The 142,287-nt window shown below is 54.6% G+C and overlaps 5 protein-coding genes across 10 annotated transcripts in view; 3 read left to right on the top strand and 2 right to left on the bottom strand.

Annotated features, from left to right (window-relative positions):
* Window positions 1-24,394: 24,394 nt before the first annotated feature.
* Window positions 24,395-82,549, top strand: LOC119103119 (mucin-19). The gene is made up of 19 exons (XM_037226571.1): window positions 24,395-24,447; window positions 27,802-27,954; window positions 57,876-58,050; window positions 58,370-58,510; window positions 59,701-59,866; window positions 64,132-64,223; window positions 67,384-67,798; window positions 68,336-68,385; window positions 68,673-68,789; window positions 70,789-71,010; window positions 71,574-72,041; window positions 72,368-72,451; window positions 72,691-72,794; window positions 76,074-76,299; window positions 77,472-77,601; window positions 78,742-78,904; window positions 79,304-79,448; window positions 80,115-80,313; window positions 81,206-82,549. The coding sequence occupies exons 2-19, from the start codon at window positions 27,918-27,920 to the stop codon at window positions 81,335-81,337; spliced, it is 3,066 nt and encodes a 1,021-aa protein (XP_037082466.1). The 5' UTR covers window positions 24,395-24,447; window positions 27,802-27,917; the 3' UTR covers window positions 81,338-82,549.
* Window positions 82,550-83,951: 1,402 nt separating this feature from the next.
* On the bottom strand, window positions 83,952-86,464 carry LOC119103385 (heat shock protein 70 B2). Its single transcript, XM_037226905.1, has one exon. It carries the CDS (start codon window positions 86,359-86,361, stop codon window positions 84,484-84,486), a length of 1,878 nt encoding a protein of 625 aa, XP_037082800.1. The 5' UTR covers window positions 86,362-86,464; the 3' UTR covers window positions 83,952-84,483.
* Window positions 86,465-93,624: 7,160 nt separating this feature from the next.
* LOC119103976 (uncharacterized) lies at window positions 93,625-100,077 on the top strand. 3 transcript variants are annotated; one of them, XM_037227689.1, is made up of 6 exons: window positions 93,625-93,931; window positions 95,861-96,043; window positions 96,551-96,753; window positions 97,056-97,205; window positions 97,630-97,702; window positions 99,991-100,077. In XM_037227689.1, coding segments are annotated over exons 1-4 (399 nt in total). In that variant the 5' UTR covers window positions 93,625-93,920; the 3' UTR covers window positions 97,058-97,205; window positions 97,630-97,702; window positions 99,991-100,077. The 3 variants fall into 3 exon arrangements, with proteins under 3 accessions (XP_037083584.1, XP_037083585.1, XP_037083583.1); XM_037227690.1 differs by lacking the exon at window positions 99,991-100,077 and adding an exon at window positions 98,764-98,875; XM_037227688.1 differs by lacking the exon at window positions 99,991-100,077 and having other exon boundaries at window positions 97,630-98,858.
* A 716-nt stretch (window positions 100,078-100,793) lies between these two features.
* Window positions 100,794-102,261, top strand: LOC119103999 (cytochrome c1). The gene is made up of 3 exons (XM_037227713.1): window positions 100,794-101,117; window positions 101,334-101,507; window positions 102,050-102,261. Exons 1-3 carry the CDS (start codon window positions 100,910-100,912, stop codon window positions 102,193-102,195), a joined length of 528 nt encoding a protein of 175 aa, XP_037083608.1. The 5' UTR covers window positions 100,794-100,909; the 3' UTR covers window positions 102,196-102,261.
* Window positions 102,262-104,557: 2,296 nt separating this feature from the next.
* The window catches only part of LOC119103891 (xenotropic and polytropic retrovirus receptor 1 homolog), a 38,433-nt gene continuing 703 nt past the window's right edge, over window positions 104,558-142,287 (bottom strand). Inside the window, exons 1-15 of one of the 4 annotated variants that reach the window (XM_037227574.1) lie at window positions 119,353-120,696; window positions 117,863-117,964; window positions 117,415-117,568; window positions 116,850-117,097; window positions 116,479-116,615; window positions 115,981-116,105; window positions 114,646-114,889; window positions 114,137-114,260; window positions 113,087-113,237; window positions 111,711-111,911; window positions 110,951-111,120; window positions 110,186-110,316; window positions 109,598-109,712; window positions 109,282-109,354; window positions 104,558-105,911 (exon numbers count right to left, since the gene is read on the bottom strand). In XM_037227574.1, the coding sequence (XP_037083469.1) occupies window positions 105,739-105,911; window positions 109,282-109,354; window positions 109,598-109,712; window positions 110,186-110,316; window positions 110,951-111,120; window positions 111,711-111,911; window positions 113,087-113,237; window positions 114,137-114,260; window positions 114,646-114,889; window positions 115,981-116,105; window positions 116,479-116,615; window positions 116,850-117,097; window positions 117,415-117,568; window positions 117,863-117,964; window positions 119,353-119,385 (2,181 nt within the window). In that variant the 5' untranslated portion in view covers window positions 119,386-120,696 and the 3' untranslated portion in view covers window positions 104,558-105,738. Of the gene's footprint in view, window positions 105,912-108,929; window positions 109,355-109,597; window positions 109,713-110,185; window positions 110,317-110,950; window positions 111,121-111,710; window positions 111,912-113,086; window positions 113,238-114,136; window positions 114,261-114,645; window positions 114,890-115,980; window positions 116,106-116,478; window positions 116,616-116,849; window positions 117,098-117,414; window positions 117,569-117,862; window positions 117,965-118,273; window positions 119,330-119,352; window positions 120,697-142,287 lie in introns of those variants that run through there. The other 3 variants (XM_037227575.1, XM_037227577.1, XM_037227578.1) reach the window with 3 other exon arrangements.

The following is a 142,287-nucleotide window of genomic DNA, read 5'->3' on the forward strand; positions in this document are numbered from 1 at the left end:
GCACCACAGATGTTAAGGAGCGGTTTTGCGCCCGTGATAACGTACTCTGAACGTAACTACCACCATGACATCGGATGACGTGGTGTGTCATCCAATGGGTGAACATCTCCCGCGGGCTGCTCAGAGGCTGATAGGAGGGGGACAGGGGGGGGGGGACACCTGGGGGCACCCGGCTTTGGGCGTTGTTGATCTCCGTGAGATCAGATGCTAACGGCAGGCATAAGTGGTCGTTCGCTGCCGCAGGTCAGGTGGATTGACCCTTGCTATGGTTTACGATATCACCCGCCTAGCATCTGAAATCGAGCCATCAGATGCATGTGAGCGTTTAACTGCGAATGCCACACGGGCTGATGCGCTGTTGTGGCGCCCAAGCATCTCTGTCATTGAAGCAGGGGCCGATTCACGACAGCCCAAGGTTCTGATTTAATCAGCACGGAGATGAACTACGCAAACACCCATTAAATCTACTGCCAAGCCAGCAGCGATGTTTTGCCCGACTGTTCTCCGCCGTCTAATGTCCGCCATAGCAGCGCATGGTCTCATCGTCGACCATGGCTATTCACGTCATGGTGACGGGCAGTACACCAGTGACGGAACTCAGCGTCGTGATTCACGTTACGCTGTTGTCATCACACTGATTCAATAAACGACTGTAAATCACTCCTTACCACATCAAGCAACTGTAGATGCAATGGAGGGTTGACAAACCCAAGGATGGGTGCAACGGGAGCGTTAATGGACGGCCGACCAGCCGCCAGAGGGGCTCCGGGAAGAAAACATCCGGAGCAGGGCCGGGGGAGGGGGGCGGGGGGGGGACCGTTACGCCGAGAACTATCTGTGTATCAGTCACGGCACGGCTGACACGGTCTTTGCCTGGCGCATGCATTCCCACGCCGCAAGCCGTTATGCCGAGCGCGTGGGTCCTTCGACCCCCCGCCCAGACCGTTCATGCTTATGAGGAGCCCTGGTGCTCCACCACATCCGGGCTCCGATGTAGGGCAGCATAGCTCTCGATTTCCGCTCGCTGGCGATTTCGTACGCCAGATAGGGCAAACCCAGCACGGAGCCGCCGCGGCACTGAGGCCTATCTTAAGATGGCTGCTTCTGATGATTCAGGCAGGACAGGTTTTTGCCAGGCAGAACGCGACGCGCACTGTCGCGTGGTCGTGCTTAGAGCGCCTGCATCTCATGAGTCAGCTCACCTCGGAGGCACTTCAGTGAGTCCAGTCAGAGCTCAAGCACATCTCCCTCTGCGTCCCACCCGTCTTACTGTCTCCCATCTGAGTCGCCAGCCCGAGAGGAATGCGGCGTCCATCGCAACAAAATGGAGGCTACAGCTCTGTCTTCTACTTGCAAAGCTGTGAAGTGGTGGCCTGTTGCCGATTCTGAGAGAGTCTCTTTACCGGGAGCCTCTTTACCTGAGGGAGGGGAGGGGTGGGTCAGCGAGTGTGGCCTCCGGCGCCGCCGGGGAGCGCATTCCGGCGGGATGGCCGCGCCCCCGCCCCGGTCCGGGCCGCGGACTCCCGGCGAGCGATCACTCCCTGGCGCCACACCCATCCAAGGTCAGGGCGGTGCGCCAAGCTGGAGAGACGGGGACGGCCCGGCAGGACGTGTGGTGACCCTCCGCCCGCGCCGTTTTTACGGCCCTCTGGCGGCCGGCCGTCGTCGTCCAACAAACACGCCGAACTAGTAGATCATGGCTGCTGGCTGGACGCGTGAGGGGCGGCGCAGGCGGACAGCGCCAGGTTAGCATGGCTATGGCTGAGGTCAGCCGGGCAGGTGCCGGCACTGAGCGCGGGCGAGAGGCGAAGTTTGTCGACCGGGTAGCTCGACACATCTGACCGCGGGGCCTTTAGCTGGGTTATGGAGTAAACTTGGAGGGCTTCCGCGGGTTTCGAATTGGTAGGTGCAATTGCGGCTTATGTTTGCGGTTGGACACTTAAGAAGTATCGAAGAAAATAAGCAATCGAAATAAATAATCAGTCAGTCATCAAGTCATCAAACGTCGTCCTGATTTAGTTGAGCGGTAGTTGGGTAGTTAGTTGATATAAATTCAGTGAGATTTTCTGCTTGGCTCTTATTACAGCGGAGAAGTACGTCAACAACATTCTAACCCACGCCTAAACTAACTTATCGTAAGCCTAACCTAACCTTCCCAACCTAAATAACCTGACCTTGCAAACCTAAATAACATAACCTTCCTAACCTGAATAAGCTAACGTGCCCGTGACCCTCGCGCGATGAGAACAATTGTATACACTTGCCCAACGAGAAGGCGGGGTTGGGTGTGTAGACAGAAACCTTACTAGCCTTTGAACTAAGCTAGATAGATCATCCAAAAATGGGCGTGCTGCTCATTGTCTATGCTATCCAAATATATCCAACTTTTTGGTTCCATTGTGGTGCTTGACCTTTCAGATTACGAAAGTACCCTTAACATGGGTATTGTAAATGATACAAAATGTTCTCGCCTATGCATCCTCCAAAGTAGGATTAAAACGTAATTCCATAAGTGGCAGTGTATTTATCGCTGTTTTCTAATGTTGAGCATGCTTTTTTTGGTCTAGGTGAATGAGTGACCTCTCAGGTCACGGAAATATCAGCACAACTGAGATGTCCCCTTGGAGTGCGCAGTACACAGTCCCACTGCCGGTAGCTGCGATACTGAATAGGCCAGGGCCGTGGAAGAAGATCGACGCGTGGAACATCGTCTAAGCTGTCTTACTGTACCTTTTATTCTTGGGTCATTTTGTGACCTCTGAACAAGCTGGACCATCGAGGTCATGCATGATTTCCATAAGCATGCTGTGCGGATATTTGTTCCGCAATCATCGGGTAAATGTAATTAGATTTTTAACACCATTGTATTGGCAATAACGTGAACATACTGACTGACCGATTAAACGTGTTTATGCGCGAAATATTTCCTGCATCTGGCATACGGTACCCATCCATGTCACGACTACGCCATAAACGAATTCAACTCAAGATGAACCGTTCCGGGCAACTACTCTTTTAGAACCACGTCAGTCACCTTGTACCAGGTCAAATGAGGTAGCAGCAAATCACAGCTAACCGAAATAGCACTTATTTGCCGATGCGACGAAGTGAAGATCAAAGCGGGACAAGTGCACTTAAGCTGTTCTATGCGCATATTGTTGCTGCAATTACAAGCTTTGGCACAAGGGCTCAGGTGCTGCATGCAGCCAGTGATAATTCAAGGTCCTTGCTCAACACTTGAAAGATCAATGTATCTTGCATGCAAGCATTCATAAGCAAAGCGATCTGAAAAAGGGACAATCACAACACAGCACGTCTGCGCTAGTCGTGGCGCAATCTTCGCCCATCCATACTTTAATGTTATGCATCTCTCGTACTCACCGAGGCACCGACCGAACAAAATCTCTGCTCTTTGTCGTACCATGCTGGTCAACACGTGCTGATGAAGGGTATCGTAAAAAATCAACAATAATGGGGCGAAATATACAAACGGGTTGGAGATAACTGTCTAGGCAGTTAAACTCGATATGAGCGTGGAAATTCTCATCAATGGCCACAGTCATTGCGGATAATGATGCCACAAAAGCCGTGTCAAAGAGTAACTTAACATGTTTGGCCCAGCATGACCTGACCTGTGCCTTCATTATATCATCGCATCGTGGTACACGATCACGCCTGACATCGCTCTAGGCCAGCCGGCACCACAGGCTACCCAGCTCTACACCGGCCGGCACCACAGGCTACCCAGCTCTACACTGGCCGGCACCCCAGGCTACCCAGCTCTACACCGGCCGGCACCACAGGCTACCCAGCTCTACACCGGCCGGCACCACAGGCTACCCAGCTCTACACCGGCCGGCACCACAGGCTACCCAGCTCTACACCGGCCGGCACCACAGGCTACCCAGCTCTACACCGGCCGGCACCCCAGGCTACCCAGCTCTACACCGGCCGGCACCACAGGCTACCCAGCTCTACACCGGCCGGCACCCCAGGCTACCCAGCTCTACACCGGCCGGCCCGGGCAGCGCCGACGCTATCGGCAACAGTCGGCCCCCTCCCCAAAATAAAACGCCATGTCCCGTCGGATTTTCAGGACGTTCCTTCTTGCGGTCACATTGATGTGTACTTATGGCACCTATTCAACGTGTGATCGTATCCATCACCAAATTAATTGAGAAGGCAGTCGCCCATGACGTCGCGATCTTGGATCTGTTTACAAGAACAGGATAATCAGTAGAAAATGGCTCGTGTGTGCTTCGAAAATGCTATAGTCGTCCCGGAGCGCCACCCTTGAGAGAGTATCTGGAAAATAGAGGAAGTGCCGACACTGGCGTAATTGAGCATAGTGTGGAACAACCGATCATATTTGCCCGATCATTGCTCGGCGGTAGAAGCAAAATCAGTGGCACTGTAACAGAACAGATTACAGTCCTGCGATAGTACTGCCTCATTGCAGACCCAAAACAAATCTCTCAACGAAGACCAAGCTCAACCTCCACCACATGAGACAGCCATTTTGTGATGCTTCTCCGTAGATAAGAAATTGCCCAATCCTTCGTTCAACTCATAGTGATATACACAAAAGAAGGCGGTAGTGTGGCAACCAAAATTAATTATATCATTAGCAGCAGCTTGCAGCACAACACTAGCCGCATGCACACGCCAAAGGGAGGCTATCAAGCCTCTAAATCAGAACACAACCTAATATCAAAACTGTAGTGCTTTCGTGACTGCTATACAACGCAGCAAAAAAAAGCAGGTACAATGTTCGCAACACTACACTAGGAACATAAGACAAATATTTGTCTGAGCTGCGAGTGGCATTTCTGTGCCGCGCTAAAGGCCCATGTGATGACATTGACGACGTAGTCAAATGCCTCAAAACGGGAGCAAGACTGCATCCTCCAGCCGCATTGATGATCACCACGCCGAGAGGTATGCTCAGCTTCTTTGCAGATGGAACTAAAGTTGATAAGACACTGAGACGGTCAGACTTTCCCGCACGCTGGTTAACCGAAAATTTTGAAGTACAGAATCCGACGTAGGCAGAGCACGGGACAAGGCACCCTGCCAGCGTCATGACACATTTTTCACTCCAATAGAACGCGCATTGATCGTTCTGCTCTGTTCAGCAGTTTCCTGCCCACCTGGAGCTAATTAACTGACGCATACCATCGTGTAGGAAAACGGAATGATCCATGTCTGCTAGACTGCACGTGTTCCAGTTGGTTTGCTACGAACCTGCTGCAAAGTCTTTGAGCATCAGGGATTTTACATATAAAAATAACACACCGCGAATCTCCCACACATGTTTCATACTCGTCACAAAAGGAGACACAGAGGAAAAGGCCAGTGATCTAATGGAGAGGTCTGTGCCGGCACGGGACGTCAGACCGCGAGATGGCATGCATGCAAACGTCTTCGCAACACCAACGGCATGATCTTCAAAGGCTTTTCGTATAAAATGAATGGCAAGCAAGACCAGTCTGACGCTGATTATGGCATGCGTCTTGGATGCATGTGTATCACGAGACGTTTTCAAAGCGACGCGACGATGCCTTTATAGCCCATCGGCTCACTCATTTAGCAGTCTGCATCAGCAGTTAACCAACTGCACTCCCGATGACATTAAAACATCTCCCACCTGTAGTCACTAACGTAAAGACGGGTAGAGTGGATTCGCTTATAACATTGGCTATTGACTATTACATTGCGCGTCTTCATACCCAAACAAACGCCGTCGACTCGCTATGGATTATCAACATTATCAGCTAGCATCATTTGCGAACGGCAATCCCATTGTCATACCATTACCGCTTACAAACAGGAGAATGGCCTGTCTTAGACCGCAAGGCCTTGGTCTTTGCCATGACTATGAACCACGACTTTCCCAGAGACACCGTACCGGCCCCGGAGAGAACGGATCAGGTTCATGTTGATTTCCTGCCTTATCAGTATTAAGACTGCAATGCAACTCAAACGCTGAAAGCAAATGGAAGAGGTGAGTGGGTCGGGGCAGCAAACCGTGCCAGCCGGCAGAGAGCAGGGTAGCCGTTGGAGCCGGGGAGGGGGGGGGGGGGGTGGAACGGCGCCGCGCCATTGCATCCGCGCTTGCCTAGTGTATAAAAAGTGCCCACTCCTTTTGACGATTTCCTACGTAGGAATGAATGAGGGTTTTGAAATTGAAGGCTCCTGAAAATATCAAAAGTGCTCCTAAATTCCGAAATTGAGTTTTATGGTGTGACATCCCAGTAACTCAATGTTTATTCCAACAGCGTAAAATCTATCTACTTCGCCACTTAGTGCACTGTTTTGCTTGCGTAATGCCGATTTCCGGTTCATAAGTATTGCATGATGGTGTACTGGTCACCGTTTCGCTGGATGCACTCTCGCTACTACGCCATTTTTGGACGGCACCGCTAACGGCAAGTGGGTGGACGTAAGAGTGGAACTCAGAGTCGTGATCAGAGTCGTGAAGAGTGGAACTCAGAGTCGCGACCAGAGCACGAACCAGCCTAGCAGGCCAAGTTTCCCTCAGGTCTAAGATGGTGGCATGCAGCCGAGTGGTTGAGTTGGCGTGTTTACATCCCCATCCTTGTTTACATCCGGTGAGTGATGCTGTATTGCCCGCCGATGAGACATTACCGCACTTCGAGGTTGCAGAGGCCCTTTACTTCCATGGCCAACTCCGCCCACGTCTATGCCGTCGGATGGCCCGAATGACGCATGTGTATTTTCTTCTGGAAGGCAGTACGGCGCGCTTTGACTGCATGGGGTTACCCTGCACAATGCCCACAGATTACACCTATCAAGCGTCGTTTATATACAATCGTCTGTCAAAGGCGGTCGCTAATTTATGGCGGCAGCTAGAGCGCTGAGCTCCAGCTGGATGTGCCCGAGGCCCCGATCTGACGGCCACCCTGGGATCAGTCCCCCTCCTCTCCACCCCACTTCAGCTGACAGTGGGATGTGTGGAGGGAATTAGTGTGATTTTAAGCGGATATATGCCATTACTGGCCTTCTTATTTGCTGTCCCGATGATAGCTGGCCGGTCAAAGAAAGTGCTTTTTTATCGACGATATTCCTATGTATTCATTTCTTTAAACACAGCTGGCCTGAATGATGCTGTTATTTGTATGTATGTACCTCCAAGAACATCGAACCAACTGCGTATAACAGCCGTCTGGCACGTCCTTAATAAAACGCTTGCGTTGTATACCGTTCAGCTGTCTACCACGTAAACCATTTGAATCCTGCACATCATAACCCACCCAGCACATTGAACACCAATGACATGTTGAAGTATACGGAGCTGAACGCAGTGTTCAGCCAGTGACTCACTCATCCAGCCAGATTAAGCAGCTCAACACAGCCTGGTAGCCGACGTGGCCTGGGACTCGTTTTTGCCTGACGCACTCACCGTAAATTGTGCCTCGGCACTGCAGGAAATCACTTTTGACCCAGTCAATGTGTGTTATCTGGCTCTTTTACGGCTGGAGTAACAGCTTAATCAATTACGGTGGCAATGTAGTGCGGCATTTGCCGGTGGCGAGGTGAAAACAAGAGCCCGGGCCGAGATTCCGGCCGGCGGTCATTGGTCCAACAGACGTCAACAATGCTCAGTTCGGCCCTGATCAGTGTAGAATCGCCTGCCTCGTGCTGCCAACAGTGGGACTGGAGCGTTAGCTGGGAGCGACGGCTCCTGTGCTGCAAAGAAGTGGGAGTTATTACGGAGGCTGCCACTGACCGCCGAGGGCAAAACACATTGTAACAGCCGCGTCGAATGTGTAATGAAGGGCGTTGTCATAGAGGGGCTATTTGACCAGCTCAAGGCAAGTGCCGCCCATGAATTTTTTATTGACACTTGTGCAGCGGGTCAAGGTATCCTGCAACGTCAGCAGCCGGAAAAGATACAAGACATTTTCACGGAATGGCTCTGCACGCACGTACATTGTCTTCAAGTTAAACGGTCGCCTTTCGTCTGTATCAATTTGGTCACTAGTCTGAACCGGCCCTATAATAACAATTCGAGCACATGGATTATCGCGCTGTGCAAAACCACTACGACAATTCCTGTCGCAACATCTTTCACCGATCACAACGAGAAAACGCATCCTGCTCACGGTCTTGAACCCGTCATCCATCGGCCGTAGACCCGAACTCCAGGTTTTGGCCACCAAGTTTTGGCAACCAAAGAAGCTCACAGCATGTCCTCTGCGATTCACTACGATCACCACCACACTGTAGGTCAGTTTTATCACACGTAGACAAGATGCCATCGATATCACATGATCCTGCTCCTTCTCTTGTGGTACTCTGATTTCGTGTTATTGCCTCTCGACCTGAAGATGCAAGCGGAGAGTAAAATGCATCCCGGAGACTGCTGTTTGTATCAGCGCCATGCAGGCCGACATGGGCGAGAAGCTCAGATAGGACCTCGAGTTTCCGTCAGCCTGCCTGCGGCAAAAAGCTGCAAATCGCTCCTGCAGTATTACGTGTATAGCGTGATTCATGGCTGAACAACCAGCAACGTGTCCCGTTCTAATCTATCTTTCCTACAACGAGAAATGAATATGTTCGCCGGCAGCGCCTAAGACGAGGTCAGTCCCAGCAACACTCTGCGTGCACACACGCAGGGCGCCGCATCCCTCCGCGCACTGGTGACGCGCCGCGGCGCGGGGGCAGGCGGCGGGCCGTACGTCTCCGCGCGCGGGCTGTGTCGTCACTTCCTCTCAGCATGCAGCGGCAGCACGAAGGCTAGCGTGTAACGAGGTCACCTGCGAGGCGCGAAGGGCGACGCCCAAATGTAACCGAGCGCCAGGCGGGCCTTCAAAGGTCGCCGCCGCAGTATTTATTATTCGTGAGGACGCCTCGTTTTCGCTGTCCTTGCACACATGCGCTGGAAACGAATGGCTCGCACCAGTATAGAATCGAAACAAAACATGCGTCGTCATGCGATGTGCTGTGTGCCCGCACCACAGACGTCATAAGGACACGGCAAGTTACGTCTTGTGCTGTCAACTCTGCACTGCATTGACGCAACTTCAGACGATCATGGCGGCTGCCAAGGCCCGGGAGGACCGTGCGGCGGGATGATTCCGTAATGTGCGCTGTAGAGCCGTTTCGCGGGGATGTTCCGGACGGACACAAAACACATCACACGAACACACATCACATGAACACATGAACACATCACATGAACACATGAACACATCACATGAACACATTACATGAACACATCAAACGAACGAAGTTTAGCCATGTCAGCACGCGCCACTCCCGCCCCGTTACCCAGTTACCAACGCTGGGTGGCTGGCCCGCTGCCAATCCAAGAGTGACCACCGCAGCGGTCCCGCTGGCCGGAGGGCCGAGGCGGTGGGGAAGGGGGGGGGGGGGGGTACGGCGGTACGGACCCCGTTGGGCGTTGCAGGGCGTGGGACCGATCCGAGGTCTCACTCGTTGTCCGGTGCCCGGCTGAGACTCAGCCAGACGTCAGTCCGCGATCGTGACTGCTGCCGCGGCAGGCCTGGAGGGCATTTGGTTACTTTCCACGTATGTCGAGGCGCAATCCTCGCTAGCACTTCGAAGAATTGGTGTAAGCAAGTCATGCATGTGTTGAATCACTAGGCTATTGTTGAGGAATCGGACACAGGGACAGGGCGTCCAAACCAGTCTTTGCTAGAACTAGGCCATGCGTCCAATTAAAAAAGTGGCAGTCCGATGCTAACAGATAGAAACATTGTCCTCTTCGTGCATTTTTGTTCAGCTGGCAGCGCCCTACAACTGAAGTCTGGGTCCTGCCGTAGCACTCATACCACTTCGTTGTACTGACTTCCTGCAGGAACCTTGCGAGACAAAAACTTCGTAGAAATATCGCACCGGGAACAAGGAGCGGCTAGCAGAATGAAAGGTGTTCAGGGCTGAAACAATCAGGGCAAAATGAATCAGGGCAAGTTGGCCCACCTCCTAACATATTCAACCTACCGATTTTTAGGTGAACCTAGGTGGTTCAGCCCCTTAAAAAAAAAACAGTGCAACGTTCAGAGCGTGGCATTATATCGTCCTTTACAGCGGTCTGCTTCTGATTCGAAGAGCAGTAAAAAAAACACGTTTGCAGCCTTGCTCGAATTCAGTCATCACATTTCCACAGCCAAGCTCGGTAGGGCGTGAGCTCTTCAGTCTGTCAGACCGCAACTGGACGGGGCGGACCGTCCGCCTTCCAATCCATCATCCTCCCGAGAGCTTTGCTGTCTTGTTTACACACTGTATGTCGGGGTGGGCACGTTCGTGGAGAGTGCGCACGCCACTCGGGGAGCGGCAGGCACACGGTAATAGAGCATGGAATGCATCACACATCAACGTTACACTAGAAATGTTAGCAGTGGGGCAAGTCAACGCGCTACTCAAACAGCCACAGATTCGTAAGCTTTGTACGAGGCTAAACTCAAGAAAATCCTTGGGCCTGGTTCCATCGGCGTTTTTCGGTAGGCTACATTCAGACACGGGCAACCGAAAGCGTTCACCCGAGTCCTTTGTGTTTTGGGCATCCTTCAGCACCTTGATGGATACCGGCTGTTAGGATGTGGCAGCTGAAATGACCGTCCTGAGCTTCTAGGGTATTGTAGGCTCGAGTTGGATATTGCAGGCTTGTATGCTATGCTCGCGCCTGGTTGGGTTCGTGGAGACTCCTCGACTCACCGTCTGCGGCTCGTGCAGCACTTGCTATACTGTAGTGTGTCAAGTGTTAAGGTGTGGGAGCTGGAATGATACGTGATTTTGGGAAGAACAGATCCGGATCTGCTGTCTTTCACACACTCAAAGTTTTGGGGCTTTATTATTTCCTCAACCTTATGCACGCTTAGCAGTGAACACTGTCGCAAAAGATCCATTTCATTCTTGAGATGCATCAATGTTTGGTTGAGGAGGTCACTCAACCGCTACTTCCTGGCACATTATGCCCAATTGTTTTCAACAGAATATCCCGCAAATGCCTAGAACTAGCCGCATGTAGGCTTTTCTGCTGATATCAAGAGCTATGCATCATTATTACATCCCGTTATTCTGATCATGCGGCTAATGCAAAAATGAGTTAGAAATAAGAGAACTTAACAGCGCCGCAAAGGTCTGACCATTTCTGTTGTTTACGAGCACATCTCGACGGGGTGATGCACCCGGGAATGCTCCGCATGCCCCCGAGGTGAAGCAAGACGCTGTCGGGGGTTAAGTGGAGGTTTATCAAAATCTCAGCATCAAGTTAACAGACGGTGGAATACCCCACAGTTTGTGCAAATAATTCACTCCGAGTACTGGCGCTTGCCAGTACATACCTGTCCAGTTATTAAGGAGGCGTTCCACTTGTCACTGCGGACTGCCACAGGGAGATAAAGGTCTCTGACAGCCCGCATGCTCAGTGCGGCTGTGCGCCAGGTCAGGTGTTTGCGCTGGGTGTCACGTGTTTCCATGAAGCTAGATCCTTTTTCAAGGAGCTGGTGAGGGGGTCATCGCGGCAGTGGCCGATAGCTGGACCGTGATGCACACGGCGGTCACGTCACCGAGCGGACCAGTCGCCGCAGGGTCTCGCCCTGCCGCCGCGCAGGAAGCCCGGTCGGCTCGACGAGTCCCTTGCAACCGCATGGTGCTTCTGCACAAGCTTCCATTCCATGCAGGCACAGCCGGAGGGCACCACTGAATCCCGACGGGGGCAGACCACATGCACCCACCACGAACTTCAACATGAAGTTCACTGCATGCACTGTGCATGCACTGCTGGCGCGCAGCATTAAATCACATTGCGACCAGATCGCATTCATTCAAACTTCACTTCACTCTTATGTGCTCCTTGATCCAGAAGTGATGCCTGCATGCGGGAATAGCGGAGCTGTCAGGTAGCTGTATCTGGTCCATGTCATCAATCCCCCACGCGTCGCCCGCGGTGACTTGGCGTCATTCTTGTGCGCTTGGTAGTTTGTTAACCGGTTATAGATAACCGATGTTGACTAAGGATGCCGAGTGATTGCACATAATTGCGGGGTGCAGTTAATAGACCAGTTTCGTGGTTTCACATTGCGAGCAATACCCAGTGCATTATTTAGCGCCGGTCTGATATCGAAACTGCGACGAGGTGCATCATAGGTCTATAACGCAGTGCATAATACGCACTGCATTATTTAGCGCCGGTCTGATATCGAAACTGCGACGAGTTGCACCATAGGTCCCTATAACGCAGTGCATAATACGCATTGCATTATTTAGCGCCGGTCTGATATCGGAGCTGCGATGAGCTGCGCCATAGGTCTCTATAACGCCAGTAACGGTGCTGGTTTGACCGGGCCTTGAGCCATGGCATAAACAGCGTGCCGCACGTGGCTCGGCCGCCGAGGTGACACTCTGAGGCTGACCGGAAGAGTTCGGCAGCCGGGGAGGTTGAAGGCATTTTGTTTACCGCCATGGTTCCGTGTTATTGGCGCGTGATTATTGGCCAGCGGCAGGTGGCTTAACACGTATACTTAGCTGTTATGCGGCAGCAGAGACCTCCGCTCATCGGCAGTCAGCACTCCTCGTTTCCTTGTTCCTGACACGGCGGCTGCGCGGGGCAGACCCAGGGCAGATGTGCGGAGTCGTCCGCCGTCAGAGACAGAGGGTCCTGTGGCTACTCCCCCCCCCCCCCTCACAGCTGAGCCGCCGACACGGTGCATCTTATTGCAAGATTAGCTACCCCTGTTTTAGCTAACAATCATTTTTGCGACCCGTGACAGTTGTTTGTTTCAGCATCACGTGCCGATTATAATGTTTTTTCATGGCATAACTGATCACGTGCTTAGCTCGGACATGTTGCACTGAACAACGATTTCTCAACGAGCAGAACAATTCGCTCGAGCAGCGACTCCAGCATCCCAGCCATGCCTCGCCCAGCGCGTGGCCATGCCTCGCTCAGCGCGTGGCTGCGCCTCGGCCACGGGGCCGCGCCCTGTCAATAAACACTTTCCAAAACGCGTTCCCGGGCCAGGCGGCCGCGATCTGGTCATAAAACGGTCCGGTCTCTGGTGGCGGCTGACCCGTGGCACGGGGCGCTCGTGACTCGTGCCGGACACCGTGCCGCCGGCCCTGACCCTGGCAGCCCCGGCAGAAACTGTGTCAACACCGGTCCGCTATTAGCTCGGCCGCGCGCGGAGTCTGGAGAACGCCAATTTGGGGGTGGCGAGCCGCCCCGCCGCGTGCTGACCCAGAGGCGGCAGGTCAGCCATGTCAGCCGGCCATGTTCTCAGTGGCAAGCATGTCATACCATACGACGAACGTGCTTTTCCTAGCTGGCGGAAGACGGGGGAAGGGGTGATGTGTTCGGTGACATGATTCGCGGCGAGGAATGCCAATACTCTCCGGCAGAGATGGAGAGGGAGAGAGAGAGAGGGGGAAGGCGACGTAAAGATGGAAAGGGATCAGGACAAATGGCAAACACTAATCCCATCCGCTGAAACGAGACTTTTAAGGAGGCTGGTCTTATAGGACTCTAAGCGCACGAGCTTTCACCAAACCGGTGAGACAGTGCATACGTGCACGCGAATGGTCCAGTAATGAGCGTGAGTGGACGGGAGAGTGAGCCGTGTTATGCCGTGTGGTACAACTATTACGCCCCATCACATCTCGCCTACAATTGGGTACGCAGTATCGACGAAGAGAACAATGCTGTGCGCTGATTCAGGGAACCAAAGTGTCGTGTATGTTGAATTCGTGCGGTTGTTAATGAACTTATGAATACTTATGTCTTACATTCCCATCCATGCTTCCCAAAACCCACATTGCATCCACTAACATTTCATATCCTTCGACACTGGAGCCTCAAGCCCTGTGCGCGCGCTGATCCAGTTCATACGATAACATCAGCATCTGTCATCGAACAGAGGTCGCTCCAGTTCCGTCGTAGTTTGTGCGTTCATTCAGCCAGGAAGTGACCGGTACGCTACGCACAATGTTAAAGTGGCGGGTTTGTGCGCTCATTCAGCCAGGAGGTGACCAGTACGCTACGCACAATGTTAAAGTGACGGGTTTGTGCGCTCATTCAGCCAGGAGGTGACCGGTACGCTACGCACAATGTTAAAGTGACGGGTTTGTGCACTCATTCAGCCAGGAGGTGACCGGTACGCTACGCACAATGTTAAAGTGGCGGGTCTTGCCAGCTCAAACACAATTAGCCTTCCACTGCGGCCCCCAATTGGTTGCTAGCGCATCACCAGGGCCTTCTCTCAGGACACTTAAATAAGAGAACGGGGCGGGGCGGGGACGGGGCTGGCTCAGCGTGTGAGTGTGAAGCATACCCTGGATAGGATCGTTAGCATTTTTGGCAAGCAAAAGTTTATTGTTTCATATTTTTCAAGTGTTTTCCGATGGAAGAACTAAATAAATCGGTTCAAACCTACACGAGATGTTTCCATGCAAAACTAAGCGATTATCCGTCCACATGTTCATCCGACCATAACTTTTACATATCATAGGGAATTGCAGGAAACCATAGCTGTCAGCTATGACATTGCATATTTATCCAGCCTAGGTTTTCCATAATAAACAACAAACATATTGCTTCCTTTGAGCAGTGCAACTATGCCTACTTTTTCATGCAGTGGAAAGACGGGAGTGCAGCATAAACAAGAGAAATAGTACAATGTATGACCATCATAATGTTCAAGAGCTCTTAGCTCTGCACAGGTATTAACAATTGATGTTCCTAAAACTGCAAGTAAGATGAAATGTGTCGTGTTTTGTATGAAAGAGATCGGGCTGACACTGCCTTTTATGATGAAGTTTCAAAGCAAATAGGGAACAGACATGGTACTTGAGAGGTGGTTCCTCAGTGGTCATGTATGCAAATCACAGCATTTTCCCTGCAACAGTTGAGAATACTAAGCTTTATTGAAAAGACGCATAGTTTCACGTTTTTGCAATATTTATGGACAAATCAGAATACTTGTACTGGTTCGAAGGTATCTGGAGGTGCACGAAGCTATGCTATAGGGCCTCCCGCTCAGGGACGCAGACAGGCTGAAGGACTCAGGGGCAGGTGCCCACTCCCTCCCACTCAGGGACGCAGACAGGCTGAAGGACTCAGGGGCAGGTGCCCACTCCCTCCCACTCAGGGGCGCAGACAGGCTGAAGGACACAGGGGCAGATGCCCACCCCTTCCCACTTGGGGACGCAGACAGGCTGAAGGACACAGGACAGGTGCCCACTACCCCTGTAGTTATTCATAATTTGCCCTGAAGCAGCGTCGAGTTAGATTCTATTTCACTACATACATGAATCCAAGCTTGCTTCCAAACGTAGCTCCGAAGCAGAGTCCCTGCACGCCTCTCGGACCAACTGCTCTGGTCAGGGGGCTTCCTGCGCTAGAGAGGAGACCGATGTTTGGTGCCATTCATCTGCTGTAGTCCGGATCGCTTGGGAGGCCCCGGCCCCGCGTCGTCAGAAGAACAGCCAGCAAGTATCCTCGGCTGAGTCGGAAAGACCCTTCACCCCATAACTGGGACTCTTTAGACGCCCTAGAGTTTTACAACAACTCGACAGCAGCACGAAGTTAGGTCCGTGACGCTGGTTCCAGTCATCTACGCAGAATTGCGTAAAAGCTCGTCTACATGCATGTCACGTCTTACCTCGGGGACCAAAGCATTTTTGGCGCTGACCAGCATGAATTATTGAAGCATCTCTATATAGGCACCGCTTTTGTCTGCTGCTGATAAAATCTGATATGACGTGGACAGATCCGAAGTGACTTTTTACTCTGATGGCTTTAGGCCCTGTTTTGATGTGGTGCACCACTATATCATTCTTAGAAAGCTCCAGTTGCTCCACACACACACACACACACACACACACACACACACACACACACACACGCGCGCGCATATATATATATATATATATATATATATATATATATATATATATATATATATATATATATATCAATTTGCGTGCGTACTATCTGGAGGGTCATACGCAGCGCACGGTGGTGGGACAAACGTTGTCTAGTTCATTAGCATCACTGCTTTTGCTTTTCATGGCTCCTGCCTTGTCCCTTCGTCATGTAATGTAGACAGCAATTATCTCACGTTCCGTGTACCGCATGAGGTCCGCGACTTCCGCGTACCAGTAACCCGTTACTCCGGCGGCAGGCAGATCACCGTCACTGGACCATGAGGCAAGCTTTCAGATCTCCGCTAACCCTTGGAGGCAGTCCCAGACACAATGTGCACGTGGTTTCTCCAACATGGCATGACGGTTAACACTGGCAGAACTTTTGCTTTATGGAGACCGGTGCCATCTCAACCAAACTCGTGGGGAGTCACCTCGAGTGCGAGAGTGAGTGATCTTTTGCGTTCCCCATCGTCCCGCGTATGGGTAAAACCTGCTGATGCTCCGAAGTGTGAACAGCCCAGACCTGATTATGGGATCTTGCACTGTCCTGAGAGCTGTAGGTGGGCCGAGGCACTAGCCGTTTTCGTCATCCTTGTCGTCTCTTAACTACGAAGCACGTGCCTCATACCGCGTTTTGCCCCGCATCACTGACGAGTTTGTGTTTTGCCCCACATCACTGACGAATTTGTGTTCTGCCCCGCATCACTGACGAGTTGGTGTTTTCACGCGTCCGGTGCCGTGTTCGGGTCTGTGAGAGCGCGACCGCACGACTGTTGTCCATTTGCAGAAAATGTTTCACATTGCAGCTGGGGTCATCTGTGGACAACGTAAATTTGACCACGTTTGCATGTACTACGGCGGTTAGACTACCTCAGTGTGCAAACGATCACTAACTTTTTGGTATTCCATGACGCTAACCAAAGTATCTAACATTTCTGCCTCTCATGTCGGGCCTGGTTGTCCCATGCTTATGATTGTCACGTAATGACGTCAATGTACATATCTGTAATCAAAAGTCTAGGGGCAACTCAATTCGTGTGGAATGACCTGGCCAAGTGCAATACGGCGGAATGCAACACTGCGATCCATACAAGGCTTCACCCCCAGACGTGGTACAGGGTCAAGCAGACGGATACACAGGCTACGCTGGGGGAGGGGGAGGGGCAGCTCGTCCTGCCGCTCCTGGCCCTCGTCGCAGACCGGTCCTCGTCACGGACAGGGAGGACGTGGGAGGACGGCAGCACGGCGCAGTGGCGCTCGGTCTCCCGTCTCAGGTCCGTTCGGACGGCCCAATAGACGCACAGGCTGTACCCGATACGGGCGTCGCCCAGGAACGGGACTAGCGCATAGCTATCTTATACTGAGACAAAAAGCTCGTCGTCGGCCTGCTTGCTGACGAGGGGTTTATGCAAAGGATTCAGGGGCAGTCAACGGAAAATCTCGCAACTTCGGTTGGCCCAGTCGCCGCTCACCACGTGGAGCACGGAGAACAGAGCAGCGTCTTATCTCGGTGCGTGCCTCATTCTAATTGGTGACGCGCTCGTCGAGTGCGTTTTCTCTCCTACGGGTCTTCGTCACGAGCAGTACCGTTCCCCCACGCCTGCCGACCGGGTTCGGCGTCCTAATCCGTCGAGCGGGTCGAGCCGAACCGAGAAACAAGCTTGGTTCGTGATGGCCTAAACTGATCTAACAAGACGTGATCCAAGGAGCATGCGATGAGATATCAGCATTTCCCAGATGGAATGTGCTGGGAATGTTTACTTGAGATATTTTGAAGTGAACGCGACTAGACGTGCTCCCACTTTGCCGGACGTGAAAGCACTACTCCACGTCCTTGGAAGTCAAGACCCTTCCCCTACGGAGGCCATTCAGTGCACTTCGTTTCCCACGCGAGTCTGGCTGTCATTTCCGAGCTGCATCTTTTCCTGTCTCCTAGCGGTCCCCCTCACTCCCCCCCCCCCCCCATAACGCTGATTCCGGCCGTGTCGGCGCGGAGCGCGTCCCTTTGGGCAAAGACACCCGTGGGACTACGCCCACTCTTTCTATGGGCAAGCAGCAAGGGCTCGCTGGACAATGTGTAAGTCTTCCCTTTAATCGCTTCTCTTCGCCAGAAAAACATACCAATGCCCCGCCTGGTTATGGTCGCTGTCTAAAATGCACTGGCGCCAGCCCCAATTTCCGCGCCCTGAATGCACTACATTTGATCATTTCTCGTTTTAGAAGTCAAGTACAATTCGTGAGGCGTCTTGTGCTAGTTAATGTTTCACTCATAACGCTAACGGCACTGCTCCAGCCTCAGTGGCATTGCCCCAACCTCAGTGACGCTGCTCCGACCTCAGTGACGCTACCCCGACCTCAGTGACGCTACCCCGACCTCAGTGACACTGCCCCGACCTCAGTGACACTGCCCCGACTTCAGAGTGACACTGTACTGAGCTCGATGGCGCTGTCTCGACATCGAGCCGATTTGGACCCCATGGTCAGATGTTTGCACTGTCATCTCACGACAGGCGATCGCTCGTCGGGGAGCCAGAACGCGGCGTGACTGCTGCTGTTTTGATGACCGGAGACCCGGAGAGACCGCGCAGCTGGCGACCGCTGAGTTTTGGCGCACAAGCTGCTCTTTTAGAACGAAGGCGGAAGGTATTCGAGTCCCGAGTTATATGGCGAGCATAAGGCGCGAGGCTGTCCGCTAACGGAGCCGTCCGGATGAGTGTCACCGACGAACGAGGAGGGAATCAAGACACTCGGCCGCCGGCCGTAGTAAGACCGGCCGCTGGCCGATGTAAAACACTCGGCCGCCATCCGATGTAAAACACTCGGCCGCCGGCCGATGTAAGACACTTGGCCGCCATTCGATGTAAGACACTCGGCCGCCATCCGATGTAAGACACTCGGCCGCCGGCCGATGTAAGACACTCGGCCGCCATTCGATGTAAGACACTCGGCCGCCATTCGATGTAAGACACTCGGCCTCCATCCGATGTAAGACACTCGGCCGCCATCCGATGTAAGACACTCGGCCGCCGGCCGATGTAAGACACTCGGCCGCCATCCGATGTGAGACACTCGGCCGCCGGCCGGTGTAAGACACTCGGCCGCCATCCGATGTGAGACACTCAGTCACTATCCGATGTAAGACACTCGGCCGCTATCCGATGTAAGACACTCGGCCGCCATCCGATGTAAGACACTCGGCCGCCGGCCGGTGTAAGACACTCGGCCGCCATCCGATGTCAGACACTCGGCCGCCATCCGATGTCAGACACTCGGCCGCCATCCGATGTAAGACACTCGGCCGCCATCCGATGTAAGACACTCGGCCGCCATCCGATGTAAGACACTCGGCCGCCATCCGATGTAAGACACTCGGCCGCCATCCGATGTAAGACACTCGGCCGCCATCCGATGTCAGACACTCGGCCGCCATCCGATGTCAGACACTCGGCCGCCATCCGATGTCAGACACTCGGCCGCCATCCGATGTAAGACACTCGGCCGCCATCCGATGTAAGACACTCGGCCGCTATCCGATGTAAGACACTCGGCCGCCATCCGATGTAAGACACTCGGCCGCCATCCGATGTGAGACACTCGGCCGTCAGCCGTCCGCGGGGCTCCCCGGCTGTGTCTGCGCTTACTTCCTGGAAATCGAGTGTTCATCCAAGATTGTAGATAGACGGATGCTCTGATAGCTAACGGAGCCGTCCTGAATGGTTTGACCTTGGTGTAAATGGCGTGGTCACTCCATCATGGTAGTGATTCTGTGACGGTCGTCATGACGTTCGTTGTACCACGGAGGATAGGGGGCAATGAACCCTGTAGGCCAGAAGGCATTCAAACCATTCATGGCGCAGTTATTTCAGTCCTTATTTTACGAACGCTGCTCACACTCCTATTCAGGCAATCAGTTCAGATTTATAGACCCAGGGTGGTGATAGGTGGAATACCGCTATTTTTGGTTGGAAATTTAGTTGTAGGCTATGTTCGTAACGAGTGATGTGGAAGAGACACACACAACCTCTTTCGTTCATGATAAGATCACGTGCTTCACCTGTACTTACCTCCATGGCATACCCATCACTCATATCAACAACATCCGACTTTTTTAACTTGACATGCAAGGAGCCCTTCCAATGAACTGGCATGTTTCAAATTAGGAATGCACAGGATACCTGCCGTTAAGCACCAATACAAAGCGTGCGGCACGAACGATCTTATATGGTCGCGAACGATAGCCTCGACGTGGCGCCCCCTGCCGCCAGCAGTTTCGCTGGCGGTCGCCGGGCCGTGCCGTACCGTTACCTGCCGCCGGCTGCCGCGGCTGCCGTAGGTGTTGGCGCCGAGGCGGTGCCGCCGACCTCGAGGGTACGCGAGCGTCGCGTTCCGCCACGCTGCGACGGCACCGGCATGCTGGAGGCAGTCGCGCCGCGCCGCGTGCTGGGTGTCGGCGGCGAGTCGGACATTCTCGGGCTCTCGGGGCTCGCTGTCGGTCCCAGTGCTGACGACGGTGCCTGAGGGCCGCTGGCAGGACAGCGGTTGGGGACCGCTGGCAGGGCGGTGGTTGGGGACCGCTGGCAGGACGGTGGGGGGGGGGGGGGGCGCTGGCAGGACGACGGTGGGGGACCGCTGGCACGACGGCGGTTGGGGCTGCTGGCAGGACAGTGGTTGAGGACCGCTGGCAGGACAGCGGTTGGAGGCCGCTGGCAGGATGGCGACTGAAGCCGCTGTCAGGACAGCGGTTGGAGCCGCTGGCAGGACGGCGTTTGGGGCCGTTGGCAGGACGGCGGCTGGGGACCGTGCGTCACTGCACGCGGCCAGTCGCGGCCCTGGCTTCACCGGGGGAGCTGCAATATGTACCAAGCGCGCGCTGCCAGAGGCTGAAAAGGTCAGAACTCGCGAGATATCGAGATGGCGCCAAAGGTCCGACAGAGCCGCTGACTAGAGAGGACATCGCCAGGGGCAGGGGCAGACGGGGAGAGGGGGGGGGGGGGGGGCAGGAAGACGGCTTACCAGATCATGGCCGGTAGCCGATGCGAACAGGCTGCTCCGGTATAAGGAGACTGGGCCCGGATTGTTGACTACATGGTTGGAGAGCTGCAGCATCTCCTGACTCACGTGGTATGTCGCCGGCCTGTAGTCTTCACGCTGCAGCCAGTCTACCACTTATTGGCTTCAACGTGGGCCTTATGGGAGTCCCATACACTATGCTGCAACGCACACTACGCCATTCCTAATTCAAAGCGTTACGTTGTCGTGGGTGGACGTAAAAAGTAAGGAAGTGAGAGCATTTGAGTTGTTCTGCGGTTGCTGCGATTGAAAAGCTTCTTCTTGCAACCATTACTTCTTCTTCGAGAAAACAAGACTTGAAAAGTTATTGGGAGCCGCCACCAGTTTTTGAGCAATTAAAAAGCATCAGTGTTTCGAAGATGTCGAAAAACATCCGTGCAAAGGTCGGGACGGGCTGTGTTTGCTGCGAGCGAGGAGATGAAGGCGGGGATAGTGCTACCCGCCTCTTAGATGGAGCGAAGGCAAGTGAACTCTTTTCGTGGGATTGACGTTTTCAGAGCCACCAGCATCCTGCTGTCGATCGGCGCTGGTGCAAACATCCATGTGGTCGAGACATCGATGATAGATCCTCCGAGGTGATCAAAACTAGCATGATATGATCACGGCCAAAGAGACCCCAGCAAGACTAGTACTAAACGCTTCCGACTCTCGCGACAGCTGGTACAATATCGGTGTTTTCGGCTGGCGCTTGCAAGAGTTGAGATAGCCATGGACTGAAGCACTGTGGATGTGGGGCCACTCCTCTCGCAGACTCTCCCTGAAGACGTACTTGGGACCTCTCGCACAGCATGAGCCAAATCTGACCGGGGCTCCTGACAGCCCAGGGGCCGTCCTTTGCATCTTAGAGAGGCTCTGTTATTAAGGTGACGTCCTTGTTAGGTTGGAGCGTTCAGTTCTGATGTTGCAGGGGTCCGTTTTGTTTGCCAAGAGTGAGTTTTGGACGGTAAAGACGCACCGACAATGCGATGATGAGGAAGGCGAAGGAACCATGAAAGAATAAAGACTGAAAATTGTTACTTCGTCAATCTTTAGTTATGAAAGCTCATTAGAACCCATGACTGCCAAAAGCACCGCTAAAAGTCTTGCTGGAGTTGCTTCACCACCGGTTTCTAGGCTTGCTGGCTAACATAAGCAGCTCTAGTTGCAACAAAAACGCGAGGTTAAGCGTACCTGTCCTCCAGGTTCACACTTCCAGGCTTACATAAACAGGGAAATGTGTTTTTGAATGGTATGACGTGAAATTCAACGGACAGTTTCAGCTTAATAGCTTCTTGCAGGAAATCATTACCGCTGACTTTCGGGGCGCTTCCAGAACGCGTGGCAACGGCCGCAGTACCACAACGCATGGTCAAGATATGCTGGCTCCGGAGCCAGGTGGGACCAGTGCCTAATTCAAGCATAGCACTTGGGAGCTGGGACACTGTCTTATCACCTCTAGGGTGGATCTACTAAATACACGGAACGTCTGTTATTACAAGCCTGCCCTCCAGGCTGCTAAACTTCGCCAGAGCGTGGAAAAGTAATCATGCCGATGCATTATGGCAAAACTTCCCAGCCAGCGGGAGGTTTGTAATTAGCGTATCCGGGTCGAAGCCCTGGCGGTGGAGGAAAGCGCGCAGCACACACCATTGCGCTGCCGCTTATAAGCGAGGAGAACGGTCCCTGTGCATTGCCGCTGTTTGGGGTATCTACAATAGTGATGAATAAACTGTTGGTCTATTGGAAGCTATAGAAAGTTAGCTATCTTGCATATATATATATATATATATATATATATATATATATATATATATATGTATGTATATCCAGGGGCAGCTATTGCAAATCCATAGGCAGCCTGACTGTTTCCTTGTAAGCATAAGGCAGCCGTTAAGTCGTCCAGGTTTGATGCGCCTTGCTTATGCGTTGGCATAAAAAGTGTTTGAATGTTACATAAGCGTATGTGAGAAAGTGAAGACCATTTTTCTTAAGCCGCACCCTGATGGGGAAGGAGACCACCACCAGGCAAGGACGCACGCACTTGTTTGTCGGATGGGTTACTGACACGCAGATAGCCCGGCCTAACGCCGATTTCGTTTGCATTTCATCTGAGTACCGGGAAAGCGTGACTGGTCTCGGCGCTTGTCAGAGGCTGGGTGCCTAATCGCACCATGCCATCTCGCTGGTCGTGCAGACCCGGAGCAGGCGGGGAAACGCCGGAAAATCGCTGACTCATGCCCAGGCATGATATCAAGGCGTTTGCGGTGCGAAACATACCGAACTGATGCGTGTGTTCGCCATGCGCCCGACGTGACCTCCTCAGTGCATGCGTGCGGTACTGGCGTAAGAAGTTTCGTCCACACGAGTGTGTTGTGTGTTCACATAGACAAAAAGCGGGCTTGTTCCCCGGCTTCGTTGTGCGGTTAAGTTTGCATTGCAGACATTTTTGACGGAGAATAAGTCGGTTCCCAGGGCATGAAATCCGGGCAATTGCTCAGGTCTCGTTTACTCAGCTGTGCCGAACAGTGGCATTCCGCGCCTTGGCATTTATCCGCGGATCGTGATATAGTCATGACACTGATGATACTGGTGCTGACTAATACAGTTTCAAAAACGCAGCCTTTTCAGTTGACAACATCGATATTGGTGGTTAGAGAGTAAGACATCAGGAGACTATCACATGAGCACTCTGAAATGAATGAACGGGACTGCGGACTGAATACTGCAGGTGAATCGACACTGCATGGCAAATCATGGCATTAGAAAAGACACGCACGCTTTCCAAAGAACACAGAAAGCAAGTTGTTCGTATTAAGTATCAAATATGAAAGCTGTTTATTGCGCTAAGCAGCGTTATTTCACTTCAAGTGTGACCGCGAATGTATACCTCGTGGGTAACATTTAGGACGGCTCACCTGCTTCCCAGCATTGCTGGGGGCTATGCTCTTACACTGATGATACGCTCGGGCAAAAGTTGCGCGAGATTTGATATTCCACCGGGATTTTAAAGGCCGCTACCCAATGTCGTGTATCGATCTCGCCCACCACCCCACCACCAGGCAGCCTGTTTGGCAGCAACGACCTCTGCGGGACATGCATCAGCCGCCTTTTAGTGGGTTTCCTCAGCCGCTGACGGCCGTAGTGAGCCGCAGCTGCTCCACGCGTGATTACCACATCCATTACGGAGCGCCGAGCCGCCGTCGGAGGCAGGGTCTGGCCGCCATGTGGCGGACTGCTGCAGCCGGTCGCCGCCCGGTCTCCCCGCAGAGCCCTCTGCCCGGCTCGCGCTCGCCCCGAGAGGCGCCGCCGGGCACGCCGGGCGACCCGGCGCGCGGGTCGCCTGACCTTGCCTCAGTTTCTGACCTTGGCGCTCCAAGGTCGGCGTCGGGCGGCGCCCAGGTGGCGTGCCTTTCTCCGCGGCGGGTGCAGTCGGGACGCGACTGTGGCAGCGAGAGGAGGCGGACCGCCCGCCGCCGGAGCCGCAGTCAGGTGAGTCAGCTGACGGCGGCGGCGCCGGCGAGCCGGAGACGGGCAGTGGCGCGCCGCCGCCGAGCGCAGTGGCAGCAGCCGGCCGCTAGTCCGCCGCTGCCCCGCCGGCCGCAGCTCCGACAGCTGGCGGTTACAGCCGCTGTGCACTGTGCTTACTCTGGAGGTCGCACTGGGGGCACAAGCAGACAAACATGCGAGGCGCGCGTTCGTGTGCTGACATGACGTTTAGTGCATGCATTTTAGCCGTCAAAGCAATATGTTCAGTACAGACAACGATACGCGTTTCTTTACAAATATACTCTGTTCAAGTTGCAACCAAGTTTTAAGGTGCTTGCCTCACTCATTAGCAATCCACTCAATGGCCACATTCAGGGACAATCAGCTGGGCGAAAGGCTCAATTGAGATGAGAGAGAGAGAGAGAGAGAGAGAGAGAGAGAGAGGAGAGAGAGAGGAGAGAGAGAGAGAGGAGAGAGAGAGCGAGAGAGAGAGAGAGAGAGATGAGGAGAGAGAGAGAGAGGAGAGAGAGAGAGAGAGAGAGAGAGGAGAGAGAGAGAGAGAGAGAGAGAGAGAGATGAGAGAGAGAGGAGAGGAGAGAGAGAGAGAGAGAGAGGGAGAGAGAGAGAGAGAGCAATGCCGGCCTGCAATGTATTGGTCAATGATGCAAGGGGACTATAAGTGACGGCGTCCCCTGCCGCGTGATGACCGTCGTTCAGAATAAGCCTCAGGCAGCTGTCGCAAGGGTCGGGAAAGACCTGTCGCAAATATCCTATCCCCGAACACTGAACCCAAATGAATGAACCACGATCTTGTAGTGCTAACAGTCATGGTCCTTGGCACTTGTGTACAGTGCGCCGTTTCTGTAAATATGTAATTGCCCCTAAAGTCTCGACTGCACCACCTCAGCAAAGTAACCCCAGTTGAACAGATAATTTCCGCTGGAAGCCCTTACGTCGTCACGCAGTATCGTCACGCTTTCGCCCTGCGTCTGCCCAGGTCTCTTGACCAACCGCCAACTGGCCGTCAAAGATGAGCCACAGACAACGAATCACAATACAAAGAAGCATGGTTTCTCTGACGTCATCCCGCGTGCCTGCTAGAGATAGGTCAATGTATGAAGGATGTACAATGTACCGTTTTACAATCTCATATCCAGAAAGACAAATATCACTGCAAAGCACAGTTCTACTGAAACGTCTTGTTGTCCCCTTATCCGCTGTTCCAAAAGGACCAACACATGTGTCACCCAGAACTATGTTGGGGTACGTCTGCTGCAAGTAAGACCTGTAAGACCACCACAAGAGCTGTAAGACCACCATACTGATGTTCTTCCCACCTGTGCACCGGGTCTGTCTAGAAATAGCACGCGGTGGTGTACTCAGTGGTCTAATTTAAGCAACAGTGTAGCGCCGCGCATCATCTAAATTACCAGTCCGTGACCGTGCATAACCGTTTGCATGAAGCTGCCGAAATACTTGAGGACGCTGCAAGCATTGTAAAAGAGCTCATGCCGGCAGGATAAACTCTTAAATCTGCCTATAGGTTAAAATGATGTAAGCAATGAGGGTTTGCAGGGGCAGCAAATCAGGGACCGAGGAGGCAGCTGCCCTCTAATCTTTGTACGCTATGTCGTTGCGTAGCGAAATGACTGAAAAACTGACTTTTTCCGCATGCCAGATTCAAAACCTCCAGCAATGATCACTCACATGTGTCTCGTCGTTTGCAGTTTTATGGAATGGAAGATATCATGTTTAGCCATGTATTACAGTGTTCGGTAGGCATAGATGTTCATGTGGCACCTGCTTGTGATGACACAAATATTTCCGACATTGAAAATAATTTGTTCGTTGGTATATCAACCACAGATAAGGTCTAAATTGAAAAGCCTTGTAAGTTTTCAGAGCGACGCTTCCTCCCGCAAACAGCATGTGCTGCTCTCATCCTTGGAGCGAGCCAATTTGCAGCTCATCACACCAGTCAGGAGGCTAGTTGCGAGAAGATGGGAAAGTTGCGCGGTAAACCACAGGCAGTTCTCTGTTTCAGTTGTTTCTAGGTCGTGCCTACTAAATTACAGCGCGCGCTCATGTTCTTCTGATAGATCACGTCATCATGGCTTGAAAGTTTCAATGTAGCAGCCCATCTTTAATGCTAATGATACTTTTCGATCACGCTTCACTTTTTCGGTGTCCGTTTGAATGTAATATGAACACCGGTGTGAATGTCAAATGGAATGTACAAGATGCCTATGTTTACCACCTCCTGCATTCTAACGTCTCAAGGTAAACACATTTCGCTTGGTGTTGATACACTAGTACACCGACTGCTGATCCGCACACAGCACCGATTGGTTTGCGGGTGGCGTGCGGCGCATGATCACGTGCTCCAGCAGCTGAACACAGCTGGCACAGCCACCGCACGATCTGGACCTCTTCCAGCTGAGTAATGGCTCGACAAATAGGCGTTTCTCGCCACTCCGAACATTGTGTCGCGAGCGCGGCAGGCGTTAACAGCAGGCGTATCTCGCCTTCCCGAACATCGCGTCGCGAGCGCGGCAGGCGTTAACAGCAGGCGTATCTCGCCTCCCCGAACACGGCGTCGCGAGCGCGGCAGGCGTTAACTCGCAGTCACATAAATTGTTTTACGGCCGATGGAGTCGCGCGCAGCCATCCGCGGCTGCCCCGCCATTGTCGGCACCGTTGTGCAGTACACTTTCTAGCTCGTCGGCAGCGGACATGAACGTCCCGTACGCCTGTTACCGGCGAGGCAGTCAACTGGGGCGGGTTCGCCGCCCGAGCTGCGGCCATTAGCACGGCTCCGAGCGCTGATCGTCGGCGGGCAGCCGTCTACCGCGCCTCGATCTGATCCCACGTGACCGGGTCTCTGCCAGGTGCCCCCTGCAATGCCAGTGATGCTTCGCGACGCAGGAAGCTGTGACGCTTAAAGCGTTGGTGGGCTGCGCTACAGCAGGGTTTTGTGAAGGGTTCGATTCGTGGGTTTCTTGCTACCTGCGCATGCAATGTTCTGTGCCGAACAGTCTACTTTCAATCAGCATGTTTACGAAGTGCTCTTGAAATTTGTTTGACCTCGTTCATGGACCTGGTGCAATTTTGTTTCACCGAATCATTTTGACCTCGCATGCTGTCTGCGTTAGGTCAATAGAAGTAAACGCATGCGTCATTACATCCGTAACCAAACAGAAACAGCCGGTGACTTCATCGGACTGACGACTAGCACTTCCCGATATCTCCGATTCCAGACATGCCAGTCTTCGCTTCGTCGCCGTTTATTTGATCTCAGCAAGTCAATACCGGTTTGGTGACGTCTGCGTGATCTCATCACAGGCTTTTCTCTTTCAGAACGATCGTCTCGACCGTTACTCAAACTCCACAAACATCGGATTCCACCGAGAGCGAAATCTTACACCGTGGTTACGTTCAGCTCCAGCCGGAGCCCAAGGCTTTCAGCCGTCACCATGTGGACGAATACCGCCCTGCTGCTGGCCATTCTGGGTGAGTACCCGAGCGGCACGTTCCTGGCACCGTTCCCTGGTCGTTCCGCCCCAGGCATTGGTGGCGTAATCTTCCGCGTCCATCAGTGGTGGTCATCTCGCAAGCGACGGACGACCTCCGCACCCCAACTTACCCGCCGGCGTAGGCTTGCTCTGCATCTATAGTTTGACTTCGGGAGCTCCGTCTCCGGGAATCGGCTGTCCCAGGAGTCTACTGGTCCGGGAGTCGGCTGTCCCGGGAGTTGGCTGCTCCGTGAGTCGGCTGCTCCGGGAGTCGGCTGTCCCGGGAGTTGGCTGCTCCGTGAGTCGGCTGCTCCGGGAGTCGGCTGTCCCGGGAGTTGGCTGCTCCGTGAGTCGGCTGCTCCGGGAGTCGGCTGTCCCGGGAGTCGGCTGCTCCGGGAGTCAGCTGCTCCGGGAGTCGGCTGTCCCGAGAGGGAGTCAGCTGCTCCGGGGGTCGGCCAGCAGCACCGTTTACTTGCGGATCGGTGTTACAAGGACAGGCACGAATTTGACAGGAAAATCCGGAACAGCTGGTGGGCCATGCAGTCTTTTGCTTGCATGATCACTGGTCAGGGTCGTTGCTAAGCTATCGGCGCCGACGGACACGATTTCTTTGACGATGCTCGAGGCGCAGAACAAATAGCTAACAGGCAGTGATAAGGAAATTGTTCTGAACGGGCACTGTCATGCATTTAACTTCAGCTTGGTTATCAGGGTATGCAAAGCGGCGGTACCATGACATGGTATCCGTCGACCTGACAAGATAGCTGTACGTGAAATGTTTCGTCCTTTATTGTCATTAATAGTGGCAGTCACATATGCATCTAGACACCTTAGGCCCACAATATGTTCGCAATTGGTACCCGTGGTGGTGGTGGTTTGTTGTCGAGTGAGCACCGGCATCAAGACCATTCTGCGCCCACGCAATTAGTACAGTAGCCCCACTACGCCTAATTTTGATTGTCATGCATATAACTTTAAGCGTGTGGCTCCAAGGCTGCGTGCATTTGGACGGCTTTCAATTAGCTCCAGCTGGGCTGTGGTTAAGCTGAATACGTGCAGCTTTCTCAGCTAGTGGCGGCTCTGCTGAGGCAGCCGGGCACTGAGTGTTGTGCAACTGCACGGTCGCTCCGGGCTACCTGTTGTCTTCCATTGATAATAAACCACAATCTAGATCAGACGAGGACCAACACGACTGCTGTGCGCCGATTGCGGCGCGAGCGGCACCGATCGCGCCGGTTACGTCACCGCCGCCGCTACGCGCCACGCACGCCGCCGGGCGCGCGCGGCCGCACCGTGTCCGTTGCCTACCGATATTGCTACCGGCGCTCCCCCCCCCCCCCCCCCTACCCCTCGGGTGATCGACGCGACTCATTTCTGGAGCCGGCGCATGGCGCCGTCCCATTCCCGGGCGGCAGCGGCGGCGGCGGCCGTTGCACAAGCCGCCGGCGCGCGCGGCGGGCGGCGGCCGGTGTCGCCGCTGCAGTCTCCGGGCGCTGTTACGTCAGGCGTTGCAGTCTCGCAGCGCGCGCGCCGCCCGGCAGGGCCGCGGCCGCCAGGGCGGGCGGGAGCCGACTTCGAGGGAGATCGCCCGGCGGGTCACGACGCGGCAGCCTTTTCCGGCGCTGCGAGGTGCCGGGCCGCCCATTTGTTGCCGCTGACGGGGTCATTACGCGCGCGTGCGTTGCGCCATGTTGGCGCCAGTGCACGTGCTGATGGAGTCGGAGATGTGGAGCACTTGGCTGGGTGCTGACGGACAGGCCGCTAACGGGCCGATACGCGTCACCGTTTCGCAAGCGCCGCCAGCCGGCCGACGCTTGGGGACCTTGCGGGGGATGGGAGCTGCTTTCTGTAAGAATGGTGCGACCTCAGAGCAGAAGTGCGCCATCCCACCTGCACTTGGTCGGGCCGACACGCGTCAGGGAAATAGGTCGCCATCTGCAGAGCCGTTCAAATGGAATGCGATGCCTCGTTTGGTTTATGTGGCATGCGAAGAACAACAAGGATGCTATTTTCGAGCGTTTGTTTGGTTGTTGTTGAGATGGTGTTGGGACGCGCTGGTCGAATTAGCACGAATGTGGGATGACTTTCTTAAAGAAAACTGTTTGTAGGGACTTGACTGCATTGTTTGCCCCAAAACTACGCCACAACCCTGGGACATAAAGAACTCTTAAGAAATACGGTTTGCTTCCGAATCTGTCGAGTCCAAATTCATCAACACCATCCAATCTTGATCTAACGGAGCTGTCCCATTAGCTCACTCCTTTTCTGAACGTTGCAACTGAGATACATCCAAACATGCTATAGAAGCGTGCATCGGTTTGACAGCCAGCCCGTTGTTTTACTGCCGAGCAACCTGAAGTAAACTCTACCAAAGGGACATTCCTGGGCGGCCCACGCCGGTTTCGAGCCACTCCAAGGCAGTCTAGATGACTTCGGGTCAGTTTCAAACTTCTCCGAGCTGGTCACAAATCATTTCGAGCCAGTCCAGGATCCCCCAGGGACGGTAAGACCACACCAGCCGGGCCGCGGGCATCCCCACCAGGCTGGCCAGCGCCAGCCTGCCGTTCGGTCCGGGGCTAGTCTAACGCCCTGGTCACCCGTCCAGTCTGCCCCGGAGGCTCCTCTTGCCTGCCTGCAGCCCATCCACTCTGGTTCCAGGCCAGCCTGCCGTTTCTGAATGAGCCGCCCGACCGCCAGTCCGTCCCACGCACCATCCCCACAGCCTCACGAGTCGCGTCATCCTTAATCATCGCCAGGTGCTCCAGCTCTGCGCCAGCCGGCTGGAGCGGCCGCCTGCTCGCCTCCAACCGAGACCACCCCGGGTGTGGCGCCGGCGCCGTCGTGCCCTCCCTCCGCGCGCTGCAGCCAGCGGCGCGCCCGGCCGGCCGAGGTGGCGCCAGCACTGCGCCACTGGCCATTGCGCATGACGCCAGTGGTCGCCTGAAATGGCGTTATCACAGCGCAGTTATCGATTGGCAGGTCGCTTGAGACTGTTAAACGCCACGACTTGGCGTTGTTTTGTGGGGGCAGGCGGCTAATATTGCCCCAGAGTGCCACGCTGCTGATAAGGTCCCAGTGGTGTGGCAAGGAAACGTGCATGGCCTGCATGGCTGCTCAAAAGCTCTTTGCACACAGTGCAGGAGCTTGCTTCGTGATATATTTTCGCGTTACGCCGCTGAGTGTAAGCTGGCACGGAACTCAGGGTACGACGGCTGGGGGGAGGGGGAGTTGGACCGGGCGGGCACCGCGCGCGACTCGGCCAGACAGTCAGGCGCCTCCTCCAGCCGGTCGGTGCGGACCTGGATCGGGCCGGGTCGGCGCGCCGGCCGGGCTGGCAAGCAGGCGGCTCCTCCAGCCGGCTGACACATTCCTGCTCGGAGGGCGCCGCGAGGGCTGGAAGGGCATTCCTGCAGAGGGTGCACTGCAGACTACCTCGATATATAAACTGTCCCCTGCCACCCTCAGAGCCGCGGTGATTGGTCGGGCACAGCACACCAGCATGGTGCGTACTCGTGCTCGAGCCGGTCTTTCCCTGTTCGAACGCGATCCGACGGAAGCAGACGTGGGAGTACCAGTCCTACAGATTCTGAGTAAGAGGGTAATCATTTGGATTGTTTTTATGCGCATGAAGTGTAGCGCCGGGGCCTAAGGCAGGTCCCTTTGTGTTACGCTATTTCAGCGAAATCATGCCTTTGCCATTCCTATGTGTTGGTGCATGAGATTCGTGAATTACAACAAATAGAACATGATTAACTTGGACATCGAAAAAGCATATGAACTGGCACATAGGACAACAGGCAACACGCTATATTAACGATGTTTGCATTTACCCATTGATGAAATCCGATTGCTCACTTTCCAGTCATAGTTGATAAATGGAGCACTTTAGATTTACTAACTCGAAGCACATTCCCTGCTCATCTAGGGACGTAAAATGTAAAACAGATTGGCATGGATTATGTGACCAATCTTTTAGGTGTACCACATAGATCAGGAGGAGTCAAGAAATTTGGTAAAAGGGGATTGAGGGATTAATTATACTGCACACTGAACGGACAGGACAAAGCAGGAACAGGTTTTACAAAATCAACTAGGGAGGAGCTCAGCACACTTCCATCCGCCACTTCCTGTACAACTCTGAAAGTTCGCATGCTCGCACCGACCCAAGCTTGACAACGAGATGAAACGCATGATGAAACCGTGACGAAAGCTATTGTCATTACGCGCTTGGAACGTGACAAACCGGGTAATAGACTTAATGAAGATGCGGAATATCTCACCTGTCGTGCACACAGGCCGGTGATCAGTGCAAGCATCAACCCCGGGCGAGCGTGCTTTGTCGCAGTTGAGTGCCCACTGCGGTTTCCTGGCTTCCGCTGTTCACGGTTCCGCTGAGTCGAAGAAGAAATCCTTGTTGCAGTGGGTGGTGGCAGGCAAGCCGCAGAACTGCAGCGAAAGTCATCGGCGCCCGCTGCGCCCGGTGAATGGATGCTGTTGTGATGGCGTGTCTCTGCTGGCGTCAACCGGGCTGTATTTTCACACATGAAAACGCTCTGGATGCACGACTGAGCCCACTCGCGTTCCAAGTCATCATTATCGGCATGCTGTGAGCACTTCGCTGTCAATAATTTGAGCGGACCCTTTATCTACACATATGTTAAAGCGTTTGCTTTCAGGGTTTGCGGATTTCTGCTGGGCAAATTTTGCGGTATAAATCTGAGATTTGCTTAAAAGCAAATCAATATCAATAAAAGCAAAAATTAGACAAGCGCGTAAAATGCATGAAATACCTGACCTGATTCTTACGTCTCATTATCTTCCCTCTTATCGTTGAATTTAAAATAACAACAAACTGAGGAAATGGAGCAGTTTGGCTGCAGAGCTTCTGTAAATGAAACAGTGCATCTGATCGTCACTATTTTCACAACGGGCGTCATCCAGTGGTCCTATGAGCGTCCATCAGCCGGTCATCAGGCCGCGGCCATGTCCGGCGCCCGGTGGGCTGGCCGTGGTCCGACGCTCGGTCAGTGATCCGCGGTCAACAGGCCGCGCGCGCCGTGTGTTTACCCTCCGTCCGCGGTCCAGCCAGCTGTCGCGGCCGCCACTCCTGCCGCCGCCTCCGACCGGCGGCCGTGCCGTCAGCATGTCCCTGAGCACTGGGCAGAGCCGGTCGCACCGGGTCAGGGGTCAGGGCCCGGCGCCGTGTACACCGGGCGCCCCCGCCGCGCCGCCCGCCGGCGCCCTCCGCCCGACCGCCGAGGCGGAGCAGCGCAAACGAGCCGGCAGACACAGCCACCTGTCCCACCACGTCGACTGCTGGTCAACGGCTCGAGCGGACAGAAGGCCGCTAACGCCTGGCGTCAGGACAGCAGCGTTTTTCTTACACTGCGTAACCCAGGCGCCGAGCCCGACGCCCAACGCAGCGTAAAACCACTGCATCTCCATGCACCGCAAGTTTTCAGTTTCGAGCTACCCTGAACAAAAAATGAAATAATAACCGCCCTTCCCTGCGGAATACCTGTGACCGCAGCAAACGAAGGGTAGCAATGTGGGTTGATGGGGCACTAGGGACGATTTCGGCCCCATCCTCCTCCTCTCTCCTCTTTACCACCCGTCGGGCGGTGAGGCCCGCTGCTAGCCGCTGGACGGCCTTCATTATCGCGTCAGCGGACTGACCTCACGTGACCCGAGCTCAAACAGGCACCGCAGGGGGAGGGGGGGGGGGGGCTGCGTGGGCTGATCTCCTATGGCCGGCCCGAGCTCTCATGGAAATTAGCAGCGCGAGCGTCAGCAGGGGGCCATGGCGCTATTTTGTGACGTGTGACAACCCCCGCGCATCGCAAGTGGCCCTCCCGACCACCAAGTTTACACGGACAGCCCCCGCGCATCGCAAGTGGCCCTCTCGACCACCAAGCTTACACGGACAACCCCCGCGCGTCGCAAGTGGCCCTCCCGACCACCAAGTTTACACGAATGAGACATTATCTACCCATTGCTTTTGCGCCTACTAAGGCAGGCGGTACAATCATAGGAGAAGCAAATGGCATCACTGAAGTGAGATGTGAGCGTGACACCGCTTCGTGTGAAACCGAACAGCGCTGCCGGTTAGCTATCGGTTTGTGAAGCGCTATCGCACGGAAGTCCTCATCAGTCACTCTCACGATCTGTAAGTGTTTGTGATTTCATGATCAGTGCTGTGCTCAGGATTACAGAGCAAAAGATCGTATGGAAAATGGTCGCATTGGAAAGGGTCATCGCAAAAGATCGCAAGAAAGAAATCGTGTAGAACAGGAGAGCGCCTGTTAAAAGGCTGACTGAAAATGATTGCACGTAAAATATCGTATGCTGGAGATCGTACATGAAGGTGGTCATTACTCGCTTTATCATAGGTATGCCGTATTGCAAAAGATCGTAGCAAGAAGTTTGTTTTGACAAACCCCCGTGCAAGAAAAAAAAACTAATGTTTTCGTCACTTCTCTTCTCTCTTTTCATCTCTTCGACGTTTGTAAAAATGATATATTCGTCGCTTGTAAATACTGGTCTATTTGTTGTTTGTAAGCAACTGGCTGCGGACTGGATGGAGGTAAACCTCTTCGGCGGTGAATGTTGCGCTTAAATGTTGTTTGTTATTACAATGTGCTTCGCGTAGGAACCCGCACAACTTTTGCTTATGATAACTTGTCATATCATCGTTTACCCAGTTGTTCATGCACAGTGTGATACCCTGTCCAAGCCTGCCACGCGATATCGATACGAGGCTAACTTCGCTGCCGTGAACAACTTCAGCCTCACCCAGGATATGCCACCCACGTCACCCACCCACAGTAAGGGAAGCGACAGCCAGGGAAACCGCGGTCAGGGAAACCACAGCCAGGGAAGCCTCAGTCAGGAAAGCCGCAGTCAGTAAAGCCACAGCCAGGGAAGCCACAGTCGGGGAAGCCGCAATGAAGGAAGCCATAGTCAGGGTAGCCGCGGTTAAGAAGATCAGGAATGTTATGCCGTCGGCGCCACCCAATCAAACTTCCCTTTGTACGTGCGTTTAACAGAGTTGTATACAGGCTTGGTCACACACCTAAATCCCCAACATTTTCGATCATCCCTCACAGCGGTAACAAAAGGAAAGTTTCGTAAAACCGGTCATCCGGCGTCTCAGACATCCAGAATCACGTACATGCGAACTGAATGATGTGCTTTGACACATGATCGCTGTATCTGCCCAGTGCCGGTGGTGCAATCGAGACCTGACTCGTACTGTAGAGAAGGAGATGAGTCTAGTTGTTATACGAATAAGTTGTTCCAGTGTTGATATCACAACGATCACAAACATCAAAATGCAGCTGCGGCAGAGGTGTGGCATTACTCTGCTGAGCTTTCTAGTGAATGTTCCATTCCACTTTTATGCCACTGCTCCCACTGTTTTATGCGATGTCTTCCTGATTAAAAAAATAATAAGTTCGCTGAGGGAAGAGAATTTATGGGGCCATTCACATAAAACAGTGGTCTCCCCTACGGTTCAGCGAGATCCCTCCACGACAAGATGAGACGTAAGACAATGCAAGGGTATGTCGCCGTAATCACATGAAGCTAAGATAACTTGTGCCAACATGAGACGCTAAACTAGGCGCTAATTGTAACTGACGTTTTAACATCAGTGGCCGACTTGGTGCCATTCCATGAATGGAATGCTATCACACGGCTCTGGAATCCGACCAGTGTGTACAAGGCCAGCGCCGCGCCCTAATTGGTGAAAGCTTGAATACGGCCGATTATGGTCGGCGCGACAGTGGCTGTATCTGATCTATCCCTTATCCTACGTGCCCGCCTCCCCGTCCCGTCCTCTCCGGTCCTGTCTGTCTAAACCTGCCCTGTCCCGCCTGTCCAGACCTGCCCTATCCTGCTGCCCGGGCCCGCTCCTGTCCCGCCTGCCTGGACCCGCTACTGTCCCGCCGCCCGCGCCCGCTCCTGTCCCGCCCGCCTGGACCCGCTCCTGTCCCGCCGCCGCGCCCGCTCCCGTCTTGCCCGTCTAGCGTTTTGCTTTAGAAGTATGGCGTCTCCCATGAATAGGCCAAACCGAAGTTCTCGCTGAGTTGAACCGCATCTGATTCCCGGAAAAAGGGAGCATGTGATTCTATTTTTAGACCTGCGTGTGCTGAAAACAGGTAAAAAATCGATTTCTTCCCAGTTCAGCCTAACATATATTTTCATTGCCACCACAGCCAACCTAGTTCACTTCTAGTAACTTCACATGGCGGAAAATTTCTGAAAGTAGTACGTAAATGTCAGAGAATGTCTGTTTCACTCGGCTGTGAGAAGTGCTACCGAGGCACATTAGCAAGACGTCGTTTCTTCCTCGGCACCGTGTGTGACTTTGCAAACTATTATTCTGAGAAGTACCCGGCACGAGCAAATCCATCGATATCTCCCTGCAACAGCAGTCACAGCATAGCGCTAAGCGGCTTTGATCACGTGACGTCTGGCTGCTGACACCATCGCCGAGTGATAGCGTGCGATAAGCCACCGCAATCCGCTTAGCCATGCAGATGGCAAATCAGCGTTCGTGAGGAACGCCGTTTGGGACAAGTCAACGGCTACCGGAATTTGTCAAATTAACGGGCATGTGTGATGTCTTATGAGCATTTAAAAGGCATCCAATGTTTGCACAACAACGTCGTTCAACCGGTACCTCCTGATATATTGAGCGTCCATGACTGTCAGCTTAAGAACTCGGAGCTCAAGATTAAGCAGCGTATGCTGGACGTGGCCATACACCATTCGTCCTGAGCGGATATGTGAAGTGGCATAACATGGCGAATGAAAAGATGCGTCACCGTGGCGTTTTGCTGCGTGCGGCGTCATTTTCCACCAATCACCGAGCGGCCGCGTCGGTTGATGGCCAGCTAATTGGCCACTGGAGCTGTCATTTCATCAGCCCCGATAGCTCAGTTGGTTGGAATGGCTGCGTTTCTTTTCATTCACCCGTGGTGGGGTGTGTGCGAGCAGCCTTAGACGCTCACTATCAACACCCCTTAACTGGGATGGACTGCGGCCGGCGGCGGCGGACACGCTCGAGGTAAGGTGACGTCAGAGGCGGGGTGAACCGCGATTATCATTGCGGCGTGTTCAGCTTCAGCCGTAAAGTTCTGCCGTTGACCCGAAATTTGACAACTAAAGGATGAGGCCCAGGGTCACGCAGCAAACACCGTTTGGCGTACGGTTGACCCCAGAAATTCCTTCGATCGAAACGGCTCAGAATAAACCTTTAAAAATAAAGCCGAGTGCACGACTCGCTCATTTTGTTTTACGTCGTCTTGTATGGCATAGTCCGGCAAACTAATCACATCTAGCCTCAGGCACTTGGTTATGACACATAAATTTCGCATGGCTTTTTCACATTCCTGAGCAGCTGTTGGTTATCCCGAACTGGTCTGAGCGAGCACGTCCTTAATCGAACAATCAGGCGTTAACAAGCCAACAAAAAAGTACACGCCAGGCTAGCGGTCTGGAAGCCTACAGGCACCCCCGTCTTACACCCCCTGCCCGTCTTAACAAACACTGGCAACACACGCCAACGGCCTCTAGACATGCCTCCACCGCCCGCTGCGGGTCAGGCCAGCAGCGGGCGTCGACACCGTCGTCAGCTGTCGGGCCGGCGGCGGCGGTGCACACGGTGACGTCACCAGTGGTGGCGCCCACCGTGCCCGTACGATCAGCATATATCTCGGCGTGGGGGCCGCGGGGCCGCCTTTCACCGGGCGGTGGAGGTGCGGCGGCGCGCGCGCACCCCGGCGGCCGTCGGACAGGAACACAGGGCCACGCAAGGATTGGCCTCATCGCATGTGCTCCGCTTGAGGCATCGGTAGTAAACAAAAACATCACAACATCAACAAGCAACATCGGGAATAAAAATCTGGACCGTGCGCCGCAAGCAAGACTACTAAGGAATTCTCATCCAGAGCTTCAGAGGAAAATGCAAGGATTAATATTGCTGGTTGGGGGGGGGGGGGAGGGAGGGGGGCTGCCCTCTTCTCCCGATCATCGTGTCATTGTCTTATGATGTGTTGACGGCCATGGTGACGGGCGGCGAAAAACGATGCACGAAGATGCGCCGAAGATATGCGGTGGCTCAGGGTGACACGTTGCATTCGCGGACACGCATGTTGACATACGATGAATTATTCACACACGATAGCTTGCAAGGCATCGTGGCAGATGAACACACACAACGTGATACGTTGTGGCACGTTGTGGCACATGGTGACACGCGACGACACCCGTGACACGCGACGATATCCCATATCCCGTGACACGTGACGACATCCCGTGACACGTGACGATATCCCGTGACACGTGACGACATCCCGTGACACGTGACGATATCCCGTGACACGTGACGACATCCCGTGACACGTGACGACATCCCGTGACACGTGATGACATCCCGTGACACGTGACGATATCCCGTGACACGTGACGACATCCCGTGACACGTGACGATATCCCGTGACATGTGACGATATCCCGTGACACGTGATGGCATACAGTGATGTTAAGTGGCTCACAGTAGTATGCGGCATACTACAGTGGCACAAGACAATGCACAATAACGTACTGTGTCAAGTTCAGGCGAGTGCTCCTTGCTTGGAACCGCTGTCTACAGCAGAAGTCTGCCGCTTGCCTGTGGGTTCTGTGCAGCCTTTTGTGTAGAACCGTTTGTCGGGCGGTGGCATGCGGGAGCCCGGATGAGCTTTATTTTTTATGTTTTCATCGGCAGTATCTGCACAGTTCCTCAAGTGTCTTGGTTTTTAATTGAATTTGTTTGCTTAGCCTTGCTCGCCCTTACTGACTCGTAAATGTAAGCACGGGTGGAAACGTCAAATATTGGGAGTATAAACATTGCTTACTCTTGACCGGTACCTCTTGGTCCACTGAAGGTCGATAACTCAGCACAAGAACTCTAAACTCATAATGCTGAGAAACCAAGGGCTAAAGCTCTGTCTTGCTGACATCATGTTGGCCACATACATCAAGCCTTGCTGCTCCAAGTATTCTCATTGTCCAACTACCACAGTTCAGGTGACACCAGGGCTTCAAGACACTTTCATGTCATTTGTCTCCCGTTAACCATTTTCCCGACCTTACACTGCACCATTAAGAGAGAACAATGTCGTCTCTATACATGAACATGCAAGATGTAGCGAGAATCAAGGTCCCTTTGAAGAAACATCTAAAATATGCACTTTTTCCGGTATGAGTCAATGTGAGAGCATCCATTCTTACATCCTTTGTGCACCTTAAAACCTGAGCTTTTCGATTATGCTTTTACCCTATCTAATCCCTACCCGCCTTCTGAAGGTGTGTGGGTGTGTGTGACGGCGGGATTGCATGCGTGGGTGGGTGTGGATGTGCGTGTCCGTGTGCGAGCGCGCGCGTGCGAATGGGTACAGGGGTGATCGAGGGAGAGAGTCAGTAAGCATGTGCTCGCATTGATACTGTGTGGTAAGTTTGTGCTGTTGTTTAGGATACATGTGTGGAAGCGACCACATCACTGTTTCATGATGATATGGCCAATTTTCCATAGCGATGTTAGCATGGTGTAACTAGTCCTTGATACTAATGCGGCTGATCCTGAGGTCTCCACGCATGCTGCTAGCATTGGTCTGCGTGGAGTTTCCCGAAAACAGCTGTTCTTATACTAACAGTAGCCAAGGATTGCGGAGGAAAAAATAGCCAAATGGTCCCGAAGCCACGCGCCCTTAAATATCAAACAAAAGCAAGCAAGCAAGAGTAAAACAAAGAACACAGCGGATGATGGTGTGACCTAACGTGTTATCTGTCTTGGCATTGTGCAACGTTAGAGTAGTCAAGCTATACGGGGTTAGAAGAACACTACGGTCTCCTGTCAGTGGATACAGGACTATTCAAAATGCACTGATGTGCCACAGTATCCACATATGTAGGCCCTGTTGACCATTTTGTCTTTGGGAACATGGACGACATTTGTTGCGCATTAATGGCGCTCGGTTGCAGACTGGCCGCTGCACCTCGCACGTCCTCAGTAGAGCTGCTGATTCGAGCCGAACCTCCGCCTTTTTGGGCTCCCGATGCACGTTATGTACATTCCACAATTTTTCCAGCTGTGGAGATTAAGAGGTTGCGTAACGCGCTTCAAGGCATTTGTCAGTCCGAGGCTCGCTGTCAACAGTGTCACCGGCGGCTTGACAACAATGGCTCATTAAGCCGGCGCCAGCTGGCAGAAATGGACCGGCCGCTGTGGCGATCGGCTGTCTTCTGGCGTAGCCGGTAACCTTGCCACTGGCACTGAAATGATTGCTAAATGAGAGTACATATCATCATGCGTTATGTTCTAAATGCAGAAGTTTGTCTTTGGCAACTGGGTCACGGCTCGTATTTATATCTTCATTAATTATTATAAGCACAGGCAAGGACGCATTTCAAATTATGGCGGCTGACAGTCGCTAGCGATGCTCATATGTATCTAAAGTACGACACGTATGCAAATTTATGGTTATTTGGTTTCCTGTAGTATTGTGAGGGTAGAACCTATTGAGTAATTATGTGAAAGATTAAAAGCGATGTACGATTCTCGTGTTTTAGTGTCGTTGCTTCGATGTTGTTTTTTTCCTCCATGTCCCAGCATGGTCTGCTCTGTCAACCACTCAACACAATACCCGATTTATGTATTTGGAAAAGCTTAAGCCAGCCCGAGCGTGCCAAGTTAGCACGACCTTGAATTGGTGTGTCGCTAACCCATTTTCACGTCATTGTTTCGGCCTCAATGCAAATTACAACCAAAAGTCAAATGCAAACTTGACGTATCAAGGTCATAATGGCTGTTCATTTCTCTACATCTCGAGCTTGCACCAGAAGTACGTCAAAAGCGCTGTGCCACAAACGATGACTGTTCACGCAAGCTTCTACACCTGAAGCTTTGCGGATACCTGGCCACATCGAAGCGCTCCGATATCTTTCCGCAAGTTGGAGCGATGATGGAGCACTTGACTGGTTTTTCAGTGGCATTGTGAGCTAACACTAATAGACTGTGCAAGTTGTCAGTGTCCGTCACAGACTGACTCGAAAAACCAGAGGCGTGCTGTCGGGATGTTGCAAGCAGAACAATGGGGACATTGTGTCACTGCACGCAGCCATGGCGAAAAGCGTCGCTCGATCGTCATCGACGACTGCACACGGAAAGAATGGAGTACGCCGCTTTCCTCTTTTCAGCCCGCACCGCCGGGATGACTTGCTCGGCCCGGGGCATGTGTCGAAGCCGGCCCGCAGGGTGTGGGCGGGTCCGAGGGTCTGGGGCGGCCCGCCCTCCGGCCCGGCCCGCCGGGATGACTTGCTCGGCCCGGGGCATGTGTCGAAGCCGGCCCGCAGGGTGTGGGCGGGTCCGAGGGTCTGGGGCAGGCCCGCCCTCCGGCCCGGCCCGCCGGGATGACTTGCTCGGCCCGGGGCATGTGTCGAAGCCGGCCCGCAGGGTGCGGGCGGGTCCGAGGGTCTGGGGCAGGCCCGCCCTCCGGCCCGGCCCGCCGGCTCAGCGCGCGCCGCCCCGGCCGCCGCCGCAGTCTGGGGACCTGACCTGTCGACAGGCGCTAACACAGACGTGCTGGTCTCGCAGGAGGCGGCCGCGCCAGCCGATTACCATCCCGCTCCATATTCATAGAGCGTGCGCGTCATTAGGGAAGGCCACCCATGGTGGATGCTGTGATTTACCCGTCGATTCCGGGCAGAACCAGGTCACTGTGGGAGCGGGCGCATCACAGTCGACCGCTGCCCGAGAGCGGGGCCCGTAACGCGTGTCACGCTGGCAGATATGTCGACTGGCAGCGTGGCTGACCTGGCCGGCACCTGATCCTGCAGTGCAGCGGCGACTCCATCGCAGGTACGGTGGGGTTAGTGGTACAGAGACCAGTGATGTTCTGGCCGGAGTGGTCTGGACAGGTCTGACTGTTTGACCTAGACTGAGGAGACAAAGTTGAACCATTCGCATCTTCTCGCTGGCTTTTGCTGACTTGTCTCGAGGAGGAAAGTGTTGTTTAAAGACAACATGAACCGGTCCTAGCCTGGCGCCATTGGCAGGAGCATCAGGCTGAACATTTTTTGCGAGTCTGGGCCCAAACGCAGATCAGTTTTCTGGCTAGTGGTGATGAGTGGCCTGCGAGCTGAACTGTTATGCAATGACTCTATTGTGAATCTTATTGGCCCCGAACCGTACTGACAGAGCAGATATTCACCTCTGTGACGTTTCTGAGCAGTTCCAGACCGGCTGGAGTTAGTCTCCCACGTTACAGTGAGCTCACAATTTTGTTCGGAGAGCTTTCCTAAAAAGGTTGCCACCTATTAATTTCCAACTTGCGCTCGGGTATCACCAGATGTCACTAAATGAAGCTGACCTTTACGACTGGTTTTCAGTCATATCCCCACTAATCAGATAAGGGGAATTTATGCGCCATATGTTTGCCAGCGTTGCTTTGTTGACCTCAGGCATTATCTGCTGTGATGGGTCATTAGAGGTCATTTCTCCAGTTTGACCTTATCTCATAAGTTTTAAAGATATTCGTGCGAACGGCACAATCGGTATGTTTTCATACACATTTAGACTTAATGGTGTCACTGCGTCGAATTACAGCCAAGAGATGTTGATTGATCATGGTACGTAATGCCATCGATCACGAGTAGTCAGTAAGACTGGGGTTCCAGGAAACAAGACACAAGGCCATGACCAATTTGGCCCGGACCACTGTTTCATAAAGGCAAAGTGCCCTTGAAATAGTCTGTCATGTATCTGATTGGTCATTGGGGATGAGAAACACCATTACAGGGCTGTCGCATGATACTCAAGCTGTCAATGTGACGCAATATTCCTGAAATGAGTCTCTTCGAACGTAATTTTATAATTGGATTGTGCCCTGTAAGGTAATGAACCGTTCTCATTAGCGTAATCCCACAAACGGTTCTTTAAGCTCCAATTATGAATGCTGCACGCTTTGTATGATATGAAGCATGGCCTATCAATTATAGCCCTACAAGTATGTTTGCGTGTCGTAATGTGGACCGGTTGGCTTGCTTCAGCGCTGCCAGCATTTCAGTCAAACTTGCCTACCATGACGATTGTAGTCGCATGGACTCGATGGTGTGCATCTTCAGACAAGAAGTCAGCTGGGTTTTTGGTCCGCGGCAAAAAGGCTGTAATTGTGGCGTGCGTAGGGTCGGTAGCTTAGCACGAAGGCTATTGTTTGTCGCACGAGCAGGCCTTTAACGATGCCATTACCCATGCTTCCGGGTGCTGGTGTACCGCGGGTCTTGACGTCGTAACGGTTCCTTCAGGTATAGCGAAGTAGATGGCTGGTGTTCCTCAATTGTGAGGCTCCTGAGTCCCTATCTGAGGTAGAAGTGTTCCCCGACCCCAACGCCGCCTACCAGTACACATCATTGTGAGGCTCCTCAGTCCCTATCTGAGGCAGAGGTGTTCCCCGACACCAACGCTCCCCTGCCAGCACACACCATCCGGAGCTGGAGCTTCCCTCAGCTCAGCTCCTCAGCTGCTCTCTCCGGGTCCTTCTTGAGCGGCATGTGTGTCGGGCATGGGCCTGGCCACCGCGGGCGGGTCCGTCCTCCGACCGAACTGGGACCCGCGGGACCGCTGGATTCTGCGGCACCGCCCTGGAGCCCGTGGGACAGGACTGGGATCCCCGGGATCGGACTGAGTCCGCGGGACCGTGGGGTCCGCGGGACCGGACGCTCGCCGTGTCGCGGCACGCCGGGCGCGCGCGTTGTTTGCCCCGGCCTGGCCGTCATGGGAACGTGCCTGTGGAACGGTGTCGAAATTAACAATGCCGTTTCGCCAAAAACGCGCGCAGGGTGGGAACACTGGCAGCATGGATTGATACATTCAAGGGCGGCGATTCGATGCGAAATCACCGATTCGAGCGTCCCGTCTGTGTTTCGATGTTCTGGCTCTCATCAACAATGAGCAAACAGGCGAGGAAGGCCGGCTTGCCACGGTGACGTGACGGCTTGGAATGCAAGCCTTGCGTAAGGCCGGGATCGCCCGTAAAACGCTGGTGTGAAGAACTTGCATAGATGCTTGCGGTATCCCTGTGCCCACGAGCTTTGCTTCTTTGGCTTCACAAGTTGAGGTCGAGTACCTATCATACAGTGGTGAACGTCTAGAATGTTTGTAGCTATTCGCAATAACGATAGTTTTCAATGTATGCCCACATGCTGTGCTTCCTAGCGAGGACTCGTGCTGACCCGGTGCTGGTTTTCGGAGCCTCTCAGTCATTCAAGCAGTTTATGACATTCGATTGTTCCAAGTATTTCGAAGCATGGCGCAAGTTATGCGATAGCATTTTGCGTGCATCGGATGAAATGCGTTTTTTTTAATAGGCGTGCCGGTTATGTGCCTGCTCCTTCAAAGAAGCGGACGGGTGTGACAGACGACCATTTATAGATTTGGAGGTCAGAGCGCCTCCTTCAGATGCCAGCCCGATAGCCCGGCTATGTCTGCTCAGTCTAGATTCGGAAGATCGCGGCGACTCCATCTCTGTGCGCGTCCGGAGCGTGGCCCGGCCGGGGATGGCTGGGGGCCCGGGGCGGGCCGCCGGGCCTCTGTCAGTCCGGCCGGGGAGGGCTGGGGGCCCGGGGCGGGCCGCTGGGCCTCTGTCAGTCCGGCCGGGGAGGGCTGGGGGCCCGGGGCGGGCCGCCGGGCCTCTGTCGGTCTGGCCGGGACGACTGGGGCCTGGGGCGGGCCGCCAGGCCTCGGCTGGTCCGACGCCGCCACGGCGTGAGAGCCGTCGGCCGCCGCTCCCACGGTGTCCGTCGATGATGACCAGCTGCGGCCACGCAGTGGACAGTCTCCATCGCCCCCGGGACCGGCGGCGGCGTGTTCCAACACCGAGCCAATCACCACTGCAAGGCTACCCCACTCCTCCAATGCATGCACGCCGCCAAACCTTGATTGGTTATTGTGGAGCGATTCAGACCGGCGGCTGTCGCAATGGCGTCCATTCACAGCCTACTTCGACAGCTGATTAAACAAATGGAGCAGACGAAGGCACACAGTCCGACCTCGAAAATGCTATCTCCGCCTAAATTGGAGACCATAGGCTTGCGATAATAGGCCAGCCCTTGCCCGGCGATGTCGTATATTGGAACGACATTGCAGTGTGAATATCGTCGGCGTTCTGGCCCAAGCGCCCGGGGCAACCCCACAAATGAGATTGCTGAATCTAATAAGTAGATAGTTTGCAAGGCGTCTGGAGATAGGTTGTTCAGCTGGCAGTGGGTACCGAGGCGCGGAGGTGAGTTGGTTTGTTGGCGCACATTTCCATGCCGTCACCCGTGCGTTGCAGGGGAGTGTGGTGAGGGAGTGTGGTGAGGGAGTGTGGTGAGCCATATCCTCTTCGCGTCGTAAGCAGAATAATTACCTCGTGCACCGCCCATACAGGCGCTAACCTCCGCACATAATGTGCCGCGGCAAGGGCGGAGCACGATCGTTCGCCCCATGTGAGGCGTGTGCTTGTCACACGCCTCTCCGAGGCTTCCCGGAGCTGGAGCTCAGCAGGGTTCACGGACACATGCGGGCCCTCGGGGCCTGCCGGCCGCATAGATCACAACAGGGCACAGTTGGAAGCCCGCCCCGGCGCGCCGAGAATCCTCCACCGCCCGGCGAGGGTGACACAGCCTCCACTTATCCGGGTATTATCAGCGCCTGATAACGCCCGGAGCGGGCGGCGGACACCGGCCCCGACCGAGCCGTGCCCGCCCTCTGGCGGTGACACAGCCTCCATCCGTCCGGGTGTCATCACCACCTGATGACACCCGGAGCGTGCGGCGGACTCCGCACTGGCCGCCCTCCAGCGGTGCCGCAGCAGCAGTGCCGCCACATCAACAGCAGCAGTGCCGCCACATCAACCGTCGCCCGCTCCGTTTACAACGGCCGGACAGCCGCAGCGCGTCCGTAATGAGCTCCTGAGACCGGTCGACCGGCCCTGGCGTGCTCCGTGCTTTGGCCCGACCTGACCTTGGTCGGCCGCGGCCGGGTGGGCCGTCAAGGCGTGGCCTCGGCTCACCGCGCATGCGCCGGGCGCCGTAGCGCTGCAGCCCCGCGTGGGAGACGAAAGTGAAAACTCCTGACCCCTGCCGCCGCGGCTGCGCGACTGTGCCGTCGGCAGCACACCGGACCAGCTGCCACCTGGCGGCTGGCGAGATGTGGCGCAAAGACCGGCAGAATCAATGGGGGGGGGGGGGGGCTGGCGCGACACGCGCTGGCAGCACCACCCCGGAAGGGCTAACCAGAGCTGATGGCCAGACTGGCGGCTCGATCCTCCTCGTGCAGTGTGTCGAACGCCGAGGGAGGCTGCTCAGCCCGCCCTCAGTTACCTCGTGACCCGTAGCGCGTCGCTGAGGCACATGAGCGCTGCTGAAGCCCGTTTGAAGCCCCGCCGTTGCATTGCAACAGCCAGCTGGGAAGTCGGCCGCTTCTGACGTAAGATCCGCCCGTTCGTAACGGCAGTGGCAGGGCGGATGTTGGTGGTCTCCGCCGTAGCGACCAGGACGCGCCTGAGGGACGGTCGCTGCTTGGGCGAGGGATGAGGGGAGGAGGGGATGGGGGCAGGTGGTCAGATGCCGTCCGCTGCAGGCCGCCCGCAGTCCACGGTCGGACGAAGCTGACGGACGACACCAAAGGGATGACTTGGCGGCGTGCACGGCCTTGAGGTGGACCTGGATGGGACGGGAGCCAAGCGGCGCCATGGCACGGCTCTTCCCCTGGTATGGGAGATAAGACGGCAAAGACCGCTGTCCATCCGCTGACACCAGGCCTTGGCACGGGCCGAGCAGGGCTGACAAGTGAAGGTGGGCCCTGAGTTATGGTTGTCTCCGGTTTTACGGATGCTTTACTAGCAGCATTTGCACTAGAGGATGCAGCGAGACTGAATGGCTTGCTAGTGACGAGCTACTTCTGGCGTTTGCAACACCTGGCTATTATCAGGTCGCTGAGGTCTGCAGCTATGAACGCCGTCGAGCGTTGGGAAACGGCTGCAGAACACTAGGCAAGCGGTCAGTCACTTCTTGAAACGAAAACATATCGATTTCACATTGCGATAGATGAGCGGTGTAAACCCTAGCCGATCACTCGGTGATGTCTGGTTGTGCCGCCTGGTCGACAGTGCATTCCAATCCACCACGTAGCTGGAAGAAATGTGGCTGTTGTGCCACGAACTCAGGCCACCCTTCAACTCCTTCGTGTAGTGTCATCTCTCTGGCCGGCTGTCAATCTAAACAAGAGGACGACCCACTCATGCTTCAGCCACGGATGACAACATATTTACGGCGGCGGAGCCGGGAGCGCGCTCGCAGGCCAGTCAAGGCCTGGTGCGCTGGTGCCGGACCAGCGCACCACATCGGCATGGTCCAGCCAGATGATCTGCTGGCGATGGTGACGCAACACGTATCGGTTTGTCCGCCAGCGGCCGGGGCTAACTTTGCAGGTACAGCGACCGTGGAAATTTTGCATTGTTCTGTGTTGAAACCGTCACGAGACAGTGACTTGTTTTCATTCCAGGCTGTGGCTGCCGTGATCCGTGCTTGTCCAAGGACGCGGGGTGACGTAAACTACCACAAGGCTCAGTGCACGGGCGAGTGCTGACCTGGAACGCCCGCCTGTTGTCATGGGAAATCAGAGGACTGGGTTAGATACTGGTGAAAAGAACGATCTGATTTCCCTTTTATCTAGGATCTATCGAGGTGTTTTTAAAATGCCTTGTCCGTTGACCTATTAAACAGTTGTAAGCACGCTAAGCGGAATTTCACCGTTACTCAACGCAAATTCAACCAATCGCAGGGTTCGGGCCTACCGACACGTGGTTGGGTGAGATAGTAAGAAGGTTGATCTACGTAAGTGATCAGATGGATTTCAACCGAATTCAGTCGAAATTAAGAGCGTTGGTGGCTTGCTCCGGATGATAATTCATTTGTGCAACAGCTATGTTTTGATTGCTGAAGGAAGAATGAAATCAGAAAACGTTGCAGGAAACTCAATCCGCCTAGGCTACAATATGTGCTTAAGGCTACTGTCACTGTCTCGGCGTTGAGAAATCCAATGTGAAGACACGGTGTCGTTAAATGCCAGGCTGAAACAGTTCCAGTTCAATTGCTTCCATGCGGAACAGCCACACGGAACCCGGCGATTCTCATCTTCGCCGCTGGGGACCGGGGCGAAGCACCGCTCCGTCTACAGCATTACGTCTCGGTCTTTGGTCGCGTGAGACACTTCATTACGAGCCAGCGGCGTGCTTGTGGTGCTGCCGGCACGGGCAGGAAGCCCCGGGTGGCACCAGTGCACGCGCCGTGCCGTGCCCGGCTAGCGTGCGGCCGGTGCCGGCGTGCGTTGGCGTGCCTCGAAGGCCGGCCTATTGAAGTTGGTGCCGTGGCCTGAGCCTGACTGACCCCGTCCGTGCACGGGAGGCGGGGGCGGCGGGCGGCCTAATGGCCAGGTGGGCGGCCGCGGCGAGGCCAGGTGTGGCGTCAATAGCCCCCGGCGTCGGTGCTGTCGCCGTCGCCGCGGCCAACGCCCGGCCGCTCGGCCGGCCGCCGCGAGAGGGCTCGCTCGGCCCGCCTCTGCGCTACTGCCGGCTGACCGCTGTCAGAGGCGTATCCAGGACCGCCGTCAAAGTTGTGTCCAGGGCCGCCGTCAGAGGCGCGGCCAGCCGAGCCTAGTTGCTCGTACCGACAGCGTGTGTACCACGTCACGCTCCAGGACGCGAGAGGAAGCTCCAGTTCATGACCGCGAGGCTCGCCTCGGTTTAGAGGGCCTCAAAGCTCAGAGGCCTTAGTGCACCTCGGCGCGCCCGTGACCGCGACACAGGCGGATTTGCGCAGTGCAGGACCAGGGCGCTTCTTTCTACCCGTTTGCTTCATCACTGATTGTTCAGCTGTGGTAGCCGCCGCCCGTCAGTGACGACATCAACGCCGCGCGAGGACGTGGCGGGGAACGTGCGTGCCAACCGCACCGAATCGGCACCCATCAGCGCATGCCTGAATTGGCATGGGAAGAAAAGCCCGGTGCAGTGTTTGGCGTCGTTATCCTTGACCGGCCGCGCCGAATGCCCCGTGCGGCGAAGGCTGAGAGCCATGACGTCATTCGGCGCCTTTCGGACGTCTCTGACTGCAGACGTTGCGATGGTTCTTCGCTGTACTCGAAATGCATGCTGAGTGTGTGGAGACATCTCCCCGTGCCAAGTGGCATCTAACGACGTTTGAGAGCTGATGAAGCGTGCTTACGGCCTTGAAGAGGGCGTTGCAGACGATATGGAATCATTCGCTAACGTTCATATACGTCGCGGCTGGAGTGAGAGGGAATTCAGAACATTTTCAGAACATCAGAACGAACATCATCATCGAACATTTCTGGCGATGACAGAAGGACAGCCCACCGTCCTGTGCACACTTGGAGCCAGCTACCGCGGCTGATACGTTTGCATCACGCGAACTTGCTCGCAAAAGCTGCGCTGGATAGCAGCTTGATTGCCGGAAGCCAAAACGGCAAACCTTGAGACCACTTATACGGTGGGTCGCCTTGCTCCATCCGTTTAATGGGACGTCGCTGCCAGACGCAACGTTACTAGAACGTTTACAACTGGGACTTGGGTCCGTCCTTCAGGGATGGTGGTAGGTGTGGCGGACGGGACACTATGGTGCGGCGGACGGGACGCTCTCGTGCGGCAGATGGGACACTATGGTGCGGAGGACGGGACGCTCTCGTGCGGCGGATGGGACACTATGGTGCGGCTGACGGGACGCTCTCGTGCGGTGGCTGGGACGCTGTGGTGCGGTCTGACTCTAAGCGCGGTGCGGCAGACGCGGCGCGGTGCGGCAGACGCGGCGTAGTGCGGCAGACGCGGCGCCGACAGCCCAAGGCCACTATCTGGAGCGTCAAACCAGTTTTGAGATGGACGCGCCTGCCGGTCTGGACGGCTTCCTTATGAGAGCTGGCACCGCTTCCTTGTTCGGGATGAAGACCGCCTGTGAGTCCCTTATCGGGGTACTGCTCCTCAGTCCCTCGAGCGGTGTGTGCGTGGAGGGCGGGGGGGTGTGTGTGCTTTGTCATGCCCAACGGTTATAGCCTCGGATGGCGAAGAAAGAAGAATTCAGACACGGATCGGTGAGATCGTCACCGTGTCCCCAAACCGGCGACTTTTGTACGATGGGTTCAAGCGCTCTCCTCATGATTGTATGCGTGGTACAAAGTGCTCCGATTGGCCCGTTTCGTGGGCCTGATCGCAGCGTGTATGACGCCGGGTTTTTGCTGCAGGATCCCCGGGCTAGTTTGCATGCTTCATGAAATGCGGGCTGGCAGGGTAAGAAACACAGACTGGATTATTTCGTCATAATTGGTATGTAAATTCGAGTATTAAAGTCAAAACACACGCAAGCAGAGCGTATTAAATAGCTCCATACATTCAAGTTCTAGACACGAAGAAGTCGAAATTCCCCAGTCGGCGGAGAAGGCTACATAAGCGCACATACAGCACACACATCGCGAATACGTTAACCTTTAATGCATATAATATTTGCTAAGTGAGCGGCAGCCTGGCTGCAGTAGCGCAGCCAGAGACTTGGTAAGTAGGGGACATCTCCTCGCCAAGACTTGACCAGCTGCAACATATTCTCAGTTTGTGACGCAAAGCCCGATCCGAGAAACAACACACAACATATTTATGCAGTACCCTCGGCACCAGCGGTTTATCATCTGACTGGCGAAATAGGGCTTTTACCATTTGTATGACTCAAATGTCCAGCAAACAATAAAATATAGGTAACGTTTCGTTCGTGCACTCTTCTATCACTGAATTCATCTCTTCGTCTGATCACTGCGCTTGTTCGCCTGACACATACCATGGATACTGGTTAGACCGACAGCCGACAATGTGGGGCGTGTTCGGCGTAACGTCTGTATGATTGACAACGTAGGATGTGTTAGGCGTAAGGTCCGTATGACTGACAACTTGGGGTGTGTTCGGTGTGAGGTCCGTATGGCTGGCCCAGTGCTGATGGCCGCCTAAATGGCAGGCTGCTCGAAGGACCTAGGCTGCTACCCTGGTCACGAACACTCGGGGAGTTGGAAGACCTCGTGGGAATGGTGGCTATCAAAACAAGGGACCTTAGTCAGATGTGCCTGCGCACCTAATTAGTGTGGTTGTATGGGCACGGTTTAAGATTTTATCTCGTGTATTAGAGTTGATGTTTTTATAGCTGCGTGCACCTGTGATATTTTGTTTATCTGCTGCATATCAGCACTGATAAACAAAACATCACTCATAAATGAAATCATCCGTAACAAGCTCCGTTAACGAATAGCTCATCGTTTGCGAGGCATTCCTGGATGCCACCGGAAATTGATAGCTCCCGTTAAGTCCAGACACACGCCTCTTATCAGCGTACTCCATCGGAAGGCAGCAGGGTTATCAGCGGTGCGGGGATGAGGTGTCTCCTTTGCGATACTATCTTCAACACAGCCTGTGCCATTTCCGAGGACGCTCTGCCTAACGGGTCGCTTCGGCATGGCGTTGACGGCTCCTGTGCTGTTTGGCGCCGCTCTGCTGCTGTCCGGTAGTGAGAATGAGTGTGGGATGCTCTCCACGGCGACGGTGCTCGCAGTTCGCTCGCGAGGGTGGAGGGATTGGGGGAGGGGTAGGGGGTGGGGTGGGGAGGGGGAAATGGGCGCGGCCCCCCGCATCCTGGACGGTCCGACGTACTGACAAATTGGTAATCAGGTGAGCAAGAAAAGCATGCGTGGTAAGAGGAGCATGCGCAGCTGTTAGTGCTTCGGCGATTCCAATGACGTCGGGATAAAGGCCAACTACCTGCCACAGAGTACACCGCCCACGTTTTCTGATTCCGGACAAGACCATTGCACGCGCATCTTGCACCAGGGCTGTGACGTTGGCTGAGCTCTTCGCTGCGTTATGCGTGATAGGCCGGTGCTCTCACGCTATTACAATTATCCCTCCGATGCGTATACATTAACCATTGATCAATCAGGTGTGACCTCAATACAGGCTGGCGCACAGGTCGGTTTGTGCAGACATCGGCCAGCATCACCCTTGATTTACTCCATCTTTTTCTCAATTTATCACACTGAAGGGCGGACATCGAAATGTTTATTTGCTCCACTATTTTTCTCTCCAGACTTGACCTGAATGCCACCACGCCGGTCTAGTTAGCCGTCCTCTCGGGAGACACGAGGGCGGAGGGCGTTTTAATGAGATGTTGGTTCACACACAAGCCACTTGAGAAGACGTGTGGGCGCCGGCGGCCTGCGAGCCTCTAGGCCAAGGGTGGTCCCTCGCACGCGGCCACGGGTGGACGGCCGCCGCCGCTGTGACGAAACAGCGCACGCGCTTCATCTGTTCTCGCCGGCCGGCGGCGACGCGCCACAGAAGTGCCGGCAATCGTCCCAGCAGCCCCGGCCGCCGCGGCTCAATTAGAGGAGGCCCAGGGCGGGTCTCCACTCCACCAGGAGATGCTCAGATTAAATTATTCCGTCATTTATTGGCCGCCACTAATCTGGCTATCTGGGGTCGGCGTGGTTAGCAGGTTTCATTAAGGCTGCTCTCAGCGTCCAGCTAATCGTCGCTTACGACAGGGGGTCAGAGTTGATGGGGTTTTAGCGGCGGTGGACGGTGTGGACACCGCTTGGGGCACTGGCGGCCCGGCGACCCGTGCAAGTACGCTGAGACGAGCCGCTGATGCTCGGTCGGCGGCGACCGAGACGCCCGCCGCCAGCCCCGCACTGGCCGGCACCTGGTACACGGGGTCAGTGTGCCAGCGCGGTAAAGACCCAGCCTTATTGGCTCCCCAGGCACGCCACTTTGAAAACGTCACCGTAAAGCCGGCAATGACTCCGATATGGCTACAGCACGCGTACACGTCTCTAGTGTGAGTGATGAGTACGGGGAGGAAAGGGGTTGTGATAACCCGGGTATGATGGTAGGCTACTTCCAAATCTGGTTTCATAAGAAGTGACCATAAACTGCAGTCTTGCTCACTTAAGCAGTAAGTTATAGAGGCTATTTGAGCCATTATCTGAGTCTCCAGTTAGTTAAGTGAGCATCAAGTAAGTGAGCGAGTAAGTGAGCAGCATCAGGTGATTATGTGAGCTGGGCAAGACTCTTGCATTACCTTAATTGTGATATTCCGCTATGCAGCAACGGCAACCCTCGAGACAAATAAGCTTCTATAGAGATATAAGCATAAAAGTACCGGGATGACCCTTCCATTGTCTTTCAGCTAAAGTTGATGCTGCCAACAGGCGCCACGACACAGTGAGGTGGGCGTTTAAGACGAGCGGCGCACGGGTCATTTGGTAGACTTGATCCCGTGTTAGATGGCTGCATACGCTCGGATACCGTACATGAAACCGGTATAGGGTTATCGATATCGAGTTATCAGTGTCGCATTACCAGTATCGGGCATCCGATATCGGGCTACCGGTATCGGGTTAGACGCAGGACACATTTCAAAAATGATATCCTTACCACAGCCGGTCAGCCAAACGACAAAAATGTCCGTCATTTGTGAAATGGTACCGACGCGAGTGACGCAGTATGTGATTGGCGGGCTGGATTTCCGCGAGCGGATCATCAGACGGCCGGGCCACCGGAGATGCGGAGGAGGTGGACCCAATCCAGAATGACCAGGCCGATATGCTGCTCCAAACGCGTCCACAGTCTCCCCTTTCTACCAAAAACCGGCCCATGTTTCAATTTAACGTGTCGCAACAGCACCGCTGAGATCCCGGGCTCTCCCGGATGCCGCTGGGGATCTCCAGACCCAGTTATCCATCGCCTGCCTGACAGAATCACACTCAGGTGTCAGGCGCCGCGCCGCTTCCATCCCACGCGCGGCCCAGGCCGGAGCGCCGCTGCCACCCCTCTCCTCGCTGCTGCCCAGTACGGGCCCGGATCGTGCAGGGACCGCACTCACGCGCGCGCCGCTCACGCGCGCCAGTTCCGTCCGGGCCGCGCCGTCCGCTGCAGGTCAGGGGCTCGTGACCGGGGTCAGGCGGCCGGCCACCCCACGCAGCGGAGTCCTCGGTCGCGCCGGGCGGCCGCACGCGCCGCCGACGACCGGTATCGCCCGATCACCGGCCAGTGTCGACACGTGACGTAACGCCGCCGGTCGGGCCGTCGGCACCCGCTTGCATGACCCGCTGGTGGCCGCGAGCGGCGCCCAGCGGGCGGCGTCGCTGCCCGAACTGCCATGGCGGTCCAGGCGGTGGGACCCCTTCATATTGATGACGTCATAGGTGTTGATGGGCCGCTCGGAGACGCGTGATTCTTGGCTAGGCTCGGATGGATGTCAGTTAGGGTTTATGGGCGCGTCAATTACGTGGCCGTTTCTCGTCTCGGCCGGGCTCGGCGCAGGGCAGAGCATGCCGCCTCAGTGGACGGCTATGACACACAGGCAGAGTAATCTTCGGCCTGTGCTGGTCCCGCCAGGTACGTGCGGTTCGGGGGAGCTGGGGGAGGCACCGGCTGGTACCCGGAGGTGGCACCGGCCGGTGCGGCGATCGGTCATCTCACGGCGGCGACCCCACTTCCCAGCGGCGGCGGCCGCCGCCGCCGCGCTAAGCCTAGGACCGCTCACTAGGACCCGCCGCCGCCGCCTGCGAAGCCCGCTGTCCCCATTGGCCACGACTGGCCGTAATTAGCCGAGTGCCGTCGAGTAGCCGAGATTCGCTTAAGAGCCAGAACGAAAGCAGCGCCGACAAAAACTCGGGGGTATCGTGCCGGGCGCGCCGCGTGCGCGCCTCACGCGACGTCCGGCTGCTCGAGGGACCACGCCCGCAGGGACGGCCACGCCCTGGAGGCGGGCGGGAGCGGCGCAAGAGCTGGCTGCAGCAGAACACGACTCTCCCGCCAGGGGGCCAACGAGACGGCGTGGCTGCGGCCGCCGCCGGCTGTCGTCCTATGCCGGTCGGTTCGCCGGCATCAGTCGATATTGTTCTGATTTCCGGCCGCGACCTCGGACAGCGGCGGGAGGCCGTGCGCCCCCGGCTCGGGGTCAAGGGTCAATCGCTCTTGTTGCGTTAAGGCCTGACGCCGTGTTCTGCTCGCCGTGTGATGAAACCCGGCGGCGGCGGGTCACCGCCGTCCGGGCAGGCCCTCCGAGTGCCGTGGTGGCGACAGCGCGTGGGTCGACGAGCACATGCGAGTTGGGCCGAGGACTGCGGCGCCCTGACGGTAGCTTGTGTCCGGCGGGGCACAGGAGACCATTTTTCCTGTTCTGGGCAGCTGTGCGCGCTGCTCACTTTGACGGCAATGTCCAAATGCGTGCATCACTCCTCGTAAGAAAGCAGCACCACAGAGCTCAATCAAGGGATGCCGCCGCGATCCGTAACAACAAGGCTGCTGACAAGGTACTCGTGACCTGGAAACGAAGTGATTTCCCGCTGCTATTCGCGCGGCCGTTTTTTGTCCGTCGCCTGGATCCGCCGGGAGTCCGGCGTCGGCTCTGTTCGCCCACCAATGAGTCACCGCTGCGGTGGATCTAAGCTACCCTTCCTCGGCCGACGGCAGACAAAAGTGACGCTGACGCGGCCGGCGCTGACCCCGGTGACTTGCGAGTCAGGGGTCACGGCCGGCGATGCGTGCAGGCGCGGCGCGACCCGCCGTCGGCACGTCGGCACGCGCCGCCAACAAAACCCTGAAAGGCATGTTACGACTACGCCGCGAGACAGTACGCTGGGGCGGTGATGATCCGAGGGACAAACTCAACAACACTGGAAGCATTGCTGATGGGGAAATGGGACCGTCACAAAGAGGTGTTTGTTGCGGGCAAGGCAGGCGTATAGGCGGCAGCGGGCAACACGAGACATGCGCTCTGCTGGTGGTGAAGGTCTACAGATGACATCCTCCGAGGCGTTCAGTGAATCCCTAGCGAGGTCGCTGCCGGGGGCCCCTGGCAGAGACAGCGTGCCAGGAGGAAAACCAGCGCGGCGCTGGTGGCCGTGAGGGCCTTCTTGCCGACGTTGCCGCGGCCCAGTCACCGCCAGTGCCCAGTGTGCCCAGTGTGCCCAGTCACCGCCAGGCGTGGGCGGAAAGGGCGCGCGCTCGGAGGCGTGGGCAGACGGCTGCGCTGTGTGGCGCGGCCGGCGGAGACGGCGCCGGGACTGGGGCGGACCCCGCGCTAGGGGCGGGAGGGCCGGCTGCAGACCAAGGCCGCGGGTGGCCGGCGCCGTATGTCGAGGCACAACCACAGTTGGCACCAGCTGAGCCGTGTTCACTGCCGGCGGCGAGGCAGGAAAACGAACGGTCCCGGAGCCCTAACGCGCGATGCAGACGGTGAAAGGAAATGCCTGGGAAGGGTGTGTTCATCAGCCGCCTTGGAACGCGCGCGCGCGCTTGATCGGGGCGGGGTGGCGCGCGGTCCCTTCCCCGCGCGCGCAGGGGTCTGCCGAAAACAGCACCAGCACAAGAGGGCTCTCAGCGGTGAGCGGTATGGCTCGCACCGCGACCGGACTTAAGGCGCCGCCTCTGACCCTGTCGACCTCCAGAACAGAGGTGGCCTCTCTGCGACTGAAGGTCGAGCCTTTCCGCCTGCTGTTCACGGCAGGTCATTGTCACGGCACCCTCTGTTCCAGATGTCACACGAAGCCATGGCTGCCTGTCATGGGACATAATAACTAGGATAAACTGAATCGCCCACTGGGTCTGCTCACGAGCCGTCACTTCAGGCAGAGGACGTATTGACCTTCAGGGCAGTGGGTCTTTTGAGCGCGGGTCATGCTCATTAGCCTCCTCTCCCGCATACGAACGGTCGCGGCCACTGGGGCATTGCCGCGCCGTTAAACGACGTGCTTGCCTGGCCGCCGGAGCAGGTCGCCGCCAGATGTTTGTGAAAAGTGTTCTCTGGTCCGTATGCACATGAGGGTTATTACACGTTCACTGCATGGCTAAACGGGCGTGTGTGTGTGATGACTGTATGTTTCAATCCATCATATGTGACTCGGGGATGAATTGTCACTGCAACAGTGGATTATCCCACGACGTCCATACATACATAGACACATCTATGCATCCATATGACAAACAGTGGCGCAGCTTTCCAAGTTGTTCTTTTTTCATTGGAATGCAAATGGGTGGATTTGTCGTTTCCCAGCTATTAGTTTTGTTGCAGCCGCTGTGCCTAAACAATCCATGCCATAGTGAATTATTGCAATGAATCTTCGCTGGATCTGTGATGCAAGTATGCGGAAACTCTCCATTGGGTAAACCTAAATAAGGCATTGCCATTTTGTTAGGAGCGCATGGAGCATACCAGAATATTCCAACTTTGTGTGCTATGCTGGTACTTGACAATAAACGTTTGGTATGGGTGAACATGTCATAGTGTGTTCGGCGGGTTTCTGAGGGAGGGGGGGGGCACACCGTCCGGACCTGTCTCCAGACATTCCGAGACCAGTTTGACCTGCACCCGCCGGCGCGATCTGTACAGACATGCCATAGCACTGCTCTGACATTTTAATGGGGGGGGGGGGGAAGTAGATATGTTTGTCTCTTAGCAAATAAGAGTCATTGCCTTGCCTGGAACCCTTGCTCCCGTTGGTGGCACCAAGCCGGCACTTGGACCGCAATACCGCACCGCTTATCCGTCCGAGCGGCCCGATCCGTCTCACGAGACCCGCCGCCGCGGCTAGGCCTCACAACGCGGCTCTGTGTCATCAGGCGCCGCTGTGACTTCACCGCGTTCCTGTGTCCTCAGGCACCGTTGTGTCCTCATCGTGCCCCTGTGTCCTCAGGTAATACTATGTCCTCAAGCGTCGCTGCGTCCTCACCGCGTCCCTGTGTCCTCAGGTGCCGCTGTGTCCTCACCGCATCCCTATGTTCTCAGGCGCCGCCGTGGCCCAGTTCCAGCGGTCACTCCCCGGCGGCCGGAAGGCGTCCGAGGACTTCGACTGCCCCGAAGACTTCGGCTACTACGCCCACCACTCGGACTGCTCGAAGTACTTCGTCTGCGTGTTCGGCGGCGCCCTGGAGGAGGAGTGCACTGCCGGACTCGTCTACAGGCAAGAGCATTAGCGACGGCCAGGTTGGGCGGACGCGCCGCTTTTGACCAGCTCATGAATCACTGGGCTCTGATACCCAAGCGAGATTTTACGCCCACTTTATTACTCTGAGCTCATGGTCATGACCAATGAGCATTGCACCCCTGTTGCATGAAAGACAAGAGTATCGCAGTCGCCCCCGAACAAACCCTCAGCGCTGGCCGAGTCTGTCCGTGGCCAGTGACGTCAGAGCGGCCAGTCCGGAGCGCCTGCTGCCCTTGTCGCCCCTGGTCGGCCGGGACCGGACCCCGTGACCCTGACCGTGACTCTTCGCCGGCAGTGACGAGCTGCTCACGTGTGACTGGCCGCGTAACGTGCACTCGTGTGACCTGAGCGCGCCGACGCAGCGGCCGCGGGTCAGCACGGTGCTCGTCACTGACCCGCGCACGGCTCGACCGGCACGGCCCACCGGGCGGCCCCGGCCCAGCACGGCGGCGCCCCGCGCCCGCTCTGCCGCCGCCCGCCGCACGGCGCTCAGGTGCGGCCCGCGCCTGTCTGGTGACGGCCCCTGCCATCGGGAACGGCCCGTGCCCGTCTGGCGCTGGCCCCTGTCGCCGAGAACGGGAATGGTAGAACTGAGGGGTTGGGGGCTCCTGGTGCCGGTGTAATGGTGTGGCATAAAACTCGGTGGATTGTGATCTTGAGTGACTTCTTGCCCTTTTCTGTCTTGGTTTGTCATGATTGGAGTGCGCCCCGGCGTGGTTGCGCCAAGGCTGTTGAGTGTGTTCAGTGAGTACTGTGTGCCCAAACCAAGGCAACAACCTAGGAGCATTCGCGAATACGTCCCAGTGTAAGCTCTGGCCGCGCCGCAGGAAGATCGTAATACTGTACTCCTATTATTTGATGGGTTTGACCTGCTTCACACTCGGCGTTGAAGGGCTAACCGCTAAGGGAGGCGAAGGCCAAGTAGAGAATCAGGTTTCTCAGCCCTCGGGCTCTAACCCTATCGTTAATGCATTACGCACCGTCGCTTGGCATGCATATCGAAACAGGGAACGAGCATCATAGCATTATTTTTTTGAGGGAGTGCGGGGACATGGGCCAGCAGTGCCTTAGTTCCCTCACCCGGGGACCGGCCCAGCTGGGCTGATTCTCAGAGACAACAGCCTGACGTCAGCTTCGCCGACGCAGGCCTCTCTCAGCTATCGCCTATCATAGGAATACCCCAGGACCTGAGCAGAGAGCAGCCTCCATGCTCACTGGTACAGCTCGGCACCTGGTAACCTTCACCATTCCATGTAGTCACCGCCGTGCCTGCCACCACCGGTCAGTGATTCACCACTACACTCGCGGCACAGCCCCGCGTCATGGGTCGGACACCCCCGCCCGCACCCACGACCTTCCTCCCGCGCGCTGGCGCCCAGACCCAAACAACTTTCAATTTTCATAACGGTTTATCTGTAAATGGAGACAATTCATCCAGGGTGTCTTACAAAAAAACGGCGAAGAATTTGTCAGGCCCCATCTCCCAACTCACTTTCGATTCAATCCATTATCCCGAAAGAGCCGGCGCGGCGCGGCAGTTATCGAGCCCCATCGCTGCGCCGTCCGGGACGCATTGTGTGCCCCCCCCCCCCTCACGCGCTGCTGACCCCGCCGCCCACCCCACAGGCGGCCGGCGGTGCCCAACAGTCTGGCGGAGTCGCGGCCGAGCCCGGCGCGCCGCGGCCGGCCGCGCTCCGGCGCCAGCGCCTCCATCGCCGAGCAGGTCCGCCTGCTGGACAACATCGACACGAGGCCCGCCGACCTCGACCGCGGCTTCGAGGGCGACAACAACGTGAGTGGCGGCACGGTGACGGCGACAGCGCGGCCGACTCGTGCCAGGACACGCCAGCTGTGCGACGTCGACTCCCGAGGTCTTGCACCGAGGCTGATCAACACGTCGGCTTCTTTATGGAATGCGTGGATGTCTCTAGAAACATATTCAGGAGTTTGATGCGTTGGAAGAAATCAGGGAAAGTCGGGTGCTGGGAATATGTCAACATTCTCCATCTAGAAAAGGAGTTGTCTATGCAAATACGCCCAACTTCAGTTCGTTCTGGTCTCATTGGGGTCAAGGCCCAGGGCGCTGTTTGGGGTTTAAGTGGCTATTGTTATTGGCGCTTCAAACTGTAAGTTTATGCGGCGCCTAGCCGTGGCTTCGGCACATATGCAGCAGTAAAGGTTGGTATAGCTGTTGCATGTACTAAGAAGCAGATTATGAAGGACGTGATTCGCGCACCATTGGCACGGGTACGGGTGAAGCGAACGGACCGCTGCACCACACATTTAGTTAGCAGTCACCACTGGTCACAGAGACAGGGGCTTCCTCTCGGTAGCAAACACACCCTGTTTGGTACATATGTCACGCAAGGCAGATGAGCTTTTGAGGTCACGACCTCAGGGTGTGCCGTTGCTGCCCATATATGTAGATCGCTCGTGAGCACCTGCCCAGATATCAAGGCAGCATCCAGTGTCCTGTTTGCTGTTTTGTCAAGCCGTGAGAAGCTTTAGCCAAGCGCAAGTCATGCTTGGAAATTGCAGCTGTATAACGAATAAGGTAAGGAGCGCCACGGCCGGCAGATTGTCATCACATCTGTATAACGGATAAGGCAGGGAGCGCCACGGCCGGCAGATTGTCATCACATCTGTATAACGGATAAGGTAAGGAGCGCCACGGCCGGCAGATTGTCATTACATCTGTATAACGGATAAGGTAAAGAGTGCCACGGCCGGCAGATTGTCACCACATCTGTATAACGGATAAGGTAAAGAGCGCCACGGCCGGCAGATTGTCATCACATCTGTACAACGGTAAGGTAAGGAGCGCCACGGCCGGCAGATTGGCATCACATCTGTTTATTCGGCACGCGAGCAGCACTCGACATAGGTCCTTCAAATGTTCACGACCAAGTCCATGCTCCTCACCTTCGAAAGGAACATGTCATTCCAAGCTCGGAGCGAGGTAGTACGGTTGGAAGTCAGTCTGACGTATCTGAATAATCGAGCTCAGTGGCTGGCCATCAACATATTGTTGGATGAAGGGACGCTGGCGTGGTCATTGTCATCTTCAGTCCTCTAAATCTGCATCATTTCCGTTGTGTTACCCCGCGTTACCAGCGATGGAGTGGGGGAGGGCGGGGGGAGCAGTTCTGGGGGAGGGGGTCCGCTAGTTCTGCGGAGTACGATCCGTACCTGATGCGAGGTCGGGCCACCTCCCACCGACCGCCAGAGCTGGGAGCTTTCTCACCGCGCTGCGGTCTTGGTAAGACTCAGCGACCAACCGCTGCTTCACTGGAGACCTCGCTGCGCGACCGTCTGTGGGAGGCTAAGCCGACTCCTGGCACAGCGTCGCCGCCGCGCATGTCCTGGCTCCGCGCCGTGGATCCCCTGGCTCCGCGCCGTGCGTGTCCTGGCTCCGCGCCGTGCATGTCCTGGCTCTGCGCCGTGCATGTCCTGGCTCAGCGCCATGGATTCCCTTGCTCCGCGCCGTGCGTGTCCTGGCTCCGCGCCGTACGTGTCCGGCTGTCGGCCGCTGGGACGCCCGCGGTCCCCGGGAGCGGGCCGAGGCCGCTCGCCGCCCGCTGAGAGCTGCGCCACGCCTCCGTTGTGGGCAGCAAGGCCGAGCCTCATGGTGAACTGACAGACGGCGGCAGCAGCGCTGGCCCAGCACTCACTGCCAGCCCGCTGGGGCAAGTGTTGCTGGGCCACGCCCCACATAGCGTGAGCAACGGCCAACGAAAGGCCGTTAAACCGCGAGACGATGACACCTGGGCAGCACAAGGTCAGCTGTCGTGCGCTGCAGTAGCCGAACGCAGCAGAGGAGCTGGCTTGGAGTGGGATGACCACGACGGGCATGCAAAGTAGGAGACATTGCCGTAGGCCACGAGTGCAAACACGCTAATGGCATCAGCACACTGGCAACCGGCCGTCAGATTTGGCGAGAGGTCTGCCGCGGTGCTGATATAACGCCGGTGCAGTGAAGGCGCCGAAACGGCAAACATGCCAAAGGCACGGAATCATAACACCGGCGCCATCGCACTCCGACGCCGCCGCGACAACTTCAGCCGCTTGATTCGACCGGCGTCCGCTGGGGGCAGCACCGGCGGCCGACAGCCGGCGGCAGAAGGCGCTGTGGTAGCAGGCCGGCCTGACGCCGCCATTAGCGGGACGCGGACGAGATCGGCGGCTGGCGGTCGAGGTCGGGGCTCGCCGCAACCCGAGTGACTCAAATGGGTCGGCCTCAGAACACAGTAGTGTCGCCACCGAACGACGGCTCCTGCGGGCCGTCGTCAGCGTTCCCCACCACGACAGCTCGGTGGGCCGTTAAGGTGTGGAATGTAACCCAGACAGCCGTGTCAAAGTCACAATGTGGTCATCGGTCACGGTGATACCCCTCCCCTAATTTGTCAACACCCCGTGTAGTTATTACTACATGCCTCTCTGCCAGTGTAAAACGCTATAATAGAGTTGGAGAGCGCTTTGCGCGGAACAACCTCTCAATATATGATATATATGGTCGTGGCCGAGGCCGAACCCACCTCAGCCGGAGAAGATAAAAAGGGAATTTACCAAAAACGAAATCATGAACACCCCACACAATGGTTCGGAGTAAAACACCAAACAACAATGAAACGAACAGCTTCATATATATATATATATATATATATATATATATATATATATATATATATATATATATATATATAAATCAGGCATTGCTTCCAGGTGTAATTGCTCTCATCATATTTTTTACAGTTCTTTCCATTTTTTGGGTCAAGCATTCAGGTTTGCTGCGTAAATCAGAGATAATATTTCCGAGACTTGAATACACCTTGCGGTTATGACTGGCATGAATATTTACTTTGAATACGACGTTTCAGATATGCATTCTCGATCGCCCGGCAAAACAAATTTATAACCTTACGGTTGACTAGGTTTACATTACGTTTACTTATTTAACAATGTTTGAAAAAGTATGTAAGTTGTGAAGTGCATTTGCGAGAAGCATTGTGCATATAGATGAGACAGTATTAAAAGCCTTATTTCTCGTAGAATAAACAAGGGAATCGGGAGATGATGTTATATTTTGGCTACATGCCTTTATCGAAACGATTCGCTTTGATAAAACAAGCATTACTTTTGTTTCATTCTTATTTTGTTTCAAGTTATTATCCACTCTTTTCAATGTTCTATATCACATTATCCATTCCTATCAATATCTGAAAAGGACACACACCAAAGTTTCACATGCAAAAACTGGCGACATCATGGGAAACGTCAAAAGTGACGACTGAGGACAGCTCACAGGCAGGAGCCACATGAGGAGGCGGGGAGCAGTCCCCACGTGCCAGTACACTGTTCAATACAACGCAAGGTCTTAACATGACTCGAACCATTTGTTCATCGTTCGGTGGTTGCCTCTTACATATGATGTCTCACATGTAACGTCTCTTATCTGGAAAGCTGGCGGCGGTCGTTACACAAAGTTAGCCGTCTGGTGTTTGCTGCGGCGACGTTGTCCCGTCAAGGTTTGCTGGTGCGTTTCCTGGAAGTCAACCTGGAAGTGAAGTGCTTCCTGAAAGTGAAGGTGTTTGACACGAAGGAGCTGAGAAAAGGCCGCTGAGGGCCAATTATACCTTATAACATAACCAACTGTGCCTGAAAGAGAACATTGTCATGATGCAATAAATGTAAGCGTTACCGATAAGTTTCGATTCAGCTCTGTATTACATAGCGCGTCGGCTTCTTATGTCATTTTGTTTCCTAGGGTTCACTTGCATGTAACGTGTCTGGTGTGGTATGGGTTAAAGTGCGTGTCTGGTGTGTAACATGTCTGGTGTGGTATCGGTTAAAATGCTCCAAATGATTTGTCGCCGCGAGGCTGGCGCGTTTCCCGGCAATCAGCCACGTTGGAACGAGCACTACCCTAAACACTCGCTGCCGGAGCTGTCCGTCCCGTGACGCGCGCGAGCCGCCCGCCTGCCTGCCGCCGCGCTGTGTTTGGTGAGGCCGTCCTCCAGCCGTGCCACACTGCTCAGCGCGCCCCCTGCCCTGTTGCAGAAGATCGTGACCCGGCGCCAGCAGAAGCTGCTCAGTCCCAACTCGAGCAGTGGCCGTGGGCGCTTCCAGCAGCCAGCCGTCCAGAGTCTGCAGTAAGTGCTGCAGTCACCCCCCCCCCCCCTCCCCTCTTCCCCTCCCGGAAAAACGGCTCGGTATTCATCGCCTGGCGTCTACTGGCCACTTCCTGGACTGTCTGGCAGGAAGAGAGTGCACGGAGCTTGGCTACCGTGCCATACCGCTGGGACCGGGTTCGGGCTGACGTGCCACACCGCTGAGACCGGGCTCGGGCTGGCGTGCCACACCGCTGAGACCGGGCTCGGGCTGGCGTGCCACACCGCTGAGACCGGGCTCGGGCTGACGTGCCACACCGCTGAGACCGGGCTCGGGCTGACGTGCCACACCGCTGAGACCGGGCTCGGGCTGGCGTGCCACACGGCTGAGACCGGGCTCGGGCTGGCGTGCCACACGCGTTGGGCTTTTGTAGTCGTTGCATGTTTTCTGTGCCGCTTTTTTGTTTTTATCCTCCATTTTCTTCTCCTCTAGTTTGTAAGACCGGAAAAGAGCGTCCACTTCTTCGTATTCTGCCCGACGGATTGCGGCCCAATCACATATGTCTGGCGCGTCGCTCACAGTGGCTCGCCACGTGCTTCCCTCAGCCAGCTGGGCTGCCTGTCCGTTCGGGCTCTTCTGAACTCGCAGAGCCCGTTCAGTTGGCTTGCCGGCATCATTCCGCGGCTCATTTCGTTCTGTTGTGTTTAGTTCTGCTTGCCCGGTTGCTCAGGCTGCTCCAGCTTGCTTGTTTGTGTTCGTCCAGCGGTTTCGTTCGGACCCATTCAGCGATTTTGTCCGGGCTTGTCAGCTGGTCCAGGCTGCTCGGTTGCCTTCCTGCGGGACGCTGCAGCGTACGGTGCGCGCCTGTCGCACGCGGACCGACCCCGGTTTTTAGGCCCGGCCGCGGCGTCGGCGGCAATGAATACGCCGGCGGCGGCGTGTGGTCGAGCCGGCTGCGGCTGTCTTGGCCGGCCTGTCCGCGGTGATGCAATGCGGTCTGCGACTCAGCGAAAGCCGAGGCGGCCGAGCACCGTGCCCGCCGGGACCGGCGATCATATCGAGAGCCGCGCGCTGCTGGGCGCCGGACACGGGCCGCCCCTGGGTCAGTTCGCGCTGGCCATGTTAGCTGTCGTGCTTGGCCCATGTGAAGGAATTCTTTGTGGCAAATGTGATATTTTGAATCATCGTCTCCGGTGCGCCTTTATGAAGTATTTTGCACTGTCGGCAGTCTACGCTTTTAAGAAATCCACATATTTTCCAGGGAAAATATGTGCCATTTGGGGACGAAGTGACACTGTGACGGCTCGTTCAGCGTAGGTGTTGATTGAACTTCAAACTTTGCGTTTGCCTTCCGCTGAATAGGCAGGCTGGGGCCGCCTATCCATGTCCATGTGGCCCGATTGTGTTAAACACCGGAGGGTTGAGAAGGTTAGGGCTTCATGCACGTTAGATCACTTCTATCCTGGTTAGTTTTTCTCCTTCTGCGACAGTCAGCCATCATATTTTGGTAGTAAGCTTGGCCCAGCGATTTCTGTAGGCCCCCGGAGGTACCGTAAGCAAGGTGGGTTCCCTTATTCTCTTTTCAAAACATGACTTGATAAAGTAAGGCAAACTGGCGATAGTTCGCTTCTGACTGCCGTTCTCCTCTGGTCTGCTGGATGCAAACCTCCATGTACTCTGGTGTGCTAGTTGTGTACGGACTAATACGTCACATGAGGCCGATAGTCCGAACAATTGTTAAATCCTCGCTCCAATATCTCGTTTCAGCCCTTCCCCAAAATTTTGGGGCAACATTTAGTGATGACAACATCAATATTTACATCTGATAACTGTTTTTGAAAGCTAGATTCAATGCTAATACCTTTTCACTCTATTAAGCGTTTGTTTTTATATTTCCTCGACAGCAAAGATAACTGACGCGCGGACATTAAGCCTCTTTCAAATACGAACTTTGGTATTCGAAAGCAAACTGCAAAAATGCAAAGTAATGCAAATTTTGCAAAAATGCAAAGCAATGCAAACTTTGCATGCTATGCTTAGGTCTTCCATAAAGCGCTTAAATCAAAAGCTGAAAGTTGACATCAAAGTAGCCGCCAAAACTGCGCAAGACAAAAAGCATGCAACTGAAGGACATGTCTGGATATGAAGTGATGACAACACAGCGACGCAGGCAGCGTTCGTCACACGCTCGCTATCTCCCACCATTAGCCTGCCATCGCAGCGGCCAGCTCCCGCGTCCACCACCCCCGTGGTGCATGTAACCACAGTCGCGACGCAGTTGATTGCTCCGGCTCCGTCCAGCCCTCGCCTGCGGCTGATCGGGGAACATTCCACCCCTCCCCCCCCCTCCCCCCGCCGGCGCCCGCTGTCCGCCTGCTGCCGACCCCGCTCGGAGCAAGGTCAACCGGCGGCAGTTCCTCTACCGGCCGGCCACTCCCGTCCCATGGCGACCGATGGCGTCGCCGTTTTTGTAACGGGTGGCCAGTGCACGCGAGGGCACGCGAGGGGCCCGTCAGGCGGAGGGGCCCAGGGGACGCCGGCAGGACGACAGAGGGGTGCACCGGCGGACGTCTCTTATGCGCGCTGAGTGTAATACGACGTTGTTCAGGATGTGGTCATTTGAACGTAACGGAGTTCGCAGTACGTCGTCGTGGCATTTCATAACGTAGTGCGTGTTCTGTATTCATTTGTCTTTGTCTTCACGGTGGCGCATTGATGACGCATGCACTATTAAATGCATGACCAGATCACCCGCCTCGCTGCGGCGGAGAGACTGGGAGTTTCATGCACCGCAGGTCCTCCTCATCACTCACACCTGTCCCTCGACGTAAGGCCGTTGGCAGGAGGAGAACCGATCGACTGACCTTGCAGCACCGTAAACGAACTAGCGAAGCATAACAAAATGTCCTTCCTCGTCCGGGAAGCACGAACCATCCGCACCGCATGACACCCAGTGGCGGGGACTGACAACAGTGGCTTACATGATACAGCCGGACGCTGAATTACGCCGCAATGAAATCGTTCCGCGGTAAGCAATCGGTCAGTTGATTGCGACGCCGTTGGAGTTGGTTGCGGGCCGCACAGCATTGCTATTTGGCATTGTTCCACAAGACCTGAAAGGTTTCTGCTTAAAGAACAGCGCACTTCAAGTGTGTCTCGTGCCGCCCCGTCCGCCGCCTCAGACCCGCACCGCGTCCACAGGGGCAACGACGTCCTCTCCAAGTCCACCGACGCGCCGGTGCGCCTCTCCACGCTCTCGTCGTTCTCGTTCGGCAACACCGGCACGCGCTTCCCGCCGCGCCGCCCCGAGCCCGAGCCGCCCACGCGCTTCCCGCCGCGCGCGTCGCCGTCGACGTTCGTGGCATCGACACGCCGCTCGCTCTTCCCGTCGACGCCGGCGTCGGTGACGCGCCAGACGGTGGGCGCCGCGCCGACGCCGGCCGGTCCCGCTGAGCAGGCCCGCACCGAACCGGCGTATGTGGCCTACGTCAATGACACCATCTACGACGTGTACTACATCTACGATGACGACGATCTGGTGTACGATGATGACTATGAGAAGCCGGCGGCGGCGGCCGGCACTGGACGACCGGCCGAAACGACCACGGATAAAACGGTGAGAGGGAGAGGCCTGCTGGTGCTCGGTATCATCACCACTATACAGGCATGGAGAAGCACATAGCGCGGTAAGGACACGGAGAGTGCGACAATGGGAGAAGGAGACCACGAGCTTGATATTCGTGCGTTTAGTAACATGCGTGTTGTCAACGTATGCTGAACGGAAGGGTAGAGCTGTTTGTGATATTGGTCTTAAAGATAGCCGTCATTTATCTAGTTCGTTGTGCCAAAGAACACAAACTCGCAGATAAGAAATGGTAATTCACAAGCAGTGGGCTACAATTCTCGAGCTCGGCACTCGACTGGTGGCGCCACCTATGAACATATCGCGGATGTGTGCTGTCCTCTTGCGCATCGTTCTCAGCGCCCAACTTAACAGAATCGGCAATTTTTTCAAATGCCTTGTCTCCGGGGGTCAGCCTTCTGTGTGCGTGGCGCGCCCGGGTGGCTGGTGGTACCGGAGCCACCGGCACCGTGACCTGTTGGTGCCCGCGGGGTGACGTCATTGGTAACGGGCGTCCGTTGTGTCCGCCAGACGACCGTTGAGCCGGAAAGCAGCAGTAGCGCACCGACGACCACGCCACGGTGAGCACGGGCTCCTCCGGATCCGGACGCAGACCGTCCCGGCCGCTTCATGTCGCAGAGATGGAGTCAGGGATGGGAACCGCCTGTTACGTTTTTCAACGGTGATGGAGAAGTTTGAGGAGCCGTTGGAGAGTAAAATGTCATTGATACAATGCTGGTAAGAGGGTGTGTGTCAGTTGAAATGGGTCGCAAATTATAGCTCCTAATGCTAAGCTTGTTAATGTTTCTCGTCATGGTAGCTGAGTGCATTATCAGAAGACGAATGGCAACTGTCGTGTCAATTTTAGACGTGTTCGGACTCGACACAGACAGCGAACAAACACTACCAGAATCTCAAACCCAACCAATGAGCGTCGACGCCGACTGCGGCTGCCAACGGCAGCAGCAAAGTCCGGACGGGCCAGGTACACGCGATGCCTGATCCTGATAAACGCTGCTGGGCTTCACAGCTTCGTAACGGTGCCACCGCGCTAAAACGGCCGGCAGATTCAGAGCTGTCCCGGCCGGCACGCTTGTTATAATACACGCAACACACTGCTCTTCACGGAGGGAAGTCATAAGCAATGCCTCTGTCATGGTCTTGTGACCTAGCAACGTTTCTGGTGTGACACATGTGTTTATAGCCGGCCATCTTTTCGCTGATTCAAGCAGAGCCCCGTATAAGACGGGGCTCAGGCTGCTTCGCTGATTGCGCGGCAGCCTGTGGTCCCAGAAATTGCGAGCCACGAGCCACTGACGCACCGCATGTCGCATGAGCCGCTCCTTACACTCGACGGCACAAAGTCACGCACGAGGGTGCCACCACAGCAGCACAAGTCACTAGGTCACCACATGCCAGCCCGCACCAGCCGCACCAGTTGGAGATCATCTGCACCCAAGCCGAACAGTGCAGTGGCGGGAGGATTGAGTGTCGCTTTGCATGACTGTGCTACCTAATACGCCTGCTAATTTGATAGCGAGCCAGCTGATGATATGATGGTCTTTGAGTACATATCTGTGACTTGTATGCTATCAAATGTAGATTCAATAGCCTTTTAAGCCAAGAGAGATCATTACTCGGTTTCTTAGGGCGTTGTGTGGTCCAAAATGATACTCCTAGTGGCCTGCATATCTGAAATGAGTTTTGTGCCGAAAACACCCAGCCATCAGTATGCCAATAGCTTCTGGGGATACCGCGATATTGAGCATTGCCCAGGATATATTATGAGAAACTTGACGGTCCACGGCAATACCCACCACCACGTCGTGGCCGTGGGTTCACCTGTGACCATGGACACTGCCTTAAGCCTTAATATTTCTGATAACACGTACTGATTATCTCATATATCTCCGTTTGATCAGTTCATTCAATGGCCTGAAAGCTATTAAGCATAATAACTTAAAATGTCGAAAAACGTGAAGCTTGTGGCTTTTCTTGCTTACATCACAGATATCCGTTCCGGGCTATCCCCCAATTGCACTGTTATAACTTTCAGAAATTTCGAAATGTCTGAGAAGCATTTGAGCCACATGTTTTATACTTTTCATTGAACCGAACATTCCAAATAATGTGCGCAGAAGTGCTCCCATCTTGTCCGTATAAAGCATCCCGACCATCATGAGGCTAATGATGTATGGTATCTGCCTGGACAGCAACAATATAACTAAGATGTCCAGGAAATGGCGGCAGAAAGATCTATATTGTTGCACAGTTTTTGTTCTCGTAACCCCAAGCCTGTTTTGGCATACTCGGGGCAAATTAGTGGCCTGACTAAAACTTAAGTGCCAACAGCAGCATACTGCAGCCAACTTCAAAGGAAATTGGAAATAACCTTGCCGATAATATTGGCAGTGTACAGCTCTACACGCGATGCGGTGCGAGCTTTCACTATGCTGTAATTTGCTGCTACCATGGGCGTAGTTCCGCAGGTTGAGACGGGCTGAACTTGAAAACGTATTAAACCTAGCCAAAATTTCGAGAAACAAAAGTGCTGCTCTCCAAATTGGACCCCTTTTATCTTGAAGTGTGGGGGGCTGGAGTTCAAGTGGGGGTAGAGGTGAGGGTGGGGATGGGGTGGGGGCTGAACCCCCGAACTAAACCAGAGACTGGCTACTACCGTTTTCCTAACTGCGCGCGCAGTCTATCTAATGCCGTGCTTGCACTCGCAGACTCCGCGTGAGTTTGCATCTCTGAAGCCCTCCTGCAGGTGGAAATGCTTGCTAACGTCCTGTAGCATCGAATGTTTGTTAATGACAACCTCAACTTTAACATCGGCCCTCTCCCCGGCTGTCTGTTTGTCTGTTTGTCCACACGTCAGTTTAACCATCCGTGTGTCGGTGCGTCCAGCCGTTCGTCGTTGGTCTGCTCGTTGCTCGTTGTCGGTTGTTGCTGGTCCCCTGAGCGATGTGCACGCGCCTTTCTAGCGGTCGGCTGGCAACTGTGCGGCCCGCCAGTCGCCTGCGCCCCTCCCTGAGGCAGCGGATCGCCCGGCCGTCGGCGGCGGTACCCACCACCACCACCACCGCAACCACCACCACCACCTCCACCACCACCGCCACCACCACCACCGCCACCTCCACCACAACCACCACAACCACCACAACCACTCCCCGCAGAGCGCTGCTGCGTAACATCGTCAGGCCAAGGTTAGTAACAGGCCAGGCCCAGGTCAGTGCCAGTTCAGGCCAAGTTCAGTGCCAGGTCAGTGCCAGGGCGACCGCCGCGCAGCATTTGGAAAAGCTGAACTCTTTATTTCGCCGTGAATGCGATTACACTGCTCATCATCACGCCTCTGTTGTAACTTTCCGTTGCGGTTCTTTTTGGCACAGCCTGAGCAGATAATTAAAATAAAACTACGGGTTGCAACATTGGACACCCCAGGGCTCAGCTAAGGTCTTATAGAACTATTTGAAGGCGAAATCCATACTCGTCACATGGCACGTGCAGCCAGCGGGCTCCCAACAGGACAACATCGAATTCACTTATCCTGCTTTTCTCTCCGGGAGCGCTTCTCTTCCCATTTTTAGCTGAAAACTATCGCAAAACTGGATGAAGATAGCTTTTGCTGAGTTTGAGTATGTTACAGTACTGTATTCACGGCTTCAAAGAGGTGAGACAGCATCCCCAATCAGAGCGGAGCGTAACACAATGTTCACATTCCCGCACGGGGTCGCGTCCCACAGCGTACGTTGCTTACCCCATTGTTCAGTTTCAGTGTCCCGACCAGCCGCAAGTCGTCTACAGCCGACCTGGGCTCCACGCGCGGCACCACCCTGGGCTCCACGCGCGGCACCACGCTGGGTTCCGGACGTGGCACCACGCTGGGTTCCGTACGTGGCACCACGCTGGGCTCCACGCGCGGCACCACGCTGGGTTCCGGACGTGGCACCACGCTGGGCTCCACGCGCGGGTCCACTGTGGGCTCGACGCTCAGCTCCACACGCGGCTCGTCTCCGCTGAGTCCGTCGTCGCGCAGCCGCGCCTCATCCACGCTCGTGCCGGGCTCGAGTCGCGAGTCGGCGCGCTCTTCGTCCGAGGCGTCGGCGGCGAGTACGGCGCGCGGGCGGCAGACGTTCGTGCGGCCGAGCGCGCCGGCGGTGCCCGCCACGAGCAGCCGCCGCACGCCCAGCACCGGGCTCAAGTCGATCGACACGGGCAGCCCTCGCCGCACCTCCGGGTACGCCGGCCGGCGCCCCGGACCACCCCGCCGATGCCGGGAGGAGCGCTGGGAACTATGGATGACACGGACTCGGCCTTGGCCGGGCTGTCGACTGCCTCAGTCAATCAGCTGTCAACTGCCTCAGTCAATCAGCTGTCAACTGTCTCAGGCAATCTGCATCGAGGTCACTTGTTGTGTTTCAATGGTATTTTCTATTCGAGGGAAAATGTATGCTTCAGTTTTGCTCCATCTTTGAAGTTTACCTGTCGGTCACAAAGCATTGTGATGAGAGTGTTATGTTCAATTTTCGATCGCTGTTTTTTAGTTTCCTTCCACATTTCCAGCATCGTCTTCCCGAAGAAGACACAAAACTCAGTCGTTAGTATCAAGCCGAAGAAAATCAACGTATGGGGAAATCCTGCCAGCAGGTGCGTTCATAGGCTTACCCCATAAATACCAAATCAACCATTCAAAACCTTGCGGTGACTGTAGCTACTTTATGTCAAACAAGGATCGCCCATGCCTTCCTTCCGTAGACCAAGTCATGCATATTCGTGGTAGCATTCACCCTTCTTCCCTGCCACCCGCAAAGATAATGTCAAATGTATGCGCGGTAACATTCGGCTCCCAGCCCGCTGCTCCCCGGTGACAGGCCGCCGTGCGGCAGGCCGGCGCCGGTGTACCCACAGCCGGAGCCCGACCAGCCAGCCGAGCGCTGCGACGCTCGCTGCAAGCTGCCCGACTGCTCGTGCGGCGGCACCGCCACCCCCGGTACGTGGTCCGCTGTAGCTGTCTGCCGGCTGCTGCGGGGGGGGGGGGGGGGGGCGCTGGTCGGCTGTGGCCGGGACCTGCCAAGCCGACGTGCCCTGGCGGGTCAGTCACGGGCTCTTATTCGCCTCACGGTACAAAAGCAGGGCACCCAGGCAGGGTTTGATTTTGGGAAAAGTTGCAATTCGGTTCTAACTACAACGTGTTGAAACACTAGTACTGTGATCGTGCTAGTCTAGAAGATTGCATTGTACATTGGATGCAGGAGCAGGGGATGCATACGAGTAAGTTCCGTAGATGGACTGATGTGGTCCTCGGGTGTGTAATGCCCACAATGGGCTTCGTATTTCGTATGGCAAGCTTGCCACTCTCTTGCGGCTGATTCGTCACTCGTATTGTGTGCACTGTCCACTGAGCTCCCTGATCCAGCAATAGCGCGCCGTGTGAGCTTTCCCCTGTCCACCATCCCGCCGCTGACACCAGTGCCATTTTAGGCGGTCTTTACCCTGAGGAGGTGCCCCAGTTGGTTCTGCTCACGTTCGATGACGCCGTCAACGAGCTGAACAGGGGCCTGTATAAGGCCATGTTCGAGGAGGGTCGCACCAACCCCAACGGCTGTCCAATATCGGCCACATTCTACGTGTCACACGAGTGGACCGACTACGCGCACGTGCAGAACCTTTACGCCGACGGTCATGAGCTGGCGTCGCACTCGGTCTCGTAAGTGCAGGCCGCGGCTGCATGCGCATCTGTGCCCCTCCGCTGCGACCGATCTCGGTCTATCTCTCTCCCTCTCTGCGCCTCTCTGGCGACAGGTCGGACGGTGGCGCGACTCCACTGTCCGCTGTCCACTCAGCGCGGCAGCCGGTGTTGCTCCGCTCACGAGCGGCTCTCTGTCCGTCCGTCTGACGTCTCTCTGTCCGTCCGCTTGCAGTCTGTTCGTCCGTCTATCGTCCTCGTGCTGCATGTCGTTCGCGTTCTAACACGCAGCCCGCTGGCACGTAGCCGGCGCCTCCGCCCTGGCTCGGCATGCGCTGGTAAAGCAGCGGCTTATGAGCAGCCGACTCTGCATGCGGATAGCACGTGACTTCCACGCCGCCATTTTCTGCCTGCAACCTACGGTAACGAACTGGTCGCTGAGCGTAAGGGAATAAGGGAACCTTATGCTGAGAATTGGCATTTACAAGGCTTCTCCCAACTAAGTAAGCCGGGTGAGGCTACTCTCAACTAAGTAAGCCGGGAGAATGCAAATGCGACTAAGGCAGGCAAGTGTTTGGGAAAACCTGAGGATGTTTGGCATCGACGGCATTTGGAAAGTCCTGATGAAGACCATTCGCTGGAGGACGATGGACAATGTCATTTCTTCAGTCGTCTTTCCACTTCACTCATCCACTTCGTCCGCCGCAGTCGTCTTTCGTTTTCTCGCTGCAGCATTGGGTCCTCAACTGCGTTTGCAGCACGCCTGTGTTGCCTTCTTCGTGACTTCTTCATTGCGTTGGGCCGACGCTGTTATCCTGGAGCGCTCCTGAAGCATGTTCGATTATATGGTCAAATATCCGCTGTTGGAGGTCTACTTCACACGCAGCCTGGGGTGCGATCGTAGGCTGAACTCACTAGGCATAGTGCTCACTGATTCTGCAAAGAGGTTTTCTCAAGACAGATTTTTCTATCTCTTCCTTTATCACTCTAGGGCGCCGATAGTTCAGTGGCTAATGCGTCTGGGTTAAACACTGCGCGGAAAACCAGAGGTGCGGGGTTCGATTCCCCGCGGTCCCGCCTTTCCTGCCCCGGTGGGAGGCAGGCGATGCCATAATGCCTTACCAGCTAAGTGCGTCGTAAAGCCCCAATCACTCACCCCTGCATCACTCCGAAGTTCAATACTACAGCGTTGATTTTTTTCTCCTCAAAATTACGTCACCCAGTATCAGCTGGACCAAACGTGGATATTTGTGACCAATTTGATCTTTTGAAGGTCATACATTTCATCCCTAATGTCACATCTAAAAATTTTGGAAAGCCTACCTGTTCCTATTTTCCCAATTTAAGCGTCTTGTTTAGTTCTTGATATACCCGGGCGGATCAATGCGGCAATCACATTCGCCCCTTTAACCTGACGTGTGTGTGTGTGTGTGTGTGTGTGTGTGTGTGTGTGTGTGTGTGTGTGTGTGTGTGTGTGTGTGTGTGTGTGTGTGTGTGTGTGTGTGTGTGTGTGTGTGTGTGTGTGTGTGTGTGTGTGTGTGTGTGTGTGTGTGTGTGTGTGTGTGTGTGTGTGTGTGTGTGTGTGTGTGTGTGTGTGTGTGTGTGTGTGTGTGTGTGTGTGTGTGTGTGTGTGTGTGTGTGTGTGTGTGTGTGTGTTGTTTGCTCTTTACGTGCACTGAGCTGTTGGGGCTTGGTAGCGTCGCCTGCCTCTTACCCTGGCAGGAAGGCCGGGCACCGCCGGGGGTTGAACCCCATACCTCTCGTTTACCAGATGCGCAGCTTAGCCACAAATCTACTGGGCCACCCTCGACCTGATATGACCTGCCGCAGGTTTCATGTGACCATGTGCACCAGAAGCTATCTGATCGGGCTTGCTAAGAGCTATCCAACGTCGTGCTCCGCATTGTCGTAGCGTGATTAGTTCGTAAGATGATGGGCGGGGTCTATGCCACTCTGATCACTTTGACCTGATCTGACCTGTCAAAAATCGCGCCCACCATAGCTTAGTCACATCCGTCTCATGCAGAAATTTTCTATGGCGATTTTCTCCATAGCTATAGCTTGCTTAGATTCCGATATATTGGCTGCCTCTGAGTCCTCCCTCGTCGGGCAAAGGTGAAAAACTCCGGAAGGACGAAGAGTATCTTGCGACCAGGCGTCAGAATACTCCTTTTAGGATATTTCAATATATTACTAGCCTGTCCATTCAGTAGCAAGATTTCTTCTAACGCATATTGGTTTGCGTACTCACTTTGTGCAATTTTCGGATGAGCTTCCACTTGATTTTCTGCATTCCTCGCTTTCACAGTGCTGCCTGGATTGAGCTCCACTCAAGCCACGGCATGTGTTGCACGTGTTGCTTCGGTTAACACAAGTCTCACGTCGTCTCCGGTGCCCATCCGCCGAAATGTCTGACTACTCACCGTTTCTACCCCTTTCTGTCCCATTTCCGGATACACTCAATGAGCGTCTCCGCTGCCGGCTGATCTGCTTGGGCCCGACCTCGTGACCTCCGTCCCTGACCCTGCCCGCCCGCCTGGCTCTGTCGGCTCGCTGCGCTGACCTTTGCGTGACCTCGCCCAGGCGCCATCGAGGCCAAGGCCACCCCCCAGCTTGTGCTGCTAACCTTCGACGATTCCATCAACGACATCAACCGCGAGCTGTACGCCGAGATGTTCGAGACGGGCCGTAAGAACCCCAACGGCTGCCCCATATCGGCCACGTTCTATGTGTCGCACGAGTGGACCGACTACAAGCAGGTGCAGAACCTGTACGCTGACGGCCACGAAATCGCCTCACACTCCATCAGGTGAGCGGCCGCGTTTGCTCACCGCTCACCGCTCACCGCCACGGTGAGGGTGGTGACCAGGCCTGGACCAGGTGAAAAGACCTGGTTGCTGCGCCGTGCGGCTGGCCCGGGCTGCCTCTGATGCAGAGAGGAGCGGGTCAGGTGACCTCGTGATCGGCGGAGAAATTACTTACTGGGAATAACGACCACACACACGCGCGACCACGCAAATTCAAGAGCATAGGTCTAGCAGGGGTCTTTGATGTCGTGGATTTAATGCAGTCCTTGGGGTGGAACGTTGGTGGAATTAAAAACAATTACGTCGACAGGGATGCAGAGCCGGTTGGAAAGCAGTCAGGTCTGTATAACTTATCCAACAAAACAGTGTATGAAACGGAAGGCAATGTGTGAGAAAGATGATCAGACTGAGTGGACTCTTGGGATCTCGCCTGCGCGAGAAATTCATAAAGTTAAATTTGTCGGCGGCTTGAGCAGCTTGCACTCTGAGGGACATCACAGGGAACCTGTGCCAAATATGGCTCACCGTGTCGGATCGCCGAGCTCTAACATGCTTGTGCAAGGTGAGCAGCGTATGACAGGAAAACACCATCGAATATTAAATCAAGTGCTATGGCTGAGATCGAATCAGCATGCTGCTAGACAACATAGTGTCATTAAGCTCTTTAGTAAACGACGCCATTGATGCTTGCTAGCTTGACGCATGTGAATGTTTTATCGTGGCTCAGGTTTGTTCTCTATCTGTTGCTTGTCCTCTTGCATGCAGACGTTTTTGTTGTTTAATATATGCCATGTAGTCCGCTTTTCACAAATACCACTAACGGCCTGCGTTTGCGGTATTTGTGGTATAGATACCAGTTACCACCTAGAATAGATTGAAGAAAGTGGTGTCTGCCAAGCTGTCTAATCCATTAAAGTAATGCATGTAACATTCAAATTCACCGGGGTACTTATATCATTTTGAACAATTTTGCATTCTAAGGTGGAAGTATAGAAAGCGAAATAGTACGGAAGTCCGCCGGGTGACTTTCTTGTTTTTCCAACGGTAGGCTTTGTTAGAATAGCAAAAACATCCTTGGGCACAAGACGCAAGCAGTCTTCAAAAGGCATGGACCCAGCGCGCCATCACTGATCTTTGAGGTGCAGCCTCTGACGTGGACGTGGCCGGCTTCCAGTCACAGTTTCGGGGAGCAGTTTTCGACGTCCAAGTGGGAGGACGAGATCGCCGGACAGCGAGAGATCATGGCCGCGTACGGCGGCGTCCGGCTGGAGGACATTAGGGGCATGCGCGCCCCCTTCCTCTCGGTGAGTTAGTACACAGCATCCCCTTTCCTCTCGGTGAGTTGGCACACAGCGCCCCCTTCCTCTCGGTGGTTCGGTACACAGCGCCTTTTCTTCTCGGTGAGTTGGTAAATAGCACTCCCTTCCTCTCGGTGAGTTGGTACACAGCGCTCCTCTCCTCTCGGTGAGTTGGCACGCAGCGCTCCCTTCCTTTCGGTGAGTTGGCACGCAGCACCGCTCGGCGAGCCCTCCGGCGTCAGCTCACTGGCAGGTTTTTCGCCAGGAGCGGCCAGCCTTATCCGGTCATGACAGTGACATATGTTGTGTCGTTACGAGGTGAAATGGACACCCACCATAGTGTCACAAGACTCTTTGATGCCTCGAAGATGTGTGATGATACTCCGTAAAAGCATCATACACAGAGGCGACTTGGTCGACTCTGCACGGGGTCTATTTCCTAAAGATTTAATCCAAACCTTTTGAATGGATGGATTTCTAAGATTAGAGCTCGCGCTAAGCAGTGCTTGTAGTGAGCCTTAAGCCCGTACCATCCGATCGCGCAAGTCCAGGGCAACGGCAGAATTTGGTGGCAAAAGTTTAACGTGTCGCGCTGGTCGGCACGGTCCGCCCTACCCTCTAACGTCAACTGATATTTACCGCGGCCGCTGCCACTGGGCACAGGCCACACCTGTCAAGAGCGAGTTGGGACTATTCAGACTACCTCTGCGTAAAAGAACCCCTTGGTGCTTCTCAAAGAGCATAGGAAACCAATCTAAAGAACACCATGCGGACGACGATTTGATACCCCTGCGCAGGGTCTTTGATTTCTTTTTCGTCAAAAGTCCCCTGGATGCTCTTTTAAGGGTGTATGAATCCTTTCACGAGAAAGCACCACACAGACGGGTGTTTTGACCAACTCTGCTCAGGTTTTTTTTTTCATGGCACCCAGTACGGTTCAGAAGTTATATTTGAAACACGGAAAGCAGTATTCTAACTCCCAGACGTTCCTAGCTCAACCGACCACTGGAAAACTCCCATAGAAGACAGGATGCGGCAACTGCCCACTGCGGGTGTCAGCTGCTCATATATGACGTCACGGCTGGTGTGCAACAGTATCGCTGATCACAACATATGCGATCCTATGCAACGGCCGAATGCTTTCAGATTGGCGGCAACCGGATGTTCAAGATGTTGTACAACAACAACTTCACGTACGACTCGTCAATGCCGGTGTACGAGAACAACCCGCCGAGCTGGCCGTACACGCTGGACTACCAGATCCACCACGACTGCATGATCCCGCCCTGCCCCAACAAGGCCTATCCAGGTCAGAGCGGTGCGGCTCATCACTGCCGGACAAGCCAGTATTTCGTAAAGGCATGATCATGAGGCATTAATGCTCCTGCGACGAAGGTACGGTATTCAGACATCTACGACGAAAACGTTCAACGTTGTGGTACATATATATGTAACTGTTCGAGGATTCGACCGATGTCTTTCCCACTTCAACCAGGCATTTCATTTAGAGAAGTCTGCCACGCGGCAACCAGGTAGCCAGGAACTAAGGTACGAAGTCGTCACAGGTGTCACAACGGCAGCTCTGTTGAAGGCTGGTGGGCCATGCCAGGGTCAAGATCATGCTGTACATGGAATGTGGTGCCGATTGTGATGGGGCAGGGCCCGGGTGGCGCCCGCTGCTTCACGGCGATCTCACCTGACCTTACAGGAGTGTGGGAGGTGCCGATGGTGATGTGGCAGGACCTGAGTGGCGGCCGCTGCTCAATGGTGGACGCCTGCACAGCTCCAGACACGGCTGAGGGCGTCTACAAGATGATGATCAAGAACTTTGAGCGTCACTACACCAGTAACAGGTGACTGGGAATGTCGAGGGAGCTCTCAGGAACCAATGCTACGGGATTAGAAGGCAAGGGAGGACGTGATGCGCAACAGCGAAAGGCTGGAATTTCGCACGCAGCGCAAGGAGCCGCGCTGCACAACCGAGACCCCCGTTTGGTTCTATCTAGATCTGCTGAAAAGCCATCATCCAGGCATCTCGAAACCACTAATTTGTCACAATCCTGATCTGAATCATCTTATGGAAATGATTGCACCAGTAACATATTAATCAAAGACAAGAGCCTGTCTTCTTCCCACACTAAAGCAGGTGATGGGGCTGGAGACAGCGCGACTGTGGTGCTGGCGGCCCCAGCGCGGCTATGGTGCTCGCGACACCAGCGCCGTTGTGGTGCTAATGGCACCAGCGCGGCTGTGGTGTTGGCGGCACCAGTGCGGCTGTGGCGCTCGTGGCACCAGCGCGGCTGTGGTGCTGGCGGTACCAGCGCGGCTATGGTGTTGGCGGCACCAGCGCGGCTGTGGTGCTGGCAGCACCGGCGCGGTTGTGGTGCTCGCGGCACCAGTGCGAGCTGTGGTGCTCGTGGCACCAGCGCGGCTGTGGTGCTCGCGGCACCGGCGCGGCTGTAATGCTGGCAGCACACGCGCCGGGGTGCACCGCTGACACCGGCCGGCCGGCGCCGCAGGGCCGTGTTCCCGCTGTACTTCCACGCCGCCTGGATGACGACCGAGCACCACCGCGAGGGTTTCATGGCCTTCCTCGACACCATCAGCAAGATGGAGGACGTGTGGCTGGTCACTAACTGGCAGGCTATTCAGTGGGTCCGCGATCCGCAGCCGCTTAGCACCGTCAACAGCTTCAAGCCGTTCGGCTGCGACTACCCGGTACGGTTTGGGGGGGAGCGGGAACGAGAGTGCGGCGCAGGCTGCTAGGGTGCTGTTCTATTGTGATGATCTTGTCACGCCTGACATTATTTGTAACTACTTGCCTACCAATGACTATATATATATATATATATATATATATATATATATATATATGCATTTGTGTGTGTGTGTGAATATATGGATATATAGATCCATATGCATATATATATATATATATATATATATATATATATATATATATATATATATATGCACATATGTGATACCAGCGAGCAGCATACCTCAGGTCAAAGATGCCCGTTTTTTTTTGCCACCACGGAAAACAGGCTAAGATAGGTAAGGTATTGCTCTTCTACAATGAGCAAGCTGACAGCATATAAACTGTGCTTTTGCTTTTGTTATTTTGACACATCTTGAATAACTTAGATGCGTCGTAGCAAGTCATTTTTAAGAACACACCCTCAAGGTTCCGTGACATTCTGCGTGGGTTCATGTTGGCTTGTATTCCGCGGCGTTCCTGGTTTGGGAGTGGCGATACCGTTGGTTAACAGCTTGTTTCTCCGCACAGATAAGTTGTCATTCTGCTGGCCTGCTAAAATGTTCCCTTATTGCTGGATTTTCGTGTGTTGGCATTATACTGCCTTATTAAACACATGGTGTCCAGCCATGTCTACTTGCGTATGATTTCAGATGGCACCATCTAAAATGTGTCGTGGTTGTGCCAACCTTGTTCTGACGGCTCCAAAGCATGCATGGTTTCCGTACGTTCAGAAGGTAGCTGTTTCCAGACGCCGCAGTTTGTTTTGGGTGTCACGAAGAGTGAATGTTTCTAGGATGGGTGGTGTTGGTGTTGGACGCGAATATTCAGCTGTCCATCGTCTCATTCCAGGAGCGCCAGCGCTGCACCAAGGCCAAAAAGTGCAACCTGTGGCACAAGTCGGGGGTACGCTATATGACCACGTGTCAGCCTTGCCCCGACAAGTATCCCTGGACGGGGGCGACGGGCGTCAGCCGGTCCTGAGTCGGCGTCAGCCGGTCCTGAACTGGTCTGCGTCGACCGCGAGCTGACCCAGCTGTCTGCTGAGGCGTCTCCGGAGTGGGCCCGGAGTCTGTCAGGCCCACCGCTGTCAGCGCATTATCTCTCTCGCTCCCGCCGCTCGAGCCCAGCTGCCGCTCCCGCCCCTGGCTCCTAGCTGCCCTGGGCACCGGAGCCGGCTGCCGGGCCGACGCACACCTGTCGGCACATGGTGGCAGCTCCGGCACGCGCGGGCCCCGCCGGCGGCTCGAGGGGCGCGCATTTATTGGGCACGGAGACGTGTGTGTTTGTTGATTGTGGCACTGTCTTCGGCGCCGGTGTGATGTGCGTCAGATGATGCGGGATTGTTTATCGCTTGGGTGGGTGGCAGTGTGGTTGGGGTGTCGATCCATGGGCCTTCGACTGACTGCGGCCGCATACTGCTGACTGGTTGACGTTACTCTTTGTCTTAACTTTTGGTAGCAGGGTGAGCGCGTGCTTTACCTGGGGTGCAGGCTACGGGGCGGATAGCAGGGCGCGAGGTTGATTACGCGTCTGGGTATCGGGAAACTTCCACACCTGCACTTGGTTCAGTGCCAAGTGGTAGCACCCGTAGCCGGACTACAGGTGTGCAAGCGTCCGAGTGACGGGGTGCGAGGGACCGGAGTGACGGGGTGCGAGGGACCGGAGTATCGGGGTGCGAGGGACCGGGGAGTGCGAGCGACCGGAGTGACGGGGTGCGAGGGACTGGGGAGTGCGAGCGACCGGAGTGACGGGGTGCGAGGGGCCGGGGAGTGCGAGCGACCGGAGTATCGGGGTGCGAGGGACTGGGGAGTGCGAGCGACCAGAGTGGCGGAGTGTGAAGGACCGGGGAGTGCAGGGGACCGGAGTGACCGGGTGCGGGACTTCGGGGTGTGCGAGCGACCGGAGTGACCGGGTGCGCAGCTACGGGGCGTGCGAGCCTGACCGCTCGTGTAACGCGGAGCAGGCTCGCACTCTGCGGCTGAGTGTTGTAAGGAGACAGGGCAGACAGATAGTGAGACATTGCCGCACACTTCTCGTGGAACACTAGGGCGCAGCTGTGCCAAGGTCGCGTGCAGTTCAGGTCACTGAACTTATGAAGGTAGAGTGCCAATTTTCGTGATACTGCCCGAGTTGGAGTTAGCGCAGTTACCACCGTAGTTGGCCTGTTGTTCTAGCTTGTGGCAGCCGAGCTGGGGGGGGGGGGGGGGGGGGGGGGGGGGCGGGGGGGGGGAGGGCGAATAGGGCTTTTTTCTTTTTTGTGCGTTCAAGACCTTCGCAGCAGTCTGTGTTCTTTGCAACTGTACGCGTCTGTTACCCGCACACAAGAACTTGTTTCAACTCACCGACTGCGTATTTGGAGGGCTAGAAACGGAAGTGTATGGTCAATCATTGTATCAATACATTCGACATTATGTAGATATATCGCTAGATGAGACCTAGCATGCGTGAGACAAGAATACAATAGCAGTATTAATGGCTTTTTCAGTGTCGGTATGGAATGCACTGTCGACAGTTCGGACTGTTGGCAGTTTTCTGACCTGCGTGTCAGTTACATGCTGCAGCGGGATCCGTGTGAAGTGTCACGCCGGGGCGACCCACACTGTAGCATCACACGGCAGACCAGTGACAACGGCCAGGGCTTCACAAAGATCGGCTTCCCACGTCTGCACCAATAAGTAAAGAGCGGGCAAAATATGCTCATATAACGAAAACCGTTGGAAAACTAAAAGATCTGTTTAGCGATCGTCACTTTACCAGTACATGCTATTGTTGACTTCCGTAAACAAACTTCCGTTTTAGAAGCAAAGGGCGCGAACAAAATTATCACGTGTTTTATGACAAGATACTAGCATGAGGAACGCGTCGTAGGCATCTTTCACCTGCGCAGAACATTACCCACTAATATGTGTCAAATCGCACGCGGAAATGTTGACATACATACGATCGCATATCGCCAAGATATTGTTTGTGACGCGAGGATATCTCATTAATGCAATATTTATCCTTTCAATTTCACACGCTTTCGAGAGGCTTATACCACCTAGAAAGCTTACATTGTAATCTAAACTTATTATGTTACCCTTACTAATGTAAAGAACCTATCGAGGCACACATACAAGTATACACATATGCATGCATTCACACATGGCCACAGCAACCCTCATAAATATCCAAACACTTCTTGTGTTAAGTCTGGGTAAGCCAGACACTCGGGGAGAACAGGTCTGAGGGCCAAATGTTTCTTATGAATGGCATAACGAAACTCCGTTCGATCGATTTGGCACACTTTCAATGCGTTAAAACAGGCTATGAAAGCAAGTCATATAATATCTAGAAGCAACGATGTACGAACAAATCCCAAAACACGCTCATCACTATTTTAATGTGCACTTGAGGGTGGCCAGCGCCAGGCTTTCATCTTGACGGATGATCTGTCTGCAATTCTGTGTCTTACCGACAGCATTGACATCTGTAATTGAAAAGTAAGGTGGATTTACTGCTGCATCCATATGCACTCGTAACTCATGCATTATATACGCATACCTACCACACGATTTATGTATATAATATATATATATATATATATATATATATATATATATATATGTCAGTCCTCTCCTCATGGCCATTTCTTGAGTTTGTTTGAATAATCTGTGTCCAAAACGGATGTGGTTGTTAAAGCAGTACTCCAGAAGTCTCTGTATGTTTTGAAGCGACAGTTCTAGGATGGCGATTGCCAGGAACGGAACGAGCTGGGCGAATTTCAACGAACTTCACAGTATCATCGTAGGATCCGATCTGATTTATTAACATATTTATAGTAGCTCGTAGCGCACGTCGAGAAGCTGCCACATGCTGACGCAAATATCTCTTACGCCTACAATCGTACACGACATGGTTACAAAAACCTTGTAACTTCTGCTCACAGAGGAGCCCACAATATAACGCGTAAATTACTGTTTGTGGCATGCAGCATCAAACAACTCAACATAACAACGTTGACAACGCATCTAGCCAGGTTAAGACGCATCCCTGTTTTGGAAGGCCACCACATGCCGTTATTGTCAGCCGCCCGTGCGCGCTGCGCGCCTTTCCCCAGTTCGTTACACCAGGGCCTGCGGCTGGCCTCAGTCGGTTTCCTCGACAGTGGGGCCCTGCGGCTGGCCGCCACCCTGCGCCATCTTGGTCATGATCGGCCGACACTTATCCTGCAGCTCCTTGTACTGGTGCTCGAACTCGTCCTTCTCGGCCAGCGAGTTCTCGTCGAGCCACTTGAGCGTGGCGGCCACGGCGTCCTTGACGAGCTGCCGGTCCGACTCGGACACCTTGGCGCCCGCCTCCTCCACCGCCTGGCGCGCAGAGAATGCGTAGCTCTCCAGCTGGTTGCGCGCTGCTACGCGCTCGCGCTGCTTGTCGTCTTCCTCGCGGTACTTCTCCGCCTCGGCCAGCATGCGCTCGATCTCCGCCTTGCTCAGGCGGCCCTTGTCGTTGGTGATGGTGATCTTATTGGTGCGGCCGGTCGACTTGTCCTCAGCGCTGACGTTCAGGATGCCGTTGGAGTCGACGTCGAAGGTGACCTCGATCTGGGGAACACCGCGGGGCGACGGCGGGATGCCGGTAAGCTCGAACTTGCCGAGCAGGTTGTTGTCCTTGGTCATGGCACGCTCGCCCTCGTACACCTGGATGCTGACCGCTGGCTGGTTGTCAGAGTACGTGGTGAAGGTCTGCTGCTGCTTGCAGGGGATCCGGCTGTTGCGCTCAATCAGCTTGGTCATGACGCCACCGGCTGTTTCGATGCCGAGCGAGAGCGGCGCCACGTCCACAAGCAGCACGTCCTGGATCTCCGAGCTGGTGTCTCCGCCAAGGATGGCCGCCTGCACTGCCGCGCCGTACGCCACCGCCTCGTCTGGGTTGATGCTCAGGTTCAAGGTCTTGCCGTTGAAGAAGTCCTGCAGCAACTTCTGGATCTTGGGGATGCGCGTGGAGCCACCGACCATGACGATCTCGTGGATGGCGGCCTTCTCCAGCTTGGCGTCGCGCAGCGCCTTCTCCACCGGCTCCAGCGTGCTGCGGAACAAGTCGCTGTTGAGCTCCTCAAAGCGGGCGCGCGTCACCTTGGTGTAGAAGTCGATGCCTTCGAACAGAGCGTCGATCTCGATGTTGGCCTCGGTGCTGCTCGACAGTGTGCGCTTGGCACGCTCGCAGGCAGTGCGCAGCCGCCGGATGGCGCGCGCGTTGCCCGTCATGTCCTTCTTGTGCTTGCGCTTAAACTCCTCGACCAGGTGCTGCACCAGCTTGTTGTCAAAGTCCTCGCCGCCGAGGTGCGTGTCGCCGGCGGTGGAACGAACCTCGAACATGGAGCCGTCAGCGATGGCCAGGATCGAGACGTCGAATGTGCCGCCGCCCAGATCGTAGATGAGCACGTTCTTTTCGCCACTCAGCTTCTTGTCCAGGCCGTAGGCGAGAGCGGCAGCTGTCGGCTCGTTGATGATGCGCACGACGTTGAGGCCGGCGATCATGCCGGCGTCCTTTGTCGCCTGGCGCTGTGAGTCGTTGAAGTAGGCAGGCACCGTGATGACGGCGTCCTTGATGTTCTTGCCAAGATAGGCCTCAGCAGTCTCCTTCATCTTGGTCAGAACCATCGAGCTGATCTCCTCCGGCGTGAACTGCTTCATCTCGCCCTTGTATTCCACCTGGATCTTGGGCTTGCCTCCGTCGTTGAGGACTGCGAACGGCCAGTTCTTCATGTCCTGTTGGATCTTGGGATCGTCGAAGCGGCGCCCGATCAAACGCTTGGCGTCGAACACTGTGTTCTTGGGGTTCATGGCCACCTGACCTTTGGCCGCGTCTCCGATCAGACGCTCCGTGTCGGTGAAGCCCACATAGCTGGGCGTGGTCCTGTTGCCCTGGTCGTTGGCGATGATCTCCACCTTGCCGTGCTGGAACACCCCCACGCAGGAATAGGTCGTGCCCAGGTCGATGCCGATCGTCGTCGACTTTGCCATGTCGGACTCCCTACAGTTCCAGGTCACCAGACGCGGACAGCACCCCACGGCAGCAGCGGACCTGCACGGATGGCGGGAGCGGTGTCTGATCACCGTCGGCGGCCCGCGGCGGCTTATAACCGGCACGTCTCTACGCTACCCCGCCAAGCTTCCAGCGGGTTCTCAGGTGACGTCACTGGCTGGCTCCGGCGCCACCACTGGCCGGTGTGCGGGGCGTGTGACGTCATGCGTCGATGGCCGACGGGCCGCGGGCTATTTCGGTCGGCTGAGTAACGCGTTTGCTTTACAAAACGGCGTGCCAAGAGCAGCGCGGCCGGGATCGCCGCGACTCTTTCCGAAGGTACGGCTGGGTGCCGAATGTCTGCTTTCTGGATGGTTCGACGGGTTGGCAGGGGCGCGTTCGTCATCCCTTATACCGCACTGATCTGTGTGGCATGAGCTCTTGCTAGATCACTACCCCTGGAGTGGCGCGATCATAACACAGCTAGCATGCGGCGACACATTCTTGGCAAGGCCACAATGCAGTTTTGATATAGACAGACGCGATAATCAGGGCGCACGCTCGTCACGAAAAGACAGGACCTCTTTTGACAGGTTAGGCCCAGTCCGCACGTAGTGAATTTCTCTTAAATTCCATGTTGATGTCGATCCCCCCCCCCCCCCCCCGTCCTCTCAATCCTTCTCGAAGTATTCCACGCCAATGTGGCCATTCTTCGGCTCAGGTTGACTACCGCATTGAAAATTGAAATAGGTTTATATAAAAAATTATTTTTAAAAAGTTTATGATGCACCCGAGAGCAAAAGTAACAGCGAGAAATGATTTGTGTAGTGCAACACGCAAAGTTTATTTTAACAGCATGCAACCTTAAGACTTGGGTTGATGAATGAATAGCTACACACGCAGCTTTTGTCCGTTGCGGACGCACGAATATGCAGCTGTAGCGTTGATTTCACTTCTAGATAACACCTTTCGATCTGCCTTGTTTCCTTTGTCTAGAGGTGGCTACAAACGCTAAACGCAGTCAGAAAACACATTTTCTGTGGTAGGTAACCGGAGAGCATCGGTAGCGCACGGCGTATATACTCCAAAGGCGGGCAAAAGCACACGGCATCGGCTAGCACCACTCCAGTGAAAATATGACGGCAGCTATCTTTAACCTTTTCTGTTTTGCTTAACAGGTTGCAAAAACATTGGCCAGCTGTTTTACACAGGTGTAGCCTGCACCCATGTGCGCCTAGTAACCCACGTGTGATGCACAGAGCTTGTCCGTCCGCGTGGGTCAAAGTGGGCGTCAATATATGGAGATGCTCACGCGCAAGCGTGCGCGAACAATCGATCCGCCAGTTTTGAGGCACTCGTAATAGTTTTTGTCAGATCTCAGAAACCAGAACAGATGAAAACGTAAGACCAACTGTGCGGCGTAGGTGAACGTACCGGCTACATTTCGCTGGCGGGCATCAATGCTGTCTGGTTCATAGCCACGGCAGTAGCGCACGGAGAGGCTACCAATGTCACTTTTTCCCGAATCGGCCTCAAATACGCTTCGTTGTGGTCTATGCCGAGGCAGATCAACCCATGGAAACTCGACAAAAGCGTCATCTTAGTTATTGCAGCCAACAGGCACCCAAGCATGTACTGGTCCTTTGCAATACTTTCTCCACAGTCACCAGACTAAACCATTCAAAATCCTTCACCTTGTCGATCAGGATTGCTGAGCTTTCATTGGTCCAAAACCAACTCACGTAGTTAAATACCTGGGTGTGTTGGAGAGAGCCTCCGGTTTCTTGAATTACATAAATCGGCGGATTGCGAAATTATACACGGATTGGATTGGCATTCATAAAAATCCTTCAAAGATGGATTTGGACCAAACCGGGTTTTAAAATTTTAAGCTGCGTGGGTTCACACGGACGGTCATGTTCTAAGGCTGTAAGAGAAAACAAGCTTCCGTGCCAAAATGCCAGAAAAACGGACTAACAAAACACGTAAGCTTGAATAGTTTGTCATTGCACTCAAGGGGTGTGCATATGCCCGTAATTGATGTAATTTAACAGGCACCCGGTTGGCCGGTTGGATGCCCTTTGCTCGGGTGGGGGGTCAATTTGACAACCCACTGAGATTTCAGGAACTAAGAGAACCAGACACGCGAAATTTACAGGGTGTGATAACCTGCACGTGAACTCACTTAGGTCAAAGCTCGAGGTTCCTAGATTGTAACCTTCGGGCCAAAGAAGGTCAAACAAGGTCAAATTCCAGGCTGGTCTCCAAAGGGCTTCTGGAATCTCAATAACTGTTCTAAGCAAAAAGTCACATGCTTATCCAAGGTCAGTGTCCTCGTTTCATCTTTTGCGGTTCATGGTGACCAAAATCATACAAGAATGTTTTGAGCTTTGCGTTTGGGTAAGCGACAAATATTACGCTAGGCAGTATGTTCCTAAAAACGAAATGTTGACCTGGGTCATTCTAGGTCAGTGACCTTTCCTGACCTTTAAGAAGTCTATGAACGATGTATAATGCGGTTCCTGTGGTCAATACATCTAAAATGAGCACTAGAAAGCAACTCACACAGCAAGCCCTAGAATAAAAAATCAGGTTGATTTTGGCCTTAGTCTGACCTTCATATCTGACCTTAGGTCAATGTAATTTGTTCATTCAATCGCTATGTTGCCTTAAAATGTATCTCAGAGGTGTATTGTTTATTCTAACCATCCGTTGTTGGATCAGATTGAGCGATTCCCTAGAAATTGCCTTCGCTGAAAACATGACCTGATTTTGACTTGCCATAGATCAGCGACCTTACAAGGTATATCTAAATTTGTATGCTAGACTTTCCGCTATTGAATTGCCTACCGTACGCGCAATTTAGCGCGGCTACTTCATGCCGGTCGAAAGCCATTCCGGAAAAACCTTCGAGGGGGGGGGGGTGATTTGGCCCCCACCCGGGCGCGTGTTAAGCTACTTTCCTGTCCTCCAAAGCATCTGTCGTAGGCTATACATATCAAAACGAAATTGGAGTTGATGCATTGTCATTTATAATCACCAAAGAGTTCGCATTTCTACCAACACGTCCTGTATGCATGCCCGCAGGCTGGCCGGCCTGGCAAGGATTCGGCGAGGGCGAAGTCTAAACAAATACGCCATCAGCAGGCATCTGCCTATCGGTCTGTGTGTGCACATAACATTTGGGTCCACGAACACTCAGTAAATGGAATTAACGTTTACGTTGCGTAACCTTTTTGCGTTGGAATGTGGCGATTCGTACACAAGCATCAACGAGCAATAGCGGTACGAACATTTGCAGTCTAGAAAACACATACTCACACACGCCTGCGATACGAATAATTGCAGCATGTATAGACATTAGTGGTTACGAATATTTTCGCCGACGAACATCTACAGTACAGGGGCAGATCCAGAGGAGGTGGCCATGGGGCCATGCCCCCCCCCCCCCATTGGGCCCCGAAGGGGCCCTACAGCCTATGAGGCTATGAAGGGGCCCATAGTCGACCAAACAGACGCAGTTTTTTTAACGCAAAACGCAACCAAATTGAACATGCTTGAATTTCCAGACCGCGAAGAACAGTTGCAAACAAAAGTAAAGGACCAACGAGATGAGGGAAAAATCTTCATCAAAAATTTGGTAATTTGACATTTTAAGCCTTATTACGCTGTTTAGGGGCCCTATCCTGTTACCGGGGGACCTATATGCCAGCTTGCAGGGTCACATCATATAGGGCCCTGCAGGGTCCACATTGCCCTTGACCTCTTTGCGTTTGCTTGAAAGGCCCTGCACTGTTGTTGTGCCGTTCCTGCTAACGTGCCGGGCGCTCCTGTCAATCAGGGGCCTCCCACGGATCCTTTTTATTCGTCAGGAAGGTTCTGTGGGCTATAGACGGGCCCCATATGTTAAACTGTCGGGTTTTTCCTCGGCTGCTCGGGGGCCCTTTACGTTGGTCTCGTTTCACCTACCGACACACTCGCGATATGCTCACGGGTCTTCTGCATTGGTCTAGGGCGCTTTCAATTCCACCTTACTTGCTTAAGGCTCTACGCTCTTGTCGGAGCTCATCTGTTAACTTGCTTATGCGTACTCGGTCGGTTGGGGCCCTCCAAATTCGGTCATGAATCTGTACCGGGACACTGGATTGTTTGGGGCCCTGCAAATTGGGTATCTTAATGTAGGGCTCTATGTTCTTGTCAAGGCCATCTGATAGCCTTCTCGGATACACACGATTTCTTGGGCGCCCTCGACTCGAGGTCTTGGGTACATTTTATTTGCATGTTCTTCGCTCTTGTTGGGGGCCTATCTGATAAGCTGCTCGGGCACATTCGATCGTTCGGGAGCCCTCTCCATTGGGTCTTGGGCGCGTTCTATTTGAGTGGGGTCCTACGCACTTGTCCGGGGTCACCTCTGTTCACCATTCCGGCCAAACTGGATGGCTCGAAGGCCCTGCACATTGGATCTTGTTGTTTGAATTTAGGGTCCTTCACCTCTATGAGGCTATCCGATACCCTGCTTGGGTACACTTCATCTTTCGGGGGCTCCCCCCCTCCCCCCACTGAGTTTTGGGCATTTCTTATTTCCATGGCGGTTCTACGCTCCCGTCGCGGCCCTTTCTGCTAAGCTGCTCGGGCACATTCGATTGTTGGAGTACCTCTACGTCGAGTCTTGGGTACCTTCTTTTGAACGGAGGGCCATGCGCTCTTGACGAGGGCCCTGTCTGCTAAAGTATTCTGGCACACTCGTTTATTCGGGGGCCCTCTGCATCGTGTCGTGGGTATTTCATAATGGAACGAAAGGCCCTGCGCTCTTGTTGGCGACCCCATATGTTAGCCCCCTCGGGCACACTCAATTGTTTGGGCGCCCTTCACATTGTTTCCTGGGGACTTCCTACTTGAATGGATGGCGCTACGCTCTTGTCGGGAGCCCCATCTGTTCACCTCCTTTGAATTTAGGGCCCTGCTCTCCTGTCGGGGGCCGTCTGATAATCTGCTCGGGTACACTTCACTTTTCGGAGGCCCTCTGCACGGGGCTTGGATACCTCTTATTTGAATGGAGGGCCTTACGCTCTTGTCGGGCCTCCTCTGATAAGCTGCTGGGGTGTATTCCACCATTCGGGGGCCATCACCACTAGGTCTTGAGTGCTTCCTATTTGAATGAAGGGCCCTACGCTCTTGTTAGGGGCCCTGTCTGTCAAACTGCTCGGACACACTCGATCATTCGGGGGCCCTCTGCATTGGGTCTTGGGGACTTCCTATTTAAATGAAGGTCCCTACGCTCTTGACGGGAGCCCTATATAATAACCTGCGCGAGAACTGGGCCGCACCGTTGTCGGGGCTCCCATCTGTTACCTGCTCGAGCACGCGCTATCATTGCGAGGCTCTCCATGCTGTGTTTTGGTTACTTCTTAGTTGGATGTATGGCCCTATGGCCTCGGCGGGCCCCATCTATTAAGCTGCGCGGGCCGCTGGCGGATGCAGACGGGGAGGGAAAAGGCACGGGTCCATGCCCCCCCCCCCCCCCCATGAACCATGTCGACGGGACTTATAGGCTCTAGAGGGGTTCACAATCGGCCGAACAGACACAGCTTTCTGAAATATATTACACACAACACAAATGAACGTCTTTGGGCCTACCGACGGCCTAGAGCCGTTGCTGGCAAAAGTAAGGAGTTCATAAACAAACAAGGTTTATTTTTTGCTGATTGAGGAGGTGTTGCTTGGGGGAAATTTTGGGGCTCATTACGCTGCCCAGAGACATTACGCTGTTGTCCGGGCCCTATATGTCCACTTGCCGGGTCAATCTTATCGCTAAGGACCCTTCCACGTTGCCATTGATCTCTTTTCATTTTCTCGTAGGGCCCAATGCTGCTGTTGGGACGGTATCTGCTTCCATGCCTGAGCAGTCTTGATCGATCAGGTCTTTCTCCACGGATTTTTCCTGTTCTCCCGAAAGGCTTTTCCGGAGCTTCATATGCCAGGTTACGCTCAGTTGCTCCATGGCCCATCATATTAGCATCGGGTTCTTTCCACTTGCTCGGTGGACCGTGTGCTGTTGCTGGAGCGGACATATGATGAGGCACCGAGACACTCGATGCTCAGGGGCTCTTCATTTTAATTTAGGGCTCTTTCCCTTTGACTCCATTTTCCGAGGACTCTTCACTCCTGTCAAGGCTCTTGCTGTTAACCTGCCCGGGTGCTCTTGATCGCACAGGGGTATTAATTAATGGTCTTGGGCAATTCCCCTTTGCTCAGAGGGCCATGTGCTCCGGCCGGGGCCTTATATCTCAGCCTGGCGGGGCACTACCGATCGTTTAGGGACACACCGCACTGGTCTTGGGCTCTTTTTACTTGCTCTAAAGACCTTATACTGGTTGGCAGGAGCCTGTTTGTTCGCCTCCTGCGGCGTCCATGATCGCTCAGGTTTCGTCCCTATTGTCATTGGTGCCTTAGCGTTAGAATGGCAGTGAGATATGAGCCGATGAATTTTTACCCGCAGTTATCGAACGTAATTTTACGTGCCTCCGACGTCGTATGTGTCATTTTCCTGGGCTTTTTGAGTGTGTGACTTATTAATACTTTCTGGTGCATGCGAAAATATGATATGATGTGGAAGCCAGCTGGAAGCCAGTTTAAAGTCCACCCGTAGCCCATGCCAACATTAACCCAGTTGCCCCACGTTTAGCAAATGTGGTACCCATGTGGGAATGTTGGCTGGACTGGCCACTGCACTGTAGAAAGGTATCAGGCCGCTCGCTCCATTCCGTTGGTAATTCCAACTGACGGGCCACACCGGGCCGCAGTGAAATACTGGCTTGAACGTTTGCAAAACCCAGGGTACCATTAACACCTGCCGGCATAAATGCATGAGGATCCCAACAGTGGATTCATTACCCCATCGACAGACACATTTGTGGGATCCTGGAATCTTGTTTCCGGCACCAGGCACATGTCTGCATGCCGGTGTACGCGTCTAAAAACGATGTGGGTTCTGCGACCTCACATTTTATTCAAGATGCAGGCATGATCATTCTATAAGAAGGCCTTTAGAAGTAAGAGAAAGAAGCCCTTTCATCCCTGCTTCTGAACAAAAAATGTAGAAACCGTAGAGACCGTGTGATTTCATCAAATTTCTGTGTTATTACGTTCTCCCCTCAACTCTCAAAGTATTTGCTGTCTTTTCTCGCTTCTTTTTACACGACCTTGATCTACGGTAGACGTCAGATTTCGATAGTGGCGCACACATTTGTAGTGGCGGCATGTTGTGCTGTGCTGGTGTGCGGAAGATGTGATTGGATTATCCGGCAGTTTTGTTTTGTGAGCATTCCATGTGAATTTGCTTGACCAGTAAGGATTAAGTCTCTGAATGTGATATTTTTGATCAATAAGAAATTCGTAGCTCATTTTGTAAGTAGCACGCGTAGCTAATTGTTATACGAGTACTATACCGGTTTTCAAGTAAAAGCCAGTTTGCGTTTTTATTCGTCTACAAACGGAGCTAAAGTACCGACAGGCTGGTTCCATCACCGAAGTGAGAAGATTTGACACCATAGCCTTGATGAAGAAAGGGTGAGTTTCAGCACCATCTCAGAGGCACATATAAAGCTTGCCAAAAAGTTCCTCGTTTTTTTCCTACCATCAGCTGAATGTTTTGACCTGAATAGCCCAAGAAAATCATGAGCACCCAAAAAGTTCTCTTATGGTGCCTTGTTTTGCCTGGAATACAAGGGAGTAGTATGCATGGTTGTGCTCTATTAGAATAAGTTTTATGGCACCTCCAATGTACATGATGCCAGTCGTGAGACAACATCAAATGATATCAAATCAATCTTCTTCATCAAATAGCTATTGCCTCATAGCAGAAGTTTTGGTGCACACTGGTGAGGCAATATGAACACAAACTCACATTTCCCCTATAATCACATTTGATATCAGGATAATATATATATATATATATATATATAGATATAGATATAGATATAGATATAGATATAGATATAGATATAGATATAGATATAGATATAGATATAGATATATATATATATATATATATATATGTATATATATATGTATATATATAGATATATATATATAGAGCCATCAACCAGTGGTAGTTTTGAAAGGAATTTGGATGACATAATTGGTTGTCTTTTTATGAAACATGCAATTGATGTGCCTACAGCATCATGCTCTGCTGTGTTTTTATCTTTTTGTAGCATGCACATTACATTAGGTACTTTAGATGAAGACAAAATACATCATAATCTCTGCAAGTAATTTTTGGTGATACTGTTTATGCCTGTGATGCTTCCTATAGCCAGGAGTGTAGTTTCCTTTTCAGTCTAAGGTGACAGGCACAGTACACCTGTACCATCCCCTGCAATGCATGCTGCAGCCCCTCAGCTTTGAAGAGAGAGTGCATGTAATCCAGAGGGAAGGCTATTTTTTGCATATGTTACATCTGCTTTTACAGTTTGGCCACACCCCAACCCCATGCCCAGCTTATTCTGTCAAACTGCACTCCTGCTCATAGCAAGTACAGAACTTGAGGCCAAAAAGTTTTTTTTCTATTTAACACCATATTTTGTACTGTAATTGTCCAATCTGCAATTCTGGCTCAGTCACTGGCTTTTTATTGTGTAGGGGAGGACAGAGCAACTGAACCATGCTTTTAATGATGGTGAGAACATGAGTTAAAAACTACTCCCCTGGTCTACAGGGTGCCCCAAAATTGATGTGTGGTTGGTGCCACCTATCATTTCCCTCTCCTGAACATTGAGTGAGTGAAATTTTACTATGCTCAGCCCCAGGGCATCCTGCCATGTCAGGCGATTACATGACCCCAGCTGGCAGCCTTAGGGGCACCTCTCAGGCCACCCCTGCCCCCTGGTACACTGAGCCCAGCTCAGCCTCCTGGCTGGTCTCAGGCCACTCGTGCCCCCAGGTACACCAAGCCCAGATCAGCCTCCTGGCTGGTCTCAGGGCGCTCCTGCCCTCAGGTGCGCCGAGCCCAGCTCAGCGTCCTGGCTGGTCTAAGGCCACTACCTGTCCCCAGGCCCACTGAGCCCAGCTCAGCCTCTTGGCTGGTCTCAGACCACTCCTGCCCTCAGGTACACCAAGCCCAGCTCAGCCTCCTGGCTGTTCTCAGACCACCACCTGTCTCCAGGTCCGCCGAGCCCAGCTCAGCCTCCTGGCTGTTCTCAGACCACCACCTGTCCCCAGGTCTGCCGAGCCCAGGTCAGCTTCCTGGCTGGTCTCAGGGTGCTCCTGCCCTCAGGTGCGCCGAGCCCAGCTCAGTGTCCTGGCTGGTCTAAGGCCACTCCTGCCCCCAGGTACGCCGAGCCCAGCTCAGCCTCCTGGCTGTTCTCGGACCACCACCTGTCCCCAGGTCCGCCGAGCCCAGATCAGCCTCCTGGCTGGTCTCAGGGCACTCCTGCCCTCAGGTGCACCGAGCCCAGCTCAGCGTCCTGGCTGGTCTAAGGCCACTCCTGCCCCCAGGTACGCCGAGCCCAGCTCGACGATGAGGTCGCGGATGGCTGGCTCGCGTGGGCCTCAGCGCTTCATGCTGCTGGCGCTGGTGCTGGCGCTAGCCGTGGTCGGCCTCAACTACTGGCGCTTGATGACGGTCAACGCCGATTTGACGGAGCGCGTGCGCCGCTTGGACGAGTTGCTGGTGGCTGCGTGAGTGGAGCTGGCGGCCGGCGTCAGTCGGCGCCGCGGCTGACCCTCTGCACAGACATGCGCAGGGAGCCTCCCCAGCAGAAGTGTGGGCGGCCCCAACTGACCGTGGTGTGACAAGGTGGTCTGCGACGTCACCGCTAACTGCGTGCGGCCCAGAGACCCGCGGCGACGCTAGACCGTGGGACGTTTGTGTTGGAGGCATTTGTTTAGTAGGAAGAGGGAGAGGGGTGGGGGGGGGGGGGGGAGTGTTTGATGTGAAGTGACGTTGGGAGTCCGTGAACTGGTGTTTGATGCTGTGATGATGCTGTGATGCCCAGCTTGGCTAATTTGTCCTCACATCGCTACTTTTACACTGGTGCTCTGATTTCATTTCCTGGAGGCTTGAGCATGATTGCGGTTCACTGTCACTGACACTGCTCTTCCCAAGAGGAATGCTCATACAATAAATTTTCCCACCATGTGCAGTTGCATGTTTTGCTATCATAAGAGCTGTTTACCTGTGCTCAGAAATACAAAGTGGACGACTCTGGAGGGCGAGCGTCAGGCGACCAGTGACGAGCTACTCAAGGCCAAGGCGCAGCTACAAAAGCTGCAGGTCGACCTGGAGGAGAAGGTTTCCAAGCTGCAGGAGCAGGCGGACAAGTTGGCCGACATGGAGGACGACAAGTCGGACCCTGCAGAAGGAAGCAGAGGAGAACAAGGAGAGGCATGTGAGTGACAGAGACCTCGCCCCATCCCATATCCGATTGTGGGTGGCGCTCTGGGATTGACAGCTGCACAGCCGATGTTTGGGGTTGTCTGTGCTGCGTCGGTCATATTCAGATCATCACTGCTCGGTATGTGCCGGCGAACAGGACGTACGTCGGGTCAGGTCACGTTGACAGGTGGCCAAGGCGGCGCGACAGGTTATCGCACTGCGCCACCGCTGCCGCAGCGCACGCGGTGTCGTGCCCCGCGCCGGTCGGCGAGGCGGCCGGCTGTTGAAGCTGACGAGCGGACCGCGCGCTGACAGGAGCAGGAGCTGGCGCGGCAGGGCGCCGGCCTGGAGCAGCAGCTGACCGAGGCGGAGGAGCGGCTGGCCGCCGCCAGACGGGAGCTCGACACCGCCCGCCGCCAGCTGGCCGCCTGCGCCAACGAGACATGCGACGGTCGACTGACGCAGGTCAGCTGCGGCCTGCGCGCGCTGCCGACCAGCAACGTGCGCTCAAACGTGCGAGTGGGCTGAGCGCAGCACATAAGCTATTAACTTACTGGCAGTGGAAATAATTGAGCCCTAGAATGTTGATGTAGTGAAAACTATGTACTGTTTTCGCTATAATCCGCTCGAAGTTTACGCTTGGATGGCCGACGTACCCAGCATTCGCCATTTGTCCTAGATCGTCATGCCGTCCGTTCATTTTTGTTGCACTGTGTTCTTGCCATTGATGGTTCTAGTAATGTGAATGTATGGGACAGTGTACCCCTTGGTGAAGCCACCACGTAGCCCGACGTCAGTTACGTACTCCTGTGCAGTACCCGGCGCGTTGTCTGGTGCCGCTCGTTGCAGTGTCCGGTGCAGTAGCCGGTGCCGCCTTCCGTCGTTTCAGCTGCAATTTGATCTGGAGACGTGCCGGTTCGCCCAGAAACACGCCGGTAACCCGGGCGTCCGGCGGCCGCCAGGTGGGTCGACGGCGGACACCGCCGGCCAGCCGGGTTTATTCGTCCGCCGCGCTCGCTGGTCCGCATGCTGACGATGTTGTGGAACGTGCACGTCTGTCGGTGTCGCCACTTGTCCGTAGTGTCCACTGTGCTGTCCTCGCCGTGCTGCCTGGCCAGTGCGCTTGTGAGGCCATCTGGAAGGTGAGGGCTTCATGTGATGTAAGTCCGTATGCACGCTCGGCGTGGTCATTGGGGGAGGCCGACCAGCAGGCGCGCGTGCGTCGTCGCGCCAAGATAATGACAGTAGCTACGTGCTCGGTAATGCAAACCCATTATATGCATTGTTGTAGGATCTACCGAACGGGTATTTCCTGTGGCGTGGTAAGTACACTTGGATCGTGTAAAGAGTGACACGAGCCGAAAACTACTTCAAGGTTAAATGCTCGCATGTAAAGGCAACGCAGGTTGAGCTGCCAACTTTTGTCGAGGTGTTAGAATGATCAAGCTTAGGGTTTTACACCGATCGCAAGGATCGTTGCGTTGTCGTCGACGATTGCTGTCTTCTAAAATCGACCCGGCGCTTATCTGAACGCGTTACCATTGACGTTACTACTGTGCAGTCACGGACGACAGATCCCTCCGCCAGCGTCTTCTTCGGACCGCGGCCGCCTCCGATCCCGTGTACGCGTCTCCGCCTCCAGACCAGACCAGACCAGACCCTGGCCGACGCTCGGCCGTGCCGTATCAGCGATGGCCGGGCCTCCCGCACGCCTCTACACGGGCCCTGATTGGTTTTCACGACGTCCCCCCCCCCCCTGCCCCAAACAAGATCAGTCCCGCCTTCGGCCGAACCAGCGGCCCTTCGGAGCCGGTGGCCGAGTGCAGGCGGTGTTGGTGGTCGCATTGTTAAAGGCACGCGTCACAGAATGGAAGCGGTTGGGTTCGATTCCTGCCACAGGGCATGTTCGTTGGCCGCGGTTTCTAGTCGAGGTGGGGACGCTAACGACTGGGCAGCCCCGTCCGTCCGTCCGTGACTGTCCAGCTGGGGCTCAGGGCCGCGGTGACGCGGGCGGTGCTGACAGGCGGCGGCGACGCCCGCGGCCCCGGCCAGCTGCCGCTGCTAGCGCCCGATGTTGTGCGCGTCGTACATCGCCATGCCCACGGCACGCTCCGTCCGGCCTCCGCCATCCACCCGCTGGACCCGGCGGACGCGTACCGGCCGCCGCCGCGGGTGTCGGTCGGCGCCGCGCCAGGTCCGTGGTCCGGCTGGAGGTCCCCGGCGCCGGGCCGCCCAGCATCGGTGGCGGTACTCTCGCCCGCTGTCGCGCCGGACAGTGCCGCCCGCGCAGGGTGGAGCGGTGCTCGGCTGTTACGGCGGGGGCGTGGGAGCGCAGTCCTCCGCCGCCGGGCCGCCCTCGTGGTCTCTGCTGGGCTTGCTTGCCGCGGTGGATGGCGCTGTGCGGCGGCGGCGCTGGAAAGATGCGGGCGCGGTGAGCACAGGCGGTTTGGCACGGGGACTATTTGCTGCAGTCAGTCAGGGGCATGTCGTCGTCGATCGAGCTAACTGGTGGCATGTGTAGGGGAGGCAATGGAATGGCGTTGTTGGCTGCCTCGTCTTCTGCTGCGATACTTTTGACCTCATGGGGATGCTTTTCGTGTAAATGTGTTAACCCACTTTTCGCTGGGGTCGTTAACAAATGATCGATATATTATAATGAATGCAACACTGCTGCAGGAGTGCAATGCAATACTTTTGAAAGCATGCAGGCTTTTATCGAAACGTTGGCTTGAAAACTAATGCAGTAGCTCCCCACAGGGGCTTATGTGCTTATATCTCTATGCTTCTATGTTTGTATACACCCGTGTCTTAAACTCCGTCGTGCCATGCCGCTCACCTGTAAATATTGGCATGTGGGATGAACCATTGACGGTGTCGTCCACTCCTTTCTCTCGTTTTGAAGAGAATGATTTGGACGTCGAGCTGAGTCACCTCGGATATTTCACTGGTTCAAAATGTGAAAAGCGTGCACTTTGTGTGAAAGATCCGACTGCACTTGTGCTGTGCGCCCGGGTTCAGGTCACTGCCGTCCGTGGTGAGCCACGTCCGCGGTCACGTCCGAAGCCGGCCATTACCACCTGTGCTTCACTGGAGGAATGTCCCCCGGTGGTGGTGTGTGCCTAGCTGGACAGCAGCGGACGTGGGCCGCCGAGTATGTGCCTGAGCGGTTGAGGCGACTCTGACAGACGCCGTGTCTGTCCGCATCAGCGCTCAGCCCGGCCTGAGCCCAGCCCCTCTGCCTGCCTCGCAGGGGGCAGCACGGCGGCGGGCCGCGGCGGCCTGGACCGGCTGTTCGAGAGCGGCGGTATGGCCAGCTTCCTGCCGGCGGCGTCGCGCCTGGCCGTGCCGCCGCCGCCGCAGCAGCAGCAGCCGCACCAGGTGACGTGCCTTTGTTTTGTGACGGGCTCCGCAGCGTCGTCTCGGGACGGCCCGGGGGGGGGGGGGGGCGAGGTACTGTCTGACTGATCACGCAGACGAATTGAAGGGACGATGGGGCCAAGCTGTAGGCATAGGTGCCATGTGAACGTCGCTTTGTGAAACAGTTGCACCTGCCCGACCCTCCCTTCCGCGGTTCTCGCTCCTTTTCTGTCGGGGTGAGAAGCAATTGACGAGGCAGACTATAAAGCGTCAGGTACTGAGGGCGTCGCAAAGCCCCCGTGCCAACAGCCACAGCCTGCCTGACTTGACCTCTCCGATAATAGCATGGTGAGGTTGTGACCCGACACTGTTCGGACGCGACCAGGCCTGTCCGCCGCATGGCCTCGCCCGTGCCGCTGACAGATTTGTGACCGGCCGCTGCGCTGCGACAGGCGAAGGCGGTGGCCGGTCCTACGTCCGTGCAGCCGCGTCCGGTGGACGCCGACGGCGCGCCGCCGCCGCCGCCGCCGCTCGGCGCTGACGCCCCGGCCGCGCCGGCTGAGGCCGAGGCCGCGGCGGACGCTGCGCCGGACGCGGCGCCCGGCCAGGGCGACATGGTGCCCGAGGTGGCGCCCGTGGAGGGCGACGTGGTGCCGGGCGAGACGGCCGGCAAGGCGGACGCGGCGCCGGACGCGGCGCCCGGCCAGGGCGACGTGGTGCCCGAGGTGGCGCCCGTGGAGGGCGACGTGGTGCCGGGCGAGACGGCCGGCAAGGCGGACGCGGCGCCGGACGCGGCGCCCGGCCAGGGCGACATGGTGCGGGACTCTCCGCCCGAGGAGGAGAAGGCTGCGGCCGCCGCGCGCGAGCCGGAGCCGGAGCCGGAGCCGGAGCCGGCCGTGGAGCAGGCGCCGGTGGAGGACGGCGCCGGTTTGCTGAGCGCACCCGGTCGCCAGGAGCCGGTGCAGGCCGCGCCCGCCGGCGATCCGCTCGACCTGGAGTACCCCAACAACCGGATCAAGGGTCAGTCGGGCGGGCAACCCTGGGGAACCTCGCCTCGGCCGGTCCCTGGACTCCCGATCGTGACCGGTGAACAGACCGCCAGTCGCAGCCAATAGCGTGCTCTGAGTGCCAACAGCAGTCCCCTCCATGGGCCGTCGAGCAATCAGCCCCGGGAAGCCCCGTGACCCATGTGACGTGACTCCGCGCCGCTCACTGCCGTGACTGCGCCGCCTCCAGAGGAGCTGGAGAAACCGGACGCGCCGCTGGACGAGGAGGCCGGCCAGAACGGCGAGGCGGCGCCGCCGTCGCCACCGCAGGACAACACGGCCGTGAAGGAGGCGGCCCTCATCAGCGGCCTGCAGGAGCTCTCGGAGAAGGCTGCCAAGCCGGAGTCGGCCGCCGGGCCCGCAGGTACGCGCCGCGCCAGCCGCCCCTGGTGATTAGCAGCAGCAGGGTCGACGCGGACGACCTGGGATGGTATCCTGCGCGCTGCCGCCAGGCAGGATGGAATGGTGTTCTGTTCAGGACAGTGCGTGTCGCCGTTGGTTGGAAAGAGAGAAGCTCGCTCTTGCGCTAGTACCGTTGCGGTCAGGATTCCGAGTGCGTCTCGGACGTTCCTTCGCGCGGACCTGAGCGCAGCGGGGACCGTAGCGTGCCTTCCGCAACTCTGGCGCTCCTGTGCCCTCGGCTTCCAGGCCCCTCTGCCCTCGGACCCCGGTTGTGTCCCCACGTCTTGGATCGGTGAGCGCGGTGTGTGAGCGCGGTGCGCCCAGGAGCCGTGTCACGATGTGATGTCGCGATGCAACGTTCACGCCTCGTTTGCGGCGCGTGTCGTGTGGGTGGTGAGCTACGTCACACCCTGGGCTTCCTCGTAACTGGCTGTGGCTGGGTGTGGTTTCTGTCCTGCCGCTCCGCCTTGTGAGGCCCCTCTCACTGGAGTTTCCTAATGACAGGGGCCGACGAACCTGGCGCTGGCGACGGCGACGACGGCGGTGACGACGGCGGTGACGACGGCGATGGCGGCGGGGCCGGGCCCAAGTCGGCCGAGGCGGCCGGCGAGCAGCGGATGGCCGACTTCGAGGACCTGGGCGCCGTCTAGGAGCGAGCCACGCCGGGCGCGCGCCCGATGTGGCCCTGACGCAGCCGGCGCGCCTCGAGACTGTTCGGTCCGGCGGGCTGGCCGGGCGGCATCCCCGCGGGGCGGGAGTCGGCGGCGGCCGCGAGTGTGACCGCCGCCGGAGGACGGCCGGCCGGCCGGCCGCGCGCCCTGTCTCCGCTCGGCCGCCCAGCCGGACGCCAGCCGCATGGATCGGTTTTGGCCGAGAGACTCGACGGTGACGCGGCGTCAGGCCTCGAACGCCGTGGGAGATTATCACACCGAGGCGCCACCGGGGCCGGCCGGCGGCGCTGCTCACGTGCAATCGCAGGTTTGCTCGGCTCTATCGTCACGGCCGAGCTGCCTCGCCGCGGCCCGCGGCCGCGAGCGATCGCCAGTTATCAGACACCCTTCGTTGTGTATGCAGCTGTGATATGTACCACTTTGTGCGACGACTCGTGCCTGTCCTGAAGCTTTACTGCTGTCACGACGCGCACCACGAGCTTGATGCCACCCGACTGGCTGGCGTTTCGTTTCCAGCCCTCCCATGTTGACCTGTCTTGCCGTGGCGCTGCTATTACGACCACACCCAGTCCCAGGAGGAACGCAGCTGGTAAGTATATTCGTATCAGCGCGTTGGCTGTCTTGTTAGGTGGGAACGCACGGAACCCAGCGCGCATGGGCCGAGTGAAGACGCCCAATGGACAGTGCTTGGTCTGGTCCTGGCACTGAAAAACTTCTGTGAGGTAGAATCGCCCCAGGTGCAGGGCCGTGTGGGTTGGATTGTGTCTGTGACCTGTTCGGAAACGTATCTATCGCCTTTTAACAATGGGTTGAACTGGATGAGGTGCAGCCTGCTCAGAGGTCCCCGGTCGCTGCCCCAGGCGCTCATAGTGGCGCTGCGTTGCTGGGAGTTTTCAGCGCGGCTCGTGGCCTTGATACCTGTAGTGTGACGTCACGCGGGATGGACCAGCCCGTACGCCAATTGATATGGTGGATCGATACATTCAGTCTTGCGTTGGCACATCAGCGGAGATACTTTACACTGGTTTTGGGCTGGTGCTAGATTGTGGGCATTGAAGCCGACGTGCGGTGTGTAGTGAGATCACTGAGGTCACATATTTTAATTGTTCTGGCTTGCCTTGATGCGCACGAGTGTCATTCCAAGACAATATACGAATTAGATACGGCATGGTGTCGCTCTCGAATACAAATGAAGGGATGGGCTCACAAGGAGAGTGGTTTCATTCGTCTCAAGGGTTTACTAAGCGGCAGTGAGGATTTTTTCCTGGGACGCGGCAACGTGGCGCGTCCTGCGGAACCCAACATGCCCCGTGTTTTGAAACAGTAATCCCGGCTGAAAACGGCAGCGTGCGGCGTCCAAAGCCCGTCGGCAGACGCGTCATCGGACGTTTGGTGGGCCTGGAGGGGTGGACACCCGACCCATTTAGCATCCCGGTTACGGCGCGTCAGCGCTCAGCAGACGGTTAGCGACGTATCAGCGCTCAGCAGAAGGTTACCGGCCCATCAGGGCTTAGTAGCCCGGTTACGACGCATCAACGCCCAGCAGACGGTTACGGCGCATCAGCGCCCAGCAGACGGTTACGGCGCATCAGGGCTTAGTAGCCCGGTTACGACGCATCAACGCCCAGCAGACGGTTACGGCGCATCAGTGCTCAGCAGACGGTTACGGCGCATCAGTGCTCAGCAGACGGTTACGGCGCATCGGGCTTAGTAGCCCGGTTGCGGCACGTCAGTGCCCAGCAGACGGCTACGACACATCCGCGCTCACCGCCATATTCCGAGCGTTCATATGCCGCTGACGACGCGCCGAGTGTCGCGTTCCTTACGTGCTGAGTTCGCCTGAGCGTCATGGAGGATGTGGCGACAGACGGGTCAGGCGAGATGTTCCTTGAACGGCTTTAGTTGAGCTGAGTTCAATGTTAACTCGCGGACGGAGACGGACGCGATGACGGAGGGTCGCAGGTGACGTTACAAGACAACTGACCCGAGAAATTGGCTATGAAGCGCTTTACTTTACAAAGTGCACACTCGTACATGGACGAAGCTATATGCCCGAACGGTGGTATGCCGCGGGGAGAAATGTTGACACACGCTCCAAAATGTCAGTGGTTCATTTTTAGGGAGGGGCCTAACTAGATCGAGGCATTCGCAAGTACGATGGGAGGCGACAACGGTCTGAGCGCTGGGCTTGAGATCCCGCATGTCGTTAGTGAGGAGCGTGGACAGCCTGAACCAGCAGATCACTCGAGCTGTCCTGCTTCGCTCGGACCGTTCCCATTCTGAGTCCTTTCATTTGAGCTTGCCATGTATGGGTCTGGAGGGCAGCACTCACAGACCCGCGGGCAGCTGACAGCAGTGTATTCCCGCCGTCCACACAGCCATTGACACTTCGCTGGGTCTCATGTCACTCCTCCCAGAGCGGCGAGTATTTTGTACGGACGGCGGAGTCATTGCGGACGGCGTGGGCCGGCCCCCGCACGGCTGTCCAAGCTTCACTACGCGAGCCACCGGGGCAGTTAAAATTACGCACATGATAAACGCTGGGCACGAATGGCATCACAAGTAATATCAATGGATAGTAGAGAATAATAGCTGCTGTGCATCGACGCTGATACCTGATCAAAAGGCGTACGTGGCAGGAATCACCAGATCACAACACAACGGCGGCATCTTCGAAGACGCCTACAACTCGGAGCAGAATACGAGCAGGACACGGCGACGCCCCGCCACTGATACCACCTTCCCATCAGGCCCGCCACGCTGGGCGCGGGGTCGGCCTTGGACGCAAAACACGGATCGACCCCATCCGGCATCGAGCGCCCCTATTCGCACGCGAGGGCACGGAGTGTTGCACGACGCTGCCCGCCAGGTGCACCCGCCGCCGACCGTGACCCCAGCGCGTCTCGCGACCACAGCCCCGCCACTGGCAGAGCTCGACGAGCCGCCACGAGGAGCAGACGTCACTTGTAAATAATATCGGGTAGCGGTCTGCACCAACACCAGCCAAGCTCCGCACAGTCTCATTGCCACCGGCTCACAAAGCAGGCTGATTCTACCTGCCGGCTCGGACGGGCGTTCCGACGACCGACCCCAGACGGTCGCCCGCGCAGTTTGCTGCGCTCGCCGCCGTCTCCCGCCGGCCGTTCCCGCGCTCGCCGGTCGGCTGCGGAGCGACAGTGGGAGGCAGGACCAGCGTGGGGCAGGCACAAAGAACAAACACAGGAACTGCGATGACAATGCTGCGGGCGGCTGGCCTACACAGTAACGCGGCGGCTCCAAAACGCCCTTCACGCGCGGATCGCCGCTGATGGCCGGTCTCGGCCGCTCGGGTACCGGCAGGGCAGGCGGTGGTGGCCGCCGGGAGGAAGACCGACCAGGCCCAGCGGGATGCCGCCGGGTCGCCCGCGGACGCCGCTACTGCAGCTCTTCAGTCCGGCCGGGCGCGCCGTCGACCCAGCTACTCAGGATGGATAGACGTCCAGCAGCGGCGCCTCTTCCGGCCAGCGTAGAAGCTGCGGCAGCTCAGGCCAGCTTGGCGTGCAGCTGCTGCAGCTCGACGCCGAGCGGCGGGGTGCGGGTGATGGGCGGCGGCGGCGGCGGCGCACTGGCGGCCGCACGCATCGTGGACCGGTCGATCATGGGCGCCACGGTGAAGCTGCGTGCCAGCGACAGCAGGTTCCGCTCCATGGCCCATTCTGCGGCAGGCCACGTCAGGTCAGGTCAGGTCGTTCGCGGCAACGCATCACGCGCGCGGCGGTCGTCTCTGTGGCCGCCAGACGGCGTTCTCAATCGGTGTGAGAATAAGGCTTACTGATGACGAGGGAGACTGTTGATTACGAAGATTGCCGAGGACGTGACACGAACGAGATATGTGGATGTCAGAGGTAAATGCTCAGATTGACGCGAGGATGACTAAGTTACGGCCGACCCAACTGCCACGGGGGTCGATGGCCAGTTTAGACTGCGTAGTAGGCACAATTACGCTGACTTCGCTTTCATGGCATTGTTGGTTAAACGAGGGATTTAATAGAAACACAGCGAAAAGCATGCAGCAGCTCGACAATCACCACGGGAAACTCATGATGACGGTTATTTGAGTAGCTCATTAGTGAGGTTTATGAGATTGCACGATCACAATAAAAAACTGATGCCTGGCAACCGGCATCTTTGCGAACACTTCATAATTTCAAACGCTGTCCTGACATCATGCACACGGTCCGAAAACGGTGATGTAAATTGTAACCAAGGTCGATACATTAGCACACATATAAATATCAGAGAAGCAAATAAGCCCCAAGATGTCACAACGCTTTACATGCAACTCATAAACTGCAGAGTTACGATATCTATTTCGCATGGTTAGCCTCCGACGATATCGATTTACGCCCACAAAATCTACACTTGTCTGACTACCCACCAGTCAAAGCACGACCAACCAGCTGCCATCTCTTCGGCGAAGCGATATGGAAACGTCAACGAAAAGACTGGCAGGCTTCAGGAAACGATGGAACACAAAAGCACAATACTTGGTGCGCAGCTCACAAAACTGGGCGAAGCGTTGCATGCATAAGCAAGCACTACAATGCAGACGGCAGGCTAGCGGATCTGCGGAGCACTTACCCAGCTCCAAGCACGGCAGCCGCTCCCGCCGGCCGCCGGCCGCCGGCCCAAGCCATCACCACGCGCGTCCACGGCCACCAGGCGTTACACCACGCGTGCCCGCGGCCACCAGGCGTTAGTTACGAATGGCACACATATATATTCTGTTATAATGCGGCGATGGCACGGGCGAGTGATTCCGGGCGACGCGGCACGACCACTGCAGGCCGCGGTCCCCAGCAGGACAGCCCGGTGCGGCGGCCGCCCCCGGAGGCCGGCTGCTGGCCCAGCGTGACCGGCCATGACGGACAGCGCGGTCACAGGCGGTCGGCACACACAGCACCGACCAACGACAGACAGCCGGCAGCTCCGAGCAGACGCAGACATACAGCTGACCACACGGGCCCCGGGTAGACATACAGCAGACCACACGGGCCCCGAGCAGACATACAGCAGACCGCACGGGCCCCGAGCAGACATACAGCAACCCGCACGGGTGCTGGATAGACATACAGCTAACCACACGGGCCCCGGGTAGACATGCGGCAGACTGCACGGGCCCCGAGCAGACATAAAGCAGACCGCACGGGCCCCGGACAGACATACAGCAGACCGCACTGGCCCCGAGCAGACATACAGCAGACCGCACGGGTCCCGAGCAGACTAACAGCAGACCGCACGGGCCCCGAGCAGACTAGCAGCAGACCGCACTGGCCCCGAGCAGAAACACGACAGATTGCACGTCCCCGGGCAAACATAACCCAGACTGTGCGGTCTCCAGGAGCCCACATACAACAGACTGCGCGGTGCTGCTCCAGCCGTCTAACGCGATAACGCGAGCGGAAAGGCGTCGATTCCGCCTCGGGCAGCGGGGTGCGCCAAAGCCGCCGGGGCGTCCGACCGGCCAGTCCGGACGCTGTAGACTCCGCGCGGCACCGGGGCTGGTCAGATCGCCCCCACCGCGCAGCCGCGGCCCGGCACAAGGACCCGGCCGCCCTCCCAGTCGGCCGCGACACAGAACACAGCAGCACCGCCTCAGGGATCGCGGAACCAGACGCAGCAGCGCTGCCGCGCCCGGCCGGCGCCAGCGAGACCACGCCGCCACGGTAGCGGCACGGCAAGCCGCTGTGATCGCCCGCTACCGCTCCAGACAGGCAGCGGTCCGGGGGCGCGCCTCCGCCTCCGCAGACGCCACGGCAGCGAGCGCGTATCACAGATCACTGAGGTTACTCCACCACCGGTGCCAACCACTACGACAAGGCCAGACGAAGTCGACGCTATGCGAGTCATTGTGGCGAAAGGCGAAGGCGTCCCCGGATCACGGATGACAAAACAGAACAAGAGCACGACAGTCACACAGTTGCCCCAGGATACTTCCAGATACCATGAACAATCGACTGAGTATCAAGATACACAGTTTTGCACAAACAATACGCGGTAACATCTAGTAAAACAGCACATAGCATCACTGCAACGCACAGTGCATGGCGTTCAGCCCCACCGCGGCAGCTCAATCGTCTAACGCAACGGGGTCCCTTTCTGCTCCCACAATATGCGACATGAAGCATCAGGCCCGGCCACAGCGGCCGCCACCCTCGCCGCCTGCGGCCGTCAGGGACTAGATATCGAGATTGGTCGCGCGCGGCCGGCCGCCCGAGCGGCGGTCATGTGTCGGTCGCAGCCGCGCTGGCCCGTCGCCCGTCTGGAGCGGCGCGCCGCCGCGGACCGGCTGCGGTGCCGAACAGCTGCTGACCGAGGCGCCGGGACCCACGGCGGCGACCCTCCGGCCACCCGGGCCCGAGCGGAGGAACGAGGCGAGGCGCGGCCGCACCCAGACCGGCGCGGCGAGCATCACCGGCGGCCGACACCACGCTGCACAAGGATGTGGCTGACGCGGGGAAGGCTCCCCGGCCGGACCCCGCCGGGACACAGGCCTGCCGGTCTGGCGGGGTGGGCACTACGGAGCTGACCTGGCCGCACCCGGCCGGCGGCGACTAGCGAGGCACGAGCTGAGCGGAGCGAGCGCGGGCCGGGAGGCGGCCCGCCCGCCGTCGACTCCGGCTCTCACCGGACGGCCGGCAGGCAGGCACGTGTCGAGCTCAGGCCGGCCACGCCGCAGCTCGCGGCACCGGGACAGCCGCCTCGGGGCATCACGAAGGGATGGTCCGCCGCCGGCGCGCGCAGGATCAGGCTCAGGATCAGAACCGCCGCTCTTCGGCGTGGTCCGGACCGGGCTCGGCACAGTCCAGGAGGTGGGCGCGGCGCCGGCGCGCGGTCAGCCGGCCGGACCAGGTCAGGAGAACGTGTCCGTGTGGTGGTAGTGGCCGGGCGGCGCGCGCGACCGCGAGCCGCGCGGTCCGCCCGACAGGTGACGGAACCAGTTGCGGATGTCGGCCGAGGTGACGGACAGGTAGGTCTGCTCGTCCGGCTCGTCGCCGTCCAGCAGCAGCCGGCGATCGTCCTTACGCTTGCCGGCGCCGGGCTTGCGTCGGTTCCGTCGGTTCACCACGCCGCTCTCCTCGTCCATCATGCGGATGATCTGCGGAGGAGGGCGGCTCAGACGGTCCGGCGGAGGCGCCGCTGCCCGCGCAGCCCGGCGGCCGCGCCACATGGCCGCCTCCACGGGGTGGCCCGATCGGCGCACGTCCACACGGACCAGCTGAGTGCGAGCAAGAGCATCTGGCAGCAGCAGGCGTACTCCCTGCTACCAACAAACGGACTGTGCGCAGTAGGCCAGGGGCGAGCTGCCAGACAGCGTCTCCCGAGCGCACCGGACCCCCACCTCGGCCTGGTCGGAGGCGTCGATCGGCGCCACCGAGATGTCCCGCACCGCGCGGAATTTGCCGCAGTTGTTCAGGTGCTCGTTCTCCAAGCGGAAAAAGTTCCAGACGAACCTCCTGCGGGCAGACGTGGGGCCTTTACCCCAAGAGATGCTCCATACCCACTTGGTTGTCCCAGCGATTCACGAGTCGCGAGCAGAGACGACGCACGCGTGACGTCCACTGCTCCCTCCCCTGATGAGACACAGCTGTGATGTGTCACTTGGCTGCAACGGCTAACGCACGTGACTGGTTCATATGAGCAGCCTCCCGGCCATAGTGCGTTATTCATGGCCTCCTTGTGCGTACGATGGGCACGAACTGGCCGCACACTGCCGGACCAAGGCCACGGTACGCGCACACCGCAGTGCGTGCTATCACCACACGCGCATCTCGCCAGGCGCGGCAGTATGCGCACGAGCGTCACAGACGGCCCTGGACTGGGCCGGCAACGGGCCGGCAGCGAACCGCCGCACTGGCGCCGCTGTAACCGGTCTGTGACGTCAGCACGGCGGCCGTAGTCGGCTATCGGTTCAGCCGGCGCGGCTCACCTGAATATCTCGAGCGGCGGCGAGATGACGGCCAGCACGGGCGGGAAGCCAGGCTGCACCACAGATATCACCAGGCCCACCGACCACAAGAAGCGCAGCACAAAGTCCTCCACGATGGCGAAGTAGTACACCTGCAGACACGGGGTCAGAGAGGGGCGGGAGTCAGAGGGCGGGCGTCACAGGGGCGGGGGTCAGACAGGCGGGGTACAGATGAACTGGGGTCGAGGGGCGGCGGTCCGGGAGGGACGGGGTCAGAGGGACAGGGGTCAGAGGGACAGGGGTCAGAGGGACGGGGTCAGAGGGACAGGAGTCAGAGGGAAGGGGATTAGAGAGGGACGGGGGTCAGAGGGACGGGGATCACAGAGGATCACAGAGCCGTCGGCCCGGCGCGAGCGCACGGGCCGACGGCAGGCCGAGCCCCGACAGGGTGCACCACGTGCCGCCGGCCGCCGACTGCCCCGCACCCGGCGCCGTCCACTGACGCGCGCACGCCGACCACTTGTCACGCAGCTGCACCATGCTTGTGAGGCGCCACACGGACAACGTGGCAATCGTCGCACAACGCTACCGTTTTGATGCGGTCTGAATACCGCCCACGCTGGCCGCCAACATCTCCATGCTGGGCATCTCCATCGTTGCTGAAGGCGTCACCAAGCTGGGACGACGGCGCCACCAAGCTGGCCGAAGCTGGGACGAACGAGCCGTCGAGGGATCAGTTCCGCCTCCCATCAGCGGCACCGCCTCGCGATCATGGCCGATACTTACCGGCGTCGAGTAGACGAGTTCCTCCCTGAGGAACCTGTTGTCTCCTGCGTTGCTGTCGAACAGGCCCCAGTCCATCTTGATATCCCACGTGTAGGTGTATATCGAGTTAAATAACAAACTACAAATGAACAAGTAAAAATACGGGTTCTCGAAGTGAGAGTCGTAATCCCCTGAAACAGATGAAGAAAGGTGTAATCAAAGGCCAGGGCCTGCCAGCAAAGCAACCACTTATACGGGCGAGAGAACTGATAAAATCACAAAAAAACATTCCAAAGGTGAAGCAATTAGACAAATCATTTCATTTCAACCGTCTCCAGCCACGTGTATGATACGTCATCACTTTAAACAGCTATCTCAACTGATCTGAAGTGTATGGGACCCCATAAAGCACCAGCCACATCAGTCCTGATAGCACCGCTCAGGGGACGACTCTGAAAATAGGTGGCCGCCCACAAACCATTGCAGAACAAGCAATCAGCTGATGCGTGTGGAGTTTGGCGAGATTTCTCGCGAACTGTTTCGCCGCCAACTGAAATGGCATAAATGCCGGTTCCAGCTGCAGGGATTGGTATAAGTAGGGGAGACAGCATTTTCCAAACCCGATAACGCTGACCTGCCGCCCGTTGTAAACAGGCGGCGGGTCAGCGTTATCAACGGGACCTCTTGAATCTCGAGACCTAATTAATCTCTCTGCCGCCCCCCCCCCCCCTACACACACATACACAGAGAACGAAACTTTTCGCCCTCAGACGTCACTCACCCATGCGTGTGCGGTAGAGGGTGCCGAAGGCCACCTTGAAGAAGGAGGTGGAGTACTTGCCGGCGTTGACCAGGTGGGGGAACGCCTCACGCGTGTCGCGGTAGCGGCGCAGGCACTGGGCGAACCGGAACCAGGCCGGCAGACACGCCACCACGATATGGGAGGCGAACGACGGCGCGAAACACGAATAGTCCTCGGGGTCTGCGGCCAGCCGGCGGAGAGACGCACGGTCAGGAGATCCGGCAACACAAGAGCACGCTGCAGCGAAACAGGGCAACGAGACGACGGCCTTCGGCAAGAGAGAGAGAGAAGAGAGAGAGAGAGCGAGAGAGAGAGAGAGAGAGAGAGAGAGAGAGAGAGAGAGAGAGAGAGAAGAGAGAGAGAGAGAGAAGAGAGAGAGAAGAGAGAGTCAGAGACAGAAGACAGAGACAGAGACAGAGACGAGACGAGACAGAGACAGAGACGAGACAAGAGACAGACCAGAACGAGACAGAGACAGAGACAGAGACAGAGAGACAGAGACAGAGACAGAAAGACAGAGACAGAGACAGCAGACAGAGACAGAGACAGAGACAGAGACAGAGACAAGAGGACAGTAGACAGAAGACAGACAGAAGAGACAGAGACAGAGACAGAGACAGAGACAGAGACTAGACAGAGAACAGAGACAGAGACAGAGAACAAGAAAAAAGAAAAAAAAAAAAAAAAAAGAAAAAAAAAAAGGAGACAGAGACAGAGACAGAAGACAGAGACCAGAGACAAAGAGACAGAGACAGAACAAGTCAAGACCAGAGACAGAGACAGAGACAGAGAATCAGAGACAGAGACAGAGACAGAGGCAAGACAGAGACAGAGACAGAGACAGACAGAGAGAGAGAGAGAGAGAGAGAGAGGAGAGAGAGAGAGAGAGAGAGAGAGAGAGAGAGAGAGAGAGAGAGAGAGAGAGAGAGAGAGAGAGAGAGAGAGAGAGAGAGAGAGACCAAACGACGGACACGTTGGTCACACGCTCATCCCCGCGCGAGCCAGATTGGCGTCCCATCCAGACGCTAGGACGGGGGATGATGGGTTCATACCAGACTGAAAACAAACACCGCGCGGCGGCTCAACACTTAGTGGTCAAGCCAGCGCTCGCCACTTCAGACCATGTTTCGACGGGGAGCGGGGACTCAGCGATACCACGTTTCAGTGGGCACCGAGTCAAGCGTTGTCAACGGACCGAAACGGCTACAGAGTGGCAGCGGTACCCGTCCCCAAGGGTGTGCCGAGTCGAGGCCGGGCCCGCGTTCTACAGAGTGGCAACGGTACCTGCCCCCAAGGGTGTGCCGAGTCGAGGCCGGGCCCGCGCTCTGACTAGGGGGGAGCCGGGCGGCGCGTACCTTTGACCTCAGACCACTCGCCGGCCTGTGTGACGTAAAAACAGACGATAAAATCGAAGTCCTGCAGCACGGTGGCCAGGCTGTTAATCTGGTCGGCCAGCCAGAAGTCGGCGAACCCCACGTGGCAGAAGGGCGCGCACAGCACGCGGCACTGGCGGGCGCAAGAAAACACGGCTTAAGTGACGCTCAAATAAAGGACAACGTACTGGGGAGTCGAGCGATGCTAGCAAGGTAAGACGGGGAGGGCCTGGCACTTGCCAGCAGCCGCGAACACGCCGCCAGACAGTGTTTTCTGCGGATCAAGCTCCTCATACGTCCTCACGGGTGGTATTGCCTTTACCACGTGTGATTGCACTGCGGTGGAAATCGCGTCGACGTATCAGTCAAAGCGGCGCAGAAGCGACACACTTCAACCGACTAATCGATAAGCCCTGAACAGTCAGTATCGAGCACGCTCATCCACAACGCACGACATCGTATCGCTGCTTAACAGGGTGTATTTCTGACGTTTGAAAGCAGACGCACTAATCAGTGTCATTGAATATACATATTGGATCTGAGCAACGATTGCACGCGCCATTCGGAACATCACTAAACCGGTCCCAGTTTCGGCACGGGCGCCATTTCAGATTGAATTCAGAGATTGGAGCAAAAGCAACTGTAATAGCGCTGCAGCGCCGCCGGTCTGGCTCTGTACGGCCATGTAGCTCAACGCCCGAAAGCATACTTAACCGAGCCAACGGCCGCTGCGGCACTAACCAGCGACGTGGGCGTGATTCGACCGTCGGGACCCGGGCCAGCCGACCACATTACCACCCACGGAACACGTCACGTGTCAATGCCGGCCACAAGAGGAGAGCGCATCAGGCCTGTAGCCAACGCTAAGCCACAGACAAGCATGACAAACACTTCGCCTACCCGCCACGTGATAACGTTGCTGAGCGACCACCAGGGTGCCGCCAAATCCGTGCCAATGCAGAGGCGGAATGGCGGCCTCATGGCGCTAACAGCCCGGGGCGCGCCACGCCCGACGGTCGCCGGCTTACGTACCACAATCTTGATAAGCCAGAAGCGGGCCTCGTGCCGCAGCGACTTGGTCGGGTTGAGCAGAAACACGAGCATGAAGGTGGTGAGTATGAGCGGGTTGATGTACGGTGGTATGCCGAGACTCTCACTGGAACGCAGGGCGTCGGTCAGCGCGGACACACGCGGACGCAGGGGGCGGGCTCAGTCAGGCAGGGAGCGGCAGGGAAGCTGGAGTCTGACGCTGGCACACCACACTGACATGAGCTAGCCGCAGTAACCACCACTGAAGACACGCCAGTGCCCACAGTGCGGCAGGCCGGCCAGCTGCTGCGACACCGCACTCGCTGCGGCAATCACCCGGCTCACAGTCACGAGCCTAACAAGCCGAGCGGGCCGAAACGACCGCAGCCGGCCGCGCGGACCAGGCGCCGCCGCTGAGTCAGAGGGCTCCGCCAACTGCTCGGCACCTGCCGAGCCCCGCCGGCGCCGGACCGCGCAGCCGCGAGAGCGCGGCGGCCCGCCCGCTGCCTCACCTGTACAGGAAGCAGAGCACCATGACGGCCCAGATGACGCCGAAGATGGCAGCAATCTCCATCAGCGCCTGCGCCGACAGGTGGCTGCGCGGGTTGAGCTCGAAGATGAGCACGTGGTTCACGCCGGCCGAGCGCCAGCCGTGCACGTTGATGCCGATCAGGAAAATGAAGAGCGTGACGTGGAAGGGGCCGCGGAACAGCCGCAGCACCGTGTACCAGTCGTGGCCCTCAGCGTGAAACACGGCTGCAAGGAGCGGCCGCCGTCAGCCGGCGCCCTGGCGACGGGACGGCACGGGGCGGGCTCTCACACCCCGCGGAACAGCCGCAGCACCGTGTACCAGTCGTGGCCCTTAGCGTGAAACACGGTTGCAAGGAGTGGCCGCCGTCAGCCGGCGCCCTGGCGACGGGACGGCACAGGGCGGGCTCTCGCATCCCGCGGCTCAGCGGAAGTACGCTCCACGGTGGCGCTGTCCAGGCAGGCCGGGCAGCGTCACGCGGAGGACGCGTCACGCCCTGTTGCACGCTACGCTCTTTACATCGTTACGCGTAATTGCCACCGGTCATCTGGCACGACTGCCAACTGCGCGGCGCGTGACGTCACAGACAGGTGCCAGCGCGCGGCGAGCGCAAGTGTCGGCAGGCGGACACGTGAGAGGGGCACGGACTGGCGGTGTCCATCACTCGGTGTCTCGCCCGCGAAGGGCGACATGAGCCGCATCTGCAGGCCGATTACACGTATGCTAAGTGCAGCGGCGCGTCCCATTCCCGGCCAGCCGTACGTCAGCAGGTTTTCTGTCGAACTGGCCGGTGGCGTGCCGGACACAGCGTCACCATACATCAGCCGTTCCCCTGGGACCGGCACCAGGCCGTGGTCAGGCGGAGCGTCTCAGCACCGACGGTGCGGGACGCGCCGCTCGCCGGGCGCTGACTGACGGCGCCCCGCCACGACACGTGCTCGAGACCCGGGCCGGCGACGACCGGTCGGTTGCAGGAGCAGGGCCGATGGGTGCGTGGTGACCCCGTCCGCGCGGTGGGAGGGCTTCGGTGCGCTAGTGCACGCTGGGATGATGCCATCGAGGTCAGGCGCTGCCCGAGACAAGACCGCCGGTCGGGCCTACTTCGCGCGGCTCCGCTGCCTTCCCGATCGGTCTCAGTCAGTCCTACACGAACCTGACAGACGTCGGCCACGCTGGATGAGGCGGGGGAGGGAGGCGAAAGGGGGGGGGGGGGGTCGCCTGCCACACGCCAGCCCCCTGCCGACACGTCCGGCTGCTCACCGAGCGTCAGTCCGACCCAGCGACCGGCGCCGGCCCGCCTGCTGTCATATCGCCTCACCCGTCAGGATGACAGCTGTCACGAGGACGACGAAGGCGCCCAGGAACAGGCCCACCTTGAAGGTGGTCCATGGCGACTGCTGCTCGCCCAGCGGCGGCACCCGCAGCCGCTTCATCGCCTTCTGCCTACCGGCGGCCGGCGGCCGGAGGCCAGGTCAGCCGGGCCGGTCCCGGCACGCCAGCACAGCACGCACACGTCCGGACGCCGGGATCGGCGCCGTCAGATAGCGGACGGGACGAGCCGCCGCGATCGCTCACTTCTTACGTCCACGCCTCCGGTCAACAAATCATAACAGACGGCCAGGACAAATTTGCGTGTTACATTGCCCACCGCGTGACACACTTCTTGTCTAGGCAGCAAAAAGCATCGCGCCAAGCCGCGCGCCATGTGCTAACAAGACAGTAGTGACTCGGGTCACATCTGACGTCGCACCGCAGTGTTCTCGCCGCACCAGCCGGGCGGCGCGGAGCGGGGCGGCCGTCACCGCGCGGTCCTGACCTGTCGCCGCCCTCTAGGTCGGCGGTGACCTGGTTCTCGGTGGCGCGGATCAGCTTGTCGATGTCCTTGTTGGTGTAGAACACAGCCGGCTCCACGTTGTCCAGCCGCCACTTGGCGCCGGTCTCTAAGCTGAGGATCTGCGGATGTAGGAACATTCCGACCGCTCCAGACCTCAACTCAAGGCCGGTAACGTCGGAGTCGCGGCAAGAAGGCGGGTGTACGCGCTTTTCTGCTCGTGGTCTAATCCTTGTGTCTCGCATGACTTCAGGGGTTCAAGAGTCGGCGAACACCGGCCCCTACAAACACCTGGTCAGCAGCCCCCCTCCCCCGGACACATCGCCGCTCATCACGCGCGCCCCCCGTCCACCCACCTTGTCATGCTTCTTGAGAATCTTCTTGAAGCCCATGAAGTTGAGGCTCTGGTAGTTCTGCAGCAGGATGAGGCTGAGGTAGAACTCTGAGAAGGCCAGCTTCATGTTCTGCGCCTTGCGAACGGAGGTGCGGCGGCGCAGGCCGAAGCCGCGCGCCTTGCTGGAGCCGGGCAGCGCCTCGGCGTCCTGCCGGGCCGCCAGCTCGCTCTGCAGGCTGGCATATTTACGCTGTGCCTCGGCCAACTTCTCTGTGGTCAGCCGATTACGGACAATGTTAGCAAAGACGCTAGCGAGCGAGAACGGAACACACACCACATTGCCACAAACAATGGCAGTCCGACGAGTTTCTGCTGGATGACGGTGGCATAAAGTGAGTGCTTACATTGGGTGCGGGAAATCAATTTTGATAAGCATTATACTTCCTGAAAACTGGATCAGACACAGGTTGTTTGAAGCACAGAACTACTGCAACACATTGCTTCAAAATAATTGTGCTGTCTGTTCCAACAAAGGAAGCATGGCATAGGTACAGACACCAACACACTAATATAAACACCATTCTCACCAGAGAAAAATGTGTTTATCTTCTCCAACTCCTTGTCACAAAAGTGCAGGAAGTGTTCATCAAAACCAGCAAAGTAGCGTTGGACATCTTCTTGATCCACTACTTCAGCTGATGGTGCCTTTTCAAGTGCTGCATACAGCTTAGACTTCATCTCCTATTGGCAAGTTTTACACTGTCAAACATGCTTGCTGCAATCTCAACAAGTGAGGCAACATGAGCATGTTGTGGCAACATGAGTATGTAACTTCTTGAAATAATGACTACCATCCCATTCCATGGCAGAGCAGCCAGGCTCAATTGCAGCATTTTTGTCCAGCTTGACCATGCTCCCTTTAAGCTATAATAACCTAATTGTGTTCATAATGAAAATAAGATGTATACAGTGTATTTTTTACAATGGGAGCAAGCTTTGCATCCAGAACATAAATTTTGACCAATATTCACTTACCTCATACTGGATGTATTGTGTTCTCCATTCTGGAGTTATATGTGCTGAGAGATGTTCAGCAAACTTCATCTTCACTGTATAGAAGACTAGCAGAGCAGTGAGCTGAAAGTAATTGAGGCAGTGAGCTGGCCATAATTGGGCAACAGTGACACACCATCCCACAGGTCCATAGGCACCTGAAGTAAAGGCCAGTGCAACATACATGTTGATATCCATTTGCAACATGGGCAACAGCACATGTGGTACCTTAAACCAAACCTGCAACTAGATTGATCATCCTAAAATACCACAACAGGTACTCAATGCAAGAATATTTTTATCACACTTATATTCAATGCCATGAAGATGCACAGAAGTATGCACAATTGACTGTCCAGCAAATAGCAAAGATATCAGTGATTTCGTACTTACATCATGAAATGACTAGATCTGCAGATGACTAGAAGGACTTCCACCAATTATCTCTACTACTGCCTACATCTTCTGTGTTATATGGTCAGTTCTCTGTGGAATGACAGCACTCAAACAAAATTGCACATGGTTAAAGTGGACACAAAACAAACACAGGTTACTTGAACCTAACCTGAGCCAAAGTACATATTTAAAATGGAATGGATGGAATCACAACCTGGCGCTGTTCAGTACAACTTTGGCATGTAACACATCTACCAGCAAAGGTTAAGGCTAGAAGGGATGGTCATATATGCAACAACATTTACATTGTAGTTAACTTGCTGCTCTGCTATAACACCACCAAGGATGGAATGGGAGAAGGGACCATTAAACCAATTATGCAAGAATAGAAATGCTGTTCATATGTTCTCATGTTTTGTCAGACAACCAGTCATGATTTACCACCTTCTAGGTTATCACAATTTCTTTGAAAGTTCTGAACAAAGTAACATTTTGTGTGATGACCATACTGGGCCAGTAGTTTATCAAAAACCCTGTGGAAGGTCAACATGCATGCTGCATAAGACCAGATATTCCAGCTTGCTGATGTTTGATGATGATGATTTGAGCTTTGGGGCACACTGACTACGTTTGTCATGTGGCGCCCATTGCTGTTTTGATATGGACAATTCATCACATGTGCATACACCAAACCAACCTTATGATTCCATATGCATGATGAAAGAGCTGAGTAGCCCAAAAAAGTTTGTAATTCAATCTCCGTATCTAAATCCTAGGTCTAATAGCACTGCAAAACTTATCCCCATCCATCAAAACACCCTGCATAATAGGGCTAACTGCAGAAGAAATTGATAGAATTGCATGACACATTGCATCCAATCCCACAACCCTGATTAAGAACGAGTTCAAATGTCCACAAAACATACTTCATCAAACGAATGGAATCATCGGGGACAAAGGCTGGATGTACACATGCATCACGGTCCCCTAACTGATTCGTGTTTAAGGCTATGCCTTTATGAGGCCTTTAGAACATTAATTATCCCAAACCCAGAAATTAAAAGCATCCAGCCTACCATAAAATGTCTTCGAAACCAAACCGGCCACATGATACAAATACAGCAACACCTCCACGGACTCCTTGCCTAACTGGCGCTGCTTTGTCGCAGCTGATCGCAGCAGAAGACTAAAACCAGGGTTAATGCCTTCAGCCTATCTAGTATTGCCTACCGCTTGGTGTCACACCGCCAAAAGTGACGTAATTGAACTGACGACAATGAACTGCCTGCGAAGCTAATTGGTTTACGCTGTTCATGGACAACCCAGACTGCGTTATTTTGCAGTGGTGTAGGCTTCTCTATTACGACCAGATCAAATTTTGGGGGCTCTTCTTAAAGACTGTCAACAATGATTGCTCTCATTTTCAGATATTTCGATTTTGTTACAAGCACATATGTAACAACGAGCTTTCTTGACGTTTCCGGCCTCCATCACATTGAAACTGAAACGCAAATTGCTTTCTAAGCAACCTCGCGGTTGCTCCAAATATTTCTGCCAGAAATGGGATTCGGACCGCCATAACAGACCGCGACTGCAAAATGTTTTCGAGGGTATCAATCAGGGATGTAGCATACGAAATGAGGATCTTTAACGAATTGGAACTGGGAACGCAGCTCAAATTTTTTGAAGGGGGTTAGTGTGAGAAATCGCGCCAATGTTTAATTGTCTGTGGTTTCTGACGGTACAAAAATTGAAAAGGTCAACACAAAAATGCGAGGCTTAAGCAGACCCCATGACTCTCGGCTGCGACTGTGGGGGTAATCGAGGCGCAACAAGGGGAGGGGGTCAGACAACGGAGTAACATATCACACTCTGGTGTGGTTGCAAATCATGCCATTGAAAATGTTTTCAGGCCTTAAACCCGGATACCAATTGGTTTCCCTGATAACATCAGGGAAGTATCGCATCTTTGATGTTGAGGATGAGTATTTTCTTTAAAATATCGTTACGGGCACGCTTTAAAGAAAACACCCTAGTGAAACCTCAGGTCTGGTTACGTCTTTTGATTGTACTGGTGAGTGACACTACAGCACGGCCAAGACATGACAGGGATGTCACTTTGAATTTACTTTCGAGTCCAAATTACGCCACCAACGCTTTGTAACAGCACTACACTTATTCCATGCAGTCGCGACCTGCGTCGTCGGATAACATCATGCACACCTCTACTAGTGCGAATAAAAGAACGTTTGTGATTGGCCCAGCAGACAAGGCGTTACCGAAAGGTGCATTGGTTGAAGCTTGAACCAGTGCGCTGTATGGGCAGTGTTCTAGAACTGCCGACTATGGGTGTAAAGCAACACCCTATGAGGAGGAAGTTTTCACTCCTTTTCCCCATATTTTATGCGAATATTTCAAGCCTGCCTGACATTGTCTAATCGCACATGCCAAACTCCTATTTCCCTTTCTGAGGTTTTCAGATGTCATCCAAAAACGAGCTCACTTGAAACCATCAAGCATAAACGAGGCTCTGCAGAACCTGGACACCGATGTCTATGTCCTGCCTCACCTACATCTGAATCGTGTCTATGTATGTACAGAGCAATGGCGCCAGGTACCTCCAAGCCCAAGAACCCCAGCGACCCCATCCGCTTGCAAGCATTAAGCTTGGTTTGTTTACAAAATGCATCATAATTTGCAGCTGTGCGCCAAACTCAAAACGACGAAAGCATGTTCACTACCACGTTTCCTTCTTCGAATCAATAGGGTGGGACTAAAAGACCGAAATAGCTAGCACACAGCCTCATGCTCCAAAACTACTTGAGTAACCGTTTGAGACTATGACCGTTTGAAGTATTAACTTCCATTGCACAAATAGGTAGCCCATTCGGTTTCCAGAACCTGTAGCTCAGCTTGTCACGAAACATTGACGTTCTGTAACACTGTAGTGGATCGGCCCATCGCTGTTCCAAAAATGGTGACCCAAGGTGAGGTCAGAAGTCATCACTTTTGTCCCACTCCGGAACTTGTCTCAGGAGGCTGACTTCGGCGCGCCGCAGGCACGTGTAACGTCTTTCATCACGTAGAACAATACTGGGTGCTCTTGATTTCATTTGTAGCGTATCTTCGTGGAAATTTGAAGTAGTCACGTACATATTAATGCATGTCACGTGTCTGCTACGGGTGAGGGGGTGGGTGTTAAGGTTTAAGGACAGATGGCTGAATACCATCTCACCGAAGGTAAAAGCCCCGAATGAATTTTTGCCGCTATGTTATTTGCTGCCCTGCTGACTAGGCAGATGGCTAAAAGGCGGAAAGCATGATGACATCATGTGTTCCGATGACGTACAAACTGTCGAAATGCAAAAAAGTCAATATGCTGACCAATATACAATATACGGCCACGTTAATTATCCGCGTGTCAATATGCCGAAAGGGATTTAATCGGGTGGCAATGGTTGAATGTAAAATCGCCGAATGACCCATTAACCGAGTGCCTGTTTTTAAAAATGTGTATATAACCTCCCAAAGGTTCTACTTGTCATTGCTGGAACGTATCTTTCCTAAGCAGTCTAACGAGAGCTTTTAAATGCTATCAATTTCCCGTAACTTCAGCTTGCCTGGCCTTTGAAATGTTAAGAGGGCTGCTGAGGCCTTCACTCGTAGGGCGATGGCAAAAGAACCCGCTCACAGGGCATGGGTTGGAGGTTTTTGCCTATAACCCAGTAACAATATCCCGACCCACAATCATTCGAATAAAGGCCATGCAGCTTATTAGCATTCGAATAAAGACCATTTAGCTAGTTAGCACTCGAATAAAGACCATTCAGCTAATTAGCATTCGACTGAAGAACATGTCGGCAAATGAACATTCGAGAAAGTTTGAAAGTTAGCGTTGAACTAAAGAACGTAGGGCTTCCTTTGGATCATTTGGGACCTCTTGCCGATCAAAAGGGCCTGTTGTTGGCCATCTTGGTTGCCTACTAAGGGGTGATATTGTATTCTGCGTGTCGTTGGCACGATGGCAATTCTTCCGCTTCGATGATCTTTGACCCACTGTGATCATGAACGGATGTCCTGAAATTTTCCTGGTTAAAAAGATGCGTCCTCCCTTTTGGAAAATACCAGGGAGTTGCCGATTGCACTCTCCCCCCCCCCCCCCCCCCCCTCTGTTTCCACTATCTCTCCAGGGTTCTTACCATTGCGTTGGAAAGCCCACATTAGTTCTCTAGCATTGTTCACTCACGTACTGTTCGCGTTCTAACTTCACAAATTTACACTACCCGCAAGCTGATTGGCAACGGGCCTGGCCACGTTTCATAGTTCAGTCAGGTGAAGCAGTAAAGCTGTAATTGTTTACGATCATGGTGACTGACAAAACTATTGCCAAAGCGGAAATATTCCGGGTCCACATCGGATAAGATGAACTAGCCTACATACCAGGGCATTCTTGTGACCATGTCTACCTCAGCTGCAGCCAAAGCACAGCATGTCCAAGACCATTTTCTGGAAAAGGTGACACTGGTGCATCTCGGTCCACTATACCGACGCACTTCCGAGTAGGGCGAGGTCTAAATTTGGAGGTAGTACACACGTGTGCACTGTGCTGTTGATATCAGCGGGGTGACGGATACCTTGGATATTTATTCAGTTTAGCAGCTGGTGCTAAACTCGACAAAGTAGTGCACACGATTGCGCTGTGCTGTTGATATCAGCGGGGTGGCGGATGTATTGGATATTTGTTCAGTTTAGCAGCTAGTGCTAAACTAAACGAAGTAGTGCACACGTATGCGTTGTGCTGTGGATATCAGCGGGGTGGCGAATGCCTTGGATATTTGTTCGGTTTAGCAACTGGTGCTCTTTTCACTCAAACCACACAGTAATGATAACTTACCGGCATCAAATGTGTCAGACCATCACGAAACATGCGTGTCAGCAATAGGCGTCCGATGTAATCGTATGCCTCGTTGGCATTCAAGCACGTACCAGTTAAGCTCTAACTAAACTTGGATGTACACTTGGGATGTCCAGCTTTGGGCTATGCATTCAGGAAACCTATGCCTTTTCATTGGTGCTATTTCGGACAGACCTCTGCAAGAGCGTTTGTGCCGTTAAATTACAATGCCCAACTGACTTACGTAGAGTGAGATATCATTCACCGATGGAAGTGAAAAGTCTGTCAATAATTCGAAGAATCACGGTGATAGCATATCTAACATCATCACAGATTGTTGACATGTTCGTTGCAATACTCTCCCCCATTGAAGGCTTACGTGCGGCAAATTGGGTCGCTAATTTGGCAGGTTACGTGGAACGGCAAACCAGGCTTGATAAAACGCACGTAACTGGTGCACGTAACTGGCCCTGCACCAGTTATGAGATATGATCATATCCGGGATATGATCATGGAACACGGAAAATTATAGCATTTCGATCTTCATGCACAATTTTGAGATTTCCTGGTCAGCGAGGTTTGTTCGTGTTTGACCGGGCTTCGTCAGTTAAGTAAAAGTTTCAAAATTTGTCAAATGTCAAAAATGTCAGATGTCAAATATGTCAAATGTCAAGCTAGGATTGTGAAGGATTCAGATTCGTTGGAGATTTCATCAGCACCTAAATCAGCCTAATTCACCGGGACGAAAGCTTTACCCCATAAAAAACAGAGTGTTTCTGATGTATGCGAGTCCAAATAACGTACATACAACGTACAACGTACGTTGCACGTACGAAATGCGTTTGCTACAAAAAGTTGGACGCACAAAATGCATTTGCTAATGAACCAATATAATTGTAGTAAATTTATTCGTAATAAAATTGTGTTTCCCTTTTAAATGTACCTATTAAAAGCCGATCAACGTCTAGATAACGCGTGACCTGGAAATGTGGAAGCTTTCAGAGATGACAGCATGGATAGGATTGACTGTCGTTTTTGTATTGTGTCGGCTGTCATGTTCTGCGTCGGAATAGTTGTCGTGGCTTGATCGTCTCTGTCCTCTAAAACGCCATTGGAAATGCACGACCCGGGGAATCCTCTCTCTCAACCCTCTCAACCCCCTCCCCAAAACTCACACACGAAGTGTCATGTTTTTTTTTACAGAGCCTGCGGTTACATTCAGCGATAAATAGCAGCACAATGAGGCCGAGCGTCTGGACGACCCGACCTGACGGCCCGGTCAGCGGCCGGCCATCTGACGGCTACAGGGAGATCCGGCTGGCTGGTGACCGCCAGCCGGGTCATAGCCAGCAGTGAACTGCGACCAAGCCACAGCCGACAGTATCGGTATGGTCGCGACCCGGGCCACAACCGACAGTATCGGTGTGGTCGTGACCCAAGCCACAGCCAACAGTATCGGTGTGGTCGCGACCCGGGCCACAACCGACAGTATCGGTGTGGTCGTGACCCAAGCCACAGCCGACAGTATCGGTGGTCGTGACCCAAGCCACAGCCAACAGTATCGGTGTGGTCGTGACCCAAGCCACAGCCGACAGTATCGGTGTGGTCGCCCCGGGCCACAGCCGACAGTATCGGGTGTGGTTGCCACCTGCCACAGCCACAGTATCGGTGTGGTTGCCACCTGGGCCACAGCCGACAGCATCGGTGTGGTTGCCCCTGGGCCACAGCCACAGTATCGGTGTGGTTGCCAACCCGGGCCACAGCCGACAGTATCGGTGTGGTTGCCACCTGGGCCACAGCCGACAGTATCGGTGTGGTTGCCACCTGGGCCACAGCCGACAGTATCGGTGTGGTCGCCACCCGGGCCACAGCCGACAGTATCGGTGTGGTTGCCACCTGGGCCACAGCCGACAGTATCGGTGTGGTTGCCACCTGGGCCACAGCCGACAGTATCGGTGTGGTTGCCACCTGGGCCACAGCCGACAGTATCGGTGTGGTTGCCACCTGGGCCACAGCCGACAGTATCGGTGCGTCGGATTGGTGTCCGGCTGGGAGGCTCAGACGGCAGGCGCCAGCGGCCGTGTCGCGCCCGTCTGCCGGTGCTGACAGCATCTCGGCACAGCGAGACTGATGGGCGGGTCAGTCTTCTGGAGAACGATGACTGATGGGCGGGCCAGTCTTCTGGAGAACGAAGACTGATGGGCGGGCCAGCTTTCCGGAGAACCAAGACTGATGGGCGGGCCAGTCTTTCGGAGAACCAAGACTGATGGGCGGGCCAGTCTTCTGAAGAACCATGACTGATGGGCAGGTAAGTCTTCTGAAGAAACAAGACTGATGGGGGGGCCAGCCTTCCGAAGAACCAAGACTGATGGGCGGGCAAGTCTTCTGAAGAACCAAGCCTGATGGGCGGGCGAGTCTTCTGAAGAAACAAGTCCCAACTGCTGCCAGAGGACCGGCGTCCGTCCGGAAGCCGCAGCCCGAGGTCACCCCTATTCACATAGGAGTTAGTCACCAGTGATTCAGATCAATGTCCAAGAAAACAAATAATGTATCTAAATGTATAGATGTCGTTGAGAAACCATACTAGGGCGTAGCCGATATGGAAATAAATAGATCAGTGCATTAAAAAAAAGTGTAGCGTGGTCTCCGCAAACAAATCAAGCACGTCCTTCGTTCATTCCAACTTCCTCACCGGATTGTGGATCGTCTGGACATCTAACCGGCGCAGCCTGACGCGCTTCATTCTGCTCAGCTGGCCGGCGTTTTCACCTTCTCACCCATATGCGCGTGCTTTTAGCGAGGCCCAGAGCCTCTCGCGGTGGAGCAGCTGAGGGACGGCTGACACATTGTTGGCATGTGCAACTACGCAGAAGCCTACACCGGCACCCTTTTGGGTCTGGCAGGCGTCTTTAGTTTATCAAACCTAGTTTCACACGGCAAAGCAATGCAAGTTGCATGGGCACGTTGCCAATTTTGAAAACCGCTGTAATGCAAAGGCGCGAGAACTATGTGGTTTTGATGGCTCTTTTCCAAACATTTGGACACTATGCGACATCAGGTACTCAGCGGTGCCCGGTAGGAACTAATTTCGAATGTTACCAAATGCGAAATGCCGTTAGAATTCCATCACCTAAGCGGTAACGTTTTGGTGCGAAACTGAAAGAAGATACGCTGTAAGCTCAGCGACACAGCCAGGATCTCAGTCAAGAAGGAGCAGGTCGGGTGATACGAGAGGGGGGGGGGGGGGGCAAAAGGTTTCATAGATCAAGAGGGTTGCCTTCGTTGCTTGGGGTCATGTTTTGGAATTCCAGGAACCTTTTCAAGTTCGGAATTTTATTTCAATGTATCGGGGTGCCGTTTACGTCTTCGGACATTTTAGACTGTGAGAAAGTACTGGAACCTTTGGCCCAAGGGAGTTTCCGCCACCTGCAGGGGGAGGGAGGACATGACCTCAGGGTCCCCTCTCCTTAGTAAGTGACTGCATACGCCCAACAATTCAGTAAAACCCCCTGCTTTTTTAACTAAAAATGCCTGGGCACAATTAACGCAGCAGCGTTTATACAGAAAAAACAGTTGAAAGCATGTGTGCATTTCATGGATAAGTGTCTCAGCTTTACATCGGTGCTTAACCGGTCAGGGCCACAGAAATTGAACCAAAACTTTGAAGTCGGAAATATCTAGCGTGTACCAAACACCTCATGTCGTGACAGGCCGGCGGAGTCCCATGGTTTGTCTACCCTCCCCCAACCTCCCCGCCCCAGTCGCCAGCATCTCCAGTCATCGCCAGGATGCTGGACCATCAATATGCGCGGATGACGAGAGCTCGCGATAAACAAAACGACAGTAACATCCGTTTGACTGACTTCTAACGCATATTTTCTACGTGTTATTTACGATGCGCACACGCCTGAGATGACGGCGAGCCGCTCGAGCCGCAGCTCTCCACTTTTTGTGGTCACTCAATCGACGATATCGAATATGACGCATCTTAGCGATGTATTGGAATTACCTGACGTGCGCTGACGCCTGCAGTCGAGCCGTTGTGACTGGTGTCCTCCAGCTCCAGCATCCCAAGCACGTTCCACGAAACTCACAACCAGAATAACTATTTAATGCCGTTGTCAATGACGTATGATATGCGGTTGTACTAAAGCCTGGATGCTTTTAAGAATAAGGTTTTTGTTCTCAGTAACTCGACCGAGTGTTTTTTGGAATTGAAGCTCTCGCTGAGTATGGTTTGAAGCGAAAACACTTATTCATCAACCCAGTAGGTCAATTTCAGTTCGGACCAAAAAGGCTTGCCACCAGGGTTTAGCGTGCCTCGCAGCGTTGTAACAAACTTGCCTATAGGCTAACTCCTTTTTGTCAGCTGGTCAGTTGTAAGCCGAATATTCGTGCCACATAAGGGTGACTCTACGCAACGACAACTTTTTTCGTGAGGTTGGCTAATTTCATTCATGTCGGGGTTAGCAAAACCAATTTCTTGATTCCATTGGTGTGTCAAATGGACAAATTGGGTGAAATGTCAATGTGGGTTTCACCTTTTCTCCGTTTTTTCATCTTTAAATTGCAACGGCTTCGACGGTTCTAACACCAATTTCGAAGTTCAAAATGTCTGATCTCACGGCCAGCCATCCATGAAGGTTTTGTCTGCGTCTGCCCTGCACACCATCCGGCACCAGTGCCCATGCTCGTATAAAAAAACAGCTACGTCCTCAGGCTACGCAGGAAGCCCATTCTCTCCTTGGAACGTACGTTCAGTACTCTCTCCTGCGTCGTGATGATTGCTGGACTGAAGCACGCATGCTGCTGCCCATCAATGGCTTTATCAAACTGATAACGCTTATGCACACGGTGCCTCCCGTAGTCCTGCAGTCTTTGAGTGACTTGCAGTTCGCCTGGCCTCGTTTAAGAGCCCGATTCAATAGCGTAAAGCATTCGAGCTCGTCAAATGCCACTGAATGCTGAGGACTGAAGCCGGTGATGCGGCAGAAGACGGGTAATGAGCGGAGCAAATGGAGGCACGTTATATCTGGAAATGACATAAATACGCCATCACAGCTCGATGGCCCTGGCTCATTGCACTGATGCTAGTCAATCTATCAAACGTTACGTGTGTTTTTATGATCTGAGATCAGGTGAGCACTGATGCTAGTCAATCTATCAAACGTTACGTGTGTTTTCTATGATCTGAGATCAGGTGAGCACTGAAGATTTATGTGCAAAAACATGACAGATCGCTTAACCGCTCTGTCGTGAACTATATGAGCTAGATCAGGACAGGGCGGGAGCGGAGTGGAGTGGAGTCGATTTTAAACGCACACGGAGGAAGCTCAGAAAAAAGCTCAAGCTTCACGCCATATTTGGGCGCACGTCTGCAAAAAAGGACAATAACCGACAAAGAAATCCCAAAGTCAGGCCATTTTGAGCGCACGTCAGTCAACAGCATGAACAGGCCTAAAAGGAAAAAGCGCGGTTAAGGCTAATAGTAAAACCATAGTTAGGCACAAGCCTGCTAAAAAAGTGATTACCTGAAGACCATCACACGTCGTTTCCCCGATAACCCATGCAGCCTAGCGCTGTCTAATGCAGAAGCAAACCTCAATGCAATTTAACCGGATAATGGGCAAGGGACAAATGTTGGGGCCAGATATAGCAAAGCAAAACTGTTGTTTTCGGTGTTAGTTGTGCCATGTTTAGGAGCATGCGTGTTTTTTTCTCCGCAGGAGCCAGTCCAGCATGAGAGTTCAATCCCGGCCCTGTGATATGGAAATGACAGGTTCGCCTTGTCTGCCCTGGGCTCTTGATTAAAATGCCAAAGTCCAACGCTCATGACTCCCCTACCATATGCGTGTCATGAAATTGATCTAACGATTCAAAATCTCGATAGCTCAACCTTCAACCATGGTACATGCGTCCCATTTTTACAGCCCCATCCGTATTGACAGAACTGCTATCTTGCTCTTTAGAGTTGAGCATTCTAGTTTGGTCCTGAATTTGAAATATTTGGACAAGTTTGTTGGAGCATTTTATTCGAAAACTCGAAACCCTTAACAGACGGCGTCAAATTCACATTCAAGTGACATTACCGCGGCCGCAAATTATGAGCTGATGGCGATTTTGTCATGCTTTGTGAGGAAATTTCATAGTTTGCTTCTCAAGGTGAGGAAATCCGCCACTTTGGCGCGTCTTGCGTAAATCAGACAGATGGATTGTGCGCCTCCGAAACCCTCGTCTTTCGGCCATGTGAAAAAAAAATACTGCGACACATCCGGATTCGTACAATGTCTGGTTTTGTCTCCACCCTCGTGGGGCGGGGATTTCAGCGGGCTTGCGAAGCCGGCGGACCGGCAGATCAGTTGACGGGTGTGCTGCACGTGCGTGATTTCCGTTTGGTGCAATCAAATTCGGGGTGAATTGTCATAGCATCAATCCCTCGGGACCTACAGGTCACAGGTTACGGCCGAGGCGTTTAAACATCGGGTCAAACGCCATTTAAGTGTAATCCCCAGCCCAGATATCTATGCGGCCTGACAGTGCGGCACCGCGGATGCGGATAGACAAATAGCGATCCATCAGATGCGGCTAAAGCGGGTGTTCAAAGCGTGAAATCGAAAATATCGTACCACCGCATGCTCATCTCCAGACTGAGAGACTCCAGACCACACTCCAGCTCATCTCCAGGCTGCGTCCTCGGCTGACGCTTGTGGCTGTGTTCATCGAACGCTTGTGGTGGTGTTCAGCGGACGCTTGTGGTGGTGTTCAGCGGACGCTTGTGGTAGTGTTCAGCGGACGCTTGTGGTGGTGTTCAGCGGACGCTTGTGGCGATGTTCAGCGGACGCTTGTGGCGATGTTCAGCGGACGCTTGTGGTGGTGTTCAGCGAACGCTTGTGGTGGTGTTCAGCGGACGCCTGTGGCTGTGTTCAGCGGACGCTTGTGGTGGTGTTCAGCGGACGCTTGTGGCGATGTTCAGCGGACGCTCGTGGTGATGTTCAGCTGACGCTTGTGGTGATGTTCAGCTGACGCTTGTGGTGGCGTTTAGCTGACGCTTGTGGTGGCGTTTCGCGGACGCTTGTGGTGATCTGAAAAGGAAGCCCTCCGGCCTAGACTGAGACGGGCTCGTTACCGGTGAGCGACTCTTCCGAGATAATCCGAACACTCTGCCCACTTGCACTCTCACGTGGGACGGGGCGGCCTTGGCGCACTGGTGACACAGGAGCTTAACGAATCAGTCGGTCGTTCCCCCCCCCCCCTCCCCCTGGAATGTCATTTGTATGTATGTCAATACTTGACTATCGGCAGCGGTGCAGTCTGCATATGGATGGAGGCCAATCTCCCATCGGCGTATGCGCGATCAGCCAGCGTTACACGATCTGATCAGGGCTGACTTTGCTATCCGCTGTGAGGGAATTACTGATTGACAGCTTCCTGGTGGGTCCACCCATGTCCACCCAAATGGGAGAGTCGGTGCGTAAAGAAGCGCCCAGCAGAAGCGCCCAGCCACAGGCGAGCGGGCCTCATCACACTTACCACCAGCCCATGACACCACTGGCACAAATCCAACTGTTCATTGTTAACTCAGCTTACATCATCCCATAAGGTTTAATGCAACCCACCGAGCCTTAGCCTTTTAATTGTTAAGTCTTCTAAATAAAGCGATGAATGCTGTCATACATTTACATAGAGCAGCAATCCGCCTCATGTCGGTGGGCAGCAACACAAGTTAAAAGTTACCCAAGCAATAATTAATGACAGGCCAGTCTAAGATACGTTTCCCATTAGACGTTACGTGCTATGACTCCAAGTGGCGTTACATTACTTTCCTATACCGTGTGACTCGAGTATCATGTTTTCAACACTTATATGCTGTTTTCTGTTCTTTATGGAAAATGTAAAAAGAGAACGACCACAGAACAAACTTTTGATATGCTGAGTAAAACCTGGAGACATCGGACAGACACGTACAGTCCCGGTTTTTTTCATGCCGAAGTGCATGAAAAGTGGAATCGGCAGATGATCGTGCCTGCCGAGGACAGTGAAAGGGCGCGAATCCTCCTACGCTGGTGAGCACTCTGTCCAAGATTGGCTGGCAAGTGGGTAGAAACGCCACCCGAACCACGATGAAAGTCATCACATGACAGGCACTGGGGAAGGGAATGTACCTGCCAAAGGGTACAATCGTGTGATGAGTCTTGAGTGTTACTCTGATGATTGGGCTTCAGTTAAGACCATCCTCATGCGTCATTTGCTGTGATCTGACCGGATGGATGCTGGTCGTTTATGGGTTTGATCTGACTGGTCTGACGCGGGTGGTTTGCGGGTTTGATCTGACTGGTTTGATGTGGGTGGTTTGCGGGTTGGATCTAACTGGTTTGATGTGGGTGGTTTACGGGTTGGATCTGACTGGTTTGATGCGGGTGCTTTGCGGGTCGGATCCGACTGGTTTGATGCGGGTGGTTTATGGGTGCCTGACTGACTCCAGCGGCTGGTCGGATGGCCGATGGTTTGTGTAATGCATGCAAATTTAGGCAACGAGGTGCCTATCTAATGCAGCCTGGCCTGCCAGCTTACGTTTCAGATATTCATGCCGGCCATTCAACACCCACCGAGAACAAAAAGCTGATTGCTGGTTGGCAAGCGAGAGGTCCTGTCGTAGACAAGCCGAGGGGCCCACTCAGAGCACATGTTGGCCAGCATCGGACGAGTCTTGGTTATACCAAGCAGGCACAGACCAAAGTTCTGGAACTGCTTATGTTCTCGAAGGGACTTTGTCAGAGAGGCTGTACCCAGAAGAGCTCGCATTTGCATGACTGGATTCTGAGACTTTTGACCGATTCGGTGCGTAGTATGTCTTGCGCCAGCCAACGTCAAAAGGTAAAGCTGAAACGTTTATACTCCCCTCCGCGTGTCCCATCGGTTTTCTGCGCTGTAGCAGATCATATTTGGGTGTGAAATTATTGCCTAATTTTTCGCCACTTGAGTTTCAAACGGCTCTGCCAAACAAACCGCATATCTGTAGCATTAGCAGTAACAAAAGCATTGGTATATGCTGACTTCTTACCCCCGAATTCTACCTCAGGCTCGACAGCTCATCGTCCAGTCCGTTCCCCCTCCCCCCTCCGAAGTTGTGGCTTCTATGGTAACACCAACCACCACATTTTGTAACTGTTCGGGACAAACAAAATACACCACAGATGTCCTCTAGCCGAGAGCAACTAACTCTAGCTGTGCGGGCATCCACAGCCGTAACAGCGCCCTGCTTGCAAAGGGGAGCATCCTGCTGTCGCCGGACGGAGGCGGAGGGAGGGCGGAGGGGGGGGGGGGGTGAGCGGCCGGCACCGCCGCCCGTGCCTGGCCTGCTCCGGATGTCAGCCATTGAATCAGACGGCGCCTGATCACGGCTTCGAGTGGCGATCGGAGATGCGTACCCTCCCAGCGCAGGCCAGACCGGCACAGGCATCAGGGCACGCCCTGCCGTGCCGTGCCGACACTGGCCGCTCAGCGCCCGCCGTCAGGTGGTGCTGAGGTCGGCAGCAGGGCACGCCCTGCCGTGCTGACACTGGCCGCTCAGCGCCCGCCGTCAGGTGGTGCTGAGGTCAGCAGCAGGGCACGCCCTGCCGTGCTGACACTGGCCGCTCAGCGCCCGCCGTCAGGTGGTGCTGACGTCGACAGCTGCGACCCAGGCCATCCCCAGGAAATAGTTGATTTGGCACGCGGTTGATCCGTGTGGGAGCAGAGGGTATGGGGGAGGGAGACGAAAGTGGGCATGTTTGAGGGAAATTGAAGCCCAAACATATGTGCATATATATATATATATATATATATATATATATATATATATATATATATATATATATATACATACGTGCGAGCGTGCGCGCGTGCGTGCGTGCGTGCGTGCGTGCGTGCGTGCGTGCGTGCGTGCGTGAGTGCGTGCGTGCGTGCGTGCGTGCGTGCGTGCGTGCGTGTGTGTTGCCCAATTTTTCGCACATGGGGCCATGTACTTGCATGTACAGTTTTGAACATGTTCCGAGCTTTCTGGTTCCTAAGTCGCAGCCAGCCCCAACAAAATCCGAAGAGCTAAAGTACAACTCTGCGTTTCGTCTTTAAGCTTAGAGTTATGGGATTAGAGAGGCCGCGGGCGAGTGGGTCCTTGAACTGTGAGACAGCTTTCAATTCGATCGGATCTGCCTAGCCCGGGTCTGTCGTACGCTTCCTGGAGCTTAATACCCTTGCGGCCAATGATCACATATATCATCGCGATGCTCATCCGGTGGCTGAACAGGAAAAACGTATTTTTTCAATATTAAAGAAGCCGAAAAACACGATTCTAAATCGGATCTGCAAAGATTTTAGGGACCTGGCGTCACGGCGACACGACGCCAACAGAATCTCAGTCGGGAGAAGTCGGACAGTTGTGAAGACAACACGGCAGCCGAGGCATGTAGACGGGCACGCACTACCGAGAGCAAGCCCCAGAGGCACTCCTGTTTGGGCGTGCTTTACGATTGGCGCTGGATTTCAGCAACAAGTGAAGATCAAAAGCTGCAACCAGCCCTACAAATTGTAGTTAAATGTGTCAGTTGCAACTCACACTTCCGAAACCTACCTCAGAAGTAGATTGGGCTTTGGAAAACACACGCGGGTTAGCCCTGCTTGTTTCATCCCTTTTTACCCAAAATGTTCGCGGTTTCTAGCAAAAAGTTGGTGACAATTACAGAAGCTGTGTATCATGGTGAATTCAAAGGTGCCACCGATTACCATTCTCGGGCATGAGATGAAAGTAATAGCGAGCCATTTCTTCAGCAGATCAGGTGCGCCATGGCGCGTGGATGCTGCCGTGGGTGGTAAAAGTGTACTTTTTGTCGCTGACCACATTTTTGGAGGAAAAATTGTCGCCAGGAACGTAATGTGATATCATATGACAAAATGGTCATGAGTTTCATGTTCAGTAGCGTCATCAGTAATCAGGCTATCAGCGAAAGTCTCTTTCATCACTGCAATTTTGAATGTCACGCACATAACCCAAACGTTCAGTCATACACTGTCCTTCAACAAATGTCAGGATAAGTGCTGCTGCTAGGAAAGCAGGTGCACCTGCTCTAGACTAATGGAATAATCCAACCACAACAGGAGTGTTCTTCCATCCTCGGGACTTGGCGGGGACTCACGTTTAAACTCAATCTACGGCTGGATTTGCTTTCCTCGACCTCCCCACAAAAACAACGGAGGACCTCGATAGCCGGGGCAGCAGAATGCATGGCAGATCTCGAAGACGTGGCAAGCGACACTGGGAATGGCGTCAAGTGTGGGCACCTCCAAGAGGCCATGCCTGTTATGAAAATCACGTGTGCGCTTTGAGCCCCATCTCAACCGTCATCAAACTATCGACCATATCTTAGGCATGCTCAAAGCCTGGCGCTACATATTCTGACTGGAGGGCGCCTTTCGCCGTGCCCAACAAGTCAATTATATCCAAATTTGTCGATAACTTCACATCAGGCGGCTAGGTCTTTCTGAACAAAATACTGGCCCTGACAGGAGGGGGAGGGGGACGGTGGGCGATGCGACACCCCCGCCCCCTACGGTTTTCTGAGGATGCCGATATGGCATATTGTATAGTCTCGCTGAAATCGTTTGTAGCCTCCGGGGCATCCATTGCACGCGTGTTGACACTAAAAGTGTCCCTAGCAGTTCTGGTTTCAGAGCAGCGATGCTTTTTATGAGCATTGCATGACGATTCGAGGCTGGCGGCTGCGATGGGCGGCAAGCGACGATTCCGCGGACCGCGCGCGGAGGGTTGACACTGTCACATGAACCAAACCCTACACTATAAATATAGGCTCCAAACAGATAAAAATACATGTCATTGTACTCATAATTAAACAAGGGACACGTCTCTTTATGTTCCATGCCATTACGTTACATGATTTGATATATATGAAAATGCAAAGCTGATGTTCGCTTTTTAGGAAAATCTGACCTTCGACTTGGTCTAATGGAGTTAATTAACAACAGACTTCTTACCACTCACGGGATCTCGTCAAAGACAGTTCATTGTTGGCTTGTTTTTTGCAAGGCTTTACCCTTTTTGTTTGCAAACGTCGGGGAATCAACCGCCCCCCCCCCCGCACTGATTCCCGTCACAAAAACCGGCGGGTCAGGATAAGGGTTTAAATTGTTCGCTGTCGTCCCTTTTCATCTATTTTACATATGCTGGTATAAAAATCTGCATTTCAGATCATGAAAACATCAACTGCTGCAGCAGAATGACACATTTAATTACCAACATTCAAACATTGGTAGAAATTCAATCAGTAAGCCAAAATTATCCTCTGCATGCAAGTAACACGCAAATCTAAGGTTACTTGTAATATTTGATAGGTATAATGCAGGAGTATCAATTCAGATTAATTTCTTGGGCATTACCCAATATCTATGTTGCGCTGGTCCGCTCAATGCTGATTCCTCCCCCCGTCCGCCCAACCAACATTCCTAGCTGGAAAATTACAAAAAAGATGTGGAGGAAAGCTAATCATAACACAAAACTATCCTTCCTAGACTTTCTTTATTGTCCATGATCTATGGGTTGCTACCTCCCCCTAATCAAGCATGAAAATTTGACACTCATCGACGAAGTCATTAAGTCATCACCACACAAACTACATTAATTTCTACCTTCAATGTAGGCTGCATATAAGGTAGGCTGCCTGTCTTTACAACCCTGTACTTAAATGTATACAGCGATTGTGCTGATGTTCCACAGGACAATTCTACAATTCAATGTTGGCAAAAAAGTACTGCAATATACCATATTTGTATCCGTGCAATGCCATGCCCACAAGTGCAGAGAAAATGTCCATATGAATGAGTACTGCAGGATGAACAACTTCCAGAGCTTTCCTGTTACAGTAGGGGTGCTATCATCAGGAAATAGCCATCGTTGTCCTCAGAGACAACCAAATGCCAGCCTATCACTGACCTCATAAGACAGTTGCACCACAATGCCATAAAACCCCTGCAATTTGAAGTAAAACTCTTAGTAAAGGGGTAGATAGCAGTGAGAGCTGTCCCCCGCCCCCACTCTCATTGCGTACATTTGCTACACCATTCCACCCCTGACTTTCACTGCCCTCCCACGGCCTACATTATTGGTTATAATTTAAATTTCTAGCAACAAAGGGTCATGTTAGCAAAAGGTTGAGCGGTGAGTACTTGTTTAAATCCTACCAGAACGTTGATGAAATAATTGCATTTTAAGCAGGGGAATGGTTTTGGAGAAAGGATTTGGGAGCAGTGGAAATCATGCAAGGTACCCACTAAATATACATGTCTCCCAGATGAGCCCATTTCTTCACAAACATAGCGGAGGGCTGGAGCCCTCAACTGAATAAAACGTAGGAACAACCCTGATTTGAAGATCTATGTGACTGGTGACCATTCTCAATGACAGCGAGAGCGAAAATGGCATAAGCTGGCATTCCGGAACTATTATCACCTGTTACTTCCCTTCATGCGGAATGCCATCAGACTTCAACATCAAGCCCGTGGTTCTTTTCAAAGGGAAGAAGGCTGGTCGCTTGTGACTGCTTCAGTGAGTCAACAGCCTTTTTGGTGTCTTGAAAAGGTGGTTTGGATACCCACAAGTCAACTTCTACCTTGTTCGGATCATCCCGCCGAGTTACCCTGAGCTGTCAATGCGCGGGTGTCGATTTGTATACCTTTTTTGAGGACCCTGCCCCCCCCCCCCCCCTGCTGAGTCGGGCCCCAATTTTGTCTTGGCTCCCCCAATGTTTTTGGCTGGAATACTACAAAAACGTGGGTAAAAGATGATCATAACACAACCGCTATCTTCTTTGATATTTCTGTGAGGTGGCGCCGCCTACCACGTTCATAACAAAAGGTCATGGTTGCTCTCATCACAAGATAAAAATCATAACAACTGAGCGGATAAACGATGCGACAAACTTCACATGCCTAGCGCCATAAGACACCCCATGGTTTATAAGATTGTAGTGAAAAGCTCTGGAATACGGGAATAACCTCAATTCTTCATGACTAACACCGTCCCCGTTCCCCACAACCAACATGGGTGCCGCCTCCCATGACCACCACAGAAGAGCGCCATCGGTGCCCTAAAGTGGTCTCTAAAGGGCGCATTCCTTCAGTGCCTGCTTCCTGGATCCAGTCCTGCATGACTTCTATGCAGCCTAAATTAAGGACTTTTACGAATAATACAAGGATTGAAAACATATAATGAATTCAATCAAAAGAAAGTGGGCTAAATCTGGTGAGAATAGGGGTTGGCTAGGTTGTCGGGCCTTTGGTTCTGCTCCCCAATAATTTGCAAAGCTTGACACCCCTGTATCAGTGCCTCTCGTCGCTGAGGATAAGATGTTGAATCGTTGCACAGCCAACGAAGTAAGCAAGATCAAAAATAAGATCCTAGGCAAGTATGCATGACACCGCAATGCGAATGCCACTTGCAAAATTGCGGTGCCTTGAAAGTCACTGCTCACCTCATATCAGTCGCATCGCAACTATTTAAACATGTCCCTGCGGCCAGATGAATCCTCATGTGCGGATATTTTCAATATTTTATGCTGTCTAGTTCGGGACACTGAGGGTCGGCTGTTAAAAACAGCCAGTCGGCCGACCGGCCGGGCCATAGGAAATACACTGATTTGTCGCTGAACTATCACCGAGTCGGCCGATTAACTAAAAATCATAGGATAGTGTTGTCCCCGAGTTGGAATGAAACTTAGAAAAGACTCTACATGGCGCCGTAGAGTACGGTAAAAAGTCTTTACGGAAACGCTGGTGTTGTGTGACGAAGTGTATTACCATGGAGGCGTAATATCTAGATATGGAGACCTCATGCTATGTTTTGCATAGTGTGTTGTATTTTTCGTCTCTGCCGTCGCCAAAATTTGCTGTCCAAAAACATTTTTGGCACCAAGCTTCGCGTGAATATATACATTTTTGTCGCTGACCTCATCCACCAAGTCGGCAGGTTTTACCACCCCTGGATGCTGCATTGATTGGTTCCACTTGATAAAGTTATTATCAGAGGCAGACCTTCTAACAGAGGGATGGAGGCCGTTGTCATGGGCTGCGGAAGGCATCTGCCTTTATTATTTTACTTTTTGACACCATCCGCGACGATCTTCACGTCTGGTATCATTCAACTTGTGTCACGTACCGCGCTTTGCTGGTTAATGAGAACACCACTCCCCCATGCTCGCCCCTCAGGACGCTTATCCCCTGAGACCGAAACTTTGCAGAGCTATTGCCCCATAACCAGCAGACTTCCAGGAAAAAAGCTCACAAATGCTTAAAAACAACACTCACAACTCTGTGAGGATTAGATCAAACATCATTTCGAGGTAGCTGTAATCATTAATGACTGACTGGCTACCTGGCTCCTTAGTCACGGCATGCTACGGCATTGCTGATTACGCACACTCTGCAGCCTTGCATGGCCAGGTGGGACGTGACTGGTCTCTGCAGGCAGTCTTGTGTAGCCAGGTGGGACATGACCGGTCTCTGCCGTCCTGTGTGGCCAGAGGGGACACGGCAGCAGTGTTCAGTCATGTGCTCCTGCGCTTCATCGGCTACGGCGCGCGGAAAGCCCGCATCACGCGCTCGGAGCCAGAGACAGTTCCGTGCCATTCGTTTGAACTACGTACGGCTTGAGAATGAATATTTCCTGGTCTCGGACAGCAACATTCATGCATTCCCAGGTTTCGGACTGCAATATTCAGGTATTTCCAGGTCTCGGACTGCGATCTTCATGGTGTCAGTCACTTAGCAGGTTTCATGTATCTCATTGCTCCAGTTGAGGCATCATGCTTCTTTGTGATGCAGGATTTGCTGAACTTTATGTGCGATGATGACGTCATGAATGAGTACGCTTACACTTTTAAAAAGAAATCAGCTATGTTAATTACTCGCTACATCACAAATCTCGTACTCAAACACATGACATCTATTTTGATAATTCAATGACATGAATTGAAATAAGGGGCTCAAAACACAGGGTATCAAGATCATAGCCCCATTACTATTGCTGCAATAGTAATGGCGCAACTTTCGCTCCGGAGCTAAATACCAATGTCGTCCACCTATAACGCCAGATAATCAGATAGGCCTTTAAACCGGTCCCATGGCGCGAAATAATTAAACCTAGAATACATTCCTCGTCGATTTCGGAACCACCCTGATATCCAGTGGATCGCTCCAGCGATCAGCGATCTATGTCATCTGTCATTAGTACTACAAGCATTCCTTTCGGACTGCGGACGCAAGGTCAGCTGACTGCTGCGGCCATCGGTCGGCTTCGCTGTTCCTTTTAGTGTGCATTGACGGCAAATGACAACGAAACACAGTAAATTAATCTCAAGAGCTTGAGAGCCAATTAACATATTGGAAAGGTTCCGCCCCACAGCAGAGAAATCAAGTGGGCGCACAACAGCTGGCCAAAATTTGGGAGAACCGGGCATATTTTGAAGCATGTTTTTTTCTGCATACAACGTACCAGCTCCTGCAGGAGTTCAAAGAGAAAACAACCCTGCCTTTTACTCCATTTTAAGCTAGGAGTTTTCTACACCAGGACATTAGGGACTCAAAAGTGTGGTTTGGTCTCCTAATTTCGTGGATTCTCATACATTCCACAGAATCACACATGTATATTCAAAATGACCACATTTCCCCCAAAGGTGGAGCCTTGAACTAAGTTCGGAGTCGCACCAGGTTACAAGTGGTCGCTTAAAGTTTTTACGGATCGCGCACATTGGCTGGATGCAAAGGGTACAAACAAGTGAAATGAAACATGGCAACAGTAAGAAATGACTGGACAAAGCCTATGGACCTTCGCACACTGACTGTTCGGATGCTTTGTTCGGTACGTAAAAAAGTCAGGCAACAACAGAACATAGGCGCACCCGGCATCTTTGAATATTGTTTACATCGTAAAGCATATTTAGACTCGCCTGATTTGTGAAGCATGGAGTCGCCTATGAAGTGCATACGAAGGAGCAGACCTGTGCCCGGATCTCAGCAATGAAGCCCGGGATGAGATCCCTGAGTCCTGTATAGATGCTGGTATTTCGGGAGCTATGATCTACTCCTATATTGCTGTGGGAGGGTCCACTGAGATTCCATATCCATTAAGCAAGTGCCGACGGGTCCTTTAGAACCTTAGCTGTTCTACCTTATTTTGCCACCAAAGTATTTTCAAGGATCCCGGAGTTCTCGAAAGATGTTACCCAAAGATCGTCTGGGATCCAGCATCTCTTTGTCAGCGATCCTCCGAGTTAATTCATGGAAACATATATAACTGGTTGAAATAATCCTCAAGCCTCATCACGTGGGATGAGCTGCTTCAATTTGGAACTTAATTCGAAAGTTGCAACAAGCTGACAATATTGCTGCATTTACCACACACTTATCGTGTAATTTCACTCAACTCGATGATATCTGACAGCAATGAAGCAATTCCATCATGGCTAAGAAATGCACTGTCGGGCTAAAAGGTCACATTCTGTTGATTGTCTGTTTTGCTAACAATAAAAGTTTTATTACCGACCTGAACGAGAAATGCAATGCAACGGCGGCAGGCACAATATCACAAGCCAGGTTATCAACATTTAATACGTGACCTGATCCATCATCGATCATCGCAGATGACCCAGGGAGCCCATATATATCAGCCCACATATCAGCCGGGTTGCCATCCATATGCTTGCTATATGATAACCTGCAATGTTGCCTACCGGCGTGTTTTGCGTTTTGCGTGCGCAAATAAAAAATAAGTAAAAAAAAACTAGCATCCCATTCGTGCCAGCGCCAAGTATCAGGGGGATTCCCCTACGGCCTAAGTGTAGGTTCATGAAGACGCAGATATTTGTGCATTCAGGAGCAAGCAGGCTTGTCTTTTGTTCGGGATTGAGATGTGTGTACATTAAAATGCAATAATGGCGACCGGCGGGCCATGCCAATAGGCCGGTTCGTACGGATTTTCACTGTTGGTGATTTATGTCCAGGTGACGACACGTAAAGATACAGATTTATTACCCGCACAATGTGCAGTTTTACGAACTTGAAACTTCATTCCCAGTGAAAGCCTTTGTGCCACTATGTGCTATGTAAATCGAGGAAATCAGCACGCATTTCCTGTTTGGAAGTACTCATTTCCAAATTTTTCTTCCATCAGCCGTAAGTCCAAAACCAAAATTAAGGTCTTAGCCAGGCTTGTAAGGCTTGCTAGCCCGATGTTCTTTCATTACTCGTGTTCTTTGAATGTCAGGCGGCAGTTACCAAATAATTTTCACTAAAGGTATGAGGCTCCCTGCCCCACAAAAGTTCGGCATGCTTTAGCCGTAACCTGACAAAAGCTTGTACACGCAGACTGGTCAAGTCGGCCAGACTGAGAGGATGTTGCTATACTGCAGACCTCACGATTCGCGTTCCCGAATCCTACCCTGTGCTTTGGATCATGCACCTTTCAGGATACAGGTGTATTCTGAACCCATCGAAAAATCTTCTGAGATCCGGGATTCATTTCAAAATCGTGCTGAGAAGTACCTCAGGATCCTAAGCCGTTGAAATTTTCGTTCAAGGTTTCAAGATTCAAGGCTCCAAGAAACTGCGAGGCACTTCCCCCAGGCGTCACAAGTCCACTTCACCATGCTCCTTGCCAGGGTTTAAACGACGGCACTGACTGTCGCTCAAGGAACTTCACTGACTGAATCAATGAATAGTCATGAGCTAAATATGCGTTCAAGCATCCTTTGTCACAGCAGCATGAGCCAGTCGACTGCTGCTAGCGTGCATTCGCCTTAAGCCGACCAGTTCACTGCTATCCAATATCACCGAAATAATTTGCACCCAAGGGGAAGAGAACTAGTTGAAATTCATCGTGAGGCTCATGGGATGATTTGTCTCAGCCCGAGCTTCTGCGTTTGTTCTACCGCCGCGCCCGATCAGCAGCTCAGTCTGAGCGGCGTTCACGTTCGCTGGCACGGCTGGCTTGGATACAAGAATGAGACCATCCCCAGCACGTCCCGCTTCCGTTCCCTTTAGACACGGTAGGCCTCATACGTCGGCTCCAATTCTA

The sequence above is a fragment of the Pollicipes pollicipes genome, unplaced genomic scaffold (assembly GCF_011947565.3).
Source record: "Pollicipes pollicipes isolate AB1234 unplaced genomic scaffold, Ppol_2.1 Scaffold_5724;HRSCAF=6776_pilon_pilon_pilon, whole genome shotgun sequence".
Classification (NCBI taxonomy): Eukaryota; Metazoa; Arthropoda; class Thecostraca; order Pollicipedomorpha; family Pollicipedidae; genus Pollicipes; species Pollicipes pollicipes.

Bases quoted from the DNA above. Each gene is read 5' to 3' on its own strand.
- LOC119103119 (XM_037226571.1), top strand. From the start codon at position 27,918: ATGTGGACGAATACCGCCCTGCTGCTGGCCATTCTGG. The intron at 59,867-64,131 runs GTGAGTGGCGGC...GCCCTGTTGCAG, and splicing joins GCTTCGAGGGCGACAACAAC to AAGATCGTGACCCGGCGCCA. The intron at 77,602-78,741 runs GTGAGTTAGTAC...GAATGCTTTCAG, and splicing joins TGCGCGCCCCCTTCCTCTCG to ATTGGCGGCAACCGGATGTT.
- LOC119103385 (XM_037226905.1), bottom strand. From the start codon at position 86,361: ATGGCAAAGTCGACGACGATCGGCATCGACCTGGGCACGACCTATTCC.
- LOC119103976 (XM_037227689.1), top strand. The intron at 96,044-96,550 runs GTGAGTGGAGCT...ACCTGTGCTCAG, and splicing joins GACGAGTTGCTGGTGGCTGC to AAATACAAAGTGGACGACTC.
- LOC119103999 (XM_037227713.1), top strand. From the start codon at position 100,910: ATGGTGCGGGACTCTCCGCCCGAGGAGGAGAAGGCTGCGGCCGCCGCG. The intron at 101,118-101,333 runs GTCAGTCGGGCG...CGCCGCCTCCAG, and splicing joins CCCCAACAACCGGATCAAGG to AGGAGCTGGAGAAACCGGAC. The intron at 101,508-102,049 runs GTACGCGCCGCG...TCCTAATGACAG, and splicing joins GTCGGCCGCCGGGCCCGCAG to GGGCCGACGAACCTGGCGCT.